Source organism: Aristolochia californica, unplaced genomic scaffold (genome assembly GCF_029961685.1).
Source record: "Aristolochia californica isolate CCGP_79_NKW_82.1479 unplaced genomic scaffold, dmAriCali1.0.hap1 SCAF_16, whole genome shotgun sequence".
NCBI lineage: Eukaryota > Viridiplantae > Streptophyta > Magnoliopsida > Piperales > Aristolochiaceae > Aristolochia > Aristolochia californica.
The window spans coordinates 15,652,438-15,761,523 of NW_027181837.1; the positions used below are offsets into that span (position 1 = coordinate 15,652,438).

At 36.7% G+C, this 109,086-nt stretch overlaps 5 protein-coding genes, 1 non-coding gene and 1 pseudogene across 10 annotated transcripts; 6 read left to right on the forward strand and 1 right to left on the reverse strand.

Annotated features, from left to right (window-relative positions):
• The first annotated feature begins 312 nt into the window (after positions 1–312).
• Positions 313–6,255, forward strand: LOC137952528 (protein DROOPING LEAF-like; annotated as a pseudogene).
• A 370-nt stretch (positions 6,256–6,625) lies between these two features.
• TRNAC-GCA (transfer RNA cysteine (anticodon GCA)) lies at positions 6,626–6,697 on the forward strand. Its single transcript has one exon. It is a non-coding gene; the product is annotated as a tRNA-Cys (tRNA).
• A 699-nt stretch (positions 6,698–7,396) lies between these two features.
• On the reverse strand, positions 7,397–12,604 carry LOC137952999 (uncharacterized). The gene is made up of 5 exons (XM_068800167.1): positions 12,171–12,604; positions 11,097–11,878; positions 9,956–10,092; positions 8,056–8,908; positions 7,397–7,816 (listed from the first exon to the last, which is right to left on the reverse strand). The coding sequence occupies exons 2-5, from the start codon at positions 11,768–11,770 to the stop codon at positions 7,810–7,812; spliced, it is 1,671 nt and encodes a 556-aa protein (XP_068656268.1). The 5' UTR covers positions 11,771–11,878; positions 12,171–12,604; the 3' UTR covers positions 7,397–7,809.
• Positions 12,605–23,026: 10,422 nt separating this feature from the next.
• Positions 23,027–24,157, forward strand: LOC137953897 (protein BIG GRAIN 1-like E). The gene has a single exon (XM_068801446.1). It carries the CDS (start codon positions 23,040–23,042, stop codon positions 24,048–24,050), a length of 1,011 nt encoding a protein of 336 aa, XP_068657547.1. The 5' UTR covers positions 23,027–23,039; the 3' UTR covers positions 24,051–24,157.
• Positions 24,158–40,027: 15,870 nt separating this feature from the next.
• On the forward strand, positions 40,028–54,922 carry LOC137953486 (pentatricopeptide repeat-containing protein At1g07590, mitochondrial-like). 5 transcript variants are annotated; one of them, XM_068800904.1, is made up of 6 exons: positions 40,028–40,231; positions 46,085–46,174; positions 50,036–50,091; positions 50,595–51,319; positions 52,666–53,218; positions 54,098–54,922. In XM_068800904.1, exons 4-6 carry the CDS (start codon positions 51,005–51,007, stop codon positions 54,793–54,795), a joined length of 1,566 nt encoding a protein of 521 aa, XP_068657005.1. In that variant the 5' UTR covers positions 40,028–40,231; positions 46,085–46,174; positions 50,036–50,091; positions 50,595–51,004; the 3' UTR covers positions 54,796–54,922. The 5 variants fall into 5 exon arrangements, with proteins under 5 accessions (XP_068657005.1, XP_068657006.1, XP_068657007.1 ...); XM_068800905.1 differs by lacking the exon at positions 50,036–50,091; XM_068800906.1 differs by lacking the exon at positions 46,085–46,174.
• Positions 54,923–55,147: 225 nt separating this feature from the next.
• LOC137953908 (uncharacterized) lies at positions 55,148–57,007 on the forward strand. The gene is made up of 2 exons (XM_068801458.1): positions 55,148–55,392; positions 56,588–57,007. Exons 1-2 carry the CDS (start codon positions 55,280–55,282, stop codon positions 56,796–56,798), a joined length of 324 nt encoding a protein of 107 aa, XP_068657559.1. The 5' UTR covers positions 55,148–55,279; the 3' UTR covers positions 56,799–57,007.
• A 5,417-nt stretch (positions 57,008–62,424) lies between these two features.
• LOC137952905 (agamous-like MADS-box protein MADS2) lies at positions 62,425–97,770 on the forward strand. The gene is made up of 8 exons (XM_068800013.1): positions 62,425–62,867; positions 95,394–95,472; positions 96,018–96,079; positions 96,168–96,267; positions 96,917–96,958; positions 97,041–97,082; positions 97,182–97,318; positions 97,402–97,770. The coding sequence occupies exons 1-8, from the start codon at positions 62,683–62,685 to the stop codon at positions 97,484–97,486; spliced, it is 732 nt and encodes a 243-aa protein (XP_068656114.1). The 5' UTR covers positions 62,425–62,682; the 3' UTR covers positions 97,487–97,770.
• Positions 97,771–109,086: the final 11,316 nt, after the last annotated feature.

Consider the following 109,086-nt stretch of genomic DNA (forward strand, 5'->3'; position numbering starts at 1 on the left):
TAAACCAAACTTCTATCAAGTTTATCGGCTTCCGTAACTGCCTATGAGAGGATGTGGGTCATAAACTTCCATGGACGTGGGGACGTGGGTTCATAACCTTCCCAAACGGCACCACATTCTCCATGAAAGACGTTGGCCCATTGCTTCCAAAACTGAAAGGAAGTTGGACCAACCATTGTAGTTAACAGCTATCTTTGCAATTCATTGGGAATTATTACTATCAAACAAACCCCAGGTTTTCTTTTTCACAATCACCTCCTCTTCATCTTCTCTCAGCGTTCTTTCTTCATTCTCATTCTTCTCTCTCTAGCCATGGAGTTTCTTCCTCCCTCCGAGCACCTTTTGTACATCCTCTGCACCTTCTGCAGCACAATTCTAGTGGTAATTTATGTACTTGCATCCAATAGCAAAAGCCTCTGAAACCCACTCGAGAGTTTAGGCTAATGATCTTCTCTTCTCTCTATTCTTTCGTCGTTTCTGGAAGAAACCCAGTATTTTTAGCAATACCCGGGAACTGTCTCATTGTTTTACGAGGAAAAGTAAAGATCGGTTCAGAAGCGTTTAGGTCTGAACATTCTAGGTGGATAGATAGAGATGGTATAGTTGTTTACATTGTTGTTTTTTTCTCTTTGCAGGTGGGAATGCCATGCAAGAGACTGTTGGGAAGTGTAACTGTGAAATGCGGCCATTGTAGTAATGTTTGTTATATCAGTACCAGGCCTACGGTGCAAACTCTTCCTCCGGATTTTCAACTGAGCTAACAGCTCCAGGTATCTGATCTTCATCATCATCCTACTCTCCTTCATTAGGAAACCACAAAAATCTAGCATCCACCAAAAGGAGATGAATCTGTTATAGTGTTTCTGCAAGAGCCACTGTAGTTTCAATGGTGGTGATCATTGAATTCTCCAATGGGCGCTTCAATGTTTGGTTTTCAAGTAGAGGTTAATTTCTTGTTCATCATCTTTAATGTTTGGATGTAAAACTAGGGTCGTTGCAACGAATTCAGGAGAAGCCAGCCCTTTCCCATGTTCATCTTCTCCCACGTCCATCCAGCAGGCACCAGAAGTTCCTTCTGTTTGTAAAACGTACATCGGTCTTCTTCTTCAACAATTTGCATTCTCTTTTTCGCCCTCTCCCTATATGAATTTCTCGATACGTATCTGCTATTCATTCCTGATCATTGGTTTGTTTGAGGAAGCTCCGAAGAAGAAGTACAGATTGCCATCAGCTTATCATCGTTATATGAAGTAAGAGAACTGAAGAGTATTACTTATCCTCGTCACCGTCAAAGATGTTTGTTGATTATAATGAAAAGAATCACTTTCATAACTAATATTTCTCTGGTGCAACGATCTCTCTGCCAAGTTTACTCCCATAATAGTGTTCATCTCTTGTCTGTAATGCAATTTAATTGTTTCTACTAACAAGAAATTTCACTTCAATCTCTTTAGGGACGAGGTACTCTTGGATTATAAACTTGATCCATGATCCATGATCCATGCCCAACTCAAGGAAGCTTCGTGATTGAGAGTTGAGTTGGCAACGTAAGTCGGTTATTTGAAGATAAGCTCGTTGTGTTGGCAAGAAGATTGAAGAAAAAGCAAGAAAAACAACAACGTGTGTGGCAATGAATTTACCATGTAACAGAGACTTATGAGGTGATTATTCACCCTTAATCACTCTAAATACCAGTATAACTATGTAAAACAATAAGAAGAAGAAAATAAAATACAGAGAGTTATGCTTTCAATAGACAGTCTTCTTCTTCTGTTTCTGTGTGAGAAATTCCAGAATGATGCAGATAGAGAATGAGACGAGGAAAAGAGATCGTTGTCTTCCGTGGAGTTGGTGGAGGATTTTCTAGCAAGAACATAGAAGATGTTCCTCTGGTTTTTCGGCAAAGAGAAATAGAGAAGATGCTCTCTAGTTTTTTGGCAAAAAAAAAACGTGAAGATAATCTCTTGATCCGGTTCACAAATCCTTTCCAAATTCATTAAAACGAATTGGTTTCTACACAATCAACTCGTCCGGTACAGCTCAACTCGATGAGTTGACTCATCAACGTTCGGGTGGCTTATAGCAATTCGTCCGACGTTCGAACGGGGTGATTTTGGTGGCGTTGGATTTGTCTCTTTAAGAACTTCAATTTTATAAGGTATAAACTTTGACACAAATTTCCAAAGTTTCCTTTATTGAGAAATATGGTAAAATATTGTGGTATCCTTCCAAATTTTGACACTCAACAACAATAAATACGACAATTGGAGTATCAAGATGAAGGATCTTCTTGGATAACAAAATATCTGGGATATATTGGAAATTCCATTAGCAAGCCAGAAAGAGAAGATGCTCCTACACAAGAGGAAAAGACAGTTTTAACGGATTCAAGAAAGAGAGACAAGAAAACTCCGCCAGAGAAGCGTAGAAGAAGTTGCAAACCTTTTGCAAAGGAGTCGAGAAGGTGAAGAAGGTCCGTCTCCAAACATTAAGAGGTGAATTCGAATATTTACATATAAAATAATGTGAGTCTAACAGTTGTCTATAATCAATTAAAAAAATAGTGAAAATTTAGAAGATGTATAGAGAAGATACTCCACACATCGTCGAAATGATTGAAAACTTGGAAGAAATGAAGTTCAAGCAACTCCAAGGAACATTGCAAGCCTATGAAGAAAAACACAAAAAAGAAGCAAAGACTTGACAAGATTAAGGAACCTACTTGGAGTCACAAGATCAAGTTTAAGGGGGGTGTTGGATTATAAATTTTATCTATGATCCACGATCCAAGCCCAACTTAAGAAAGCTTCGTGATTAAGAGTTGAGTTGGCAACTTAAGTCGGTTTCTTGAAGATAAGCTTGTTGTGCTGGCAAGAAGATAGGAGAAGAAGCAAGAGAAACAAAAAAGTGTATGGCAATGAATTTGCCATGTAACAAAGACTTGTGTGGTGATTATTCACCTTAATCACTATAAATACCTGTATAACTATGTAAAACAATAAGAAGAAGAAAATAAAATGCAGAGAGTTATCCTTTTAGTAGACAGTCTTCTTCTTCCATTTCTATGTGAGACAAAGAGGAAAAGAGATCATCGTATTCCAACATTGGTATCAGAGCAAGGTTGGTGTGTTGTCGCAGACAACCAAAAATAATACTTATACTCCAAAAAATATATGTAGTAGTGCGAGCATGTATCGATCCCACGAAGAGTGATTAGTCTACTTTTATGCTCCGTGAACAAGGATGGGGGGTTTGACTATAACGAAAACACTTTTAAGAAAAATAACTAAGAAACCATTCAAATTAATGAATCAAAATCAATCAAAAGAACAAACTTTGGTCTAAGTTAACATCCACCATCGGAATTTCACAACTGATCATCAATGCAAGCATGTATCAATTCACACTTGAATATTCACCGTTGGAACTATCTTCCTCTCTCTCCTTTCATAATTAAATAGAAAACAAAAGATCCAGTTAACCCTAACTACTAAACAACCCAAGACAAACGCCAAAGGTTTAATCTAACAACAACCTTAAGAGTTAGAGAGATCGATGAAACTAAACAACACAATCACAAGTGGCTGCATTTAATTTAGTCCAGCGTTCTTCTTAAGATATAATAATTCCTGACCTAGCAAATCATCAAATCTCAATTGGTTCACAAGTTAGAGATATCAAACAATTACGGATTTGACATCTAACCTAGCAAGAGATTGCACCGAGTAATCAACTAGTAGGTCTCCTAGTGATTAAACGAGACAATCATGATAGAAAATTATAGAAGAACATCGAACACTCAAAACATAAATTGAACGATGAAAACAAATCAGATCTCACAGTTGTATTGATTCTGATTCAGTTTCCTTTGACCAAGTCTGAAAGTTTAGCCACGTAGTGCCATGAAGAAAACTGAGGGAAAAAATAGAGAAAAGAGGATAAAAATCTAGAGAGGAGACCAAGAGGGAGTATCCTTCCGAACTCCCTTTGTGCCTCTTTTTATTCCTCCACCCCCCCCTCTTTTCTCGTTCCTTGGTTTAGGGTTTTTTCGTGCATCCGGTCTAGTCCAGGACGTCACAGTGCACGTGCCACGACTTTATGCCCTATTTCATCATAGATGTAGCCAGTATCTCTCAAAATTAAAAACATAAAAGTTGTAAAAAAATTTCTTGGCGTTCCATATCATCTTGAATCATCTCAATCAGAGCTAGGATTAGAGAGTTATGCCCATATTACGAAGAAATATTGAAACTGTCCAGAATCGACCAATTAACTTCGTTTTGCATGTAACGTCTCCATTTACATCCTAAATCAAAATATAAGAATAATGAGTATAATTAGGCACCAAATAATTATAAAAGCCTAAGAATTAAGGGGAAAAAATATGACATTTTGCATTCTCATCAAAGGTCGAATGACACTTTCGTTGTCTTCTGCGGAGTCTGTGGAGGATTTTTCGACAGGAACATAGAAGACGTACCTATAGTTTTTTTTCGGCAGAGAGAAACAGAGAAGATGCTCTCTGGTTTTTCGATAGAAAAAGATAGAAGACGATCTCTCGACCTGATTTTGAATTTGATCCGATTTTCAAATCCGACCCGATTCATGAATCCTTTCCGGGTTCATTAAAACGAACTAGTTTCCGCGTGGTCAACTCGTCCGGTTAGGCTCAACTCGGTGAGTTGACTCAACAACATTCTGTTGGCTAGTAGCAGCTCATCCGAAGTCTGATCAGGGTGATTTTGGCTGTGTTGGATTCATCTCATTGAGAGCTTCAATTTTATAAGGTTTAAACTATGAATCAAATTTCAAAATTTTTCTTTATTGAAAAATATGGCAAATAGTGTGGCATCATTTCAAGTTCTGACACTCAAAAACAATAATTACAACAATTGGAGTATCAAGATGAAGGCTCTTCTTGGAGCACACGATGTCTGGGATATAGTTGAAATTCCATTAGCAAGCCAAAAAGAGAAGATGCTCTTACATAAGAGCAAAAGACAGCTTTAACAGATTCAAGAAAGAGAGACAATAAAGCTTTCTACCTCATCTATCACGTATTAGATGATGATGGTTTTGAAAAGATTTCAAGTGCAACTTCCGCCAAAGAAGCATAAAAAAAGTTGCAAATCTCTTACAAAGGAGTCCAGAAGGTGAAGAAGGTCCATCTCCAAACATTAAGAGGTGAATTCGAATCCTTCCATATAAAAGAATCTGAGTCTAGCAGCTGTCTCTATTCAATTGAAAACAATAGTGAAAAGTTAGAAGATGTATGCAAAAGATACTCCGCACATCGTCGTAATGATTAAAAACTTGGAAGAAATTATGTTCAAGAAACTCCAAAGAACATTGCAAGCCTATGAAGAAAAACACAAAAGGAATCAAATACTTTACAAGATTAAAGAACATACTTGGAGTCATAAGATCAAGTTTAAGATGGGGTGTTAGATTATAAACTTGATCCATGATCCAAACCCAACTCAAGGAAGCTTCGTGATTAAGAGTTGAGCTGGCAATTTAAGTCGGTTTCTTGAAGATAAGCTCGTTGTGCTAGCAAAAAGATTGGAAAAGAAGCAAGAGAAACAACAACGTGTGTGGCAATGAATTTGTCATGTAACAGAGACTTGTGTGGTGATTATTCACCCTTAATCACTATAAATACTTGTATAACTATGTAAAACGATAAGAAGAAAGAAAATAAAATACAAAGAGTTATGCTTTCAGTAAACAGTCTTTTCTTCCGTTTCTGTGTGCGAAATTCCAAAATGATGCAGAAACGATAGAGAATGAGACAGAGCAAAAGAGACCGTCATATTCCAACAGATACAACAACTTAAAACTGCGAATCCAGAGATCCCTCACCGTGATGCCTTCAGCAGAGCTGCTAAGAATGTACTTTCTCGCTCCAACTCAAAGCTGCACTTGAGCACACTTCTCTTTTCATTTATCTTTTCACCTTTCCTGTCTGGGTTTTTTCTTTGACCATTTCTGAATATACTTTGTTGGATGACAGTGGGCGAGGTTTGACCCAAACAGATCAATTTCTGCAATCAACACGCCATTAATCTACAACCAACAAGTAAGAAAAAAGAAAACTGATAAGCTTGTAAAGCTGTAAACTTAGATTATTTCTTTCTGTATTAAATTTCTCTGGGTTGAACGGCACTGCAGGGACGAGCTACTAGTGTAATCGCAGACACGGGTGATGAAGTCAGTAATGCTGCTAAAGGGGAGAAGCTCAAGTTATCTGAGTAGCTTCTCTCTCGAATCTAAAGTACAAGATGTTAGATTAATTGCGCTGTTTCTTAAACTCTTTGTTGTCATTACGTTTAAGTTTTTTACCCAAGTAGGGATTCCATGAACGAGTTCATCGCTGAGAAGATGAAGCTATATCTGCTTGATCCATTTGAAGCATTTTGGGGTGGCGGGTATTTGTCAAGACATCTCGTATTTTTTTTGGGTCGACACGTCTCACCTCCATGAGCGAGAAATCTCGACAAGATATATTATGAAAAAAAGGTGAATGAGTCTCATTTTTATACTGCATGAGCAGATGTTTATTTTTCAGGAATTAAGCATTTATCAGTAATAGGAATAAAATAATTAAAAGATTAAACAGATAACAGGGTCCATAGCTCAGTGGCAGAGCATTTGACTGCAGATCAAGAGGTCACCGGTTCGAACCCGGTTGGGCCCTTTTTTTTTTCTCATTTTCTTTTAAAATTTTATATTATAAATTCTTGATAAGAAGGTTAATGGAAATGAATTTCAAATGGGTTTTATTTATATCCTGTTTTAAAATAACTTGAATTTCTCTTTTTGGGGTGTTAGCAAAATCTGATCGAAGCAATAACTTGTTGGAATCTAATCAAAGGCATCGATCATTATACTTTCTACTTTGGGTATCAGCGTCTCAAGAATTAACCGGAAATTAGAATTCGATTTTGACAAATAATAGTAATTCGGATCGAAGTTAGAGTACTTTTTCAAGCTCTGCAATTACTTTTAAGAAGCTCCAGTTATTCCGTAACTATGGAATTCAATTCTGTTCTTTAAGAACTAAGATGACGAAGATTAAAAGTAAAAATTAATACAGAGAAAGGAGGGTCAGTGGGGGGTGGAGGGGATTTTCTCTTCTTGGACCAGGAAGATAGAGAAAGGAAGGACGATTATCAATACAGGATATAATCGTTCAAAAGGGCCAGTCCGAATGACAAAAGGCACATTTCTAAATTGATCTTTCATGAGCACCTCTTGCTTCCACATATACCGAGCATCTCACTTTGAAAAAAAAAATTAAACGAGATAGACATTCCAGCAATCTCTCTCTGTATGATACTAATCCTTAACACAGGTTTTCAGAGAAACCCACTAAGGCAAAGTTATTTCAGCAATCTGATGGAAACTTCTCTAACCAGATAGACTACTCAAAACGGATTATCATGGAAAAGGTGTCAAATATTTTTTCACATGTTATGTTCCAAGGAAAAAGGATGCAATCACTTGCACTCGAATTCTATCAGACTCTTGCGAGTGCTAATCCATCTTCCAGGACAATAAGAAATAGTCATGTAGTGGAAAAATAGTCCAAGAAACCAATGCTGAGCCCAGGAACTTGTTATTTGCTGATGCAGATACATGTACGAACCACTCGACTGCATCTCATAGGATGTATCCTGGAGCAGGTGATAGGCATGTGTAAAAGAGATGAGAATAGGTAAAATTCCTTCATGTGCCTTATCTGACTGCTTCTATTTAGGTTAGTTCCAGAGACCATGAAGAGAACTTGCCCTGTGCTCCTGGCATACCTCATAACCTGCAATTCGTTTAGATATAATCAACTATCATAATTTTGGGAAGTGAATGCTTGCAAGCAAGTCAAATATAGTATGAGGGAGCAAGAACAGCAGTTTGGTAAAATGGTAAAGCCACAGCCCAACTTGGGACACATTGACTAGAGTATCATACTTAAGATAAATTATAGTTCAACTCTAAGGACGAAAATCCTGGATCAGGAGAGAAAGAGAGAGAGAGAGAGAGAGAGAAACGTATTACCACATAGAAGACGTTGAAGTCATGAAGACTTCATTCTCTTGCTTGACATGCACTGAGCCATTCTGGGGGTCCATGCTCTGAAGCTGTGATGACAATTGAAGTAAATCCACAGTAGGTCCCTGTTGTCCATGAGATATCTGAACCTTGCCATTTAGATAACCTACTCGTTGAAACATCCCATCTGCTTGAGTATCAAAGTCCACTGCATTGCTGGCATCTGAGACTAGTAGAGCTCCCAGGTGGTCATCTTCCATCGAGTTTATCCCAGATGAAGAAAACCTATTTGAAGCCACACTGGTGGATCCTTGTGAACTCATTCCCAGAAGCTTATCAGAAAACAGGCTCATATTGTACTGGGAAGGACCTTGCGGAGACCCGGCTCCATAGTGTGTGAACAGTTGTCGGCCTAAGGGAATAGCCGATGAATGACTAGTTGAATTTTGTGATTGTGATGACAGAAGAGAGAGAGCACAACCGGTGTCTGAGATGCCAGATAAGCCTTGAATACTGGAAGTAACATCATAAACTGAGGCATCACCTTCCAGTGAGGTCTTATGCAGTAATGATCTAGACACAGATTGTTGATCTGTCAAGTAGAGGGGATACCTATTACTGTTATTAAAGCTGAGGATAGTGGGTGTAGTATCTAGGCTGGAGAACTGCTTATCTGTGGCATAAGGAGGTAAGAATGACAATGAGGACTGACTGTTATAGATAGGATCATCTTCTAGTTTAACATGCCGGTATAGATCATTATTTCCATATTTTACTTCATGCAGAATGCCACTCGGAAATATGTCTGGGAAAATAAAGGAAGTCCTAGCTGGTACAGAAGTTCCCAGATACCTTCCACCTGCAAAAGGTAATATGTTCTTAGGCTCGGTAGAACTTGAAGAGAAGATTCAACATGACTGACAAAGATCATTAGAAGTACTGAGTTTGCAATCTGAAATCAACATGACCTGAATATAGTTTCGGTATTCAATCACTCATGTTAGCTAGCATAAAATTTCAATTGTTCCAAAGACAATAAAGAAGACGCTCACAAAAGGTTGGGTCCACTACATAAGAGACCAGTTGAGGTGGCTCTTTTGGCTAACTTTTTCATCTTATAAATTAAACTTCACAAATTTCTATACATACACAATACTTCATAACGCTACGCTCTGCTCGACTGATGATTCATGAAAGAATCTCCCAAAGCAGCAGATACAATAGTCAATCTAAATACCAAAAAGTAAGTGGATACCAAATATGGATCGAAACAGTAACGCCAAATAAAAATATTCTACCAAAGGAAACTGATTTGAGAGAACCATGAGCAAGTATGATATACTCTGCATCCTGAGGTTCAAACTTACATATCTTGCCATGGCACTTTCAAAGAGCTTATCGTTGTAGTCTAACTGTGATCACTGTTTATTGTGTGAATGCAGAAGAAACAGTTTAACACATTCGGCAGCAATGATTTGCAATTTTTTCTTATTTCCTGAATTGGTTTTTAGAATTCTATGAAAAATAAATCAGGACAGATGGTTTCTGTATCCAAGATATAGGAATGTGGGAAAAAACACAGCAAAAACTTCTAAGCAACCCTAACATGCAAGAAGCTTAGTTAAGTGTTAGGGGTTCAGATATAGTGGTAATGAATAGAATCAATCACATCACCTTTATTTAAAAGTTAAAAAACATCAAAATTTAGAAAAAAGGAATTATTGAAGGTCATATGACAATGAAAACTGATGAGTCTGTGGGGCCAAAATTGAACTATTTAAAATAAGGAAATTACACTTCTGCTAAGAAATAGTTCAAGATAAATGAATCATATGTAGTTCAAGCACCGAGTAACCTTTGGAATCCACAATTATGGAAAGAAAGATGAAAAGAAGCTCATAATTACCATGATATGAAGCAAGTATCTTCCCATTTTTTCCAGAGTGAGTGTCCAGCTGAGGCTTTCTTCTGCGCTCATTGTGGCCTGCAAGGCGTTTACGACAACTACGCTTACCATCATCAAATTCAGCCAGTAAATGAAATCTGCATAAAGAGACCAATGATGCATTAGACATATAACATTAGTCCCATGATTTGCAGGATACTATTCTACATGGGTCCCAGGGTGATGAATCCACCAACAAGATCAACAAAAACATAGGCTAAGAGCACATGTTCCCCATGTAGCAAATACATGACAAGTGCTCCAAAAATTAGGGGAATGTCCATCATCTAGTATTAACATGTTTCAAGGAAAGAAGACAAATGTTATCTTTTCTCTCCGTGTCAATCTTTTGGAACCCACCCAGGTAAAAATGCAAACAGTTAACAGCATTCATTGGACGTGCTCCTCTCAACACCCAGAGCTCTAGTTGAGGCTGGCATTGGCTAAGGTATGGTTTGAAGCATCTCATCAATGAAATTGTGGTTACCTGATAAAAGGACAGTTTTTATTGGGGACATGAAATGCTTTAAGAAGAAACAAATGCCAGAGAACCGATGTCCAGCTTCTGTGGACAAAATATTCATTTCTAAAAGCTTCAACGCTACAAACACATGACATATATGCCTTAAAAACTTAGTAAGGTAACGTAAACTGCTTAAAAACACATTCTACAATAAATCAGATGACAATGGGAAAAATCCATCTTCATACTTCAAATATTGAAATATCCATGGTGCCCCCCAGTTTTTCAAACTGCACAGAGAGAAATTTATGATTCTTTGGAAGTCAAGACATCTTCCAAGAATGCGTCGGCACAATTTTCATCCAGACAAGCAACCATAGCAGAACATATTAATCTATGAATGTTTAACATCTCAACTGAAGGATCTCTAAGAATATGAAAAGTTCAAGTTCTAGTTGCAGAGAGTAGGGATACTGAGACGAGAAGGGTGGCCCAAGCATATGGAAACAAAAAACAAATTGTTGAAGCAGTGATTTCGAGTGAATCTCAGCGAATGCCGTCCAAAGCAGCAACAGCAAGCATAAACAGTTGACTAAAACGATTTTCAATAAATACACAACAAGAAAAGTAAAAGTCTACCTGCTACATTGCTGACAGAACCTCTGCTCAATCCCGTTTACAATTACTTTGGCGGTTTTTGAGTGAAGCTCACAAACCTTATGCCTCTTGTGATAGTCCTTAGAAGAGCTGAGATCCATATTACATCCATGAACTTGGCAAAAAGGGGTCTGACTGCTAAGATTAGCCGAACGCCCTCTCTTTGGAGGCACCGATGACACAACTGATGACAAACCTCGCGAATCTTTCGACGATTTATCGATCTTCCCATCTCTATAATCAGCCAATCTTCCCAATTTTAAATCTATGAACGAGGAATCTCCCCGACTATTCGAATCTAGTATAGAGCCTCCGGACTCATCATCCCGGACGAAAGAAGTCTTGGGGTTAACCAAATGAGAAGAATAGGACGAAGGCTCCACTCGTCCACTTCCTGCCTTATTGCCCGAAAACCCCACAGGAGTACTGGTTGGAACTGATTTTCGAACATTCTCAGACAAACCCAGTTCCATGTATCCTCGGTTGTTTATGGTTTCGCGGACAGTAGCAAGCTTGGAAGTATCATAGCTGCAAGGAGTTTTTAAGTCCCAACTAGCTAATCCTCTTCTGCTTCTTCCAAGTGCGTCAGTGGTTGAAACAATTTCATCTGCCAACATGGAACCCTTCCCTTCCAAACTATAGCTCCAAGATTCCATTACAGAAAAGCATCAAAGTTGAAGACGATTTATGCAAGGCAAAGATTGATTGAAGAAAAGCATCTCCTGCTCATTCCTCGCGGAAAGGCCAACCGAAAGTTTCAATATCTGTAAAGTGACACGAGTAAAAAATATCAGCAAGATGGCAAAACAAATCAAGCTTACTTTAATCCACGGAGCATCATAACCCCATTATCGAACAAAACAGAACATAGCAAAAACAGGAAAAAGGAATCCAGAAAATCAATAAAAGTATAAGTCAAGAAAAGTATATCATAGATTAGCGCAAATTAGCAGTCAAAAACCTCCAGAAATTCTAAGTATTCGAGATATCAAATTGACAAGACGAAAAGAAGAAGAAACAAGCAGAAGTACAAACTCTCGAAGTTCAAAAACCCACCTAAATTTCACCTTGGAGCATCCGAAAGCCTTTGGAAAATCGCGCGGCGCAGTCCTGAGCACGCAGGAAACTAAGAGAAATAGAGCAGAAGCTCGGAAGAGAAGAGTGCCGAAGTCAAGAAAGAAAAGATATTACATGAACCCAGAATAATTCAAGAAAGAAACTCCTCTCTCCTAGTCTATAGTCTACAACTAAAGCAGTACAATTCTCAATGTATATCAACCACCGGAAGCGAAAAATCAGAGAGCTGATCTCCCACTTCACGTTCAAAGCAAGAAACAGGAGAATCAGAACAAAGTGCAAACGTCCAGGTTAACCGATAGATATTATCAGCTTTACAAGGAAATGGGAGTTCGTGGTAAAGCAGGTGGAGCAGAAAGAGTAAGGCGAGTCGACATGTCTTTCATGAAAGAGCTTTGTCGTGAAGAGTTCTTGTAGCCTGAGGGCGACAAACAAGGGTCCAATGGTAGAGAGAGAATTAAAGCATGCAAGTCCACTCTTTGGCTTCTCCCCTCTCATCTGAGGTCTCGGTCACAGTCAAATTTCTCTCTCTATGCTGTCACTGTGGTTTTTTTTCGAAATTTTAATTGTCATTGATGCGAAGAGTTGAGAAAGCAACGGCAACTTGATTGGCAAGGACAGAGAAGATACCTTGCATCTCCACATGACCAAACTACCACTGCCTTTTTTAACATGTACCTGAAACTTTAAACCATGGCCTCGGTTAATTACTCAAAAGCCTACAATCACAAGACATCTCCACCCTGTCATCTCAACAACTCACCACTGAATGCCAAGGTTTTAGTTATGGTTAGATGATGGAGTCGATTGAGAGTATTTTAGTCATTTTCGTTAAAAAAACGACAAACGGGTCAATTTGGTTTGAACTAAAAATATATAGTTGTTGGTCATTCATCTTGTTTCTCATTTGTTTTGTTGTGAGGGGAGGGGAGGGGAGGGGTTGCATACCCTGTCTTTTTCCCTCGTGGAAGAATTAGGTAATCCCTAAAAAAATTTATCTTATCTTTAATGTGGATTAGATATAAAAGTAAAGAAGGGAAAGTAGAGAAGATATTTACTTGGGTATTGAAGATCACCATTGATGATGGGAATATGAAAGCAAAGCCGCCATGAAGGCTGCATAGGTTCTTTGACAAGTGTAAGTAGAAGAGGAGAGTAGGGGATGGGGAACCTGCTTCACTTAATACCGACTTTTTAATGATAGAGCCATGAAAGCTCCTTTATCTCAGTGTCATGGATACCAACTAAACGCCGGCCTTCCTATTCAAAAGTTTTGTCCAGTAACCGACCACTTACTGCAGGGACCATAAACTCCCAATGCCAGATTTCTCCAGAGGAACATTTTCTTCTTACTCTTTTAATTTCTACAGTTCAAGGTCAGCACAGAAACAATAACGAAATCTATGAGCACTTGAGTTTTTTTTTTTTTTATTCCTCCCTTATTGCCTTAGATTATTTTAGTAGGAGTGCTACCTTTTCCTTTGATTTCATTTCCTTTTGTCCTTTGGGATAGGCTAAACCATTTGAGCCAGAAAACATACCTGTCTTTTGCAGCAAGCTGTTGTTTGTCTCTACATCATTATGGAGAGTGTGAATGGTTTTTTTGGATTTTTTTGGAAATTTGAATGGTTTGGCTTTTAGAATAAGCTATTTAAAAAAAAAAAAAAAACAAGAACACTTTTATGGTTATTAATAAGCTCAACTGAAAAGCATGACTTTTTGAAGAATAGTTTGAAGGCACTTGACATCGCTCCTGTTCTGTTGTAAACAAGAATGGAATTTTTTTAACTCAGGAAATCTATATAACTTTCTTCCACATTTCATCCCTATTGAAACAGTGCCTTGGATGAATTTCTTTCAATGAAACTGATCTTTCTGCACTGGAATGACAGCAAAAGCCTTAGAAATCTGAACACCTTTTAAGTGGTTGAGAATTTCTGGGGTTGTTGGGGGTGGCTACTACCAAACACAGGATTAGAGGCAGTTTGTCAAGAAGGTGACTCTTTCCTTCTTATGGGTGCATTTGTCCCTCTCACTGCTTCATACAGAGAAAAGGGGAGAAAAGCTGCACTTGGTTTTATGAGAAGAGCCAAGAGGAGGCCCCACCTTCTTGATTGAGGCAAAAAGCCAAGAGTGTTTGTATGCATTCAACGCTGGGGGGTTTCTGTGGACCCATGGCTACAGTTCCTAAGCATCCAAAGATTTTTTATGTCACCTCTTTAAAGGAAAACAGGGATGGGAATGGACACCAGGCTCTCATTGTTTTGGGGTAGATGGACAGTGCTTTGGCCTAAATGAAATTTCAAGAGTTTAATTTTTTTTTAAGTTCTGACTAATTTTAATTAGGTGAAATCCCTTATATAAGGAATGCCTCCTTAAAAGTTTTTCAGAACTCAGACTTTATCAGCAACATCAATGGTGCTTCTCATATTTAAAGAAACAGAATTGGACACCTCACTTTCTCCCTCTTTTCTGCCATTTGTCTTAAGGTTAGCAGGTCTGCCCAAATCAAACTTGTTCATCTTGCATGTTTGTACAATGTCTGATCCTTTTGCTTCAGGGATGGTTTGGCTTCCTCAAAAAATGTAGACAGAGAACAGTTCGGGAGGAGATGAAAGCCTTTTTTATCCTCGTGGGCAACTGGAAAAACTTATCGGAATAAATGGTAGTTTTTGTTGGATTTGCAAACACTCCTGACTTTGCATAAGCATGAAAACAGTAACAAGTAAAAAACTAAAAGCACCCCATCTAGTGGTACTTGATGACCTCAACACTAGCCTCGGATCTTTGCATAAGGTTTATCCACTTTGTCTCCCCAGTCTCATTTACCTGTCATGATCTCTGTTATTTTCAGTAGAAAAGGAGAACGTTGTTCTGACCCTGTCTTTGCCCCTTGAAGTGAGCATCAATTTGCAATCTATCTTAATTTATCAACTCGTTAATTTATTGGGACCACAAAGTCAGTCCTCTTAGAAAGTTTTTACAGTTTTTTCTTTTTTTTCTTTTTTACTCTTGTCTGTGTTGATCACATCACAATCCATTCACTCTTATTTAAAATATGAGAAAGAAGTGTTGGGACCGCAAAACTGTTCCTTATTGTAGGAAGCTTACTTTATTGATCGACAGGCAATGGTTTGTTTGCTCCATTTAGTTGCAACTATTTTGTTGGCAAGTCATTATATTTTTTTATGTCAACCCTTTACTGTGTTCAGTTGTTCTCACCTGTTTTGCAGAAAGAATCTCAATCAAACTCTACAAGTCTGCTGCCAAATCCCCACCTAATCAAAACCTGCAAATCACCAAATATCTTGTTGTTTCAAGGGTTGTCAGTAATGCAGACGATTAAGGGTCAAACAATGTCTTTGTGTTGGCTTACTGAATGATAAGTGAGGCTCTTACAATCTGTGGGAGGAGAAAGAGATGGGTTGCAATCACACAGACATTATAAAGTGAAGAGAGGACCTTCCTTAGAAACCTTCACTTGTCAATTTATAGTACTGCTTGTCCTTGCTTGATTTTAAGGAAAAAAACAAGCATTGCGTCATCTTCAGTCTGTTAAAGACAGTTGAGGCCAGTGCCAATTTGGGTTGCTTCCTGTTTAAGAATAAAAAATGGGGCTAGATATTCTGGACAACTTTCTTTCAGCCATGTGGTCGATGTTCGACCATAAATAATAATAACAGCAATAATAACAATAATGGAGTAGCAAAAATGGTAAAGGGACTGGATGAAAGGAGGTAGAAGTGTAAATACAAGAATACTACCACACGATAGCACATGTGAAGGCTCAAGTCAAGGCACATTAATTAACATAAAAAGTCATTTAGCTACTCTAATTCAACACTTAAGCTCTACCACCTTCCATCCTTTATTTCAAGCTCAACTAAGCCCAAGGTTGTACGTAAACTGTGTCAATCAAAGAGATAATACTCTTAATATCAGGAGGTTAATCTCAGGGTATTGCTCTTTAATCAAAATTATCCCAACAATTAAGGCATAATTGAAACACTGAAACATCTTTCACCTTGTAAGTGGGTTTTGATTGGAGGGATGAGAAAAATGAAAGAAGCAGCATAATAAAGGAGGTTGTTGAAGATTAGTTGCTGAAATGAATAGAACTGACTGGATGAAGGGTACCAGAGGAAACAAAAGAGAGGGTAGGGGGCAGGGGAGTCTGGGGTTGGTGGGAAGACGTTTCTGAGCAATCCACTGTGGGAGAGGCAGTGACATTGAAGGAGACATTTAACGAGATTCTGGAGCCATTGGTAGACATGGCGGAGGTGAAATGCAGCAGTCTGGGTTGAAGGAATTACTGTAGGGCTTTTATGATCAGAAACACTGAAAGGTGGCCGTCCGGCTGGGAAAAACTCTTGGTTGGAGTCTCGTAAAGCAGTACGAGTGGCTTTACTTTTCACGAAAAAAGGTTTGATCTTCGGCAGAGGATAACAAAAGTAAAAAGGTCTTCCATCCTTTTTACATGAATTCGGGGGAAGCAATGGTCGGCAATTCAAGCGTCGGTAAGTTACTGTGCGAGAGCCCCCCCATGTACGAGGAATAAGCGATGCAGAGAGGAAAATCAATCTTGTTTGATTCGTTGGAATTTCAGGGTTATACATATATATGTATATAGAGACTGAGAGATATAGACGAAGACAAAAGGAAAGGGGGGGGGGGGGGGGACCCTATCTCCTCCACAATCCACATATAGTAGGGGTGTGGAAAGCCAACCTTTTTCCGTATAGGACCAGAGATTGTACTAGGGAAGTATAAACTTTTCATATGACAAATATTTTTGTGCCATGCACTTTATTTTTAAATGGAGAGAACAAGAAGAAAATTCCTTTTGTGGGACTCCCCTATTTTTTTTTCTTTTTTATTAATTATTTTTTAAAATAATAATAATAATCATAAAATTCTTTTCTATAGTGTTCCAAACATACCCTTTCTTTCCCCTAATTAAATTCTTTTTTTATTAACTATTTTTTCAAATAATAATAATAATAATGAAATTCTTTTCTATAGTGTTCCAAACATACCTTTTCTTTTCCCTAATTAAATTCTTTTTTATTAACTATTTTTGAAAATAATAATAATGATAATAATAATAATAATAATATTCTTTTCTATAGTGTTCCAAACATGCCCTTTCTTTCCCCTAATTAATTTTTTTTATTGACTATTTTTTTAAATTATAATAATAAAAAAAATTATTTTCTATAGTGTTCCAAACATACCCTTTTTTTCCCCTAATTAAATTCTTTTTTTATTAACTATTTTTTAAATTATAATAATAAAAAAATTATTTTCTATAATGTTCCAAACATACCCTTTCTTTCCCCTAATTAAATTCTTTTTTATTAACTATTTTTTAAAATAATAATTATAATAATAATAAAATTCTTTTCTATAGTGTTCCAAATAGACCCCTAATTAATTTTTTTAAAGAATAATAATAATAATTATTATTATTATTATTATTTTCTATAGTGTTCCAAATATACCCTTAGAATGTAATATACAACGGGAAGAGGAATTTACTCTAACTATTATTTTATTATTATTTAAAAATAAAACTTCAAATAAAAAAATAAAAAATAATTTAACGATTATTATCCCAAAAACAGTTAGTGAAAATGAGATAATAATCAAATTTTTCTTTTCGTTAACTATTTTTTAGAATAATAGTTATTTTTTTTCTTTTCATGTAATGTACAATTGGAAGAACTAACTATTATTTTATTTTATTTTTTTGAATAAATATTAAAACTTAAAACAGATGGTAACGAAGTCTCTAAGCTGGTTTGTATTTAATATGTGTCATGAGCCATTTATTCGACATTTAGTGATAACTCTTGTTGAGAAAGTACATTTTTATTTCAGTTATCAATTAATTTTTTTATAAAATTGATATCCTTTTAATTTTAAATGATAATTTTTTTAATATTTATGTTTATTTTTTTTATTTTTTATTAGTTAAATGAGTTAATCTGAACCTAATCCAAACCCGAATGGGTCTAGGTCTTAATAAACTTGGTTAATAATAGATTTAAGTTGATCTAAACCCAGACCCGAAAGGACGACCCGTTGCCACCCTAGCCACGATATTGCCCTTGCCGCAGCAGTCCCCCTCACGAACCTGCCCTTGAGCCGGTTCGTGGCCCATTTATATTCACGGATGGAGGAAATGTTAAGAAAGAGTGCCCAAAATTGGACATGGAGCTCGTGATAGGGCCCCGAGATGCGTCATTGAGAAGGAGAGTCTCAGCTTCGACTAGAGATTGATAGCAGAGGATAAATGGATCAGAGAAAGAAGAGATTAAACGGCCCATCTGAGAGTGATCCAGTTAAGTTTAAGACGAAGTTAAGATTGGAGCGAGTAAGGGTAGCATCGAGCCGAGCTGACTCAATCTCGAACCTATATATGTTTGAACTTGGCTTGATCTGAATACTTTGAACTCGAGCTCAGCCTCAAGCCTTAAATTGAAATCAAACTCGAGCCCAAAAAAATTTACTGAGTTTGAGCCCGAGCTCGAGCTGGGTTCAAACTCCAACCTACATCTAAAATTTTAAAAATAAAAATAAATAAAATATTGTGATGACCTTGATACCATAGAATTACAAGGTATCATAGAGGAGCCCAAGACTTTGCAATTGAACATACTAATGTATAATAATGAGCTTAATAGACCTAAAAGAAAAAGCAAACACTACCATCAATAGTATTTATTTATTGGCAAACAACAATATTAGATATTGAAGAACCCAAAAGGGTTGAACGATGAATTCAAAGTATATGTGCACACATAAGAGAGTTTTTGGAAAGAGGAATAGAATGAGTTATAGGAGGTTGTGGGAAGAGGATTAGGGATTACGAACATGAATGGGGTGGAGATGGACGAGAGAGAGCGGCTTTTCTTATGTTGTATCCATAACATTAATTATCGAATAGGATCCCATTGGATTTATCTTATATTGTATTTGTCTTCTCATGTAAAGTTTATCTTTTTTATTCTAAATTTTATAAATACCACCCTTAATCAATTGTAAAGATGTTGTTCAGTTCATCCTCTAATGTACTTCAATTTAATATCTAACATGTTATCAAAGTAGACCGATCTTCTGCATCAGCCATCCTCCAATTTTTTTTCTGCTTCCTCTGTCTCTACACTCGTAACTCACTCTCTGTCATACCCTCCCAAGCTAAACCACCTAGCCAATACGCTCTTGATTCCGTCCGCATCACTCTCACCCACCATCGCATCCGTAATTCACTCTCTGCATTTGTCTTCTTCCAATTTTTTCTTTTTTTGAAATCTTCTTTGCCCATCACGACTCAAGTTGAACCATCAACTCTCACCTCTAGAACAAAAATTTCCCTCCCACCAACTCTGAAACCCTCTGTGATTCTTCCTTTCATAGTCCTTTAGACTTCTCGTCAACGACGCATCCCTCACCACTCCACCTTGCCCTCTCCCACAGTGGTCCCTGGCCTCGACAACACCGATCGTGCCTCTCATTAGCATTGAAGCTACATTCACCATTCCGTAGAACGGGATCAGCCAGAGCCTCAACCCCATCCACCCTTCGGTCAGGTCTCTCGTTGTCGATTCCTCAACGAAATCCCCTCCACATAGACGGTCGGAGCTTCTGCTACTCTGATTGCCTTCTGCACCTTTCTCTCCCTCTTCTCCATCTCTGTGTCTCTCAATCCTTCGTAGTTATCCTCTCCAATGTGTCGTTGTCACCCTCATCGTTGCCGCCATCAGCTCTACCAGCAACCAAAGCTCCTCGCCGGCGTCGTACCAAACCCCTATCTCACAAATGTACCTGTGTAGTGTGCGAATTTCGCATGTGCGAGAAAAAAAACTCACAATTAACCGCTACTCTTCCACATCTCTTCACCGGATTATGTGTTCTCTTCGATTCCGTCCTCCCCAGCCACTACCAGTGCGGTCTTCCCAACTGCTACCAGTGCCACTGCTCCTCCCAGCAGTTACGAGTGTTGTTGCCCTTCCCAGCTACTACCAGTACCACTGTTCTTCCCAGCTGCGCTCTTCCCAGCCGCTACCAGTGCCAATGCCCTTCCCAACCGCTACCAATGCCGCTACCCTTCCCAGCCACTACTAGTGCCGCTGCTCTTCATATCATTTTGATTCCAAGAATTCTCAAAACAAATCTCCATATATAGCCAATCCCAAGTTCACAGTTTCAGTTGATATGAGACAAGATTGACCTCTCTAAATAGTGGTCTATCTTGAGGAGGACGATAAGGGATAAACCTAATCCCTTCAGTTATTAAATAATATCCCATTGGATTTATCCTATGTTATATTTATCTTTTTACGTAAAACTTATCTTTTTTATTCTAAATTGTATAAATACTACCCTTAATCAACCATAAATATGTGGTTTAATTCTTCCTCAAATATGATTCAGGTGCTAGTCCATCCTAACCTTTGCATCCGTGTCTTGCATCTCATCATCGCTATCGTGAAGTTAAAGAATTGGATTTTTTTTTCCTCACCAAAATCATTTCATGACTCTTTTATAGCAATCTCTTGAACTCATTGCGGTTTCAACTTGTGGAGTCAGAATTGGAATTTTCTTCACCAAAATCAATTCATTTTGTATTCTGCAGTCATAAGTCAGATCTCGCTTTGATTACAACTTGTTGTCGTCCATTTGGAGTTATGTCTCGGTCATGTCTATCCTCTCTTATTTTTTGAAGCTTTTGTGCTATTTCTGTCTACTTGTGGGCCTTTTTTGAACTTAATGATTTAGTTTTGGAGCTTATGACAAAAAAAAAAAAAAAAAAAAAAAATACATAAATGGTCTGATCAACAAGAGATTCTGGATAAGGTGAGAGGACACAAGGGAAAGAAAGAAAATGGAAGAGAGTGAAAAGGAAAAAGAGACAACTCGGACAGCTGGTTGGGCTACTTTTGTGAGACAATTCTTGAGGAGGATATGAGTTGCTTCCTCTCCCTTCTTTGCTTAGAATCAAAAGAACAGGTTTCTTCTCCTTTTGAAGCCTGAAGTTTGCATGGGAGAAATATCTCCATCTGGGTCATTGACTTTTATCATTTTATCTTCACAATGATTTACAAAGAAAGAAGGCAAAAGAAATGGATTTTTTCTTTTGGAAAAGTACCTCCATGAGTGGAATTCATCAGCCATTATCTTTTCAAATGAGAACATTTGGAGGGCCAACTAAAATTGATTTATTTTATTTTGCATGGCCTATTTGCATTCTTTTAGTCTAATCCATTCATGTTTCTTCTCAAATTTATGTAAATTTACGGTTTATTTGTGTCGTGTTATAGAACGATCAAGAGAAGGGAGGGGCTGCCCCTACCCCTCCCTCTCCATCGAGAGAAAATATGTGGGCTCCTCTCTCTTTGGTGTGTTTGCATGGGAGAAGTAGGGAGACCACTCACTCCTGCTGTGTTGGTTGATAAGTATCAGCTTTTGGCCAGGTACCCGACAAGGCGACCCTGGCCTAAGAACCCTTTCTCATTCTTTACTTAACACGTTAACCTGGAGTCCATGGCATGGGCAGAGACAAGACTGTCGGGGGAAAGAGAACCATCCATTGCCACTTTAGAAATTCATGGCTATTGGTGAACTATATCATAGACTTGGATTTGGATAAGATACACAGCAGGCAGGGTGGTGTAGATAGATGAAATAAGAGAAAGGGTCTGGCTCTTTGTGTCCCATGAGAAACCCTTCCAATGGGTTCTTATATGTGGGTCCCAATGCCGACGATGAATCAGGCGTGGGAAGAGGAGGAGGTGACCTAATCCAATGGGCAAGGGAAGACCCTCCTTCTAAAGGAAGGGAAGGCCCTCTCTTTCCCTTGGTATCTAATAGACATATGGGTTTCCCAACTCCTGATTTTCCATTCATGGGATTGATACAAGGGAAGCCTCCCTCCTCTCCCCTCTCCTCCCTTTCCTCTCACCAAACCCCATTGTACCTATTCATAGGGGTGTCCCATTCCTTCCCCTTGTCCTCCCTTTTAGGTTGGGACACAGTGGTCTCCCCTTTGTACCTTCTTTAATTTTAATTTAACCAAATTGTTTAAAATTAAATTAATTAAAGTATTGAACATTAAAAAGATTGCTATAACACTCTAAAAATGATTTGTATTAAGATTAAGGGTCCTCATTTGGATTTTTCCCTCAACTGAGAATGCTAATTGGTCATACTTTGAAATAAAACATCTTAGAGGATAATAATAAAAAAATTATCCTTTAACTAATCAATGATAATGCCAATTATTTAGCTTTTTTAGCTTTAGTTGGACCAAACATTCAAATCCTGATTGCTTACACTATTTTTTGTACTAATAATTTCTCCTTTAAAATCCTTGAAAGTTTGTTAGAGTAAAACCATTTCTAATTTAAGCTTTGGACTTAGATCTAACACTTTAGTTTTCAATTCCTACTCTGGTAGAATTTTTTTTCCTAGTATTTCTTTCTATGTTTAATGTCAAGATTGATCTTTTTGAAGGGTTTAAGGATGAAATGAAAGTAATGCGATTATAATTAGCTTCTCTCTCTTTGAAAAGCTTTCTTTCAATGCCCATAATAAAAAGAATAGCATGAGCTGGGTCCCTCTTAAAAACGAAGACTTTCCTCAAGCAGAAATAATATTCTAGTTGTTCCACCAACTATATGCAGTAGCCTCCCACTATACTCAATCATTTCAACTCACTACATCATACTCCCACTCCCACTCTCCTTCTCAAGTCTATCTCTCTCCCGCCCTTAAGTACCCCACGATACCCACCTTAAGAGACTGGTGTAGTTAACACTTTGCTTTGGCACTAGCTTTAATCTTGCCATGGCTAGCATGGTTGCAAGAGACTCCAGCGAGTTCTTCATGAATCCAAGGAACCGGAGGGACTCCGGTGAGCTTGACGTCTTTGAGGCCGCTCAGTACTTCTCCGGTCGACCGGAGACTGGCTGCCTTGTTGGTGCAACTGATCTTCCCAGGAGACCCATGATGGAAGATAAAGAAAGAACCATGTGGGTAGGAGGAAGGAAGAGCCTTGACATGCCCATGAAGGATCTACTGCCTTCACAGTCTTACAATGTCGAGAAGAAAGTCAAAGGTAAGAAAAGCAAGCAGCCGACCTCTCCTGGTGGCAGATTGGCCAGCTTTCTCAACTCTCTCTTCAGCCAAACATCTTCCAAGAAGAAATCCAAGTCAAGTTCCCAGTCTGTCAAAGATGAAGATGAGAGCGCCGGTGGAAGGAGGAAGAGGAGGAGCAGTATAAGCCATTTTCGAGGTACTGGTACCGCAGATACCAAATCCTTGTGTTCTTCTTCAAGCTCTGGTTTTAGGACACCCCCACCTTATTCCCATACTCCCACAAAGGTGTTCAAGGACCCAAAAATCTATTCAGATCACAATCAAGTAGTCCCTCTATCCAAGTGCAATGGGCAAGACAGGTCAGTGACTTTCTGCCCACAAATTAAAGTTCCTTGTGATAAGAGAGAGATGAATTTGGCATGGATTGGTGAGAGTATTAAATCTATAGATGGGTTCTCTGAAAAGAACAAGATTTCCAGTAATGGGTATTTAGAGGGGTTGATCTTCTACGCTGGTCTTTCAGAGAAAAGTGGGACTTCAGTACATAGAGAGAGGAGATGGCTTGATGAGATATCTTCTCTGAAGAATTTAAGGAGGACTGAAGACATGGATGATGGACGAGACAGTGATTCAAGCTCTGATCTGTTTGAACTACAAAACTATGACCTGGGTGTCTATTCAAATGGTCTTCCTGTTTATGAGACAACCAATATGGAAAGAATTAAGAGAGGTTCACCCATAGCTAATAGCAGCATATAGGACTTTTGTCATCTTGTATTTCTAAATTCCAATTGCTCTATTCCAAAAGACTTGGTTTTTTTGTCAGTGTGAAAACTGTCTAAGATATGAATAGAAGAAAGGAGGTTTGTGGGGGGTTGCAAAGAATGTTACAGTTTTTTTATTTTCAATTCTTTTCCAAAAGTGTCAATTGGTATCTTTAATTTTCTCAGTGGATATCATGGAGAGTTGGTTCCACTTTTGAGTCTTCCTTTTAAAAATGAGAACTTGGTTTGTGCTTTTCTTTTATAGAAAAGTTGGAAGTGATTACCCAAAGATAAAGATAAAGAACAATGAGCACAAACTTAATCTAATCTTACCGATGATTTAAACATTTGGGGTCATCTGGTCTTGACCAGGCTACCTTTCCATGCAACTGGTGGGTGATAGAAGACGAGCAGTCTTTGTAGTATTTTCTAAACCAGATGGTAGTTGTCCTCACAGGCCCACACACATGGGGTAGGGAGCCTGTACCGGTGAACGTTGCCATGAATATGGTGACAACACCGTGAATTTTGAAGTTGCTTTTTTTATGATAACCAGACAATCTTTGTCACTCCACTTCACCTTTGTCTCCCCTCGTCTTCTCTTCTTTTATTCTTTTGTTAAATTAGCCTGAGACACTGAGTAGCTCGTCATATGGACTTCTCATACAAGGTACTGATGAAGTGCTTCTGTTAGTATCATCATCCTCGGGGGCCACTGATGCCTTTATCCTTCTCAGCCTTTCATTATTAAACAAGCATGTCATGATGGATAGATGCACACCTCCCATGAGTGCTGAACAGGTAGAAGAGTTCCTCTAGTAAAATGATGGGAATAGCTAAAAGTAAAAAGAGTAGATGGTAATGAATGTCTCAAGGCAACATCAAGCAGTTAGAATAAAAGAATCTACTAATTAGGAAAATTAGAAAGCACTTCTACCTAATCTCAGAAGCCATCATCATCGGGTGAGCTTTATCCTAGTTTGTTGAAATAATCCTTGCGAATCTTTTTCCTACAGTTTTTTCTATCATTTGTTCTCATATCCCTCGCTCTGTTTAAGCTTTCCTAACCACCTGCCAAAGATAAAACCATTTGGACTGAACACTTGAATGATCTATAGACGGGTTCCATAGTTTGCATAGTTTGTAGGTACAAAATTTTCTGTCTTTTGTAGAGAGAGAGAGAGGTCCAATGGTCTCATAAAATGGAGCTTTAGTATATGGATGCCTTTAGTTCACCCTTTGTTTTGTTGACACTTGAAGATTTTCCCATATGAGATACTTTTAGAGCTTAGATACATAATTGTCTCTTCTTAATGTAAGCATTTTTTTACCCACTGGCCTTTACAACCCTTAAGATTAATTATTTGCCTTTATATGAGATATGAGTTTATTTATGTGAGCAAAACATAAGGGATGTGAAACCCATGCCCCCTCCACTTGCATACATACAATAGTGATAATTTTGTGTTGGGAGTAATTTTTTTCTTTTTGGATGTCAAAGTCATAAGTTAATTGATCGAATCCAGAGGTAGGGTCTACGTAGTAATGAACGATTTGAGCTCTCACTATTGTGATACTATAGATAAAATGATCTTTTGAAGATTGTATAAAATTTTAACTATTTCATAGAATTTATAGTTCAGACTTTAGATGTTTGGTTCAACTCATACATTGTTTTTTCTTTTTCTGATTTTTGTATTTTAGTTTCAAATCCATGCATGTTTAATAAAACCTTGAACTTACTCCATACAAATTTCTTAGTCTACATTTTTATTGAAGAAAACGGTTTTAACATTCATTTGGAAACTATACTCTTTATGTCTTTGGTCAAATTCTAGTTGATTTTTTGTCCAAATTATTGGTGGAAAATTTCATGGTCAATTTGATAGTCAATTTTATGTTTAGTTTTCATAGTTAATTTTTTTATGTTTCTACATTTGATGTCTGATATGGTTAAGCACTTTGAATTGCCATATTCTTGCACATTTATCGGTATTGATCCCCTATAACATTCTGTGTTTGTGGAATTTAGGATGCCATAGTGGAAGGTCTCAGTCAAGGTGGCGGAGAAAGAGAGGAGGAAGTAGAAGAGAAGAAAGGAAGAAAAGGAAGAGAGAGACGACTGGTTGAGAAAGAGAGAGAGAGCTCTTCAGAGAAGAGAGAATAGGTTAGGGACAAATTTGAGAAGAGGCTTGATGCTCTACCTCATGCCTTGAGACTCTTATTTATAGTTGTAAAAGGAGGTTTACAGTGACTAAAATGTCCTTAGGGCTACAAACTTTATGAAAGAAAAGATATAAGTGGACATACATCATCTTACATAATTACACCTTTATGTCATCCTTATGAAGATCACTTTATTTACATCTTTTGCCAACTCTAGACTTGGGTGAAGAGTTCTTCCTTTTAACCAATTGTGCCAACTTTCACATGGGTGTCTTCTAACACTCTTCCTCATGCTGGTGGTGAGAAGACATCATATATTCCTAGCTTGGTGCTCATAGTGGTGAGAACTTTCCAGCTAACTGATTTTGTGAGTATATACGTAAGTTGGTTGTGAGATGAAACATGTTTTAGACTTATAATATATGCTTGCAACTTCTCTCTGACAAAGTAACAATCAACTTCGATATGCTTAGTTATTTCATGAAAGACTGGATTTGAAGTAATTTGGAATGCAACTTGATTATCACAGTGGAGTTTCATTGGCCATTTTTGTTAAATCCTATTTCTACTAGGAGGGACTTGATCCATAGAAGTTCGGTTACTACATGTGTTGAAGCTTGATATTTTGCCTCCACACTGGATCTTGCTACTACATTTTATTTTTTACTTTTCCATGTCACAAGGTTGCCTCTGACTAGGGTACAATACCTTGGGGTGAATTTTCTGTCATCAAGAGATCCAATCCAATTGGCATTAGCAAAGCTTTCAGTGTTGAGATGATTGTAGTACTTGTATAAAAGTCTTTGTCCTGGAGCCTTCTTCAAGTATTTGAGGATTCTTTCTAGTGCCTGCCTATGAGAGATATGATATTTGTGCATGTATTGACTGACAACACTAACTGCAGATGAGATATATAGTCTAGTCATTGTAAGATAAATTAGTTTTCCAACCAGCCTATGGTATTTGTCCACATCAACATCTTCACTAGAACTTGCACATAATTTTACATTTGTATCCATTGGAGTGTCAGTAGGGTGACATCTCATCATTCATGTATCTTTGATCAAATCAAGTACATATTTTCTTTGTGATAGGATAATGTCATGACTAGAATGAAGTACTTAAATACCCAAGAAGTAGTTGAGGAGTCCCAAGTCTTTTGTCTGGGATTCACTGCATATCTTTTGTTTAATTTGACTTATACTCTTTGTATCACTTTCAGTTAGAATAATATCATCTACGTATACGACAAGTAGCTCCACACCCTTCTTAGTGTGCTTGAAAAATACCGAATGATCCAAAAAACACCTGATGAATCCTAATTGAAGCATGACTTAACTGAACTTGTCAAACCAAGCTCACGGAGAATGCTTCAACCCATATAAGGATTTCTATAAATGACATTTCAATTCCCCCTCAACCACATAGCCAAGTGGTTGTTGCATATAAATCTCCTACTTAATATTGCCATTGAGAAAAGTATTTTTTACAACAAATTGAAACACCAACCAACAAAACTTAGCAACAAGAGATAATAAGAGACATACCGAGTTGAGTTTGGCGGTGGGGAAGAAGGTTTCCTCATAGTTGACACTATAGCACTGAGTATAGCCTTTTACTACAAGGCAAACTTTAAGGCAACCATCAGATTGTGCGTAACACTGAAGACCCATTTACAACCCACTGGTTGTTTCCTGGAAAGGAGGGGAGTAAGTGTCCAAGTCTGATTTTCATGTAGGGCTACCATTTGTTTATTTATTTTCGCTTTCCATCCTTGATGTTGAAGGGCCTCCTAATAAAATTGAGGAATAGAGGTAGATGATATGGAGCCAAGGAAGTGATGACAAGATGGTGATAATCGATGAGTCAGTAAGAGGTAGAAGGTCGTGTACAAGACCTCGGCTCCTTCCGAAGAGCAATTGGTTGAGTATCAAAGGGAGGAGCAAAAATATGAGAAGAAGAAAGAGAACTTTCCTCTGAAGGAGCTGGAGACTCCACAGGTGAGTTGTTAGCTAATGATTTAGGGGGCTAAAAAGATAAGTCATCATGGCCATGAATTGTTGAGTATTCAATGGGCCCAACAGGCTTAGGAAACTCATTCACAGGAAAGACATTATGTGGGGGCATTAGTGGATGAAAAAAAAGGTTACTCTTCAAAAAAGGTCACTTCTTTGGATACAAACATTTTTTTGAGTGAAGATTTATAATACACGTATCGTTTCTAAGTATGAGAGTAGCCCAAAAAATACATTTAATTCCTCTAGGGTCTAATTTGGTCGTATGTGGAGATGTGACATGGACAAAGCAAGTACACCCAAATACTTTCAAAGTGTTACAAGGTGGGACCCACTATGACCACACGAGTTGGCATGATGAGTCACCACGTGAGGTGGCATGATGAGTCATCACACAAGATGGAATCCTTATCATATGAGTTGGAAGATTTGGCAATCTTCCTTGATTAATGTAATTGATTTATTTATGTAAATTTGGATAATCATGATTGATGTAATTAGGAATATTAAGGATCTTAAGTTATCTCTGAAGTTTCCCTAAATATATAATGGAAATAGTATAAATAGGGATCTTGGTTGAAGGGTTCAATCAAACTCTCCACTTCTCAACTCGTGGAAGAATCTCTCTCTAACCTAAAGTATTTTTCTCTCTTTTCTCCTCTCTCTTCTCTGCCCGAGCTCTCTCTCTCTCTCTCTCTCTCTCTCTCTCATCTTGCTCAAAGTTTCAATCATGGGGTCTTAAAATCAACACGAAGGAAGGGAGAACATGTCTTCAATAGGAAAGAGATGGGAGAAGGGTGAGTGACTGAAGATAGCAACATGTTGATGAGAAAGCATGCCATAAGGATAGCATGGGGTCAGTGGAAGTGGAGCACATGCATATGTCGAGTAACCTCAAGAAGGTATTTTTTTTCAACCATACTATTTTTTGTGGTGTGTAGACATATGAGGTTTGGTGTTTGATTCCATTATCTTGGAAAAAGGATTGGAATTCTCTCGACATATATTTTTTTGCATTATCTGATAGGAGAATCTTTAAGGTGGTATTAAACTGAGTAGAGATATAGTGCAAAAGGATTTGAAAGTAGATGGATAGAAGATACTCATAATTGTAGCTCTTATATCAATTAAAGGAGAGAAGAGTTGTTGAGCTGAGGATTCGAGTCTTGGCTACCTCAAGATATAGTTTAATATTGGCGAGACAGATGGTTGCTACTAATGATTCCTTTGTTTCTTTTGAACTGAAATATTCGTGGGATAGCGTTGAGCAAGTTTCCACTCTTGAATGAGATAGCTACTACTATGCCCACTATGCCCTTTACGACAAAACAAGATTATAAAGGAACAACAAACTTATACACTTATCAAGAAAAAAAAACTTACAAAAATACATTGACAACCTTGGAGACAAATTTTGAACAATTCCAAGTGATGCCTTAAACCTAGATGGTTTCGTATTTATAGAGGACGGAACCTTACACACTTAGAATAGATATTTGATGGATTTCAAAGTTTTTGAGATCCACCAATAAGGATACAACATATGCCCCAATAATTGAGCACTATAATTCAAAATCATGATTGATTGTTTGACTCCGATTTTAAGATAAAATTCCTTGATAAGGTGTCCATTTTTTACACTTATTTTATCTTTTTTTTGACAAGTGTTGGCCAGTTATCGAAAGTGGCTTTAATTTGATGTTGAATTGTTAGTCGTGAAAGGATGGAGAATCTGCTTTTTCGTTGACAACTCCTCTTTTGTTGGGTTGTCCATAACATGGGCAAGCTAGCTGAACATTTTTCATGTCGGTTGACTTTGAGTGCTTGTCTCACTATAGTGGGATCCAACATTAACATTCTAGTTGGGTGATCCAGACTGAGCAAGAAATTGATACATGCATCTGAGTGAAGATACTTCATCATTCTACATAAATAATTATTTTTTTAGTTTTATTCTCAACTTTCTTGATAATTGCATCCCAATAATCGCCAATAGAAGCATCATCTTCTCCAAGCTGAGAGTCTAGGACATAACTAATTTCTTCATCGCGACTATCATTATCACCTTTGCCGTCATTGCCTTTTTGGAAAAGCCATAGGTAGATATGGACATATTGTCTATGTTATCTTCTTTGCTTCCTTTATTAAATTTAGTTAAGAATGACTCATTAATTGAGTATAAGATTTTATTAATAATTCATAAAAAAATTGAATTTTTTTATTTTATTTGTGCCTTGAAAATTTCAAAGGCTAACATATTTGTTTTCTCCACTAATTTGGGAGTTTTATTTTCAAACTGAAGAATTGCAGACTTAATTTCTACAATTTTATTTTCCAATTTCGGGAAATTATTCCACCATCTTACATGAAAAGTGAGCAGCAAGATTTGCAGTTGTAATTCGTTATAGGCAACTTTATAGCCCCATTTCCATATCCAAGGAATGAAAATTTCCAAAAAGAAAAGGAACATATCAAATCATTTTACAATGGATTTAACCTACTATATACAAGGATGAATGGCCCGCCATTGACTATAAAGTTCCAAGAGTGGTTTAGGAAGAATAGAAAACGGAAGCCCAAATTTAGCCCACCACTTGTATACCCATAAAGGAATGGATATTTTCTCTTGTCTGTGCTTCTTAATTTCATCGTTAAGGGCAATAAACAAAGAATGTCAATGCGAGTAGAACATATTATACCAAACATTGATATAATCCCAATAATTATACCCTTTTACGTTGGGTGCAATTTCTTCATCAGTAAGTTTTCCCAATACTAATGGAGATAAAAATTTATTAATAATGCATAGACTATAGACAAGAGACTATCAGGATTTTTAATATTTGATTGTGGATGATTATTGGTAACTGATTGAGTATAAATCATAATTGCTTTATAATCAAACCAACATTTATTATTAGTTACTGGAAAAAAATGAATCCTTCAGCCACTTGGAAATAATTTTCCATGGATCAACTATCACGAGCATATCCTCACGATTGATAATTGTAATTTCTTCCGTAATTGGAAGAGTGGTAAAATTGGGTTTAGATAAAAGTACACCCTTCATTGACATAGAACAAATCAATATTATGGATCGCTACTATAATTAGATCATTCAACTACTATGCCTACAATGCACCTTACAACAAATCAAGGTTACGGAAGGGCAACAAAGTTAAAATCTTATCATGAAAAGAAACTTACAAGCATACAATGACAACCTTGGAGACAAGGTTTCAACAATTCCAAGTGATACCTTATGCTGATTCACAAGTAGCTCGAGCTTGGCTCGGTTCGGTTCGATTTATCTCGATCTCAAATCGAATTTGTGATCGAGATCAAGCTCATTTAAGTTAATGAGCCGAGCTCGAGCGAACTATGGTTTGGTTTAGAAGCTCGCGAGCCGGCTCGTTACTTAACAACGCTTTAGGGATTCGGGGAATCAAGGATTCAGGAGATTCGAAAGTGGCAACCTTCGGAGTTTGGGGATTCGGGACTTGGAAGATCAATGCTCTTACTCTTTGATCTTTGTCTCAATCAATTTCTGTAACCGAGCAACATCGATGGAAGTAAGTTAATCGATTTTTCAAGTAATGGAATAGAGGTAATCAATTTTTCAAGCAACGGAACAGAGGTAAGCTAATCGATTTTTGCATTCTTTGTCTGTTGGTATTCAGGTTCATCTCCTTTGTCCAGCTCGTCTCTCTTCCTTTGTGATCGCTTTCTCTAATTCCAAATTCTAATTAAAAAATATTCCATCTTCCATGAGTCCTCCAAAATGAACTTGAAGTGATGGACACTTCTTTTCTCTCCTCAAGTACTCTCCTTGCGCTTTCGCAGCCATCTTGATGGAAGACCCGTTGCCTTGCTTTTGTTCCTGTTTTTCCACCCCCGAGAAAGCATCACTGACTGACCTTAATTTTTCTTATCTCTTCTTTGCCCTCGAGCTACAAGCTTCTCCATTAATTTGATTTTCAAGCAGCAAACTTCGTTTCCGGTTCCCTTTTACTTTCTCTCATATTTTTTTATTCTTTTTTTATTAGGCTCTGTTATTTGTGTAAGTTATGCTTTACACTTTGATTTTTTTCTCAAAAAAATGAACAATCCTTATTGATTGCATCACGATATATGTATCTGTCATAGTGTTGACCACTTTTTTGACAATATGTGCATGTGAAAACCGTCAGGCTAGAATATCATAGTTTCTTATTTTTTTTCTTAATAGTGTGTTGAACTCTTTATCAATGCAGCATTGTACTCATTTGAGTTACATTTGGACCTTTCTTTCCCAGTTTCTTGAGCCCCTATGCTCTCTGTATTGTTACTGTATCTTTCAGTGACTCTCTAGTTTAATCGAGAAAAGAACTGTTATGAGCTTTTTATTCTTTTAAGTTAATTTTTTATGGTTTTTTTTTTAACTAGAGTTGAACAATGACATGACCATAAAAAAATACCTTCTATTACAAGGGAACTAGAGAAACTTTGACAAAAATCCTTACTGTATGAAGATGGGTAAAAAGTTTCACCTTAGATGAATCATATTGCCAAATAGTGCACTGACTTTTGTCTAATAGTGAGCTTTTTAAGATCAACTCCAAGGGTTTTATGATGTTGGTGTCTAGTGTCCTTCAATTCTTTTTTTTTTTCATCTGTCATCAACATGGAGCATTGACTAGGAGTATTTACTCACCCATTTTGCTTTTCAGTTGTTTCTTTCTAGTTCTGAAAATGGTTATGGTTTGTACTATGGTTGCCTTTGGAGCTGTTTCACGCATTTTAAAATTGTGTTAGACATCCTGATCTGTCCTTCCATTCAAGCAATTGAACTTGCTACTCTGATGTTACCTGAAAACTTTGACAACATCTCGTGCTTCTCAGTTTGCATACTTTTATCTCTTTTTCCTATTTTCATTTCTTATGTTTCTTTTCTATTTCCTCATGTTGGGAATTGATTATTTGGGGAAATAATTTAGGGTGCTCGATTGAAGAATATATGAATCAAGGGAAGAAAATCTTGACATTGGTTTTGTTATGATGAAGGTACCTCTCTCTAAGTACTGTAATTGAGTATAACAAACAATACTGCTCACTCAAATTTAAGTCATACACGAAAATATGACTTGATAGGTTTTTCTTGCTAGCAATAAACTAGTTTCACCCCATCCTAATGCAAGAAGGTGTTTAAGACATTAATGTATACTAGATATATAGTTTTTGTTTGGGTGTTGTAAATTTGATATAGATATTTCATTTAAATTTTTGTGTTTGATTATTGAATAAAGTTTAGGCATACTGTTAAGCGGTGTTTATGAACAATATTATGCAGAGGTCATACCCAATTTTAAGTAAATTTTATGCATAATTTTATGTACAATTTATTTGATATGTATTTTATGCAAAGTTTTAAATATAGGTTGGAGCTCGAAGTCGGCTCGAGCTCGATTACAATTTTAGGCTTGTGGTTGGGTTCGACTCAAGTTCGAGTTCAAAATATTTAAATCAAGCCTAGTTCGGATATATGCAGGTTCAATCTCGGCTCAAATCGATGCCACCCCTATAGTTACGACCTTGATGGTTCTGTATTTTTATAGGGCAAAACCTTACACATTAAGAAAAGATATTTGATGGATTTCAAAGTTTTTGAGATCCACCGATTAGGATACAACATGTGCCCATATAATTGAGCACTATAATTCAAAAATCATAATGTTGAATTTAGGATCCCTTGATTAGAACCTTGAGCAAAGAAGAGTGTGAGAGGAGAAGAGAAGAAAAGAGATAAAGAGAGGGAAAGAGAGAGTTAGGCTAGAGAAGAAAAGAGAGAAAGAGAAAGAAGAGAAAAGCCTTTAGGCTTGCAAAGGAACTTGGACGAAATGAGAGAAGAGGAGAGAACTTGATTGAAAGACGTCAACCAAGACCCCCTATTTATATTATTTCCAATACATCTTTAGAGAAACTCCTTAATCAATTAGGATCCCTATTATCCTGATAAATCAATCAAGGAAGATTTTCAAATCTTTCCAGCTCATGTTGGTAAGGATACCAGCTCGTGGTATCTTTATGGGTTCCACTTGATCTTCAAATCTTCCAACTCATCCAGCTCATGTGATGACTCCTCTTGGCTCACATCCTCATGATGGGTCCCACCAGCTAGTGCAACCATGTGGGTCCCACATTGTAATACATAATTGAGTGTTTGGACTACTTCTAGATAAGATTCCTTGATAAGGTGTTCATTTTTATACTTATTCCGTCTTTTTGCCAAGTGTTTGCCAATTGTCAAAAACAAGTTTAACTCGCTAGCTATTGAATTGTCAATCGTGATGGGATGGGGAATCTACTTTTTTTATGACAACTCTTTTTTTGGGTTGTCTATAACTTGGGCAAGTAAGCTGTATATTCTTCATGTAGTTTAACTTTTTGTGCTTTGCTAACTGTAGTTATCCATAGTAGTTTGCTTGCACAACTTTTGGACATTCTTTTTCTAGGAAGAAGAAAGAGATGTTAGCTCCTTCATATCACAAAAGTAAAAAATTCTAAAAAAAAAAAGAGAAATAAATCCAAAAAAAAGTATTTCTAGATCCCAATATGAGAAACCTATTATTGACAAGAAGCAAATTGTCAATTACAAATGTGGTCAATTTGGCCACTATTCCAACAAATGTAAAACTAAGCAAAAACTTAATGCTCTTGATATAGATGAAGGATTAAAAAGTCAATTAATATTTTTTTTGTTAGATTCTAGTTCTGACTCCGAACAAGGAGAAGATAGTATTTATTTTTCCTCTAGTTTAGAAATACAATCCAATTGTGTTCCAATTCCAATCATTTAAAAACTATGGTTCAAATGAACCACTTAGGAATTAATGTTCTTACAGAAGAACAAAAGGATCAACTTTAAGAAATAGATGAAGAAGATGATCTCATACTTAAACAACAATTAATTCAAAATTATCTCAATAAACTTCATAGAAAAATGAAAAAAGAACTAAAGTTACTATCCCATCCTTATTCATGCAAAGAAGTTATAAATAGGATTGAATAGAAGAAACACACTCCTCAAAATCCTATAACTTGTAACAATCTTCAAAAAGAAGTTTAAAATCTTAAAAAATTAATCCAAAAGCATGATAAAATCTTAATCGAATTATAAAATCAAAAGAATAATGATTCTGATCATTTTTTCCAATTTATCACACGTGCCCATTTAATAATCAATGAATTTTATGTGCTTCATTATTTATTGACTTTAGTTGATATGAGTGTTGATCTTAATTGCATCCAAGAGGGGTTAATACCAACCCAATATTTTAAAAAGACATCTCTAGGTTTCATTAATGCTAGTGGCCATAAGATGAATATTAATTATAAATTAAATAATGTTGTCATATGCAGTTATTTTCATTGTCTCCCTATTGACTTCTTACTTGTACAAAATCTTTCACAACAAGTTAATTTAGGGACACCTTTTCTCCGAAAAGTTATGCCCATTAAAGACATTACTAGTCAAGGAAAAGCGAGACTTATAAATGATGCCCCTATATTATTTCTCTTTGAATCTAGTCCACAAATTCCTCAATGAATTAAAAACTTTGTCATTTAGAAAAGAAAGACAATCCAATTACTTAAAAGAAGAAATTTGTTATTTGTCAAAGATCAGATAATCCTGGTACAACAACAATTTACTTCAGAAATTTGCAGTGAAGTCCCTTTTGGAATAGAAAAAAATATATTGTTTCCTTACCCTTTATAGATAATTTTGATGAGAAAAATATTTCTACGGAAGCTCGTCCAAGCCAAATGAAAAGGGAATATTTAGATCTCTTTAAACAAGAAATTAAAATCTTGTTGGAAAAATATTAATAAAAAAATCCTATTCTCCATGGAGTTATACAACTTTTTATGTGAATAAAAATGTTGAGAAAGAATGAGGCGTTCCTCCATTAGTGGTAAATTATAAACCCCTTAATGATTGTCTCAAATAGATTAGATATCAATTTCCTAATAAAAATGATCTTCTAGATGGATTGCATTCTACTAAAATATTTTCCAATTTTGATTTTAAATCTGGATATTTGCATATCCAAATCAATGAAAAAGATAAATAAAAAACTCCATTTACCATTCCTTTTGGGCATTATGAAAGAAATGTTATCCTTTTTTATTGAAAAAATATCCTTTTGAATTTCAAAATATCATGAATGATATTTTCAATAATTATAGTGAATTTTCTATAGTTTATATTGATGATATCCTTATCTTTTCTACAACTATAGAATCTCACTTTAAACATTTAAAAACTTTCAAAACCATTATCAAAAGAAATGGTCTGGTAATTTATGCTCCAAAAATGAAATTATTTCAAACTTCTACAAGATTTTTGGGACATGGTATTCATAAAGGAACAATTATTCCTTTCAGTTAAACAGTTAAATTTGCTTCTAAATTCCTTGTGAAATTAGGGATAAAAATCAATTACAAAGATTTTTGGGTAGTCTTAATTACATTTTAGATTACTATCCAAATCTTGCACAAGATTTTAGAATTTTTTTATAATTGATTAAAGAAAAATCCTGAGCCTTAGATTGTATACAATGGGTGTTCAAAAAATTAAATCTAGAGTTTGACAACTCCCTTGTCTAGCTCTAGCCAACTCTCAATGGAAGAAGGTTGTTGAAACCGATGCTTCTCATCTAGGTTATGGAGGAATTCTGAAACAATTCAATCCAATTTGTAATAAAAAAGAATTGGTAAGATTTAATTCAGGCCTATGGAAACAGGCCCAGTTGATCTATTTGACTATCAAGCAAGAAATTATTGCTCTAGTTAAATATATTGGTAAATTTTAAGATGATTTACTTAATCAACATTTTTTGTGAAGAGTAAATTGTTCAGCTACCAAACAAATTCTCAAAAAAGATGTTATAAATTTAGCATCTAAGCAAGTATTTGCCTTTTGGCAAGCAAAATTATGTACCTTTTATTTTAATATTGAATATATCAAGGGGGAAAACAACTCCCGTACCTGATTTTCTTACCTCATGAATCTCTGTAGGGGTAAAACAATGTCTCATTTTCCCAGCAAGGGAAATCCCCTTTTTGCCAAAGGAATAGGTCGAGGCTGATTGAATAATAAAGGGAAAAATAAAGTTTTTGAAGCTTTGACTTCTATGTCAATGAAGGATGTATTATTATCTAAACCTAATTTTATCGCTCTTCTAATTACGAAAGAAATTATTATTATCAATCGCGAGGATATGATCGAGACAACTGATCTATGAAAAAATATTTCCAAGTGGCTAAAGGATTCATTTTTTTTCACTCACTAATAATAAATGTTGGTTTTGATTATGAAGCAATTATGACTCATACTCAATCAGTTACCAATAATCATACACCGTCAAATATTAAAAATCCTGACAATCCTATTACCTATAGTCGATGCACTATTAATAAATATTTATTGTCTTAACTTTATCATACACGTTTGTCAATGATTTATAGGGGAATACTTAGCCTTTCACATCTACCCCACCAACAAGGCATTAACGCTAATGTGACTTGCGTTAATGAAGTCCAATTGACCCTTCATCCATCGTACTAATTGTGACAATGCAATAAAACCTAAAACAACATAATCAAATAACTATAAGACAACAATCACACAAACCACTCATTTAACACAAAATTTTCATCATGGAGAAAAGTTTTTAAAGAAAGGAACAAAAAAGACACAAAAGAAAACAAACAAAAATGAGAAAAAAAGAAAGAAAGGAAGGAAACAAGAAAGAAAAAAGTAAGATAGAATGAAAAATGAAGAAAGAAAAAGAAGGAGAAAGGAAGAAAGAAGAAGAGAAAGGAAGGAAGAAAAGAAAGGAAAGGGAAGGAAGAAAGAATGAAATAACAATAAGAGAAAAAGAAAAGGAAATAAAGAAAAAAGGAAGGAAAAGGAATATAGACGGAAAGAATAAAATATAGAAAAAGTGAAAGGGAGAAGAAAAGAAAGAAATATAGAAAGAAATTAAAAAGATTAGAAAAAGAAAGAAAGAAAGAAGAAAGAAAAAGAAGGAGAAAGGAAGGAAGAAAGAAGAAGAGAGAAAAAAATGAAAGAAAAAATAAGGGAAAAAAGAAGAAAGAAAGAGTGAACGAAGAAGGAAAAAGAAAGAGAAAAAGAAAGAAAAAATAAAGCAAGAAAAAAGGGAGAAATGGAAAGAAGAAAGAAAGAAAGAAAGAATTAAAGAAAAAATAAATGAAAATGAAGAAAGAAAGAAAGAATTAAAGAAAAAGAAAGGAAAAAGAAGAAATAACGAACAAATGAAAGTGAGAAAAAAGGAAAAAGAAGAACGAAAGACAATATTAAAGAAAAAAAAAAACAAAAGAAGAAAGAATGAAAGAAAAAATTTAAAATAAAGAAAATTATTTTAAAATAAAAATAAAACAAGAAAAACAAAAAAGGGATAAAGGGGAAGAAGAAAGAAAGAAAAAGGGAAAACGGTAAAAAGAAGAAAAAAGAAAGAAAACAAAGGAGAAGGGAAGAAAGAAAATAAGAAAGAATGAATGAGAGAAAAAGGAAAGAAAAAATAAAGCATGAAAAAACAAAAGGGAGGAAGGGAAAGAAGAAGGAAACAAAGAATTAACGGAAAAATAAAGGAAAAATAAATTAGAAAGAAAGAAGTAAAGAAAAAAAAGGAAAAAAAAAGAAAGAAAGAAAGAATGAAGCAACAAAAGAAAGAATAAATGAATGAAGAAAAAGAAAGAGAAAATGTGGGATAAAGAAGGAAAAATAAAACAAAGAAAGGGAAAGAATAAAAAAAAAAAAGAAAGAAAGAAGAAAGAATAGAAAAAAGAACTGAACAAAGAAATAAGAAAGAAAAAAGATGGGAAGAAAGAAGAAGAGAAAGAAAGAATGAAAGAGAAAAGAAAGGAAACAGAAAAAAAAGAAAAGAAAGAAGGAATGAAAGACAAAAAAAAAAAAAAATCAAAAGGAGAAAGGAAAAGAAGAAGTAAAGAAAAAAATAAGAAAGAATGGAAAATGAAGAAAGGAAGAAAGAAATAAAAAAGAAAAGAAGGAAAAGGGAATAGAAAAGAAGATAAAGAAAGAATGAGAGAATGAATAAAGGAAAAAGAAGCAAGCAAGAAAGAACTAAAGAAAAACAAAGAAAAGAAAGAAAGAAATAAAGATAAAATAAGGAAAAACAAAAGGGAGAAAGGGAAAGAAGAAATAAATAAATAAGAAAGGAAAGGGAAGAAAAGAAAAAAATAAGGAGAAGGGAAGAAAGAAGAAGAGAAACAACGAATGAAAGAAAAAAGAAAGGAAAAGAAGAATGAAAGGAAGAAGAAAGAAACAAGAACGATGAAAAGATAAAGAGAACAATAGGAAAGAAAGAAAGAAAGACATAAAAAAATTAGGAAAAAAAGAAAGTAACAAGAAATAAGAAGGATAAATTTTCAAGAAGAAATGAGAAGAAAAAAACACACAACGGTCGAAATCGCAAAGGTCATGAGCGAAAGAGAAATTGTTTTTTCCAAAACCCTTTTATTCAATAGCCCTGTCGACAGCCCGAACCCGATGTAAACTGAATCGAGAGCTTGACCCCTATGAATTCACTTTCCCTATTATTATACATAAAACGGGGGAAAGTATATTACATTTCCCTATCATTATACATAAAACGTGGGAAAGTATATTACATTTGTAATTTACTTTCCCTCCCAACTTAGCACTCGGTAGGTCTGGTGTGGTCTGGTCCGTTTGTCTTACTTCTCTTCTTTCTGCTTCGTCCTCCTTTTCTGGTTGTGGTTCTAAAGAAAGGAACAGCAATTCTCTGGTTATTTCAATCCTTGTAACTCCTGTTACTCGCACTTGGAAGGACAGAGCCCTCCGTAGTTTGTATTTTGTCTAAATCCAAATCACACTTCTCCTTATTGATTCTATCGTACCCACGGCGCTTCTTTGCCGCAGAGCTTCACTCCGCCTTGATTCTCTTTCCTGGTACGTTTATTTGTCTGCTTCTTCATGGTTCGTGCTTACAAGCGATTAGTTAGTTAGTTCGAGTTCTTTTAAAGATGTATTTTTAGTCGATACAGTGATGGCGGAAAACTCAGCTTTTCTTCTTAAAAATTTGTTTTTATGTTCTTACTTAGTGAAAAGCACACTTATTTTGCGATCTTTATGGTTCGTTTGCAAATAAGTAAGACATGTACTTGAAGAACTATCAGCGTTGAAATAAAGTATTATTTTAAGACCACACATGTTGCATGTTAAGCATTAGCGATTCACAGTAAGTCCGCAGCGAGACAGAACTGGGATAGAGAACGACCGTGGTCTTTTCCTTGTTAAGTGGCAGATGTGGCTTTCAGAGGGAAGGTGTTGGTAGATACTACATAAGCTGAAATTGTGCATCTCATCGAGTATGCCAAGCTGGTATAAACTGTTTCACTTATCTTTACATTGCTATTACCATAAATTTACTGGGTTTGGCCACAAAATACTAGGACTTAGCTGCCTCTTTGGGGAATTAATTTTTCATATTCTATTTTTCCATGTCCTTACTATTAGAAAAATGATCATTTTGGATTAAATAATAAATCCAGAATGTCGGATACGAAAGTTAGTGACTATGCCTGCTGAAGCTACTTTTTTTCTATAAGAATATAGGACGGGTTTGAACTAAGACTCAAACTGGGTTAAGTTTCACGTGGTTGAGCTGCACTAGATTCTTAACTTAGTAAAATTCTTGTTTTCAAAATTAAAAATAAAATAAAAATAAACTGGAAGATCTTTGTCTAAAGTTGGCATTTCAACTTAGTGAACAAGGATAGGAGTACTTCTGAAACTTGGTAAAAATTATAAACTTCTTCCAACTCTTCTTACTTGTCTTATAATGTTAGAACATATTATATTCAGTAACCAGAACGATTTTTACTAGTGAGAGTATCCTAGTAAACTTGTACTAAAAAAAGGACTTGTCATGTAGTTGTTGGCAAACATAACCTGTGGTTCTTCATGTGAAAAGCTATCCAAGTTCAGATGCATCCAAACTAGCTTACTCATAAAAAAGGTTGCCTCTTAAGAAGAGCTTTCCAATAGAGGCCTTATTAAGAAGGCCACTTAGATAGAGGAGGCCAAACACAAACATTGTCTCATCAAAAGTGGAATTATTTAAATGGAACAGAGAGGAGAACCTTTCAAGAAGTTCTCTTAGAAAAAAGTGCCCAAAATCAGCTCCACTGTTCCCTCCCTTAGAACAGATACCATTACCTGAAGAAATTTTGAAGTCTTCTCTATTTTTCTCATTGAAATTCAACAAAAGCATCAGTTAGCCATGGATATTGATATTTGAAGAAGAGTTCTTTATCTAAAGAAAACAAATCCCTAAGCCTTGTGCTGCTGGTGCTGTTTCCATATTTCTTTCCACTGCATCTCCTGAGAAAAATTCTAAGTTTTGGTTTTTAGTTGCTTTGTATGCCAAATCCTGTAACTTTCTGATGAGAATGATGCAAATCCTAGAGACTATGTTTCCTCCTTGACAAATGATGCTGATTGGCTACTGCTAGTTATTCTATCTAATCCATTTCATGGCTAGGAAAATAGGAGTCATTTAGATCTATGCTAGAGTAAAACCTGAATTTACAGTACGAATCTTGTGGTGGGAAAGATGAGGCCCCTCATTTTGCTCGGAGTGAATTGCTTAAACCATTCACAAATTAAGCAATACTGGTCCTATTACGATGCTGGAAAATCACCAATTTATGATCCACTAATGTGTCAACTTTATTCTTGACCTGCATATGTCTGTATTTTGTTTGCTTTTTCTAGTATGTGAGTTAGAGTTAGTCTTGAAAACCCTGAACCTGCACAACTTGTAGAAACAGGTACTATGTTGTCAACATATTCTTAAACAGTTCTTTAGAATTGAATATTGTAGGTTTGCACTCTTTCATGAAAGTTCAGTGTAAAAGGAGGCTTTCTTGTATCTAGCTTCTGTAAGAGTTTTACTGATTCTGCCCATCTTACCTCAGTTATTTGTAGGTTATGCTACATTTTGTCTTCTTTTTCTCTCCTTCTCTTTCATTGGTTTAAATAATATATGTGTAAAAGAGTGCACTTTAGGGTTTTAGAGAGAGAGAGAGAGAGAGAGAGCAAAAGGAGAAGAATTCAGAGCACTGGAATGGCTCTGGTTGGGGGTCGAGCTCGACCCCCATGTCTTTTATAGAGTTCTTAAATTAGAATTACAGAAATACCCTTTTCTCACTTTCAAGCTTTTAAACCCTTATATCTCCCTACGTACTTATTCAAATTACATGAAAATTAAACTGCAAATAAACCTAAATACATAGAACATGGTAGTGTAGCTGTTATACTTTATAGTAAGTGCAAAATTACGATATTGTCCTTCAATAGATTTTCTAACACTCTCCCTCAAGTTGCAGCTTATATATCCACAAGGCTCAGTTTGCTTATATATCTTTGTAGAAAACTCTAATTGCCAAAAAAAATTTTCGTTGGAAACTAGAGTCAAAGATCTTTTCATCAATATATAATTTGCAATATGGAATGTGTGGTATGAAGGTGTGAACTCCAAAGAAAAAACAGATGTTGGGATATGGAAACTATTGAAAATTAAGAACAAGGTCATTGTGGTCATTTACCTTATCATTATTTATATTTCTTGATGTAATCTTATTCTACATGTCAAACTATGTCTATGGACTAAATTTCATGTAAATGGGACATGAAGAATAGAAGATATAGAGAATTAGGGGTTTCACTTAAAGTAGGGGCAATGTTGTAGTTTACCTCACCTACTCAACCATAAATCTTTAAATAGAAGCTGGAGGAAGTCCAACCATGAATTTTCAGTTTTTTTTTTCTCAATTTCTCTTCTCCAAGCTTTCTCGTTCTCATTCTCTTTCTTCAACCTTTCTTCTTTTTATTTTTACATTGTATCAGAGTAGTAGATCACATTTGGGAAGGATCTTTGTGAGTTTTTTCTCCTATTTGAAGAAGAAATTTACATAAAGGAAGATCTTTTTCTAGGTTTTTTGGTTACAGGTTAGTAAAAATCCAATTTTCTCTTTTTTTTCTCTGCCATAACCCTAGGGTTATTGGTCCTACTATTCTAAGAACATATTATGATATTCTAAACTGCTAAAAAAAGCTCTTTTATGCTGATTTGGGGGTGTGTGCCAAAATTCCAGAACTGTAACTGCTGACATCATCAGTGCACTTGCTGTCGTCAGCCCTGGTGTAGGTTCCAGTGCACTTTTTCTTCTGAATTTAATCCCTTTGTTGTATTTTATGGACTGTTTGATCTGCGACATCTTTTAACTGCCCTAATTGTGTTTTTTTACGTGATGGGGCCCACTTGAACTGGTTGATTTGGAGTTTTTTGAAGGGATTATTTGATCTTCTATATCTGATATGGCTGACTCTGGTGAGGTTTGTAGTCCAGCAATGGGGTCATATAATCCTGATGGTAAAGATATTATCATTATCACCTCTGATAGGTTGAATGGTGATAACTACCTTACTTGGTGCAAATCTATTAGAATGTACTTGAAGGGCAGGAAAAAGTTGAAATTTATTAGATATTACCCTTCCTGTTCCTCAGGATGATGATTGGGAGGTTGAAGATAGTTAAATGATGACTTGGCTTGTCAACAACATGGAATCTAATATCAGGAGCCAAGTTATGAACTTTGAAATTGCCAAGGCTATGTGGCTGTCCTTGGAAGCTCTTTATGGATAAGAGAGCAATCTTTCCATGGTTTATGAATTATATACAAAAAAATTTGGCTTGAAAAGGGGTAACAAAACTGTGATAACCTACTATAGTTATTTTTTGAGTATCTGGTAGGAAATTAATGTCTTTCATCCTTTTTACTACGGATGAAAATGAATTTCGAAAATAGCAGAGTCAACTCCTTGTAGAGAAATTTCTAGATGGATTGGGTGTTGAATTTGATAGCATAAAGGCACAAATTTTGGCCTCAGATAAAATACCTAACCTCTATACTACCTTTAATAGGGTACATAGAGCTGAAAAGACTTTTGCGCCTAGAGCTGGAAAAGATACTAAAGCGGGTGAAGTTATTGCCCTTAATACATCGGTTACAACATCTAATTCTATTGACACATCCAAGGGACGTACTATGGCTGGTAGAGGTAGAGGTAGAGATAATTCTGGTAGAGGACGAGGCCGAGGAAATGGTAAATTTGAGCGCAAGTGTGTTCACTTTGGACGCACAAATCATACTCAGATAGATGTTGGGAAAATTTTGGGAAGCTTGCATGGGCAAATGCTAGTACTCATGAAGGTACAACACTAGGGTTTGAAACTACAATCCCACCTAGTGCTCCAGATGAATTACAGAAATTGATCCAACAACAACAACAAATCTCACAACAACAACAACAAATTTCCCAGCATATGGCACAACTATCTATTCTTTCTGCATCCTTGGCACATACGACTCCTACTGCAAGTATGTTTGGACTTTCAGTGTTTTATTCCCTATCTTGGGTTCTTGACTCTGGTGCTACAAAACACATGTTAGGTATGTCCTCACTATTTTTTTATTTAAAAGAGTTTGTTCTTGTTAAGCATGTTAATCTTGCTGATGGGTCAGTTTCACCAGCATAGGTAGTGGGAAATGTTACCCCTGTACCTTTTCTTTCACCTCAATCTGCACTGTTAGTTCCAAAATTTCCTACAAATCTGTTGTTTGTCAATCAGATGGATAAGTCTATGAATTGTTCTCTCATGTTTTACCCTGCTCATTGTTTATTTTAGGATCTCGTGACGAGGAATATGATTAGTTCCGTTCATGAGAGAGGGGGACTATACTATATGGACAACCACAATCTAGACAATACTTTACATGTCCTACACACAACTGATTCACCTCTTCAGCGACATCTCAGATTTGGTCATCCATCTCCAGCAAAACTGATTCAAGTAGTTCAAGATCTTCCTTCTAGTATTACTTTCCAATGTGAGTCATGTCAACTGGGCAAACATCACCAGAGCTCCTTTCCTGTTTCATCTCATAAAACAAGTAAACCTTTTGAGCTTGTCCACTCAAATGTCTGGGGTCCTTGTCTTGTGGCTAGTCAGTTTGGTCATAGGTATTTTATTTCCTTTATTGATGATTTCAATAGATATACTTGGATTTTTCTCATGAGAGAAAAATCTGAAGTTTTTGATGTCTTTCAACTATTTTTTAATGAAATAAATAATCAGTTTGCAACTTTTATTTATATATTTCGTACAAACAATGGTCTTGAGTTTATGAATCGTAAATTTGGCTCTTTCTGCTTATCACAAGGAATCATTCATCAGACTTCTTGTGCATTTATTGCACAACAAAATGGAATTGCTGAACTCAAGAATCATCATTTACTTAAGGTAGCTTGTACTATGCTGATTCACATGAATGTACCTAAGACTTATTGGGGTGATGCTATTCTTACTGCATGCTTTGTGATAACTAGAATGTCGTCTTTTGTTCTTGATGGCAAGATCCCTATTCAGATTGTTTTACCTACAACACCTTTGTTTCTAGTGACACCTCAGGTGTGTATGCTTTGCACATGTTTTTATCAGTCAAAGGTTAAGTTGTCTCCACAGTCTATCAAGTGTGTTTTTCTGTGGTATTCTCGAACAGAAAGGCTAAAAATGCTATTGTCCAACTATGAGAAAAACATTTGTTTCTGTTGATTGTTTTACCCTACATTTGAATCGGTTCCACCTGAACCCTCTATATTTACTCCGGTTATTCCTCTTCCATTTGATGAATGTGCTTTAGCTTTACGAGATCTCCTACTGAAAAACTATTGCAGGTATACTAGTGCCAACATCAACCTTCTCATTCTGATCCAGACCCCCTCCTCACATTCGACCATGACACTTCATCGTCTTATGGTCCTGAGGTAAGTGATCTGCACCCCTTCAGATTGGTGTTCGTAAAGTTATCCGCCATCTTTTATCTCATTTTGTCTCCTTTGATTCCTTGTTTGATCACTATCGTAAGTTTTTTTTGTCCATCTCCACTGGCACTATTCCTTCTTTAGTGTAGGAGGCCTTGTTGCAACCTCATTGGAAAAATGCCATGAATGTTGAGATGAGAGCATTAACAGATAAAAGGACTTGGGAGTTATGTGACTTACCTCTTGGTGTTGCTGTAGTTGGATGTTGATGGTTCTATACATCTAACTCAAATGGATCAATTGAACGGTATAAGGCTCGTCTTGTTGCAAAAAGGGTATATACAAACATTTGGGGTGAATGTTTTTGAGACTTTTTTTCCAGTTGCTCGCTTGTCTTTTATTTGTATACTTATTTCTGTTGTAGTCCATCATAGTTGGTCTCTATTCCATCTAGATATTAAAAACACCTTCTTATAAGGTGACCTTGAGGAAGAAGTCTATATGGAGCAACCTCCAGGGTATGTTGCTCAAGGGGAGATACATAAAGTATGTCGACTACAGAAGGTTCTTTATGACTTAAAACAGAGTCTGCGAGCTTGTTTTGAAAATTTTAGCCAGTGTTTATATTCGTGGGATTTCGTAGAAGCCATTGTGATCACTCATTATTTATTTTGAAATGATCATCTAGAATTATTATCTTACTCGTATATGTAGATGATATCATTCTATCTGGGAGTGATAGATCAAGTATTGAAACATTTAAATCCCAGTTGGCGAATCACTTTCAGACTAAGGATCTGGGTCACTTGAAATATTTTCTAGGTATTGAGGTAGAGAGAAGCAAAGAAGGAACAACATTGACTCAAAGGAAATATGTTACTGATATGCTTAAAGAATATGGTCTTCTGGGGGCTAAACCTGCGGATGCACCTATGGAAGTAGGACTTGATCTTCATGTTGATCAATGTTTAGAACTAAAAGATAAAACGATGTATCGAATGCTAGTGGGCAAACTCATCTATGCTACAGTTACTAGACCAAATATTTCATTTGCAGTGAGTGTAATGAACCAGTTCATGGAGCATCTACGTAAAATTCACCTGGAGGCTACACAAAATTTTGAGATTACTAAGGGGAGCACCAGGAAAAGGTCTCCTTTTCAAACCTAATAATCACTTGAAGATTGAAGCTTTCTTTGATGCTGATTATGCAGGCTTCTTGCTTGACAGGAAATCAACCACTGGATACTGTGTATTTTTGGGAGGAAATTTAGTTAGCTGAAAAAGTAAAAAACAGAATGTGGTTACTCGGTCTAGTGCAAAAGTGGAATATAGACCAATGACCCACATTGTTAGTGGGCTAATGTGAATAAAATCTGTTGTCCAGGAGTGTGGCTTCGATCAGTAGGATCCTATGACTACATATTGTGATAATCAGGTAGCAATTTTATTGCAAATAATCCGGTTTTTCATGAAAGAACAGAACATATAGAGGTAGATTATCACTTCATCCGAGATGCAGTAATGAGGAAAGAAGTAACTACTTTGTATGTTTAGTTTGGTAATCAACTCAGTGATATTCTAACTAAAGCACTGGGAAAACGTGAATTCTTGAATTTCTGTGGCAAGTTGGGATTGTTCAATATATATTCTCCATCTTGAGGGGGAGTGTTGAGAAACAAGAACAAGGGCATTTTGGTCATTTTACTTTGTCTTTATTTATATTTCTTGATATAGTCTTATTCTAAATGTCAAACTATGTTTACGGACCAAATTTCATGTAAATGGGACACGTAGAATAAGAGACTTAGAGAATTAGGTTTTCACTTAAAGTAGGGGCAATGTTGTAAATTGACCTCACCTACTCAACCCTAAATCTATAAATAGAAGTAGGAGGAAGTCCAACCACGAATTTTCAGTTTTCTTTTCTCAATTTCTCTTCTCCAAGCTCTCTCCTTCTCATTCTCTCTCTTCAACCTTTCTTCTTCTTACTTTTTACAGAAACATTAACGAGAAAGAAGACTAGAGGGAAAAGAAAAAAGCTTAGACTAATAAAGATGACAAATAAGAAAAAGAATACATTGTCTTTGTGGGTTGACTGAGTCAACTCACAAAACCTTCTCTAATACAAGTTGAATTTCTTGGTGAAGAGAATAATTCATTGATTGATGTAAATTGAGTACACTGGATCTGTATCTGCTAAGTTGGGTCCAAGGCCCATCCCAAAATGACTAGCCAACTTAGAAAACCTCTTTCCTAACTAGTAAACTCAAGATTTTTGTACTCATTAATCCATGTGGGACTATTCCTTAACACTCCCCCTCACGGGTAGGCTTTCTTTTGTGGCCCTACAAGTGGATAGTTTTAGGTGTAGACCCTTTTTTTGTGGCTCTACAAGTAGATAATTTAGGTGTAGGCCCTCTTTTGTGGCTCTATAAGTGGATAGTTTAGGTGTAGGCCCACATATGAGTACTTGCTCTGATACCATGTTGATTTTCACTATCTATAATAGAGAGAATGCGTAAAATCTGAGTTTAATTAAACTACCATATCCTAGTTATACCCAACATATAACTTTAAAAGATAAGCCTTAGAACAATTAAACAACTGTAACCTACTGGAAACAGTCCTTCTCATTTAGCTTTGGTTTGGTAAAGTAATTAGGTATTAACTGGCAGAGTTGAACTTTCTTAATAATTGTTCTCACCTGCTCTTTTATTCCCTTAACTGGCGGATAAGTATGTATCAGTTCTTGATACTTGGAATGTTTAAATGTACCTTAGGCATTTCTTCTAGAAAAATATTGAGTAATGTTTCCTTCTATGGGAATAGAAATTTAATATCTGGCCTTGTAGCTTTTGCCTAGCTTGAAAATGTTTGATTCTATGAAAATAATCTTTGTTAAAGGTTGGATAAAATACTTTCATTTGTGCTCACATGCAGCGCAAGCTATTTGTGATAGACAATAATGTACTTTTTTACTATGGTGAGAGGCTGTTATTTGTGTGCCTTTTCCCTTCTGAACCTGTTTTCTTGAGAAGGATTTTTTATTTTGAATGAGAAAACAATTAGAGGCTCTTGAATGCATTTTATTTTTACTTTTAGATCCCATAAATAGTTTGCTTTAGATTCAATGCATGTCTTTGGTTAGATAATGCAGTTCAGAATCCGGTCTATCTCTTGATGGGATGTCTTGGTAAGTGTTACAGTTGTCTTGCGTGTTAATTAGCGTAGCCAATCTAAAAGAAGAAAAAGTTGTAATCAGATTTTGACATCTCTAGATTGGAATTTGACCCAACATGAGGATGTCTTTTATTTTGTGTATTTCCTCTAAGATACCACCCTAATAGTTTATATGGTTATCTAAAAGAAGAAAAAGTTGTAATCAGATTTTGACATCTCTAGATTGGAATTTGTCCCAACATGAGGATGTCTTTTATTTTGTGCATTTCCTCTAAGATACCACCCTAATAGTTTATATGGTTAATATCTCCTTCCCCAGTTGTTGCTGGTAGGTTCAAATTTGAGGCTTGTTATCCAACTTCTTTCCCTATTTGGACCTCAGATCTGTATATTCTGATCCAAGGGCTTCTAGTCATCTTCCAATAGCATCAGGAACAAATTCTTTCTTTTTAATTTTAATTCCGTTTTATCTTTCTTGCCTGGGTTATCTTTTATGTGAGTTTTTTTATTTCTTTTATGTGAGAATTGGAATATCATTAGTTTGTCTTCATGGGTGACCTTTTCTTACTTTTTATGTGCTTTTTTTGCCAAATGCAGAATAAGTTTTCTCTTGTTTACCATGGCATTTTAAGAGTCTATTTACTTGAAATGATATCTTATTTTTTACTTTGGCTCTTATCAGTTCACTGTTTGTTGATTCTCATGACTGCTGTGCATGCATTGATAGGCCGTGAACAGGTAATCTAAGGAATTGCTAAGGGATATTTTTTTCTGTTTCTATACTGTTGATCAAAGCTATTTTATTTCAGTTTCTTTACCCTGTCAGATAACTGGGTAATGTGATGCATAATCACCTTAATAAACAAGTTTGAGATAACTTGTCAAAAAAAGGAACATTTTTTCCCCTCTAGTTTTGTGATAACATGTCTTTCACACTAAAGGAACATGGCCGTAGCCTGGTTTTGAAATGCATGCTGATACAAGTGCTAATGTTTGTAATAATAATAAAATATTATTATGTTGTTAATATTGTTCTCATCAGTCTTTATTTTGTTGTCTTTTGCTTGAAAATGGCAAGTTACCTTGGCAATCTTAATAGACTTGTTCTTTGCAACCTTTACTTGTGTCTTTGCTGCTACATGCTGTTTGATTTGTGATCTTATCCATCTGATGCAGTTGGTTATGTCACTTCTATTACATTTTTCTAGTCTCAACTACTAAATTCCTTTTAATTTTGTCAGGTTTCCCGGTGATCCACTTGGTCTAAGAATCTCATGTTTGAGATTGTACTAAGGCTAGGAGTTTTTAATACTTTCTGCTGCTTTGGAGGTTACAGTCTCGCAATGTTTGCCATTGGTTGTTTTTCTTTGAAGTAGGGTTTGTAATTTTTTAGTTGATTTCTCATTATCTGAAGAATTACTGGAACTTTGTAAAACCTGTTCTTCTCTAACCTTAGTATAATTAGCAGTTCTGCTGTAATCTTAGCACGATACTTTTAAAAGGCCATTTGAAGAGAACTAAAGACCAAATTTGAGCTTTGTGACATATTAATTGTGGCAATGATCCATCTCTGGAACACGAGAATTCTGGTGCAGTCTTTACTTGTTGCCATGAGGATGGCTAGTTTATGCAGTCTCACTTAGAGTGAACAATGCAAGCAATCCGAACTTTGCATAAAAGGGCTTTTTGTGCAATCTTTCTTGATAATAGAGGTCGCATATTGCATTCTCCAAACAGTATCTTTTCATCACTCTGCTCCTCAGATATCAATGTTTCTTCAGAAGAACCTCAAATGACAGATCGGTCCATCTCATTATCTTCTCGGATCGAGCTCCTTCCAAGAACACAGTCAGTTATCTCTGCCTTCCAAAGCTGGATGGCAGATGGGTTCCCAATTCATCGAGGGGAGATCTTCCGCACCATAAACCGCTTGAGGAAGCTGAAGATGAACAAACGAGCACTAGAGGTCTGATTAATAGGTTCCAGTGAGTTTTCTTATATACTGCTTTGTTGAATTTACTGACATTTTGGAGTTCATCGTTGCTTGATTTTTCAATTGTGTGATTCGAATGTTTTCATTTATTCTAGTTTTGCATTAGTTTTTATCTAATTAATTTTCTACGTTAGTTATGAAGTTTTGGTTGTAAACTCACCTTGTTTTCATCATTTTGTTCTTTGTGAGAATAGCTTCAATTTGATTTATGAGAATCCATGCCACAGGAGGGTCACACTATTCTAATTTATTTTGATTCCTTTGGTGATATGATTGTACTACTGCTGAGGTTGATGCTCTACTTCATGATTTTATCATGTGCAAGAGGTATTCTTCTGATGTGGTTATTGTGGAGGGAGATTTGAAGGTTACACTTGGCCATTTGATCAGCAGTCGATTCAAATTGAAGATATTACAGCCTCTATGTAGATTGAGTGGTTTCACGTGATTTGATCAGCTATCTTTGGTGGATCATTGTGCTAGAATGGGGAAATTCACAGCCTAGTATAGTTATTAATATTCCTGACATTTGTACTTGATTTTTTTTTTAATTTGGTGGCTTCTGGCTGTTGCCAGCTGTTTTTGGTTCATTTTTCTTTAGTCAAATTTCTTCTGCTCAAAACAAAGTTGACATAACCGGATCAATTTTAATATTTTCTGTTTTCTCTATTCTTTATCAGATAATGCATTTTGACCAAAAACATATTAAAAGGTTTAATTTTAAGTGTTTTGGGTCGCAATATATGATTGGTGATAAACCCCTGCGAGAATGGGCAAATAACATATTTCTTTCCCACAAATTAGAAACTCCATGATCAGCCTTATGGTTGTCAAATCCATCAGATCTCACTGCTCAAGGTATATTTGTGACAAGGTTAATCTGCATTAAATTTGACTTCCATCTGTGAAATGTCTGACCAGATGACTCTAACATTGACAGCTAGTCTAGCTTAGTTCTTTTATGAGAATATTTCTGGCTCAACTGGTTTTGGTGGCTGTTTCTTTTGTGGTTTGATCGATCTTTCTACATGGAGGCCCCCTAAAAGAATGAATATGTGTTGAAGCTTCTGCAAATAGTTTTTGTTGGGTTTTCCTCTTCCTGTGTAGACTTCTAGACTTTTTTTAATCCATTAATCAACTATCATTTTTCACTGTTCCAAAAAAAAAAAAAGATTTTAGCTACTTCAGGTTACGGGGTGTGCTTATTTTTGAGTGCTACAAATTGTCAAGCCACTTTAATTCTCTTGTGGCTTTCTGTTTAACAGATTTATAGAGGATCCAAGGAGCTGATTGACTCTACCTTTTTTTGTTTTTGATAGGTCATGGAGTGGGTGATCAGGGAGAGGCCTTACAAGCTAAAAGAACTTGATTACTCTTATCTTCTAGAGTTCACAACTAAAATTCATGGCATATCACAAGGAGAAACTCTGTTTACTCGTATTCCTCAGGACTTCCAAAATGAATTACTATACAACAATCTTGTGCTGGCCTGCTTGGACAAGGGTGTTATCAAATTGTCACTAGAGTATATGAAGAGGATGAGAGAGTTGGGATTTCCTATATCTTACTTGGCTTTTAACAGGTTAATAATTCTCCATTCATCTCCTGGCCGCAGGAAAACTATCCCAAAAATTCTTACTCAAATGAAGGCTGACAAGGTAATTCCACACCCATCAACATATAATATTCTGTTGAAAATAGAAGCAGATGACCATAATATTGAAGGATTATCAAAAGTGTTTGATGAAATGAAGAAAGCACAAGTAGAGCCCAGTGAGATAACTTATTGTATTCTAGCTACTGCGCATGCAGTGGCAAGGTTATATGCTGTATGCGAGGCTTATGTTGAGGAAGTGGAGAAGTGCAAAACAGGTGAGTGATCTTTTTCCTCCTTCAAAGGGAATATTTTGTAGTACTTTTGAGAAGGCTTTTATTGCAAGAAGATAATTTATAAAAAATAGTGTATCTGCCAGCAACTATGTGCTCACCAAGTCGATAGGTTTGACCATGTATATCTGATGGCTAAATTGGAGAGACCATGCATAGATACCAAGATACAAAAGAGAAACAGGAAAGTTAGTGAAAATTTTATCGGAAAATTCTCAGAAACAGCTGTAAAATCTTAGGTTAAGGGCATGAATTTTTAGGAAAAGGAATCAAGTAAGAAGCATTCCCATACATACTACCAAATATTTTCAGAAATAATTAAAGATAAAAGTTTATTAAAAATATTTATGAAATGTAGTTTGTTGTGAAATTCTAGTAAATACATTTCCTGCATAATCATTAGTACTTGAATACCAGTTTTGAAAATGTTTCCACAAGTTTCTGGAACTTTTCATAAAGGTGTAGGGAATCATTCCTTTTAGTTTCTGAAATGGTTTCAGTGAAGAGGGTACATACACTCAGAAAGTTTCAAGTAACTACAAAACTATTCATTCAAACCACCTAGTGGCCTTGACATGCCCACATAAAGTTTACCTTTGAACTAGATGGACATGGTGAGCGTGTCCATTTTCTGTGAATGCTTCTCTCCATATCTGTTAGTTGTGCCGCTCTTCAGTTTGGAGGTCTGTGTTGCCACCCACAGATTGCCAGTAATGTTTTACCCTGTTAAAGAAGCCATAAAAAATAATCTACCATTTATTCCCCTTTGTTTTTGGCTTCGTTCTTATCAGTGAACGTCAAGTCTTCAACACAAAGTTGTGGTATCCCTTGTATTTATTACTTAGACAAAATCTTGTGCTTCAGGCAATAACTGGTCTACATTTGATGTTCTAATCATATTATACGGGTATTTGGGGAAACAAAGGAAAGTAGAGGAGACTTGGGATACCATACAAAACTTTCCATATGTAAGGTATAAAAGCTTTGTTCTGGCAATTGAAGCGTTTGGAAGGATTGGATGGCTAGACCGAGCCGAGGACTTATGGTTGGAGATGAAGGCCAAAAAACGGTTGAAGCGGACTGAGCAATTCAACTCTATTTTATCTGTATATTGTAGACATGGGTTTGTGGATAAAGCATCCGAGCTGTTTGAGGAAATGGGAATTAATGGCTGCAAGGCAAACGCCATTACCTATAGGAATCTGGGCCTTGGCTGTTTGAAAGCAGGGTTGGTAGAAGAAGCATTAAAGACACTTCAGATAGGATCAAATCATACCACAAGCACTTGGGTTAGGAGATCATCACCATGGATGGAGACCACACTTTTACTTGTTGAAACATTTGCTGATATGGGTGATATAGAAAATGCGAACAAATTGTTCCAGGAATTGAAGAAATCAAGATATAGCCGGTATACTTTTGTGTATAATACTCTCTTGAAGGCTTATGTGAAAGCTAAGGTTTATTGTCCAGATTTTCTGAAGAATATGATTTTATGGGGGGCGAGGCCTGATGCTGAAACTTACAGTCTTCTCAGACTTATAGAGGAGTTCAAGACTTGATTTAACTGCTCCCTTTTTTGTTGCTATCAACTGTGGACTCTTGTGGAGTCAGCCAGGGTTGTGAATTTGAAGAAAATGATGGAACCAGTTGTACTTGTAAAACTTTATTTCAGTAATAAAAAATTCATTTTCCTTTCATTTTTTATAATTTTTATATGAGTAATAAAAAAATCATTTTCCTTTCATTTTGAGCCATTCTTCATATTCATAATTTTATTTTCTTTTCTTTAATAAAAATAAATTTTTTTTATTTCGTATCCATTTACAAACCAAGTACGATGGTAAAAATGTAATAGGCGTCTTCTTCCAAATTTGTTTTCGTCTCCGTTTGTAAGTATCGGATGCCCGATAGAAGTTCCGTGGGGAAAAAAAATCTCAAATCCATTCCTATTCTGATTTCTGATATTTGAAGTTTGAACTCAACTCCTGCTCCGAAGCGTCGACCGCTTAGAGATAAGGCCTCCCCTCCCCGCCAGTAGACACCATGGAAAATATCACAGCGAGCGAAGTTGCTGGTTTTGGAGTTGGTGCTCTGCTCTTTTTCGCCACTGTTGCTGCCACGAAGGTCGACTCCGTCATTTCGGCGTCTCAAAGAAGGTACTTTCCCTCTCATCATTCTGTGCTTCTTTTCTTTCCGCAGTTTCGGTCTCTTTTGCAGTTCCTGTCGTATTTCAGGCTTTTGTTTCTAGCGTTTTTCCGAGATAATTGGTGCTTAGGGTTTATTTGTGTATCTCTATGTTCGTTGTTGGTTCACCTGCTTTTCTTGTTTTATTCTTGGAATTGGGTTTGTCTGGGCAGTGGTGAATTGGAGTGTGGATGAGCTGTTTTCTGGATTTTATGCTCGATTCATGGTGTCTTTAGAACCAGATTACTGGAATAATTCACATTCGTGACTTCGGTAATGGTCTCTGAGTCTCTTTTGTGTAAATGAAATTGAATAATCTGTTGAAAACTTGTTCTTGGGCTACATTTATTTCCCTTTTTGGAATTGATTATGAAGGCATTTTGGAACCATAGCAATTTTTTTATCTGACAGATTGACAAGATGCTTTGCTGATATTATTTAATTATCATTTCAGATTCAATAGGGCAAGTTTATTCTATAATACTTTTTTAAAAAGAAAAAAGTCTCACATTATTATGAACATCCCATAAGATTGAAGGATCCTGCATTCTTGGCTTTGATTGAGGCACTACCTATGTTTATGCTCTTTTTGGTAAAAGGAAACCGAATTTACTGTTGTTTGTCATTTATTTTGTTATTTGGGTTGTGATTATTGTTTACAAGTTGTTTGAACCAAGTGCTTAATTTTTCATCCAGTTGTTAAAATTGGTCTGCAAAAGGTTTAGTTCTTAAGATACATATGCTAGAGCATGTTAAGTTACTACCCTAGTTTTTCTTACAAGAGTGTAGACAACAGACGCAGCGCTGGGTAAATGCAGGAAATTATGCAAATATCATCTCAAATAACACAAGTAAAAGCTATTTCTCTATATTCCTTTTTCTTTGTAAATGTGATTGCAGTTGTCAATTGTACCATGTGATATGTTTCCTAATCATGGTGTTGCTACTTGATGGGTTGACCTAAATGTTAGAGAAAGCAGGTCAGACTTGCCCCCAAGTACTGCACCTAGTGGCCTTGACCAGCCCTGAGCTGGCTTCCGGACTTGGGAGACTTGATCCTACTGGGGTGACCTTGAGTCCCAACTCAGGTTCCAAGTCAGAAGAACTTTTCTAATCATTAGCATCATCTACTGAAGTTAACTAAGTTTTGTGATGTTAAACATACAGTTCTCTGGGGATGTGCAAAAGATGCGGTGATTTGAAAATGATAGCATGCTCGAGATGTAGAGGGGCTGGACTGGTTAAAGGAGGACCTTTTAATTTCATCTTGATAGAAGACGTTTATGAGTGGCTTGGAGGAGAGACCACCAGAACAGGGTCCATTTCATGTACCAAATGCCAAGCTAGAGGTCGTCTAAAGTGTCCAGATTGCTCATAGTTTCATACTCATCTGCATTTGAAGGAGCAATGCCTGATCCTTACAAGGTCATGGTATCATCAATTGGTGATCTCGTGTGGATTTGTTACAACGGCATGTGGACTCTGTTTGGAGTTCTCTTGTTTGATGTTGGACTGTAAAGCATGGTTTGGTAACTGTGTTGAACTTGTTTCTACTAATCAATTATGAACAGAGGGGAATTAGAAAAAGGCCAAGACTGTAAGATGTATCAACAATGCACGACAGATGATCCATTTATGAAGATCAGGGCAAGAAGAATCTGGGTGATGCTCATGTAGGAGGAAAAAAAAAACCTCCTAATTGAATCTGGGTGAGCTTCAATTCCTTGATATTTCTTGCTCTTGATATTGTCCATAATTATCATGTATGGGATGATACTTACCAAAATTTAAGGTCTGTTTGGAATCTTAGAAAAGAAAAGAAAAGAAAATGAGAATTTGACTATTATTATTCTTAAATGTAGTTCGTGTAAATGAGATAATGATTAAATTTTCTATTTTACTAACTAATTTTGGAAATAATAATAGTCAAATTCTCATTTTCTTTTCCATGGGGTTTCGAACTGACCCTAAAGGTAATAATAAACTACTGAGATAGTGGAAATTGATCGATCGAGATCTTACTATTTGTACAACAACCAAGATTTTAACTCTTTTTCAAATCCAAGATTTACTTATAAAGCTAGACGCGGTTCGTATTCAATTTTAGGGTTCTATAGAAGTGTATGGCCCTTGAGAGTTTTTTTCACTTGTGACGATTAACCAAATGAAAATGAAAAAATCCACAGAGCTTCAAAAGTTGTGGCAACCTATTTCTGTTTTTTTTTTTTTTTTCTTCCTTTCATAGCAATTTTTCCCCATCAATTGCTTTCCCAACTTCCACCGGATTCCAAACAAGTGTTGGTGGTGCAGTTGGGGATAATATGCCAGTAACATCAGGGCCTAGTATGGGGACACTTTATCTCTTCTGTTTGCCCATAAATGTCATTTGTGGAAGATAGTCAAGTCACTCCCTTATCTTTCACATGCATATCCTTTTCTTCGTCGTCCTCATCATGCTCTCAAGATTCCTTTCTTCATCTACATATTTAGCTCTTAATAAGCCTTTGCCAAACGATTTCAACCACCCGAACTGGTTTAAATTCTTTAGCTCTTACCCATTTTTCTGAACATTCGGAGATATGTCTCATAGAAATTATTAAAAAATAAATTTGGCCACTTCTTTGGTATTCGTTTCCAATGTAAATAACTATGATATCCAACAACAAAAACTTTTCCTTTCTTTTCCCAGAAAGTAAATTTTGGTGACTTTCCTTGCTAATATGGAAACGTGTATCACAAAGCGGTTGCAAATACTAAGGGTCTGGTTGGAACCCTTAAAAAAGAAAATAAAAATTTGACTATTATTATTTCTAAAAATAGTTAGTGATAATGAGATAATGATCAAATTCTCATTTTCACTACCTATTTTTGGGAATAATAATGGTCAAATTCTCATTTTCTTTTCAAAACGTGTATCACAAAGCGGTTGCAAATACTAAGGGTATGGTTGGAACCCTTAAAAAAGAAAATAAAAATTTGACTATTATTATTTCTAAAAATAGTTAGTGACAATGAGATAATGATCAAATTCTCATTTTCACTAACTATTTTTGGGAATAATAATGGTCAAATTCTCACTTTCTTTTCATTTCATTTATTTCCATGATGCTCTAAATAGACCCTAAGGCAACTCCGAGTTGAAAAGGCGACCCCATGAAAGCTACCTCTATAGCATTACATTTATGCTCATTTTAAAGTATTCAATATCATGCCACCTCAGTTTACTCATATGTGGTTTTCCTTATTAACAATGCCAACCTCGTTAAAATACCATCAATTGAGAGATTTGGAGAGTTAAAAGAAAGATCTTGTTATGGTGACAATCAAGTTGACGAAAAAGAGTGGCCACCCTTACCCCCCAAGTCTATGTCATTGTCTGTGCTTGTTTGACAAACCTACCACTCCATAAAACTAACTGACAACCAAAGAGAAAAAAAGAACAAAGTTGCTTCTTGACTTCCAAGAAGATGTTATTATCCTTGAAAAGAGGCCCTAAACCTTTCTTAATCATGGGAGAACTTAGATGTGTTAGTGATAGGCTTCATCATTATGTTAATTTTTTGTTTGTAATGTTAGGTGTGTTAGTGATAAGGTCATTAAATTCAGGCTTCATCCCTAATTTGTTTCAAAAAATTGGTTGGTTTGTGACACTTCTTATGTAGAAGCAGTAACTCAAGTATCCATCTTCATGAACAACTCGTGTGTGAAGATAGGCTAGCTGTAATTGACATTATAAATGTTAAGGAATAGTTACACATGGATTAGTGAAAACAAAAATCTTGAGTTCATTAGCTGGAAAAGAGGTTTTTGATTTTGAGTTTATTAGCTAGAAAAGAGGTTTCTTAAGTTGGCTAGTCATTTTAAGAGAGGTCTTGGACCCAACTTCACAGTAAAACATATTCTTTGGTCATGCATGCATCAAAGAAGTAACTACTGCTTTGGACTGATTTGAGTCTGACTGCAGCTAGCTTTTGGCTTCCTTAGTGAGCACATTTCATTATTTTTGTGGCTTTGACGTTGAAGGATTTTACTAGAGAATCTGGGAGTGATCTTGCTGTTAATGATCATTTAATGAAAGGGGACCATATGAGCTCCTAAATAAAGATTTTGATCTAATGTTGTACTTCCAGTGATTCACTACTTTTGCATCTTATTACCCTAATATGTGAAGTTTTTTTTTTTCCTTAAAGCTTCATGTTTCATTCTTAAGAGGGGAAAAGGATGAGATATAGATGGCTAAACAATTTCCTTTTTTTTTTTTTTTTTTTTTTATCTCCTATTACCTTAATCTGTGATTTTTTCTTTATTCTTAAAGCTTCATGTTTCATTCTTAAGAGGAAAAAAGATGAGACACAGAAGGGTAAAGGACACCTTTTGGTTATCTTCTGTACTCTTAATATTCCTTTTAAATGCCTGCTATAAACACAAAATCTTTTGTTTCTTCTTTAGTAGAACATTCTTCTGATAATTTTCTTTAGAAATCTAGTGTCTGTGAGGCTATTTATTTGCACTTGGTTCCCTTAATATCTCTTCCAGCCCTTGATTAACTTGTCTTGATGCCTTCCTAGTACTTCCCTTGTCGTTGATGAGGCTTCTATGGTGAAGCTCTTTTTCATCTTCATTTCCCCTTTAGAATCTTTCTTAATGATTTCCATAATCCTCTCATTAGTATGTATTGACTCTTCAGGGCTTTAAGAGGACAAATGGTTTGTTTTCTGCCTTCTTCGCAAGAAATCACAGCCTGTATTCTTTCATTACCCACTACTTTCTCTACTCCCATTCCTTTCACCAGATATAAAGTTCAAACTCTGAAATGAAAAGTCATGTAAATTACTCTTGGAGCATTTCTGCTATGATAAAAAGAACTTGAATCTTGTCCAGGCCTCTTTTGCTAAAATACCCACTTGTTCTATTGTACTGAACAAACTTTAAGATAAAAAGATTTGTCCCCTTTATACAGGTTGTCATGTTCTCCTTTTTCCTCTACTTTTTATTGTATTTGTCTTCTGTCAGTGCAGCATCTCCTGTGAGTTCTGAGAGGGGGGACCATGCAAATCTGCCCAGTATATGACTAAAGAATAAGGAGCAAGTTTCCAAGGACATGACACGTTTGAGGAGGGCCTGGTTTTGGTGTCTAAAGCTTCTTTAAGACTTTTTGTTTTTGAGGGTTGAAAACAACCCTCCATTAACACCTAATCTATGCTATCATTTGTTCAAGAAACTCAACCTCCCCCATACAAATCCTCGGCTCCAGCATTTGGTTCACTGGCAAATCCTCCACCACAGAACAAAAATCCTCTCCCATGAGACAAAAAGGATAGTTTTCTTCCTTTTTGGTGCATGGGGGATTGGACACAGAGACATTTCTCTCCCTGTCTCTCTTCTCTCTCTCTCTGGCCACTTGCCAAACCAAAAACCTCAACCACCAACTCCTGCTCCAAAACACATATTCCAGCAGTAAAAAAGGACTCGTGAGGTTGTGATGTTTAAGCACACCCCATCTGTTTCTCATCAAACTCCCTAAAACAAAACAAAAGAACCTCACCCATTAAAGTGTATTAAGTTTTGATGTCACTTCTCAACAAACTTCATAAAAGCTTTCTGAATAAGCACGTTCGCAGTTTCTGCCCTTCGTTTTGAAGGACACCTTGGAGAAGAATTGCATGGTCGGTTCTTAAAATATATTCCCTTCTTTTGCACTGCTACGTATAACCAGTCTTTAGTAAGTGAGGGGATCCAGTCATCTGATGCTGGGGCATCTATCCTTTATTATACTCCTATAGCCTGTACTCCTCAATAGGCTTCCACGACATGCTCAGCAATAAGCTCAGTACCTTTCATGTCTGCTCCCAAGGGTGGGTACCCCTGAAAGTACTGGGACCCTTGAAAGTTCTGTTTCTATATGTCATGGATGACCTCCAAGTCAACTTTGTTTTATATAAAATGGATAGTCATTTAACTATTTATTATCCTATTAAATAAGGTATTTCAATAGTTTTTTTATTAATGAATGCTTATTTGAGATAAAACATGATTCAATTGTTGCCCTTTTTCTGAGGTTTCAATTGTGTGAAAAATGCGAAATAACTATCTCAATTATCCGATTAAATGGCTATCTAATATTAGAGGGGCATAGGTCCACTCATTTAATGACCCACACAAGGACAAGTCTCTTTTAAGACAGCACAATAAGGGGAGGGGTGTGACAAGTCTCTATTTTAAGACAACACAATGAGGAAACAAGGGGGGGGACCCTCTTTCCATGCAAAATATATATATATATATATATATATTTTTTTTTTTCGATTAAGCAAAATTTGTAATATTTATTCGGCGCATTGACGGTTCTCCCAATAGCGCCGTACCGGCGTCACGTGAACAGTACCACAGGCGCCGAAAGCTTGGGGCCGAGGATGACATCATCCGCTCGCCGTGCCCTGGCGTCGCCGACAATGCGCATCACCTAAGCGTCTACGCTGAGGAGATAAGCCAACTGGCGGTCGACACGTAATTCCTAGGAGACGTTTTGACCGGCCCTTGTCGTATGGTTTTGCCAGCGTAGATTATGTCACCGTCTTTCTTTGGAAACTGATAGCTTTGCTGTTTCAGTTGCTTTAATACCCTCCCCGCTTGCGTGCGCGACAGGATGAAAAGTCTCTTTTTTTTTGTTTTTTTTTTTAATTTACTAATTCACCTGACCCAGTTAAATAGTTTGAAGAATAAAAAATATATATTATTTTGTTTTAAAAAAATGAGATTACATGTTTGTCATTTTACTATTACTACAGGGCTAGTATTGTCTAAAAAAAGCAAGTTGAATTCGAGGGCGGTAAAAATTCGACACGTGGTTTGCGTAACGTCGAATGTTTTTTTAACTTTTTAAGGTTGGCGTTAGACGTGGCGTGGGAAGATATTTTAATATTTGATTAAAATCAACAAGCATGAATATAAAAATGCCCCTTTTTTATTCGCTCTCACTTACATCGTTCCTTTTCGTTCGATTCGCCTCGCGCCAGACTCCTCCTCTCTCTTCCTATCCTCTCACCCTAAGATACCAAATCAGGAGTTGAATGAGAAAAATTAATTCGCTTTCGTTCAGTTATTTCACTTCGTTTGTCCACAGGAAGAAATAAACCAGTTTCGATCCTTTGTTCCTATAAGAAGAGTGAAGAGTGGAGGGAGGGAGACAGAAGGATCTTCCAGAAAGAAAAGGTTGAGAGGACAATCGACTGTGAGAGAGAGAAAGAGAGAGAGAGAGAGGGATGGGAAGAGGAAAAGTCGAGCTGAAGCGCATTGAAAACAAGATAAATCGTCAGGTAACTTTCTCCAAGAGGCGGAACGGGTTGTTGAAGAAAGCTTACGAGCTCTCCGTTCTCTGCGAGGCCGAAGTCGCGCTCATCGTCTTCTCCAACCGAGGGAAGCTCTATGAGTTCTGCAGCTCTTCCAAGTAAGCTTTAGTATTGAGTATTGATCTTGCTTTTGATTCGTCTATGAAGAGGTCTCTTTTTCTTGCTGTTGTTCTTTTCCTTATTTAAGAAATGCTCTAGTTGTCTTGACGAGGTTCGAATCTGCAGATTGATTTTTTCTTTCTGGCTTGTTGTACGTCCTAGTATACTTGCTTTCTGTGTTTCCAAGATCTGTTCGACTGGTAGTGGAAGCTGACTAGGTTGCATTTATGGAACTCTTCCGTTTTCGAGTTAATTTTGATGGTTAAGAATTAAGATCTTAACTACGACTTCGCCAGTTTGAGCTTCTCATATATTTCCAGTGATATATGAGATTAGGTCGCATGCCGTGCTACTTTTGCCATGCTTTGCGTTGATTTATTTCTCTTTGTTTTAACCTTCATTCTTTTGGCCCTTTTTCTGTCCATTGTTTACCGAGTTTCCTTGAGTGGAAAGGATACGGACTGAGTTGGTTCTGTACATGGTTTCTTCTCTTTTTGTAAGCGGTTTTGTACTGCTTAGTGATATCGATTCTTGAGCTGTCATCTCTTTGGGATCTCCTTTTCTGTTTTTCTGTCTTTTACGGTTTGATGTTTCTGTTTTAATGTGGATATTTATGAAAACAATCGTTGAGAAAATCGAGGTGTGAGATGGAAGTTCCGTGTTAAACTCAGTGCATCGCTGTTGGCTGGACTATGCTGAAATTCTGTAAATCTGAGTGCAATTACATGTGCATCAACCAATAGCTATAAGTTTAATTTTCTTGTTGCAGCTTCATCAAATTTATAGTTTGAAGGATGTGCATCATACCATTAAAATGTGGAATTCTAGTTTAAAGTCTAGCACTCATCAGTTGTGATCCAATGATTTGTACACGTTTTGAACTTCGTACTTTCAGATTAGCAGCAACATTTCTTGTTCGTAGGTGATGATGATCAAGTTGTCACTGCATTCAATTACTTTAGACATGCTTGTATCATCAATTCTAACGGGATCAAGCCTATGAGATTTATGTTAATATAGAACTTTTTCTGAGGTGGCAATTTGGTAACACTCCTGGAAATCATCTAGTTTTGAGAAGCATCAAATCATGATTAGTTTTTCAATTGCTATAGTATCCATTTATATTTCCTTGACAATCCATATTTGATTGAAAACCCCTATACAAGCAAGTCAACTTGACTGGAGCAAGATCTTGCTGCATGTATACAGCTAGAAAAACAATCATCAGATGTATAGTAACTTCAGTCAACTTGCATGACAAGTTTCGTAAGATGCCCATATTATTATTCTTATTTTTTAAAAGAAAAAAAGAGGCACAGCTCCATGAAATGAGGGCTTTCTTGGAGCATTTTACTGTCATGCATTTGTAATGGAGGATTTCAAAGTTAGGAAGAATTCTATTTACTATATATAAAACATAAATATTATAATATAAAGACATATAGATAGTATAATATAGTATAGGTTATCTATGTATGACTGTATGAGAGAGAGGTTAGTTTTCTCCTTTGTCAAATGTGAAAGATCTTAAAGTGATTGATGTTCGTATAGATTTTCTGAATCTTCCATGTTTGTAATTACTCTTCATTTAATGTAATGTAGAGTTGGACTTGATTTAAATATTTTGAACTTGAGCCGAGCCCATCCTCGAGCCTAAAATTGTAATGGAGCTCGAGCCTAATAATTTTAACTGAGTTCGAGCTGTAACCTATATTTAAAACTTTACATAAAATACATATCAAATAAACTGTACGTAAAATTATGCATAAATTTTACATAAAATTGGACATGACTTTTATACATAAACCATGCATAAAATTGTCTACAGACTCTACATAAAATTATTCATAAACAATGCATAATATTATGCATAAACGTTATTCAATAATCAAACACAAAAACATCATTGAAATATTAATATCAATTTACAATCACCCAAATAAAAATGTATACATCTGGTATATATTTATAAACTCTAGCTCTTTCTCTTCATGCTAGAAAATAATATAAGAAGCCCCTATTTGCATGAATAAAATCTCCAAATATGACAAAAACAAAAGCATAAAACTTATTATTGTTTAATAAAAAAATATTCTTCCACTACTAATTACTTAATGTAGTGAAAAATATTAAAATTACCAAGTTGAAAAAAAAATGAAAAATCAGCCCTAATAATGCAGTCACCCTTCCAAACCCTTGCTAATTATCCCAAATTAAGGTCCCTTTGATCTGCATCGACAATCCTACGCTCTGTATTTTTATCATTCTTCCACTCGCCAGACGAGTCAGTTGCACACCCGACTTGACTAGACCAGACCCTCTTCTCGCCAGGCGACTTCTTATAGGTTGATGCCACAATTATACTAACCAGAGTGGATGGCCTCGCAAAGCACATGACACAAAAATAAATGAATGTGCACTTCAACGTGACACCCCTCTGACGAGGCGACCTACATGGAAGACAACAAAACCCCTTTGTTTTTCATTTTTTTCTTTTTTTTCCCACTGTTGATTCTAGGTTTCCAAGCCGAGTCCTGTGACTCTCCATCGCTATTCCCAAATAACTTCTTTTTGTGACCATCTTCTTCTCTGTTTCTGGCCATGGCTCCATCTGTCATCTCCTCCATTACAAAGATAGAAAAGGAAGAGATAGAAATGACATTGCATATCAGAAAGCTACAAGCTTCATATTAAACTAAGAAAAGGAAGAGATAAAAAAATGACAGTGCACATCAGAGAGCTATAAGGTTCAGATTAAACCACCGCACCTTTAGTACGAGCAAAGAATCTCACTACTAGAAAAAAAATACACACATTTGACAGAATTAAAGTGAAAAGAATGCATAACGATGAGATTGCACAAAGAAACCTGAGCAGAAAAAATAGTAAGTCTTCGAAGCATAAAAAAGCCACAAAAATCTTTAGACGATCATTTCCTTTCTACCGTGCAGGAATCTCCATGGCTGATTTCGCCTCCTCTCCTCTACCAGAAGAATAAACCTTGTTGTAAGGGAGGATGAAGTGTCTACTTGAGAGGAGGGTGGGACGTTGTCATTGTGGCCACCGAAAGCCCTGTTCCTGACTGCCGTCTGGAGTGGAGAGGAAAGGTTTCGGGCCTTCAGTGTCTCCAATCCCCGGTCCTCGGTCCCTGACCTTTAGTGTCATTTAAGTAAATGATTTGGTCTGCGAGATCGCGAACCGAACTAAGCCTCGTTCTGGTTCAGCTTGTTTACTTAAATGATTTGAAAACCTGATCTCGAAAATGAGTCAAAAACCTGATCTCAAATTCGATTTGAGACCGAGTTTTTTTGAATTGAACAGAGTAGGAACCAAGCCGTGCTTGAGCTATTCGCGAATCAGCTCGGTTTGATGCCACCCCTACTGTAATGTAATCAATTAACTTTGCATAAACTACATGTATGCTTTACAGTAGAAATAACAACACTATCCAGTGATGCTAATGCCTGAATTTATTAGGTGCACGAACTTGCTATCTCCAATTCTTCATCTATTATTGTTCAATTATTGTTGTTATATGTGAAATCTTATGGGGAAAGTTGTCTTAGCGTGAAGGATTTGCACGTCACATCCACAATACATGCTGCATGAATAAGAGCTTGGTCTACTAGTGCTGTGCGCATGATAGATGCATCTTCTCTTCCATTTGCATGTAATTTGTCCACCTCCTTGTCCGTAGCTTTGCTCACTAAGTACACAAGCTGGTCAGCAATTTGGAATAATCCCATAGAAAGTTTTGCGCCAAAATAGTAGTTTTACTCACCAATCCTGTTTGCCCGTGCATATCTTCAAACTCCAACCATACTTTCTTCACTGTTCTATGTTTTCTGTCTCCTGAAAGAGTATATGAATTTCAGGTCTGCTAGGAAAGTTTTGCATGTCGATGCGCCTCATTTTTGCAATAGGAATAAAGCCCTCCATTGTTGCAGCATTGCACATGCCCTACGCATGTTGACATTGAATGCATACGGCAAAGCTTGAGCCCATCTGCCGATTACCTATATTGATAAAGATGTCATGGGCACAATTTTACAACAAATTCAAGTTTTCAACTTGGGTTGTGATTACAATGTGCTTGATTCAATCTAGCTATTGACATTAACATAACTCAACATGCAAGATAATATAAAGAAATTAAACCACATAGGTGGTAAAATGACCAATATACCTCTGGAGGATAAAATGACAAAAATACCCCTGGATGTATTTTCTAACACTCCCCCTCAAGCTGGAGCGTATATATCTAGGAGTGTCAGTTTGTCGCAAAATGATAGAAACTCTAGCTTCCCAAAGACCTTGGTGAAGATATCTCCCAACTGATCTCCAGATCGGACAAATGGAGTAACTATCTCATTTTTTATCACAACATCTCGAATGAAGCGGCAATTCACTTATATGTGTTTATTCTTCTCATAGAAAATTGGATTGCATTGAAGATCATGACCTGATTATCACAAAACATACTCATCGATTAAGTCTGGCTGAAGCACAACTCTCGTGGGACTAATCTGACCCCACGTCAACTTACTCACTGTATGAGCCATTGCCCTGTATTCAGCTTCTGCGCAAGACCGGACCACAAAATTTTATTTTTTACTTTTCCTACTGACCAAGTTGCCTCCTAAGAAGACACAATACCCAAAGGTTGACTTATTCTGCAATTTAGACCCAGCATAATCTGCATAAGAGAAAACCTCTATCTTCATATGGGTATTGGGTCTAAAGAAAAGACTTTTTCCTGGTGCTTCTTTCAGATACCTCAAAATTCTTTGTACAACTTCTAGGTGTATTTTGCGAGAATGTTCCATAATTGGCTCACTACACTTACTGCAAAGGAAATATCAGATCTAGTAACTGTTGCATAAATTAACTCGCCCACTAACCTCCAATACTATGCTCTATCATTTAATTCTACACTCTAATCATCATGGAGATCATGTCCCACCTCAATTGGTTTTGCTCCCAACAAACCGTACTTCTGAAGCATATCAGTTATATATTTATGTTGTGTCATCATAACTCCTTTACTTTTTGCCACTTTAATACCTAGAAAATATTTCAACGGCCCAAGTCTTAGTTTGAAAATGTACAGACAAAAAAGATAATGTCATCTACATAAACGAATACCACCACAATGCCAGAGGACTTCTTCATTGGAAATAAGGAGTATCACAATGATTCCTGTAGAACCCCATAGATATTCCGAGTGGCTAAATTTTTTAAACAAAGCAAGCAGGCTCTGCTTTAACCCTTAAATTGCCTTCTTGAGTTTATATACTCTATGTGTCTCCCCTTCAGGGTAACAATGCAAAGCAAAAGAATGACACATCTTCAAAGAATGTAACATTGGTGGACACAAATGTTTTTCTAGTGGATGGGTAAAAAGATTTGTATCCCTTCTATGTGTGAGACTACCCCATAAGTATATATTTACCTACTCTAGATGACAACTTATCCTTCGAAGGTCCCAACATATGTGCAAAAAAAATATAACCAAACACTTGGGAAGAGATAGGAAATAATGGAGTTGTTGGCAAAAGGACGTGCATAGAGATTTTGCCTTCTAAGACAAATGAAAGCATTCTATTAATCAAGAAACAAGCAGTTAGAACAACATCACCTTGGTAGAACTTGGGTACATTCATATGTATCATATCGTCCTAATAGCCTCCACTAAATGGTGATTCTTACGTTCATCTATGCAATTTTGTTGAAGGATAAAGACACATGATGTTTGTTGAATAATTTCCTAATTTTGACAAAAAATCTGAAATTTATGAACTCGAGACCATTTTCAATACTTTAAATATGAAAAGAGGCAGCAAACTGATTTTTTATTTCATACAAGAAAAATTTGAATACATCAAAGGCATCAAATTTTTCCTTAAGAAGGTAAATCCAAGTGCACCTACTAAAATCATCAATAAAAAAAAATTAAAGTAACTATGACCAAACTGACTAGTCATAGGACAAGGACCCTAGATGTCGGAGTGTATAATCTCAAATGGATGTTAGGATTTATGAGGTGAGATTAGAAAAAAACTTCTGTGATGTTTGTCCAGCTGACATGACTCACATGAAGGAAATTCTGGGAAGACTTGAATCAGTTTTGTTGTAGATCGATGACCTAGCCACAAGTGCCACCATAGAGGAGAATTTGTGGTATGTAATACTTGAATATTATTTTGTCAGTGGCTTTCAAAATGATATAATCCATCTCTCCCACAAGTAGAATCAATCGTCTTTCTTGTCACGAGATCTTGAAAAATACAATGAGTAGGATAAAATGTGCTTGAATAATTCATAAACCAGGCTAGTTGACTAACAGACAAAAAATTTAAAGGAAACTTGGGGACAAGGAGCACTAATTGAGGAGACAAAAAAAAGGCTGGAGTAACATTGCCTACACCTTGAACAGGAGAGGTAGAACCAACAACAAGATTAACATATTTTATACACAAAGACTCCTTCAATTTGAAAAATAGTGATGACATACCTGACATATGCCTAGAGGCTTCTAAGTCAAGAACCCAGGATGGTGATGAGTGAACATGATAAGCTGCCATACTTGAGTCAACAATGGTAAAACTAAGAACTGGGATGGAAGCTTGAGTTATTGATGCAGAGGGTGATGCAACAAAGATCTAAGTCAACTGTTGGGCAATTTGTTGTTGTTTCTGTATCAACTGTTGCATCTCATCTGGAGTACCTAGTGTAACAGAGATAGAGGAGTCTAAACTCCGACTTCCACTATCAGGAGTTGTAGAATTAGCCCATGCTGGCTTCCAAAATTTAACCCAACACATGTCAAAATAATGATTATTTCTTCCACAATGAATGCATTTCCTTTCTAACTTACCATCACCATGTCCTCTACATCGACATGTGCCCTCTCTACCTCTCCATCTACCTCTAGAAAAGTTTGTGGCAGCTGATGGAGTGTTGGATGCATTAAGAGCAGTATGTCACGGAGCCTAAGCCCACGATATACTCATTGGGCCTGTGATCCCTTTGAGGATACATAGAGAGGTTCTTGCCCAAGCCCTCTATGGATGGCCCAACCCATGTCCTAGAAGGAGGGATCTCTAGAAGCTCTCTAGAAGGTTCCACACATACACCAAGTTGGGTCCAGTATATACAATTGGGCATACACCATAGTATTGTATATAAGAGTCTAGAAAGGTCCATAGCTAGATGGTAGTGGAATAGTCTAGAAGGATCCAAACCATTGGATCAATGACAAGTGTATACAATCTAGAACATTCATTGCTCCCCCTCAAAACTATAAATAGGGGAGAGTCTCTCATTTGTAAACAACTCATTAGAGTGCAATAAAATCTCTCTTGAGCAAGTCCCTTGAGTCATCTTAAGTTCTCTCATTGCTTTCATCGGGCAAGTGAGTGTAGCCCTTACAAGTAAGAGTGAGAGTTAGGCTGATTTGTGTATTTGCAAAAGGAGTTTGCATACAAGTGCCACACGGGTTAAGCAAAGGAGTTGCGACCACATGATAGTTGGTATCAGAGCTTCGGTTCGAGAGGGGGAATTACTGAGGATTGTTGTTGCAACATGGCTAGTGATTCGCAAGTGACCAATGTGGCGGTGGAAGGCCAATGTTCAAAGTCAAAGAGAGATAGGTCAAGGGACTGAGGTCGAGACATGGTTCGGTAAGTTCGAACAAACTCTCTCTGAGTGTTTGAACAAGTCAAATATTTTTGTAGATGCCTTGCATAGTCTTGAAGCCGACATGCGAAGTGCAGTAGGGGTTTTTAAAATCTTGGGTGAAAAGACGACAGAGAAGGTCGAAAGCATGTTGGAAAAGTTTGAAACTATGGAAGGCGAAATGACTAGCCTCCATGAGGAAGTAACTGAGCTTGAATATGTTAAAATTCGGTTGGCCCTATTGGAGAAGGCGGTAGCCACTGGGGGAGGGCTTGGACCAAGGGAGTTCACTCCAAAGGTCAAAGTCCCACAACCTAAGAGCTACAATGGGAAACAAGATGCCAAGGACTTAGAGATTTTCCTTTGGCAAATGGAGCAATACTTTAAAGCTGCCAGGATTTCGGAGGAAGCCTTGAAGGTGGATACAACCACTATGTATCTCATAGGCGATGCAATGCTATGGTGGAGACGGAGGTACGGTGATGTAACCGAAGGCCGCTGTACTATAGCAACGTGGGAAGATTTCAGGAAGGAGATCAAGTCTCAATTCTTCCCAGAAAACGTGGAGTACTTGGCTTGGAAGAATCTAAAGCGACTAAAACATACGGGGTCCATTTGAGAGTATGTCAACCAGTTCACAGCCTTGCGGCTGAATATATCTGACATGGCTGAGAAAGATAAACTCTTCTTCTTCATGGATGGATTGCAACCTTGGGCAGAGAAAGAGTTGCAAAGGCGTGAAGTTCAAGACCTGGCCACTGCATTCTCAACGGCGGAGAAGTTGGTCGAATTCACAAAGAAGGCTGAGGGCTCGAACAAAGACAAAAAGGGCAAGCCTAACCAAGGCAAAGGCGGGGGAGACAAGCCGAAGTACCAGAAGGAAGACGGCTAGAAAACCAGCTATGATCAAAAGGGCAAAGGTAAGTTCATCCCTCGTCGCTCGGGTTGTTTCATTTTTTATGGTGACCATAGAGCTTTTGAGTGCCCAAAGAAGAAAGCTCTCAATGCCTTGTTGGTAAACACGGAAGGCCATGAGGAGGAGAGTGAGAATGAGGAGGAGCCTAAGATGGGGGCACTTAGACTCCTCAATGCCATGAAGGGGCAGGCTCATGTGGCCAAGTCTGCTGCCCATTCAGTCAAGGAACTCGTGTACGTAGACGTGTGTTTAAATGGCAAAAACACACGTGCTATGATTGATACGGAAGCCACTCACAACTTTATCTCAGGAGAAAAGGCCAAGAGGTTGGGTCTCAAATTGGAGAAGGATGTGAGTAGGATGAAGGGTCAGCTTTGAGGCTAAGCCGGTGATTGGGGTTGCAAAGGGCATCGCCTTTAAGGCAGGAGAATGGCAAGGCACCATTAACCTGACAGCAATGCCTATGGATGACTTCAAGGTCATTCTCGGAATGGAGTTCCTTAGCTCGGCCAAGGTCATTCCTATGCTATGTTTGGGGGTGTCGAGCTTTCTGGATGAGAAGGCACCTTGCATGGTCCTGGTGTTGAAGGATGACAAGAAGATAGGTAAGATGTTGTCGACTATGCAGTTGGTCAAGGGCCTCAAGAAGGGTGAGGTAACCTACTTGGCCACCTTGTTAGAAGAGAAAGACAGGATGCCCATGCGGCGGGAAGTCGAGAAGGTCCTTAGTGAATTTAAGGACGTCATGCTGCTAGACCTTCCCAAGAGATTACCACCAAGGAGGGAGGTCGATCACCAAATCGAGTTGGAGCCCGGTTCAAGATCCCCTGCGCTAGCTTCATATCAGATGTCGCCACCTAAGCTGGAGGAACTAAGGAGGCAACTACGAGAGTTGCTAGATGTTGGCTTTATACGACTATCGAAAGCCCCTTATGGAGCCCCGGTATTGTTCTAAAAGAAGCACGATGGGACCCTTAGGATGTGCATTGACTACCGAGCACTCAACAAGGTAACCATCAAGAACAAATATCTGATTCCGCTCATAGCAAATTTGTTCGATAGGCTGGTTGAGGCACGGTACTTTAGCAAACTTGATCTATGATCGGGGTACTATCAAGTGCGGATTGCTGAAGGAGACGAATTGAAGACTACTTGCGTCACAAGGTATGGTGCTTACGAGTTTCTAGTAATGCCCTTCGGCTTGACGAATGCCCCAGCTACATTTTGCACTTTGATGAACAAAATCTTTTATCCATACTTGGATCGATTCGTGGTGGTCTACTTGGATGATATTGTGGTCTACAGCTAAACATTAAAGGAACACCTAGACCACTTATGAATTGTTTTCCAAGTACTACGAGAAAACTCTCTCTATGTGAAGAGAGAGAAGTGTTCTTTTGCCTTGAAGGAAGTCTCATTCCTTGGGCATTGGATCGGAGATGGGTGGATCTGGATGGACAAGGCCAAGGTCCACGCTATAGCAAAGTTGGAGGTACCCACGAAGGTGACAGAGCTGCGTAGCTTCTTGGGCCTTGTCAACTACTACTGGAGAGCGTGCTGCTCCACTCATAAATTTTTTGAAAAAGAACGTCTCATGGCTATGGACGAAGTAGTGCAAGGAGGCGTTTGAGGACTTAAGGGTGCGATAACGACGGAACCAGTGCTCAAGTTGGCGGACCATTCCAAATCTTTTGAGGTACACACTGACGCTTCTGACTTTGCCATTGGAGAGGTTTTGGAACAGGATGGGCACCCTATTGCATATGAAAGTCAGAAGCTGAATGAGACGGAGCGGAAGTATACAGTCCAAAAGAAGGAGATGATGGCCGTGGTACATTGCCTAAGAACGTGGAGGCACTACTTGCGTGGCTCTCGCTTCATTGTCAAGACGGACAATGTGGCTATAAGTTATTTTTCAGACTCAGAAGAAGTTGAGTCCGAAGCAGGCGCGTTGGCAAGACTTCTTGGCTAAGTTAGATATGGTGATTGAGTACGAGCCTAGACGGATTAACCAGGTTGCAGACGCACTAAGTCGAAAGGCTGAACTCGCCGCCTTGAAGCTCGAACATGTGGCCACGGTAAGCAAACTTAATGAGACTTTGCCAGACCGTATACGAGAATGGCTTAGCAAGGATGATGTGGCCAAATGCATCATTCAAGCTATAGAAGATGGAAGGACAAGGAGATTTTGTCAAGGGGATGAGCTTCTCTACACAAAGGGGAACCGTCTTTATGTGCCAAAGTGGGGCACCCTCAGAAGAGAATTGATGAAGGAGTGCCATGACACCCTGTGGGCTGGCCACCCAGGGCGGAGAAGGACCCTTGGTATGTTGGAGACTAGGTACTATTGGCTACAGATGGTGGACGATATAGACGAGTACGTGAAGACATGCCTAGTTTGCCAACAAGACAAGGTTGAACATAGAAATCTGGGAGGGTTGTTGGAGCCATTACCTGTGCCGAAACAACCGTGGGAGAACATCTCTATGGATTTCATATCGACGTTGCCTAAGATGGACGAGATGGGGTCTATCTTAGTTGTGGTAGCTCAATTCTCCAAGTATATTACTTTCATTGCTGCTCCAACAGATTGCACAATAGATGAAGCAGCTCGGCTGATCTTGAAAAATGTGGTGAAGTATTGGGGAGTCCCTAAATAAATTATAAGTGACCGAGACCCTCGATTCATGGGGAGTTTTGGATGGAGATGTTCAAACTCTTGGGGACAGAACTTTGCTTATCCACAAGGTTTCACCCCCAAACAGACGAACTGATAGAGCGCACGAACGCATTGCTGGAGGAATACCTAAGGTATTTCGTGAGTGCAAATCAGAAAGATTGGGTGAAGCTTATGGATGTGGCCCAATTTTGCTACAACTTTCAAAAAAGCAAGTCAACAGGCCACAACCCCTTTGAGTTGGCAATAGGCCAACAACCACTCACACCATTGATGGTAGGGACCAGCTATGAAGGTAAGAGCCCTGCAGGCTACCAGTTTGCTAAAAATTGGCATGAACAGGCTGACATAACAAAGTCCTACCTGCACAAAGCCATTAAGTGATTGAAGAAGCACGCAGATGAAAAGAGGCGGCCACTTGAGTTCAAGGTGGGGGACCTCGTCATGATAAAGTTACCTCCCCAACAGTTCAAGGCTTTGCGTGATAAGCACAAGGGGTTGGTAAGGAGATATGAAGGGCCTTACCTCATCATCAAGAGAGTTGGAAAGGTTTCATACCAAGTCCAACTCCTACCATCCCTCAAGATCCATTCGGTCTTTCATGCAAGCATATTGAAGCCTTATCATGCAGATGCGGAGGATCCTTCACGAGGAGTTAGCAAACGTGCACCGCCACTGATGACTTCGTTGTTTGACAAAGAGGTGGAATACATCATCAGTGATCGCGTAAAGAGATGGAGGGAGTCCAGCCTAAGACGGAGTACTTAGTGAAATGGCGTGAATTGCCAGAGAGTGAGGCTACATGGGAAGAAGCTGAGGTGCTATGGCAGTTCGAGGACCAGATCACGATGTACAAGGAACGCAACGAGGACATTGCGTAATTTAGGTGGGGGAGAATGTCACGGAGCCTAATCTCATGGCATACTCATTGGGCATGTGATCCCTTTGAGGATACATAGAGGAGGTTCTTACCCAAACCTTCTATGGATGACCCAACCCATGTTCTAGAAGGAGGGATCTCTAGAAGCTCTCTAGAAGGTTCCACACATACAACAAGTTGGGTCTGGTATATACACTTGGGCATACACCATAGTATTGTATATAAGAGTCTAGAAAGGTCCATAGCTAGATGGTAGTGGAATAGTCTAGAAGGATCCAAACCATTGGATCAATGACAAGTGTATATAATCTAGAACATTCATTGCTCCCCCTCAAAACTATAAATAGGGGAGAGTCTCTCATTTGTAAACAACTCATTGCAGTGCAATACAATCTCTCTTGAGCAAGTCCCTTGAGTCCTCTTAAGTTCTCTCATTACTTTCATCGGGCGAGTGAGTGTAGCCCTTACAAGTAAGAGTGAGAGTTAGGCTGACTTATGTATTTGAAAAAGGAGTTTGTACACAAGTGCTGCACGGGTTAAACAAAGGAGTTGCGACCCTGTGACAAGTAGCTTCCATTATCTTACCTCTTTTACCTGCTCCGTGTACAATAGACTTCCCAGTCCTTATAATACGATTAAAAGTGGTATAAAGAGTAGGAATCTCATCGGGGGCTAAAACTTGGGCTTTAATAGCATCAAACTTAGCACCTAATCTATCAAGAAATTTTGCAACCAACGGCTATTTTTTGTTTCCGTAACTCATTTTCATCCATAGTAAACGGGTGTCAGACATTAATCCCTTTTTAATCTAGATTTATGCCAAACAATTGAAATTACTGTCAATAACATTTTGCCTAGAGGTCATTTTGGGAGTAAAGTTTTCAATTTTACTAACTGTTCTTCCTATCCTTCACACAATGTTATTATGTTATACGTGAAGTTTAATAAAGGGATTTTGAGTTGTTGATTCCCTCACAAAGGCCTTGAATCCATATCTATTATTGAGTAATCTCGAGAATTGGGAATAGAGCTATTTCCAACTATGTTGAAAAACACGGGGCAAAGAGGGTCCCCCCTCCCTCAAATTCTGGAAAAATTGATATACCCCTTTTGTTTTTCCAATTAAGAGAACTGCAAAAAAATTACATTTATTATACAACTTTTGATCCATTTCATAGATCTTTTCTTTGAATTCCACCCTTGTTGTTGAAATTTTAGAAGAAGAAAATAATCCATCGATGGTGTTAAATTGAGTACAATAGTCCTCTATTTATAATAAAAAAAATATCTAGAATCAGATTATAATTAAACTACCCATGCTCCAATCACACCTAAAGAATATCTTCCAAATTTAAGTCCTAAAACAAGTAAACAACTATAACATACACAAAAGACTAATAACACTAAAAAGCCTCCTTGGTGAGACTCCTTTAAGACTCTGTCATGTTGATTCTCCCTCTATGAGATTCTTTACCATGAAAGTCATGTAAGACTCTTCCATATATGCTTTTCAACACTCCCCCTCAAGAAAAAAAACTGGTCTTCATCTTCAACGATTTGGGTTATAAAAATATTTAAAGATGCAAGGTCTTCAAATATTTGAAATAAGGTTGTTCAAAAGACTGAGCTGGGTAATGGTAATTCATCCTATTTTTTCTGTTGTCTTCTTAGACAAAATTAAAATAAAATTGATTACTCAACACCACTAGATGAAAGCTGATTGTTCAAAACTTGGAGGTAGCTGATGGATAGAATTAGAGGAGGCGAAGCGGATCTGGCAAGCACTAGCAAATCAGTAGTCCCCAAGATTATCCTTCCTTCGTTGAGGTTGTTTCCTTTGAGTCCTTGTTATGGTCCAGCCACCACATTAGAAGACCAAGTTGTGGGCATGACTTTTAGCCAAGAGAATGCTCTTTTGCCTTCTTGAGGATAGGAATCAATGATTGATCAAAGCATTTTCAATTTTTTTATAAGCACAAGCATTTTCTGTTTTTTAAAAGCACAAGTGATTTTCTTACTGTTGCTCTAGCTTGCTTTGTGTGTTCTTGCTTTTCAATTTGATCGGCCAAGTCGTTGCAAAGCATGAAGGTTGATTGTTCTTACGGCTTTTGGCAATTTTGTCTTGGTTAATGTCTCCTCCAGCACCTCTGGCAGTCTAGATGGCTTTAACTCAATAGCAACTGCAGAGAATATTGTTCCCTCTTTGACCATTGTGATAGGAAAGATAACTCCCTCTTCAACAATCTTTGTGACAAGAAAGATTTCCCCCCTATTCAACCTAACATTTTTCAAGTGTTTGTTTTGAATGTGTTGAGACAAGTAAAGCAACACATATTTACCTATCAATCACTTGTAACAGACTGTTAAGGAATGGTCCCACATGGATTAGTGAGTACCAAGATTTTGAGTTTATTAGTTGGGAAAGAGGTTTCCTAAGTCGGTTAGTTATTTTGGGATAGCCCTTGGACCCAACTTCATAAGGTATCAGAGCCAGGTTCTTATATGTGAGCCTCCACCCAAATTATCCACATGTAGAGCTATAAAAGAGGGCTTACACGTGAGGGGGAGTGTTAAAGAATAGTTCCACATGGATTAGTCAGTACAAAGATCTTGGTTTTATTAGTTGGAAAACAGGCTTCCTAAGTCGGCTAGTCATTTTGGAATAGGCCTTGGACCCAACTTCACACAGATTATCTCCCAATTGTTGGACTTGCAGACTCTAGTAAATTGAGTGCTAAGCTCCAATTGTAACATATGCTCAAAAAGGAAGATTGAAGATTTTGAAGATTTATTGTAGAATTTCTCTAGGCACAAGTGTCTAACTAAACATTTGACCAAAATACTTCCTTAGTGAGACTCTTTCCTATAAGACTTTGCTATATTGATTCTTCCTCTATGAGATTCTTTACAATGGGTGTTATGTATGGTTTTTCCACATCTGCTCTTCAATACTAGTCAAGGAAAATCTAAGAACTATTTCACTTTATCAAAGTTTTTTCTAACACCAACTTTAATCCTGTCCCTTATTTTTTTATTTTTTTAATGAGATCAATTATCTCATGTACCAGAAAGGTTGACTGTAGTATTTGTCTTCCTTTTGTGTAAAGGCAGCTTGGTTTTCACTCTTAAATAAGGTAAAACATTCCTTAGCATTAGAGACATTACACTTGATATGATCTTCTATGTAAGATACTGAACTTATGGGACTGAGTTGTACTGATTTAGTGGCTCCTTTCTTGGATGTAGTAGCTACAAAGGTTGCTATATTAGATTTTGCGAGTATACCCTTATAAAATTCTTCAATTGAGTTTGCTATATTATTCCTGAGGAATCTCAACCTATCTTATAAAATTCAGAGAAACCCATGGGGACCTAGATCTTATCATTGGCATGCCTTTGGTAACCAATTCAAGCTCCTCAACTGTGAACAATGCTTAAATACTGTTGGACTAGAGATTTTGGATTGTTTTGACCCGAAAATTTGATGCAGATGACTTATTGGGAACATCCTTCTAATACAATAAATACAATTATGTTTTTGTTTCTAGCTCTAATATGATGTGAAAATAGGTGATTTGGGGAGAAAAACTTTATTGACATGTAATCTGAGTACATGAGCCCCTATTTATGATAGAGGAAAGCAGTACAGTCCAATTACATTTAAACTACCTTTGTCCCAATTACACCCAAAGTCTAACGCTTAAAGATAAGTTCTATCATAATTAAACAACTGAACTTAAATAGAAGACTAACATAACTAAAACACCTTTTAACTGAAACTCTTCTATGAGACCTCCTTCCATAATAATTTTGGCTCTGTAAGACTTCTTATTGTGAGAGTCATGTAAGACTCTTCTATATTTGCTCTTCAACACTCTCCCTCAAGGTGGAGTTTATAACTTCAGCTTGCAATGAAAATGATTCTTGCTCTTCATTTTTCTTTTGCTGAAAAAAAATTATTCACAAATGCAATTCTTCATTAATGCAAAAACTTCATCTTTTGTGCTTTCCCTTTCTTGAATATTTTGGTCTCATAAAAATTACCACAACAAATGGAACAAAATTCCTCTTTCTTATACTTCTTGTACTTCTCCCCCTCAAGCTGGAAGGTATTAGTGTAATCTGAGTTTGAAACAAAAACATAACTGTATTTATTATCTCCTCCATCAAGGTGTCCCGAGGATAAGAACTCAATCGGACATAGACTCCCAATTGTTAGAGGTGGTTCCGGTCCACCTCTCTTGATTAGGTTGGCTTTCCGCTCTTAAACGACTAGTCTTTTAGATTGTATTGGCCAACCTCTTGACATGGTATCAGAGCTCCTCGTAATCTCCATATTGTTATAGTTCGACGCATCATCCACTATCTTCATGGTTCTCCTATTCGTGGGTTATTCTTTCTTACAGGCTCCTCTCTTCAACTTATTGTTTATAGTGATGCTGATTGGGCTGGGTGTCCGGATACACGTCGTTCTACTACGGTTTGGTGTATATTTTTAGGTAATGCCTTAATTTCTTGGAGATGTAAGAAACAAGATCGTGTTTCTAAATCCTCTACTGAAGCTAAGTATCGTGCCATGTCTATTGCTTGTTCTGAGATTGTATGGTTATGCGGTCTTCTTGCGGAGCTTGAGTTCCTTTAGACTACTTCTACCCCTTTTCATGCTGATAATACTAGTGCTATTCAGATTGCCACCAACCCTATTTTCCATTAATGCACCAAGCACATTGAGATAGACTGTCAGTCTATCCATGATACCTTGGATAGTCGGGTGATATCTCTTCCTTACATTTCTTCGAATCTCCAAGTGGCCGATGTCTTCACCAAAGCAATGACTTGGCAACGACATCAATTTTTGGTTGGCAAATTGTTGTTGTTTGACTTACCAACATCAATTTGAGGGGGGATGTTATCGAATATAAGGGCATTATTGTAAATTTGTATCTTATAAGGGCATTATTGTAATTTCTGTCTTAAAATTCTATATCTATGTATCGAACAGAAAATCAAGATTGAAATCGATCTCTTGGTTTGGGAAAATCTTGACATGGTATCAGAGCCAAGTCCGACACGTCTCACCTTCGAATCCCACGAGGAGCAGTATGGGGCGGGGCGGGTGTCAGAGGTGGTTCCGGTCCACCTCTCTTGATTAGGTTAACTTTCTGCACTTAAACGACTAGTCTTTTAGGTTGTATTGGCCAACCTCTTGACACCAATAAGTAAAATGGGTGATGTATGTGTATAAAAGTTTGAAACCAACCTCATAGGATTTCAAACAAAAGTAGTGATAATAATCACTAAAAAGGATAATGACTATCACTCAAAGGACGATGATAAAAAAACAATTTAATAGTACTCATTAAAAAGTCTCTATGGACTTAAAACAACCATATGTTTATAAAAAGATAAACCAACCGAAGCAACGCACAAGAGGTTGGTGAGAGTAAAAAAAGGATGGTAGGAGATACTTTCTTGATATTGTTAATCAATAACATCAATTCAAAAAGTGAAGAAAAATTCGGCTTAAATTCGGATTTTTGCATGCAACAGAATACCAACATGACATTTGATTCTTTCAATGCTAATATATCCTTAAATGTAAATCAGATTGACATGAAATTTTATCTTTCTGAAACTAAACTTAAATACCTTTCATCAAAGTATAATTTATCTTCATAAAATATACTTCTTTTGAGATAAATGATCTGATAGATTTTGGACTCTGTAATCTGGCCGAACTAAGTACTCTTTCTCCTTTTGCCAACGTGACCTCTGACATTTTAAAGATCGATATCTCTATATAAAAAAACTAAGATTGAAAATTGGTTGAATAGGTAAGAAAATAGACTTACATATTTTTCTTTTGATATATAATTCTCCACATACAGTCTTGTTCTTGATGGCATAAAATGGCTCAAAAGTTGAAGCTTTCTGCTACTACTCGAACCTCTCTTGCAGTCTGACCTTTGTTGCTTCAAATATCAATTTCTCTTTGTAGAAAACTCAGATTTCCAAAATTATTTTTTCCTTGGAAAGTAGACTCTGTTAGAAAATGGGCTCAAGCCCACACGTCTAAGTGGTGGCATATGGGTAAATAAGAGGTTTTTCATAAAGATGGCATGAAGTTATAAATACTTGTTTTTTTTATGTCTTTTCTTTTCTAAAGTTGTAGCCCTAAAGGGCATTGTAAAAGCTATAAATAGAGGTCTTGGCTAAGAGGTAGAGCATTCAAGCTCTCTTCCTTTTCCCCAAATTCATCTAATTTTTCCTTCTCTTGGTAGGCGCTCTACCTCTTCCACCTCGTCCAAGCTCTCTCCCTCGGTGGTTGATCCCTTCTCCTTCTCTTCTTCTTCTTCTTCTTCTTCTTCTTAGTTTGATCTAAGTCTTGTTCATGGGATCCTAAATTCTAATGGTATCAGAGCAAGGAGTATAGGATCCCCCTTGATGAAGTATACAAGAAAATATGTATGAAGATTTGCTCGAGAAATTACTCATGAAAGGAGTCCAACCTTGAAGAGATTAGTCAATTTTGGTTATTATTTACATATTGTCCATTTATATGCTATGGTCTTGATTTCTGGATTATATCAAGACAAAATGATCTTCATATGAGAAGTTGTGAGATTAATCTCTTGTAATTAAGAAAGTGTTATAATCTTGATCTTCTTGTAGCTAAATTACAAGTTTGATCAAGATGGGTTGCTTCTAGTGTTTTATCAAAATTGATGAATTGATGGAAATGATTTGGGGTTTAGTTACTTACATGTAACTTTAATCAATTTTCTATGAGTTGGAATTCTAGCACATGTTGTTTTAAGATCTCTCACACTTGGTGATGTTCATGGGGTCTAGTTATTTAGCTGGATGATCAACATAAGGTTAAATTCCCGCATCTACTTGCTTCTATTATTTTGCTGCCCTTTCTACTATCTTGAACTCCAACGCTTGGTTATTTGGAAGTTGGATTGTCCCCATGAGTTAAGAGTTATAAGAGACCCTATTCTATCCTATGCAAGGCCGGTGGGTATTCCTGATTCAAATACTGCTGAAGTGAGTGTTCTTCTATTCGGCCTCCAAATCTTTAAAGAGCGGCTTCATGGCAAGCTGATTATCGAAGGCGACTCAAAGAATGTCATCAGCTGGTGTTCAAAAGATAGCTCCCCTCCTTGGCGCCACTGGCCAATCATTGATTGTATTGCTGACATTGTGTCATCCATTCATTGTAAATGGAACATCGTTCCTAGATCAGCCAATTCTTTGGTAGATAAATTGGCAAAATTCGGAACCTCCCAGAAATCTCTCATTGTTTGGGAAGGTTTTCCTTCTTGTAATCTGCTCGCTTGAGCTCTCATAATAAAATTCAGCATCATTTAAAAAAAAAAAAAGAGTTATAAGAGACTTGACTTGCTACCAAGGATCTCAAAGAATGAAAATTGTGGTTCTTAAGTGTTTGGCCACATTTTTAGAGTTTGGATTAAGGCATAAGTTTTTCAATCTATCCTCTCGATATTTTTTAAGGATATAAGAGGATTTGATTCATTTCAGGATGATGTCTCCACTTGACATAAGCACAAATTCTTTGATGATTTAGTGCCTGATCTAGTGGAGACATTTCTATATCTCACTTTGTCAGTACCTGATTTTGTCCACGGATCCTTCAAGTTGCATTAGTGGATTTTTTTGAGATGCCCTTTTCCAATTGATCTTGGCGTGGTTTAAACAATTTGCTTCAAAATGGAGATTGGACATACAAGTAGTAAGAGTGACATACTCAGAATTATTACGATCCCCTTGAAACCCCCTCTCCAATTATCTTGGTGTGGATTTTTTTGAGACGCCCTCTCCAATTATCTTAGTTGGTCACAATCGGTATGACGGGTTCTCATTACTCATGACCTTCTCGGTCACTTAAACAAACCCTCTTCTCCAATTGATGAAGAAGATTTATCCTACCTCAAGTGGGTTAAAGATGAAAATATGGTTATTAGTTGGCTCATAAATAGCATGGAAGAACGTGTAGCCAACAATGTGGTCTACTTGGAAACAGCCAAAGATATTTGGGACACATGTGCTAAGTTATACTCTAGCACGACCTCTTTGCAAAAATTGTTTGATGTCTTACAAAATATGCTAATTTAAGCAAGGGGATAATAGTCATGATGTTTTGGCCCGATTTCGGTGTCTTCTTCAAGAATGGAAGATCACTCAACCGTATTTCACTGATATTGCGGTTCAAGAAAGGCAACGGGAAGCCTTGGGAACAACCATTTACTTGACGAATATCAAGCCATATCATGAGGTTGCTAAAATCCAACTTTTTAGTTCCTTTACATTTCCATCCTTTGATGACATCAGTGTTATGTTGTTGCGGATCCCTGATCCATCTCCTACCTCCCCTATTTATGCTTCATCAGCTATGTACTCTAGTAATAGAAGTACATCATCCTCCAATCGAGGACGCGACAAAAATTTTAGAGGAGGCTGCACAAGAGGTGGTAGAACGGGTCCTATCCACTCATGCACTGAGCCTTGCATATGCACCTACTCTGGTGGTCAGAACCACCTAGTGAAAATTGTTGGAAGCTTCATGGCAAACCTGATTGGGCCAACCCAACCTCCGTTAATGTTAATAAACAGGAAGAAAAAGTTGACTCCCAGTCCAAAAAAAATGAATCTCACTACTGAAGATTATGTCACATTTTAGAAGTTGAAGTCTATGATGGAGTCTTCCCTTCCACTTTTACCTACGGTTACTACCACCATTGCCTCAGGTATGCTTTCTTCTTCTCCCTCCTCTTCATCTTGGATCATAACAAACACATGCTCCATTCTTTATCTTCACGTTTTTTACATAAATTTGTTACTATTGCTAATGGTACCGAAACCAAAATACTTGGCAAGGGTTCATCATCTATTACATCCTCTATCCCTCTTCAAGATGTCTTATTTGTCCCTCAATTTCCTTTAAACTTACTTTCGGTTAGTCAAATCACAAATTTTTTTTGCTTTGTCACCTTCTCACCCTCTTCTTGTACATTTTAGGATCTAACCACGAAACAAGTGATTGGTGGTAACCATGAAAAGTACGGTTTGTATTACTTCAACCTTCCTCCATTATCTGCACTATCATCCTCTACATCTGATGCACAACTTTGGCACAACCGGCTTGGCCATCAATCTACACCTTCCCTTCGTCTTTTATTTCCTTCGTTAAAGTCCCTCTCTTCTTTCAATTGTGAGGTTTGTCAATTAAGCAAACACCAAAGGAGTAAATATTCTCCTCGACTTAAACTACAAGCGTTGCTCATTTTTCTTTAGTACTCTCTGATGTATGGGGACCCTTGTGTGTCTCTAATATTTCTCATGTTAAATATTTTGTTATGTTTGTTGATGATTTTACTCGGGTCACTTAGTTATATCTCTTTAAAGAACGATTTGAAATAATTACTATTTTTAAGACCTTTCATGCTTTGGTGTTAACTCAGTCTGGGAAAAAAATTCAAATCCTTAGGTTTGATAATGCTAAGGAATTCTTGTTTAGTGAGTTTCAATCCTTCTATGAGGGTAATGGTCTTATCCATCAAACATTTTGTGCCCATACCCCTCAACAGAATGGTGTTGTTGAAAGAAAGAATCGTCATCTCCTTGATGTTGCTAGGGGCCTTCTCTACTCCATGATGGTACCTTACTTTTATTGGCCTCATGTTATACTTAACAACCTATTTTCTTATCAATAGGTTACTTTTATATGTTCTTAGTCATAAAACTCCTTACTCTGTATCATTTCCTGGTGAATACTCCCTTTATCTTCCTCTCAAGGTTTTTGGAAGTGCATGCTTTGTCCATATCACATCTCCCAAAACGAGTAAACTTGCTCCTCATTCTATGAAGTGTATTTTTTTTGGGTATTCTCGCACCCAAAAAGGTTATGTCTGTTACAATCCTACCCTTCAGAGGATATTTGTGTTTCAGGATGTGACCTTTTTTTAGGACACCTCATTCTATTCCTCGATTGATGCTCCTCCAGGTTTGTCATTTTCTCCTACCACTCCTTGTCCATTGGTGCCCTTTAATGTCGATATTACTCAGCCCCTTGAAGCACCTGCCGCCACCTCTCTTGTGGAGTTTTCGGATCCGCCTGAGGTACATCCTTCCCCTACTACGTTTGGTCCAAAATTTGATGCTCGGCCCATTGCTCTAAGAAAGGAATGCCATTCCTGTACTACTTCTCATCCTATATCTAACTTTATGTCTCACCATCATTTGTCTTCCTCTTGTTCTCAGTTCCTTGCATCTCTTTCTTCCACTTCTATTTCGCAGTCCTATAATGAGACGCTGCAACATCCAGGATGGAAGGTGGCTATGGATGAGGAAATGCACTCCTTATATGAGAATCAGACCTAGCACTTAGCACCACTTCCGAAAGGTAAAAAACTGGTAGGTTGTAAATGGTTGTTTTTGGTTAAACATAACCTGAATGGGTCTATTGCTCGTCTTTTGGCCTAACTTGTTGCTAAAGGGTACACTCAATGTTATGGAGTGGATTATGAGAAAACCTTCTCTCCCGTTGCCAAGTTAAATTCGGTATGTATCCTATTATCTCTTGCTGCTAACTCATCATGGCCCGTATATCAACTCGATGTAAAATATGTATTCTTAAATGGTGATATACTCGAGGAAATTTATATGGTTCAACCACCTGGTTATGTGGTTGAGGGGGAGTTTGTATGCTTATTAAAACGTCCTTATATGGGCTTAAACAGTCTCCTCGAACCTGGTTTGATAAATTTAGCCAAACACTACTACGGTTTGGCTTTCGTCGGTGCTCGGTAGATCATTTGGTATATTTTAAAGATACCTCAAAAGGAAAAATATTGTTGGTTGTATATATTGATGACATTGTCTTGACCGGCGATGATGCGTATAACATACAAGAGGTAAAAAAAAATGATATGTCAAGAATTCAAAGTTAAAGATCTTGGACTTCTCAATTATTTTTTAGGCATAGAAGTCCTTCAATCCAAACATGGGATAGTCTCAACGGAAATATGTCTTGGACCTCCTCGAAGAAACAAGAATGAAGGGTGTTGCCCAGTTGACACACCTATGGATATGGATGTAAAATTATGTGCAACGTTTGGAGAAGATATTGATATTGGCAAATATCATAGACTTATGAGCAAACTGATCTACCTCACATTAACTAGACCAGACATATCCTATGTTGTAAGTATGGTGAGTCAGTACATGCATAAACCACAACTTACCCATTGGTAGGCTTTGAAGAGAATATTATGATACTTAAAAGGAGCTCCAGGAAGAGGATTACTTTATAAGAAACATGGCCACTCCAAAATAGAAGGTTTCTCAGACGCAGATTGGGCTGGATCACCTGATGATAGGAAGTCTACTACTGGATATTGCACTCTTGTTAGAGGGAACCTGGTTACATGAAAAAGTAAGAAGCAAAATGTGGTTGCAAGATCTAGTGCAAGGGCTATGGCTCACACAATTAGTGAACTCTTATGGATCGAACCCTTCTTATCAAATTAGGATTTTATAAAGGAGGTCCTATGAGTCTATATTGTGATAACCAAGTAGCCATTCATATTACTTCAAATCCAGTCTTCCATGAAAGGACCAAACACATTGAGGTGGACTGCCACTTTATACGGGAGAAGTTTCAAGCAGGTATAATCTCTCTCAAACATGTTTCATCACAAGAGCAAGTAGCGAATATCCTTACTAAACCAGTTACATCTAACGTCCAATCCTTTATATGTGGCAAACTGCGTATCTATGATGTTATTTTTCCTCCAACTTGAAGGGGAGTGTTAGAAGATGGGCTCAAGCCCACAAGTCCTAGGAAAGAAAGCCCACACATCTAAGTGGATGCATATGGGTAAATAAGGAGGCTTCTCGTAAAGATGACATGAAGTTGTAAATACTTGTCTTTTTTATGTCTCAAGTTTTCCTTCTCTTGGTAGGTGCTCTATCTCTTCCACCTTGTCCAAGCTCTCTCCTTGGGTCGTTGATCCTTTCTCCCTCTCGTCTTCTTCTTCTTATTAGTTAGATCTAAGTCCTTTCATAAGATCCTAAATTCTACATACTCGACTATCTTTCCATCAATATATAATTTGTAATATGAACAACTCAGTATGGAGGTGAGAACACCAAGAACACAACGGGTATTGGAACTAAAAAAAAAAAAAATAGAACAGAACCTACTGTGATACTATGTGAAGTTGGGTCCAAGGTCTATCCCAAAATGACTAGCCAACTTAGGAAACTTTTTTCCCAACTAATAAACTCAAGATCTTGGTAATCACTAATCCATGCGGGACTATTCCTTAACACTCCCCTTCATGTGTAGGCCCTCTTTTGTGATTTTACAAGTGGATAATTTGAGTGAAGGCCCACATATGAGTATCTGCTCTGATACCATGTTGAATTTCTGAAAAAAGAGAAAAATCTTTATTGATCTGTTATAATTTGAGTATATGAGCCCCTATTACCCTATTTATAATAGAGGAAAGTAGTAGAGTTCAATTACAATTAAACTACCCTTGTCCCAATTACACCCATAGTCTAACACTTAAAGATAAGTTCTAGCATAACTAAATAATTAAACATAAATAAAATAGTAACATAACTAAAACACCTTTTTAACTGAAACTCTTCTATGAGACCTCTTTCCATAGTAATTTTGGCTTTGTAAGACTTCTTATTGTGAGAGTCATGTAAGATTCTTCAATATTTGTTCTTAAAAAAAAAACATTTGATATTACTTCCTTTTCAGCTGAAAACTTGCTCATTTAGAGTAGTGGAAGATATTTTGTTTCTTGTGCATTGTGCTTAAGCAATCACATGCAAAAATGTAGTATTTCCATCCCCTTCCTTCATCTATTTAAACTTATCTCTTTGTTTTCCATAAGCTCTTTCTTGTCGTACTACACTTCCCAACTCTTTTAGGAAATCCCTGACAATGTATTTCATTGTATAAATTGCAAAAATGTAGTATTTCCATCCCCTTCCTTCATCTATTTAAACTTATCTCTTTGTTTTCCATAAGCTCTTTCTTGTCGTACTACACTTCCCAACTCTTTTAGGAAATCCCTGACAATGTATTTCATTGTATAAATCGGCCTTTTGCTCCTCCATCTGATCTAGATTCTGAAATCTGGATAGTAAGCAATTTCCTTTGATTCCAAAACTGTTTCTTTTACCTTTACTCCAATCTTTATTATTTAATTAATTTTTTCTTCAATCTTTTCAATTTTACTACCAGAATCTAATATAGTAAGCCGAATATATCCATTTCTTCTTCCGATTTTTCATCTCAAATCTAGACAAAGGGGGAACCGTTAGCTAAAGTCGTCTAGGCAAAACTCTTCCAGTAGCTGAAGAAATCTTTGTTGCTATTCCTAGGTCATTAGGAATCTACCAATTTTAAAAATATCACCTACTTTTGAGAACCATAAACTCATGAGTAGTGTTTCAATTGTTATAATATCCATTTATATTTGCTTGACAATCCATCATGATTGTAAACCCCTATTCAAACAATTCAACTTGACTGGAGCAAGATCTAGCTAGATGTATACAGGTAGAAAAACAGTCATCAGATGTATGGTTACTCCAGTCAACTTGCATGACGAGTTTCGTGAGATCCCATATTATTATTCTTATTTTTAAAGGAAAAAAGAGTCACAGCTCCTTAAAATGAAGGCTTTGGTGCATTTTACTGTCATGCATTTGTAATGGAGGATTTCAAAGTTAGTAAACATTCTATTTACTATATATAAACATATAAATATTATAATATAAAGATAGTATAATATAATATAGGTTATCTATGTATGTCTGTATGAGAGAGAGAGGTTCTTTTGCTCCTTCGTCAAATATGAAAGATCTTAAAGTGATTGATGCTCGTATAGATTTTCTGAATCTTCCTTGTTTTTAATTACTCTTCATTTACTGTAATGTAATCAATTAACTTTGCATAAACTACATGTATGTTTTACAGTAGAAATAACAGCACTGTCCAGTAATGCTAATGCCCTGAGTTTATTAGGTGCACGAACTTGTTATCTCCATTGCTTCATCTATTATTGTTCAATTGTTGCTGTTATCTGTGAAATCTTATGGGGAAAGTTGTCTTATGGGTTTGCACGTCACATCCACAGTACATGCTGCATGAATGCTGGGGTCTACTAGTGCTGTGCTTGCGCATGATAGATGCATCTACTCTTCCATTTGCATGTAATTTGTCTGCCTCCTTGTCCGCAGCTTTGCTCACTAAGTACACAAGTTGGTATTCATTACAACTGAGATCAAAATACGAACAGATGATAATTAAGTAACAGGCAAAAAAATTTCATACACATCAAAGCCAAATGTTTGAGTTTGCCCCTTGGCAACCAACCTAGCTTTATACCGCTACAGAGAACCATTTGCGTTATATTAAATAGTATAAACACTTCGACAACCAACAACTTTTGCACCTAACAGTAAATCACACAGTTGCCATGTGCCCTTTTCCATCAATGCCTCCATTTCAATATCAATAGCTTGCTTCCAATGAGGAGATAAAAGAACTTCCTACACTAAAGAAGGAATAGTAGAGAAGGACAAAAACTTTTTATAGGTATTAGAAAAGGAACTAAAAGATACAAAGTGAGACTTGAGTGCAATAGGAAGGTGTAAATTGCTATCTTCCGGATCCTTAGATGATTCAAAGTCATGGTCCGGTGTGAGAGACTAATTTGGAGTCTGAGTCGAGACTTGTTTCCTACATTTATATACCTGTGATAGTTTCTCAGTAGTGACATCTTGTGAAGGTCCAACATGCTCATCAACTGGTAGTGGGTGCAGGACCAGTTGATATATCAAGATCTGAGGGTAACGATGCAGAGCAAAAAAAGGGCACATCCTCAAAGAAAGTAACATTGGCGGACACGAATGTTTTTCTAGTGGATTGGCAAAAATATTTTTACCCCTTCCGTGTGCAAGAGTACCCCAAAAATATAGATTTAACTACTCTAGGTGACAACTTATCCCTGGAAGGTCCCAACACATATGCAAAACAAATAAAATCAAACATTTTGGGAGAGAGAAAAAATAATGGTGTTGACGGCAAAAGGACTTGCATAGGGATTTTGTATTCTAAGACAGATGAAGGCATTCTATTAATCAAGAAACAGGCAGTAAAAACAACATCACTCCAGTAGAACTTAGTACATTTATATGTATCATCATCGTCCTAGCAACCTCCAGTAAATGATGATTATTACTTTGGTTACACCATTTTGTTGAGGGGTAAAGACATACGATGTTTGATGAATAATTCCTTGATTTTGACAAAAAATCTGAAATTTATGACTCGTGAACTCGAGCCCATTCCCAGTATGTAAAATATGAAGTGAGTCAACAAACTGATTTTTTATTTCATTGAATAAAGTTTGAATACATCAAAGGCATCAGATTTTCCCTTAAGAAGGTAAATCCAAATGCACCTACTAAAATCATCAATAAGAAAATAAAGTACCTATGACCAAACTAACTAGTCACAGAACAAGGATCCTAGATGTCGGAGTGTACAATCTCAAATAGATGTCTGGATTTATGAGGTGAGACTGGAAAAGAACTTTTGTGATGTTTTTCTAATTGACATGATTCATACTTAAAGGAAGGACTTGAAGGAAACTCGGGGAAAACTTGAATCAGTTTTGTTGTAGACGGATGACCTAGCCGCAAGTGCCATGTAGACGATAATCTACAGTATGTAATGCATGAATATTATTTTATCAATGGCTCTCCAAATGATATAAATCATCTCTCTCACGAAGACTAACAAATAACAAATTTCAAGAAAACTTGGGGACAAGGAGCGCTGACTGAGGAGACAAAAAAAAAGTTGGAGTAACATTGCCTACTCTTTGAACATGAAAGGTAGAATCATCAACAAGATTAACATATTTTAAACCCAAAGACTCCTTTAAATTGCAAAACAGTGATGACATATCTGACATATGCCCGAAGACTCTTGAGTCAAGAACCCAGGATAGTGATGAGAGAACATGTTAAGCTGCCATACTTGAGTCAACAATGGTAGAACTAGGAATTGGGATGGAAGCATGAGCTACAGAGATCTAAGTCATCCATTGGATAATCTGTTGTTGCTATTGTATCAATTGTTGTATCTCCTTTGGAGCACCCGGTGTAACAGAGATAGAGGAATCTAAACTCCCACTTCCACTATCAGGAATTGTAGAATCAGCCTATCTAAACTCCCAAATTTAACCCAACACATGTCATAATAATGATTATTTTTTCCACAAAGAACGCATTTCCTTTCTGACTTACCATCACCGTGTCCTCTACATTGACCTGAGCCTTCTCTGCCTCTACCTCTAGAGGAGTTTGTGGGGGTTGATGTAGTGTTAGAAGCATTAAGAGCAGTAGCTTCCATTATCTTACCTCCTTTATTTGCGCCGGGTACAATAGTCTTATCAGCCCTTATAATACAATTAAAAGTGGTAGAGAGAGTAGGAATCTCATCGGGGGCTAAAACCTGAGCTTTAGTATGAAACTCAGCACCTAATCCATCAAGAAATTTTGCCACCAGCAGTTGATTTTGTTGTTTCCGTAACTCATTTTCATCTGTAGTAAATGGATGATATATATTTATCTCTTGCCATATATAAGGAATGTATTGTTGTACTCTATACTATCTATTGTTTCCTACAATTGTCTTCACCCTGTTTAATCTAGATTTATGCCAAACAATCTAAATTAATGTCAATTAACATTTTGCCTAGAGGTCATTTTGCGAGTAAAGTTCTCACTTTTACTAACTGTTCTTCCTGTCCTTCACACAATGTAATTGTGTTATACGTGAAGTTTAATAAAGGGATTTTGAGCTGTTGATTCCCCCGCAAAGGCCTTGAATCCATCCCTATTCTTGAGTAATCTCAAAAATTGGGAATAGAGCTATTTCTACTATGTTGAAAAAAATGGGGCAAAGAGGTCCCCCCTCCCTTAGATTCTGGAAAAATTGATATACCCCATTTGTTGTTCCAGCTTGGGTTTCACTCTTAAATAAGGTAAAACATTCCTTATCCTTAAAGACAACACCCTTGATATGATCTTCTATGTACGGTACTGAACTATAGGACTAAGTTGTACTGATTTAGTGGCTCCTTTCTTGGATGTAGTAGCTACAAAGGCTGCTGTAATAGATTTTGCGAGTATACCCTTATAAAATTCTTCAAATGAGTCTGCTGTATAATTCTTGAAGAAATCTCAGCCTATCTTATAAAATTCAGAGATACACCCATGTGGACCTAGATCTTATCATTGGAATATCTTTGGTAACCAATTCAATCTCCTCAGCTGTGAACAATGCTTCAATACTGTTGGACAAGAGATTTGGGATTATTTTGACCTGAAAGTTTGATGCAGATGGCCTGTTGGGAACATCCTTCTTATACACTAAAAGCATTTGATATTACCTCTTTTTCATCTGGAAACTTGCTTATTTAGAATGGTGGAAGATATTTTGTTTCGTGTGCGTTGTGCTTAAGCAATCACATGCGAAAATGTGGTATTTTTCTCCCCTTCTTTCTTCTATTTAAACTTGGTTCGTTGTTTACCATAAGCTCTTTCTTGCCATACTACACTTCCTTACTCTTTTAAGAAATCACTGACAATGTATTTCATAATATAAATTGGCCTTTTGCTCCTCCATCTGATCCAGATTCCGAAATCTGGATAGTAAGCAATTTTCTTTGATTCAATAACTGTTTCTTATACCTTTACCCCAGACTTTATTCTTTTATTAAAATTTTCTGCTTCAATCTTTTCAATTTTACTACCAAAATCAAATATAGTGGGCCGAATATATCCATTTCTTCTTCCACTTTTTCATCTCAAATCTAGACGAAGGGGGAACCGTTAGCTAAACTCGTCTAGACAAAACTCTTCCAGTAGCTGAAGAATTTTTTGTTGCTATTCCTAGTTCATTAGGAATCTACCAATTTTAAAAATATCAGAGGCAGTCGCCTAGGTGATCATGTATGGGAAGCACCAATCAGGGTGGGTCACCGAGACTGCTCATTTATGAATTCAAAGAAATCATTCGTTGCAGCAAATATTCTAGTCTCATTATTGTTTTTCTTACTGAAGAATTTGATTATGTTAAAATCTCGTCCGATGGACCAAGCCTACCTCATTACTTGATGAAGTTCTCCTCAGTGCTTCCTCCTTATTTCTTAATTGGTGGGTTCATCTACTAACAACAATCCAAATGAAATTTTCCTGCTTTGACTTCACTAATATTGCAACCATGTTTAGCAACATTTTCATTTACTATTGAAATCACACTATCATCCCAGATAATTAGGATCCCACCAATTGACCCCGATGCATCAAGAGCTAATAGTCTATATCACCTCTTGTACCATAGGTCCCTAATGGTTGCCTCTGGAATTCTTGCCATTTTGGTTTCTTGTAGAAAGGCCATTGTCACCTTGTTTCTTATTAATACTTTCCAAACTGCGGCTCTATGCTATGTGCCCAAACATCTCACGTACCATGAAACTCTATTTTAGGAATAGTATTTGCAAACTAATGCTTCTTAAGGAGTTCTTCATTCTTCTATCCAGAAATTCACATATATGCTTTTGCGTTTGTTAAATCTCTTTGCTTTTGATGTCTGAGTTCCATGAAGTCAAGTATCGTTTGTTACTAGTTATTGGACTTTGGTTCTATTAGTGTATGGGAATTGAAGAGGGAGCCTTTCCATTTCTGATATTCCTTGTGTTGTAGGTTTTTATCAGCTTAGATGAATCGTCAATTGGCCTAAATGGAGGAAGATGATGCCTCCATATACAGTGACTGGGCTGGTATTTGTGGTCAGATCTGCTTATACACATGTACTTGCATTAGGCTGGTCCCTCTCAATCATATTGAAGGGATAGATGGGTCTCATTCGTTCCTTCATATGATTGAAGGTTACTAGTCATGCTGCTAATACACATACTAGAACATCTGAACTCGGTGTTTGTAGGGTTAGAAATGCCATTTACGCAATTGCTATGTAAGAAAAGATGTCCAGTGACCATGTGGGTTGGTGGGTGGGTTTGAAAAGTACTAAAAATTTAGCATTGGTGAAAATGAATGCATACCTCAATTTTAAAAATATATCTAAATTTTTAGTGTCAGAGAGAAATCGTCAAGACCTAATAGGTTCCAAAATCAATTTCTTGTTGGAGCAATAAATCCCACCTTTATGTTGCTATTGCAATATAAAGTGGTGTTCGAGTTGGAGCTAGCTTAGTGAATGGGAAGAATAAACAAGTGTAACTTTGTCTACTAAAAACTATTGCAATTTAGTTTAACTAATAACCACTTGATATGCCTAAGTTTAATTAATATTCATTTGTAATAGCTAACTTAACCTCATTATTTTATAATTCTAAGCAGTCAAAATTAGTATCAACTCCAAGTAAAGAGGCTTATAAGTACTCGAGCATTTCTGGAATTTCCTTTGTCTATCTCGTGTTGCATGGCTTTTTTCATCAGAGGTTATTTCTTGTAGTATTATTTGGGCTTGAATCAGCTACAAACTAATGGGAGTCTTCCAGTCACTTCTGCCATTGGAAAATCATGTCGGAGAGTCTTGTATTCATGAAAATATAATTTCCGTAGCCGATCCCAAAGTTACTGTTTGGCTTATTGACCATATTTCTTATCAGTCCTCTAGTCCTTAATATAGCTGCTGCCTATGCACTTGTGAATTTTATGATGATGCTAAAAGCTAACTTTGAGAAAATAATCTCAGTAACAACCTGTCTGGTGGATAACCAATATTCACGCAGCATATTGAGATGGATAGTTCTCATTGTCACTTCAAAACACCTATAAACCGCTGGTTCTCATATCTGCAGAGACTGGCATTATGGTGCCAGATAGTGGGTATCAAGAATCTGCAACATTAACTGCATGAATTATTCCTTAGTATCGATTGCTTTCATATATATGCTCACCATTTGAATTTCCCGTTCACTTTTTATCTTATGGCTGTTTATAGTGTGGACTGAAAACTATTGGATGTCTTGCGACTTGCATTTTCATTTGTCGTCTGTTTTAAATAATCACCTCAATCAACGCTGTTGTCCAGCTCCATGAATTGTTGTGCAGCGTTCTGCATTATTGGAAGTAATGTTACGTTTTGTAGTTTATCAGTTTAAGTGCCTCTAAATAAGATCCTAAGTTAAACTGCCAACTTATTATTTTCAATGTCTACACATGAAAATCAAAATTTTCTGTGGACATTTCACTAACTGCTGTTTTTTTTCTGCAATTTACTGCAGCATTCAAAAGACACTGGAGAAGTATCAAAAATGTAGTTATAGTGCACTGGAAACTACTCAACTGACAAAAGAGACAGAGGTAGCTTAAGATCCCTAAACTCATTCCACAAACACGGCGTGGTGTTTTCCGAGTCCCTGCAAAAAGATTCGTATAAGCTTGCTTGTTATTTGTGATAGTAAGATATTGTCAAAGAGTAGGGTTAGTTTTCTTCTTTATCGATGTACATTTTTAAAAATATGCCAGTTGTTTGTTTTGGAAAAGAAATTGGTTGTTCTAGTAGGTTTTGTAAGTAACATCTCTAGTGGTTGCTAGAATATCGGAGATTGGGTAACACCTTTCAGGGGCCAATACTCTTGACTTTTATATCCGTTATGGCCTTTTATATTCAAGAATTGGATCAAAATGTACTGATGTATCAAAAGCAATCAGTGGTGAAGACACACTGTCTGCATGGCAGAAAAAATGGTGACGAGACTCTAGTGGTTCCCTTTAATTAGTGATCTCTTCATAATGAACTGAAAATTTCTTCCAAAAATTTACCAAATCCTATTTTTTATTTTTTATTGAAGAGGATTTTACCTATTTATTGGGATTCTAATAAAGTTTTTGTTATTCAATTTCAGAATAGTTATCAGGAATATTTAAAGCTGAAAGCGAGAGTTGAAGTTCTACAACGATGCCAGAGGTAATTCTTCATTGGATGCTCCTTTTACTGCTCGGCCTTTGGATTGGGAGCATATAATGATCAAATCTTCCAAACATGAAAATTGTAGAAACCTTCTGGGTGAAGATTTGGGCCCTTTAAATACGAAGGAGCTTGAGCAACTTGAGAACCAACTTGAGATGTCATTGAGGCATATCAGATCAACAAAGGTATTCAAAATGTACAAGGCTTATATCGTTGTCATTTTTTTTTTTTTTTTATGTTTAATTTACTCGAAGCCGGTAGATTAGTTGTGTTCTGGGACAAATTATTTGGAGTTAATTTTCTGTGTTCCACTAGAAGAACAAGGTGTATCAGTGTCATCTTTTCGGTGGTCAAACATTTCATCATCACAGCGGCGAATAATCTTTAGCTTTCCATTGACTTCGATATCATACTCCGCCTGGATTTACCTGCCTCCTTCCCTGACCTATTGATTTTTATACGCTTCAATTACATACTCCTGCCCTTCTTGACAGAGGTATACCACCATCCAGAACCAATCTTTCCATCTGTAGTTGGATTAGTCTAATATATGTTTCCCCGCCTGAACCGGTTCCCATCCTCACCGAAGACTTTTCCAATGTATTTTAGCACACTGTTATTCTATTATTTGTCAAAAGAATTAGGATTAGTCACTTTTTATCTCCTGGGTATTGGAATTTGTGGTCATATACTTGATATTTTTTGGTTTTCAATATACCCTGCAAGCATTGGATCAGCTTATTTATGAGATGGTTTTCGTTTTACATGCTTACATTGATTATTAAACTTACTGCAAATTCAATGGGATGATTGGATCTTGTTTTTTCTTTGCAGACACAATTTATGCTTGATCAGCTCTCCGATCTTAAAAGGAAGGTAACAGTGATGATGTTTTAAAACAAATACGTTTATTTCCACGTTGAAGAATGTCTTTTAAAACAAGCTTCTTTTTGTGTAGGAACAAATGTTACTAGAATCAAACCGAGCTTTGAAAAAGAAGGTATTAAGAACTCTTTGATATCTCTTTTTAAGCGTACTCTCTATTTTGCTCTCGTCGTAGTATTCCACATCAAGGTCCTGAACTATAGTTTACCCGCAGTGGGAAGAATGCGATGCCGAAAGTAGCCTTCAGCTTTCGTGGGAAAACAATGGGCAGACAATAGCATATGACCGCCAATCTGCTCAGTCGGAGGTTTTCTTCCAACCCTTACAATGTGACCATGCATTACAAATCGGGTACCTTATATCACTTTCACCATGAATCTAAACTACGTGATACGTGCCAGCAGTTTACTAAAATTTTCGTTTCCTCGATGCAGGTATCGCCCGGTCTGTCAAGAAGAGATGACTCTTCCTGCCCCACCACAGAATGTCAATGGCTTCATACCAGGGTGGATGCTATGAATCTGGAACAGGTGAATTTACAATATTACTATCCTGTACAAAATTCTGCTGGACAATCAAGCTTTTCTTCTACATATTTTGCAAATTGTGATTGTTAATGCAAAATCAGAAAAGAAAATAAGAACAGGTCGCCCTACTTGTAGTTTAATTTTTGTTGACGACACAAGACAGATGTAGTATTTAAAACCCGAATAGAATAGTTTATTATAACTGTAGCCTGGTTCCTTTTGTATTTCCATGCTTTTGCTGCGTCGTAGTACAGGACTTCTGTAGCTGTTTCTTTTCCTCTCATTACCTGGTTCGGCGGCCGAATAAATGCTGATATGAAGACCCAGCTTTATGGAAGAAAAGTGGAAAACTACAAACGCAAGCAACACAAAGGTCAAGCCATTAGGATATGCCATAATGTTGTTGGCATAGAGTCAAAATCATATCTTGAACTCAATTCCTTTGCCTGGTTTCTACTTTTCTATCTTGCGGTTCAGAAAAACACTTCTTGCTGATATAGAATAAGTCATTATTTTGTCTTTCCACCTTGGTTTCCTGTCCCCTGGTGAACGGTGAATCTAGGCAGGTTGAAAGTGCAGATTCGTGGGGAACTCTTTTATCCCTAATCCAGATGTTTGCAACCTGCCGGCTCTGAGGCTGTCTATTCCTTTGCGACTTCAGGTTCGTTTCTGTCGGAAGTCCCGAATATGTAATTATAGATGTGTGACGCTTTATTTTTCTAATGGAACACATGTTTTTTTATAGAATAAGAATACAGGTATTTATAGGTTACAAAGAGAAGATTTTGTATGATAAGACCATTATCACTAAGAGGAGTTTTAGATTTACAATTTGAGACAATCTCAAATTTTATCTGTTTTATTTTTTATCTCTATCAGTTTTCATTCTGTGTGAAAGAGGAGTGACACAGTTTTGACGGATTCTAAGTCTCCAAGTTTGCTCTATATGTGATTGTATTAGGCTACTTAAGGTGTCCTTTATTAATTAAGTTATTGTGGTCCAGAGGCCTTTCTCAAGGTAGAGTCTGGAGAAACCAACTCTTTGAGATTCTGAGTTGGATCGAGCCCGTCAGGTTTAGGTTATTCTGAACCAAGGCTGAACTCAAGAGCAATTAAGATTCAGTTAACATGTTTGATTTGAGTTACAATGTCCGATTTATTAAAACGATAAGTAATAGGGACATATTTAATGTTGTTTTATTTTTCACAGACTTGGGTAAATGTGACTGTTTTGTAAGATTATGATAACTGTTAGTTTTAGAGATGATATTTGGTCTGTTGACATTTACTAATAATTCCCACCAATAGGGTGGGGGATATGTCCCAGTTCTTGTGGAAACAGGTTTTGCCAAACTTGCCTGATCAAGAGAAAAGTTCAAATATGCAAAAAAAATAAGAAGAAGGTGAGCCTTCACCTCACTCCTTTACTTTTTTTTTTTTTTTTGAATTAAAATAAAAAATTATTATCAAGGTAGACATATAACCAACCATACACAACTTTGGTTATAATCATTTTACCTTGTAAAACACCAATATCACCCTTGAAATACCCTCATAAATACATATATAAACTAGTTACATCACTAAAAATTCTTGCATATGTTTAAGATTAGATTTAGGTAGTTGTTTTTTTCAGTGGAGTCAAGTTGAATAGCACCCCAAAAGCTATATATTATAATGCTCATGTGAGGTACCACTTAGAAACCACTAACTCATTCTTTCAACTTTAAAATAAAGAGATTAAAAAATAACAAAAGGTCTATGGTTGCTAATTTGGGATAAGACAACATCAAAACTCATTGGTGCTTAAACACCACTTTGCTTATTTAAAAATCTTCACTGGGTGTGTTTTTTCTTTTTGCTGGATTATTTATGGTAAGGAAAGAGAGAATCAGATGCATGCAACTGACAACTATATCAAGCTTGCCCATAAATAGAACTTCAAAATGATGGTGACTGCATGGATCCAATGAATGGATGCAGGCTGGTGTCTCTCTCCATGGACTCCTATAGGCAACAGCACTGTACCAAAAGCTTATTCCAAGGACAAAATTGGTTGATCACATGATACCAATAAAATCAAATCTGGGCCAGTAAAGCTGTGACATGGTTGGAAGTCACTTGTCATCTAAAAGTGTCAAGAGCTTCGTTCCTGTGTTAGTTAATATTGGAGCTCCTTTTTTCATCTAGTAATTACCACACATATCAAATGGGTTTGATGCCTATGGCATCTTAGTTAGCGTTTGAAGGCAACCAGTCATGATTTGATTAGGAATAAACCAACTTGGGAATAAGTTATTCTTCAAACTCCAGCTTTGTGTTGAATTAAGTACTCAAAGAAAGCTTCATGATTGGCCCTTTATGGACATAAAGTCTGCAATAATCTCATTTATCATCAAACCTTTCAACTCAAATCGTCAATTTTTGTGTCCCAATGCCCTCAGTTTTTGGGCAAGTAAGATGTCTTTTCTGTCATCCACCTGCGGCACAGATGTGGAAGACTGTCAAGGTGGGAACACTTTCAAACTCATTGTCTGTAAACATCAAATTTTATCTTCTATTTGACCTGTCCTGGAAACGTTCATGGCATTGCTTTCGAGTGCACAAAGATGGGCATCTTTACAGCTTTGGAGTGCCCAGGGGTCACTTATGTCCCATTCAGGATACTATGCCATTACAAAGTGTTTATAATGCAAAATGCAAATTGATGCTTGCATAATGTCGCTTGAAGCATTTATATGCACCAAAAGCTTTTACACACTATATAATGGTAGCACCAAGCTACAATGGTAAACCACATTGTTCTCACAAGTTTCGCTATAGAATGTGCATGAGGGACTTCTAACCCACAGTATGTCACACCATTTGTTTTAAAACGTTTTCAATGGTCACATGGAAATATTTTTGTGATTCGGAACGACACAATATCACTTTATATAAATCAACCTTCCTTAAAGGATGACCCCTGTGTTGCTTGTACTAGGCATGCGTCCTGGGCCAATATTCGCTAAATGAAATCCCTGTATCGAATGTAAGACTGCAAGTGCTTCATCATCATGTTGTAAATCAGCCTCATTTTTTTCTTCAGAAAACAACCAACATAGAACATCATGATCAAAATTAGCAAAAGTGACAAGTGCAAAAAAATAATAATAAATAAATAAAAATATTGAATGCTTGCTTGAATATAGGGGTATCGGTATGATAATTGCTCGAATATGTAGGCTTTGAAATTCTTTACCTTTAAATCCAAATGGTTCTACACAGCCAGCTCAATGGGCGAAGAAGGTACAATAGTCCCTTGTTAATTTAAGATAATAGTTAATTTAGTGAAATATAATTTTCTTAAAGTCTATAAATAGAACTTTAGCACATTGGGTCTTTAGAATACAATCCCTCTTTAAGGGAAGACTCATCATCATGCTCCTTCAGGTCAGCATGGGTAGTTGATGGAGGGTTGTCCTCAACTGATCATGGAATGCATGATGTAGAAATTGACCTACATAATTATTTATAATATCATACATAATATCAATCAATAAAGAATAACACACATTAATTTGAAACAAACAAATATATTACCTTTTACACGCTAATATTGTGTAAACATGAAAGTTACACAGATTCATCAACAGCCTACTGAATTTCTTCTTCTACTTCTTCGTTTTCCTCCTTGTCATCATTCTCTACACTCTAAATTGGTGCTGGTGTATGTTCGGGAGGAACATCCAACCTAGCGAACGACTCAACATCATCATCTCCTTGGAGAACATGAATATTTTTATTTGACAACTCTTGATGGTAGGCCTCTACACTACTTCATCTGTAGTCGGACTCTAAAACATCAAATACATTTCTCGTAGCCACGTTTTATATTACCCACCATGAATTATAGTTTTTAGGGTAATCTACATAAAAACATATTCTAATTAAAATGCTAGTCTGAATGGATCATCATTGCACTATGTGCATGAGGTGTGAACACTTGTGATCCAATAATCAATCTTGATAATTTGTCTTCTATTGCTTACATCAAACCACTTGCATTTAAGTATATAAATAACATTGTCTTCCAAGTATCACAACTCAATTAGATGTGTCGCCACCCCATAATAATCAAGGTGACCATCTTCACAATACCCCTTAACAACGACATCATTGTTTTGAATCTTTTGAATTGCCTCAAGCTGCTTTGAGTGAATTTTTATGTCATTTTTTATGCAAGTTAAGTTACAATTACCCTTAGAGATAGGGTAAACATCAAGACTATATATATCATTGAGTATATCAACTTTTTAGTTGTAATAAAGAAGAAAACATTAGGAGAACTGACACATTTTAATGAACCCAAAATCCTTAATAAAAACCTATAACCTTATTTTTAAACTAGTCATCAAACTCTTTTTCACGTTGTCGTCCATATTGGTTCTACCCTTGCTTTTAAGAAAATCTTTATGTTTGCTATTGTTGAAGAACAAGTATAGAATAGTCTTACATGATACTCACAATAAGAAGTCTCACAAAGCCATAATTAATATGGTGGAGTCTACGAAGAGTCTCATGGAAGGTGGTCTCATAGAAGAGTCTCAGTTAAAGGTGCTTTAGTTATATTAGTCTTCTATTTATGTTCAATTGTTCAATTGTTTTAGGACTTATCTTTTAGTGTTTAACTTGGGGTGTAACTGGGATAAGGCTATTATAAATAGAGGCTTATTGTACTCAAATTACATCAAGTTAGTGAAAAAAAATCTCTTTTCCAAAAATTCAACATGGTATCAAAGCAAATTCTATGAGTTGACTTGGTCATCTCATAGATATAATATTATCCTTTTCTGATATATCATCTCTAGTAGTTTATCTCTTCAAGATTAATTTCCAACGCAAAAAGAATTTTATGAATTGGAGTTTTCTACAAAGAGAAATCGATATTTGAAGCAGGAAAGGTTCGACTGCAAAAGAGGTTTGAGCAACAACAAAAAACTTCAGATTTTGAGGCATTTTATACCATAAAAATGAGACTTTATATGTAGAATTATAGATTAAAATAAATATATATAAGTCTATTTTCTTACCTATCCAACCAATTCCCAATCCGATTTTTCTAGAGGGAGATATTGATCTCAGAAGAGTCAATGGTCATGTTGGCCAAAGAAAAAATAGTACTCAGTTTGGCCAGATTAAAGAGTTTGAAATATGTCATATTTTTTTTAAAATAAGTATATTTAATAAATAAAATTATACTTAAATGAAAGGTATCAAAGTCTAGTTTCATAAGGAGTAACTTTCATGTCAATCTGCTCTATATTTAAGGATATATTTGTATTGGAGTCGGCAAGGGTCAAGCTACAGAATAAAGCAAATCAAGAGGTCATAAAAGATTCAAGAATAAAGTTTTTTATGTCAAATTAGGTACCAATTTAAAGTTCCTTGAGTCTAGTTTCTTTATCAAAAACCTTTTATGATTCTAAGCTGTATTTTTTGGATATATCGATAACAAAACTACCAAAGGTTAGTTCTGCCAAAAATCTCTCATTTTTTCCATATTTTCTCTCTTAGTATCTCTTCATGCATTAAAGTGAATTGAGTTTCTTTTCTCCTAAAATTCGAGTTTTTTAACCAAATTTCTTTTCTAATTAGAGAGTTTTGGTCAGACTTAGTCACTTCATGATGTGCTCATTCTAGGTATGTAATATCTTGCTTTGATGTTAAGTTTTGTATTTTTGTTACTTAGTTGTATATCTTACACATAGTGAACTCCAAAAATTGTGGCCATCCCCATAAAAGTTATACTTGGTCAAATTTATTAAGATCTACCATTATAGTCTCCCCTAGTTTTATAAAAAAAAAAAAAAAAAAAAGGTCATATTCTAGATTCATTTGGAAGTATGAGTCATATTAAGGGTAAAACCAATCTGGACAACAACATGAAAAAGAGTTTGATGACTGGTTTAAAAGAGCAGGTATGGAAGAGTCTTACATGACTCTCATAATAAAAAGTCTCACAAAGTCAGAATTAATCTAGAAGAGTCTCAATTAAAGGTGTTTTAGTTATATTAGTCTTCTATTTATGTTAAATTATGCAATTGTTCTAGTAGTTATCTTTTAGTATTTAATTTTGGTTGTAACTGGGATAAAGGTAGTTTAATTATAATTGGATTCTACTTGTTTCCTCTATTATAAATAGATGTTCATTGTATTCAAATTACATCAAGTTGGTGAAGTTTTTCTCGTTTCCAGAAATCCAACAACTATTTAATTGAAATACTAAGTTATTAAAATAGAAATATTGTCTAGCTAAACTTACAAGAGGATCTCGATAAATGTTAATAAGAGGTTTTTTTTATTATTTCACAATTGTTCAGTACAACCCACTAAATTTGTTGCTTAAGTCAAGAATTAATTTGTTCCTTCCACTCAGGTTGCGAGCAGTGTGTGCAAAAATTGATATTTTATCCTTGAGGTTATTAGCATCTCCATCATAATTCCAATCAGTTTGGTTGAATCTTGTTTCAACTCCATCTAAGTACATGGAGTAAAACGTTGAAGCATCACTATCAAAATGTGACCCATATAAATTTATTTTCTCTATGTTTCAATCTCATAGGTTTGCTTGACCTATACATATTAAGTATACCTAAATAAATACCTTTGGCTCAACATGAAAAAGAAAAAAAAAACATAAGCCAAGAGATCATTTATGGTTCAAACAAGTGTAGTTTGCATCATAAAAATCTCTCCTTTAGATGCACCAAAGTTCCACACAATGTCTTACAGTTGTTTCAACTTATCTATCGATGGGCACAAGTAGATATCAGTATCGTTACTTAGGGACTTCAGTCTAGAAATTAGTAAGTTCACGATAAAATAATCATTGATACAATTCCACTGAGGCATATTTTATGGCACCAACACCACTTGTTGTGTGTTGAAAGATGTACTCTTATTGCCAAATAAGTTAAAACTATCACTCAAAAAATCCTAGACGTATATTCCATGTAACTACAACAAATCATATGTACTCTTTGTCAAATTCACTCCAAAGTTATTCATATATCAAAATGTCTCAATGTATTAGTCTTATCTATACATATTTTAGCATACCATTTCATATCCTTGGCTATTTCTTTTGATGCAAACGACCGTTGAAGTTGTGGATTGAGTTGGAATTATTACATGACTTTGTGATGTAGTAGTTTCCATTTATTGTTTAATCATATGTACGATTCACTATATTGTGGGTATTTGTTTTCTTTCTCTTTCCAATCCAAGACATTTTTTTTACACATGTATCTTCTCATAATAAATTCCCAACTTAAGGTATAGAGTTTTAGCCTCGTAATAGTTGTGAGACAATGACTCAGCTTGGAGGAACTGTTACTTTCATTAGTGAGAAAATCTTAATTACTTTACTGCACATGCCACACAATATTGTGTTATGGAGCAAATGGATAAGGAACTTCAGCTTAGATAAATCATGAGAGCTAAGATACAACTCTCTATTGCTATCCATGAATAAGTATGTAAACTTGCTATATATGTTTAATATGCCAATATCAGACCCCGGTTGATTATCATTGACAAAGGTTTGCTTTGTTTGCATGTCAGAGATGAGATTGTAGATTCCATCATGCTTGATTCCCACTCGATAATTAACTTTGGCTCTAGAAGGTCGTCTTCGATGGGTAACCTCCCTAGTCCCCATAAAACATCCATCATGTATGATTGGTGGCATCCCATGTATCAACAAGTGGGCATTGACTTGACATACATCTTGAAAATTTTTGTTATGCACACTTTGCAAGGGTAACACATCATGCTCTCTTAACCAACCATAGGTTGTGCCCATCTAAATGAAAGCTTCAACTTCTTTCTTATATTCTTCTCTAAATAACTTAACATTCACGAGTCTCATCTAACTTTTGTTCATTTTCTACTAAATACCTACATGTCACACAAACAAAACAGTCATCAGTAACAACTTTTCATACCCAACATGACCCTATGATCATGGGAATAAGGTTAGAAAATGGAGGACACCATCCAAATGCCTTAGTTCACACGACAGAGTGCTAAAAGTTCAATTCACATATGACATTTAGCTTCTTTGTTAACTTCAATTCATAACTCTAACTCACACATTCACAACTCGATATTGTATTATATGATTAAAATTTAATACATCTATTGGAATTTTGACAATATCTCCCTCCAAACCTCAAGTTATACCGATATAATTTATTGACATGCATGCATTGTGCTCTATTGTCAAAGCAAGTGCATACTCAGTCAACAAACTATACAATATAATAGAGATGAACGCAGAGGTATGTATTTAAAACGTGTAAGGACTATGGACACAATTTGTCTCCACATTGGTATGATATTGTCCACTTTGGGTCCAAGCCCTCATGGATTTGCTCTTAGGTTTTACCCCAAAAGGCCTCATACAAATAGAGATAGTGTCCACACTTATATATCCATGATCTTCCCCACTTCTAACCAATGTGGGACTTTGGTCGTATACCCAACAATCCTCCCCTCGAACAAAGGACCACCGAGCCTCCCCTCAAACAATCATCCATCCGTCTACTCTCTATCAACCCGGATTTTTCAGTCCAATGTGTTAGAAGTACATGCCTTGCATGGAGTATCACTTGTCTCAAGAGCATGCTCTATCTAGATCAACTCCTCTTCACCGTGTTGGGACCAGGAATCCGGAGCACACCACCTGTCCAATAGAGCACATCCACGGATCCCTTTGCGATCTAATTCGAAGCCCACCACCTTCGTTCGACATTTAAAGGATTCATCCACCATGGCTAACTCTGGGGCATAGTTCTGATACCATTTGTAAGGACTACAGACACAACCTATCTCCACATTAGTATGATCTTGCCCACTTTGGGTCTAAACCCTCATGGATTTGCTCTTGGGTTTTACCCCAAAAGGCCTCATACCAATAGAGATAGTGTCCACACTTATATATCCATGATCCTCCCCACTTCTAACCAATGTGGGACTTTGGTCGTATACCCAATAATCCTCCCCTCAAACAAAGGACCACTGAGCCTCCCCTCAAACAATCATCCATCCATCCACTCTCTACCAACCCGGATTTTCACATTGGAAGTACACGTCTTACATGGAGTACCACCTATCTCGAGAGCATGCTCTATCCAGATCAACTCCTCTTTACCGTGTTGGGACTAGGACACGTCCATGAAGAATCCGGAGCATACCACCAGTCCAATAGAACACATCCACAGATCCATTCGCGATCTAATTCGAGGCCCACCACCTTCGTTCGACATTTAGAAGATTCATCCACCATGGCTAACTCTGTGGCATAGTTCTGATACCATTTCTAAGGACTATAGACACAACCTATCTCCAGATTGGTATAATATTGTCCACATTGGGCCTAAACCCTCATGGATTTGCTCTTGGGCTTTACCCTCAAAAGGCCTCAAAAATCACTTTAATCAGACGGACGTCAAACGAACTATCACGGGCCACAAAACTGGACCAATCGACCCAGACCGGGTTGAACGGGTCAGCGTTAAGTGAAAACCCGTCTTGTTCCCCACGTCCCTTTTTTGAACAAGGCAGGATGGAGACCACCTTCTGCGGTTGCGGGGCTGCGGGCAATGGCGCAAAACTGGCTCTGGCAACGACAACTGTGCGGAACCGACGACGGCAGCAGAATAGAGTCAGGAGAATAATTTCAAATCATAATACTAATAATATTAAAAAATATTTTGAGTCTTGAACTGTGTATTAGGTCAATTCAAGAGTTTCAAAATGAAATTTCTGTAGGCAAAGAAAAGTATGCCCACGAAAAATATAATTTTGTGGGAAATACTAACAAAAAAATATCCCCATAAAATTTAATTTATGCGAGGAAAAGAATCCCATGAAAAAGAGTTATTGCAAACATTTTCCCTGTGGAAATATTTTTTTTTGGAAAAATAAATTTGTAAATAGAGTCTTTGTGGGGGAAAGTTTAGTTTTTTTTTTAGTGAGAAGTTTAGGGTTTATCGAGTCAAGTTAGATGGTTTGATCCAATTTGGATAAATTGTTTTTGAAAAATGGATTGAACATTAAAAGTAGTTAAAAAAAGAAAGAAACAATTCTCAACTGAAGTTTAGCAACGATCACGAGTCATTTCAGCCAACTCAACCATCATACGTCACTTGTAGATCTATTCATCATCTTTTCAACGAAAAAGGCCACCCCTTCCTTCCCTCTCTTTCCAAAGTCGCACTCGAATCTCTTCTATCACCGTTAAATACTCCAAAGTATTTTGAAGTATTTCAAATTAAAATTGAGAAATCTTATCTGGCTCAATGAATAGAAAAACCCTCTCCCCTTTTGGCAGACAAAAGAAAGAAATAAATTTTTTCCATTCCATAAAGCCATGTTAGTGCATTTTTTCCAAGAAAGTTATTTCTAGAAGAAATATGTTTCCAGAGATCATTAGTGCCTCTTCTTTTTTTGGAAATATTTTTCTAATTAAAAATTTTTACTAGGAAAATTATATAATTTTTCAGCAAAAATGGACCGAAAAACTATATGAAAAATTTTTGAATAAGTCTTTGACAATAATATAATATTATTAGCAAAAGATAATTTTTATGGCAATTTATATTTGATATTTTTTTTACTCAAAATTTATCGGATAAATATAGTAATATATAAGATTAATTATTAATTTTTATTTATTTCCCAAAAAGAACAAAGAAAGAGCCAGTAAAAACTGGGTTCAAATATTAAAATAATGCGTGATGTTAGCAGAGGAATGATCAAACCGTGACTTCTGATAGCCCCTTCCCAAGGAAACGCCGCTCAGATTCTCTTGTCACATAACTATAAATCAAACCTTCCAAAATAAACAATAATAAAAAAAAAGGTAAAAAAGTAAAAATCCAACGATAAGTCCCCACCACCTTGTACAAAATATTCCCCCTACTTGCCCCTTGCCACTTGCCACTTGCCAGGCTGACAAGGAATCCTCTCGCCCTTCTCTTTTGGAACGGTTCAAAAACTTATGAAACAAAATCCTATCAAGTTAGGGATAATAACTTGACAGTGACCGCACGCTGTACCCATCTCCCCTGTTTCCCTGCTCCAAAGCCCACTGACCCGACGCCCCTTACAATCTCATACCCTATTTAGGGAAACATCTACCCTCCTATCTTTTTTGTGATGCCTTATTTGGACCATCATCATTAAAGGCTTTTTGGCCTTTTGTTTTTTCCCCCCTTAAATACAATGACATTTGTTTTTTTTCCTTTAAATAAATATAATATAAGATAAATCTAATAAGATCTTATCCGAAATAATTATTAGTGATCAAATTAAATAAATACAAAAATTAAAATATTCTTCTCATGTTCTTTTTTAAATTTTCTTAAAAAAAATTGATCAATAGCACTGTCCCACGTGTGAGACGACCCCCAGTATAGATGAAACTCATATTCTCCATTACATCTAATTCATATTTATGTACAAACCATTTCTAGGTCGGAACTTGTCCACATGTGACTCTCAAGACCGAAACAACCCCGAGTGTGCGATTATTAATGAGCCTTC

Excerpts from the sequence above, each read along its gene's own strand:
- LOC137953908 (XM_068801458.1), top strand. The coding sequence starts at position 55,280 with ATGGAAAATATCACAGCGAGCGAAGTTGCTGGTTTTGGAGTTGGTGCT. Across the intron at positions 55,393-56,587 it reads ATTTCGGCGTCTCAAAGAAG|TTCTCTGGGGATGTGCAAAA; the intron begins GTACTTTCCCTC and ends TTAAACATACAG.
- LOC137952905 (XM_068800013.1), top strand. The coding sequence starts at position 62,683 with ATGGGAAGAGGAAAAGTCGAGCTGAAGCGCATTGAAAACAAGATAAAT. Across the intron at positions 96,959-97,040 it reads TCTCCGATCTTAAAAGGAAG|GAACAAATGTTACTAGAATC; the intron begins GTAACAGTGATG and ends CTTTTTGTGTAG. Across the intron at positions 97,319-97,401 it reads GACCATGCATTACAAATCGG|GTATCGCCCGGTCTGTCAAG; the intron begins GTACCTTATATC and ends TCCTCGATGCAG.
- LOC137952999 (XM_068800167.1), bottom strand. The coding sequence starts at position 11,770 with ATGGAATCTTGGAGCTATAGTTTGGAAGGGAAGGGTTCCATGTTGGCA. Across the intron at positions 10,093-11,096 it reads TTCTGTCAGCAATGTAGCAG|ATTTCATTTACTGGCTGAAT; the intron begins GTAGACTTTTAC and ends CTCTTTATGCAG. Across the intron at positions 8,909-9,955 it reads GATACTTGCTTCATATCATG|GTGGAAGGTATCTGGGAACT; the intron begins GTAATTATGAGC and ends TACCTTTTGCAG.
- LOC137953486 (XM_068800904.1), top strand. The coding sequence starts at position 51,005 with ATGCAAGCAATCCGAACTTTGCATAAAAGGGCTTTTTGTGCAATCTTT. Across the intron at positions 51,320-52,665 it reads TGAACAAACGAGCACTAGAG|GTCATGGAGTGGGTGATCAG; the intron begins GTCTGATTAATA and ends TGTTTTTGATAG. Across the intron at positions 53,219-54,097 it reads AGTGGAGAAGTGCAAAACAG|GCAATAACTGGTCTACATTT; the intron begins GTGAGTGATCTT and ends CTTGTGCTTCAG.
- LOC137953897 (XM_068801446.1), top strand. The coding sequence starts at position 23,040 with ATGGCTAGCATGGTTGCAAGAGACTCCAGCGAGTTCTTCATGAATCCA.